Source organism: Lathyrus oleraceus, chromosome 2 (genome assembly GCF_024323335.1).
Source record: "Lathyrus oleraceus cultivar Zhongwan6 chromosome 2, CAAS_Psat_ZW6_1.0, whole genome shotgun sequence".
Classification (NCBI taxonomy): domain Eukaryota; kingdom Viridiplantae; phylum Streptophyta; class Magnoliopsida; order Fabales; family Fabaceae; genus Lathyrus; species Lathyrus oleraceus.
This window is the reverse complement of record NC_066580.1, coordinates 87,668,023-87,812,201: the sequence shown is the minus strand read 5'-3', so window position 1 is coordinate 87,812,201 and position 144,179 is coordinate 87,668,023. Positions and strand designations below refer to the sequence as shown.

Genomic DNA, 144,179 nt, shown 5'->3' with positions numbered 1-144,179 from the left:
CCATGAACCACGCCACATTACAACCCTCAAAAGACCTAATTGAGGTAGGGTTTATTCTGAAAGCATACTACAGCAAGGTTGCGTAAACTGACTCCTAAATATTTGCTAATCACCTGTATTGGCATCATATTCTCGCTGTATCTTTCACACACTAGCTAAAGCAGCAATGTGTTTGAACTAATGGTTCATTCGTCACACATTACCACATCACCTCAGTAAATGATTTTTCAAACCTGCATAAATATCGCACTAAAATTACCATTGATTAAATAAACAATTTTAATTACAAGTCAGTACTTAACATCAAGAAGATTCCAACAAGAAGAAATCAGAGAAGAACTTGATCATTCGTCAGTTTTTACCCGAAGCAAGAACACCTCTTAACCTTATGGATTAGGGGAATTGCATCCAATAACCATGAATTGGTCATTCAAAAGACAAACCTTCAAGCATCAGTTGGTCAAGGAGGCAAATGATTACAACATACTCAGTCAATCTGGGGCAAGCCTTTCAAAATCTCAATCAGGGGAAAACTACTGAAAGATTCATACGCTGGGGCAGAATTGGTTCAATCCATGGCATAACTATTCCTAGGGTTTCCTTTCAAATAGGTAATTCCTTCAAAGACCCTACAAGCCGGGACAAACAAGTTGCAAAGAGCCTTGGGGAAGAGCAAAAGCACAATCATCATGCATTGATTACATCACTATGCTCATTTGCAAGCCATCAAGGCATACCAGACAAAGAAGTGGAGTTTCCCTCAAGAAGAAACACACAATCTATGAGTGAAGGATCAAACTTGGGGAATCAAGAGTGTCCATATTTATCCTACAATCATTACATCTTCAAAAGATCGAGTGTCGGGAAGTCAAAACCTCTCTCCAACCAAAGTCCAATCCCTATTGGCATCTCTAAAACCAAAGTCCAATCCCTATTGGCATCTCCAAAACCAAAGTCCAATCCCTATTGGCATCTCCAAAGCCAAAGTCCAATCCCTATTGGCATCTCCAACCAAAAGTCCAATCCATATTGGCAACTACCAAAAATAAAAAGTCCACTTTGCTGACATCTTCATAAACTCAAGTCCAATCAACATTGGTACCCAGAAAGTCTCACCTTCAAAAAGGGAGATCAATCTGAAGACAATCAACATTCATCTTGCATTACCACATGCACTGCATACAATAAACACACATGACTTTCCTTCCAAATAAGGAAGTTGCATATCAAAAATCTCTCTCACAAAAATGAGAAATTCTCATTAACATGCATCATATGCATACATAACATAAAAAATCCTTCCCATCAACCCTTTGATGAGAACATAACCTGACTTTTTCTTTCCGTCAACCCTTTGACGATGACAAACTCTTTTCCATCAACCCTCTGATGATGACAATTATATTCTGTCAACCCTTTGACGATGATATTACATATATAATTTCTTTTCCATCAGCCCTCTGATGATGACAATCTTTTTCCGTCAACCCTTTGACGATGACAAATACATTTCCATCAACCCTTTGATGATGCCACTCCATAGTGAAGTTTCTTTCCGTCAACCCTTTGACGATGATACTACATATAATTCCTTTTCCACCAACCCTTTGGTGATGCCATCCTTTACTTCTTCCCATCAACCCTTTGACGATGACAAATTATTTTCCATCAACCCTTTGATGATGATATTCCCCAACAATATCTCATTGGAAACAAAATAAAAATCCTACAAAAAATATCCAATTACCCATTTGCATTCCCACATGCATTATATGAATCGTTCATAAATGGTTTTCCTACCAAACAGAAAATTCAAAAAAACACAGTCATATCAATCATCAGCATACTCATGCATAACACTCCCACAAAATGGGAATTTCAACAAAATAAAAATCATTCGCATTCCTACACGCACAACCAAATATCCCCAACAATTGCATACATGCATGCATCTCATGCATCATCCCATGCATGGTATTCCCACCCAAAGTGGAACATCATTCAAAAATCAAACATAAAATATCAGGATCCAAGGTCATTCATGTATATCTTAGACATTCCTCATTTCCAAATAAAGTTATTACCCTGCAAGTGCTCGTGGAATCATTTTCCAGTAAGCCATTTTTTCAACTTTATGATTAATAATGATATTCCCAGCATTTTCTTTGTTATCATATATCCCCAAGCAGAAGCTACCCTAAAAAGTCTCTTATGAGCTTTTCCTCTGCAGAGCATTTCTAGTAAATCTCTCCCAAAAGGAGTCTTTTCAAAATTGTTTCCCCTAACAGACGAGCATTTGAGATACTGCTTCATTTATTTGAAGAATCTCATTTATCAGTTTGATATACTACTTCATTTATCTAAAGAGTCTCATTTATCTGTGTGAGATACTGCTTCATCAATTTGAAGAGTCTCGTTTATTTTTAGAGATATTTCTCTAGTATCCTTGGAGATTCTTAGATTCAATTAATTTATCATTCCCTTACTAGGAACATCTTAATTCTATCTGAAAGATGCTGCTTCGATTCGATACAGAGAATGTCATTTTTGTTGTTTGAGATGCTGCTTCATCAATATGAAGAGTCTCATTCCAGATTTTTTAGAGATAATGCTCTAGTATCCTCGAAGAGTCTTAGATTCAGTTAAGACATCATTCCTTTGTTCTAGAATATCTTAATTCTATCAGATAAGATGTTGCTTCGACTCGATATAGAGAATCTCATTTTTGTTGTTTGAGATGCTGCTTCATCAATATGAAGAGCCTCATTCCAAATTTTTTAGAGATACTGCTCTAGTATCCTCGAAGAGTCTTAGATTCAGTTAAGACATCATTCCTTTGGTTTGGAATATCTTAATTTTATCAGATAAGATGCTGCTTCAACTCAATACAAAGAATCTCATTTTTGCTGTTTGAGATGCTGCTTCATCAATATGAAGAGTCTCATTCCAGATTTTTTTAAAGATACTGCTTTAGTATCCTCGAAAAGTGTTAGATTCAATTAAGACATCATTCCTTTGGTCTGGAATATCTTAGTTCTATCAGATAAGATGTTGCTTCGACTCGATACAAAGAATCTCATTTTTGTTGTCTGAGATGCTGCTTCATCAATATGAAGAGTCTCATTACAGATTTTTTTAGAGATACTGCTCAAGTATCCTTGAAGAGTCTTAGATTCAATTAAGGTATCATTCCTCTTGTTTGGTATATCTTAACTCTATCATACAAGATGTTGCTTCGGTTGATACAGAGAATCTCATTTTGCTGTTTGAGATGCTGTTTCACTAATTTGAAGAGTCTCATTCAATTTTTTAGAGATATTGCTCTAGTATCCTCTAATAGTCTTAGATTCAAATAAGACATCATTCCTTTGGTCTGGAATATCTTAATTCTATCAGATAGGATGCTGCTTCGACTCGATACAGAGAATCTCATTTTTGCTGTTTGAGACGCTGCTTCATCAATATGGAGAGTCTCATTCCAGATTTCTTTAGAGATACTGCTCTAGTATCCTTGAAGAGTCTTAGATTCAATTAAGGTATCATTTCCTCGTTCGGAATATCTTTATTCTATCGTATAAGATGCTTGTTCAACTCGATACAGATAATCTCATTTTTGCTGTTTGAGATGCTGTTTCATCAATATCAAGAGTCTCATTCTAGATTTTTTAGAGATATTGCTCTAGTATCCTCGAAGAGTCTTAGATTCAATTAAGACATCATTCCTTTGGTCTGGAATATCTTAATTCTATCAGATAAGATGTTGCTTCGACTCGATACAGAGAATCTCATTTTTGCTATTTGAGATGCTGCTTCCTCAATATGAAGAGTCTCATTCCAGAGTTTTGTAGAGATATTGCTCTAGTATCCTTGAAGAGTCTTAGATTCAATTAAGGTATCATTCCTCTTGTTTGGGATATCTTAATTCTATCATATAAGATGCTGCTTTGGTTTATACAGAGAATCTCATTATGCTGTTTGAGATGTTGTTTCATCAATATGAAGAGTCTCATTTAATTTTTTAGAGACACTGCTCTAGTATCCTCGAAGAGTCTTAGATTCAAATAAGGTATCATTCCCTTGCTGGAACATATTAATTCTATCATATACGATACTGCTTCGGTTCGATACAGAGAATCTCATTTTTGTTGTTTGAGATGCTGCTTCATCAATATGAAGAGCCTCATTCCAAATTTTTTAGAGATACTGCTCTAGTATCCTCGAAGAGTCTTAGATTCAGTTAAGACATCATTCCTTTGGTTTGGAATATCTTAATTTTATCAGATAAGATGCTGCTTCAACTCAATACAGAGAATCTCATTTTTGCTATTTGAGATGCTGCTTCATCAATATGAAGAGTCTCATTCCAGATTTTTTTAAAGATACTGCTTTAGTATCCTCGAAAAGTGTTAGATTCAATTAAGACATCATTCCTTTGGTCTGGAATATCTTAGTTCTATCAGATAAGATGTTGCTTCGACTCGATACAGAGAATCTCATTTTTGTTGTCTGAGATGCTGCTTCATCAATATGAAGAGTCTCATTACAGATTTTTTTAGAGATACTGCTCAAGTATCCTTGAAGAGTCTTAGATTCAATTAAGGTATCATTCCTCTTGTTTGGTATATCTTAACTCTATCATACAAGATGTTGCTTCGGTTGATACAGAGAATCTCATTTTGCTGTTTGAGATGCTGTTTCACTAATTTGAAGAGTCTCATTCAATTTTTTAGAGATACTGCTCTAGTATCCTCTAAGAGTCTTAGATTCAAATAAGACATCATTCCTTTGGTCTGGAATATCTTAATTCTATCAGATAGGATGCTGCTTCGACTCGATACAGAGAATCTCATTTTTGCTGTTTGAGACGCTGCTTCATCAATATGGAGAGTCTCATTCCAGATTTCTTTAGAGATACTGCTCTAGTATCCTTGAAGAGTCTTAGATTCAATTAAGGTATCATTTCCTCGTTCGGAATATCTTTATTCTATCGTATAAGATGCTTGTTCAACTCGATACAGATAATCTCATTTTTGCTGTTTGAGATGCTGTTTCATCAATATCAAGAGTCTCATTCTAGATTTTTTAGAGATATTGCTCTAGTATCCTCGAAGAGTCTTAGATTCAATTAAGACATCATTCCTTTGGTCTGGAATATCTTAATTCTATCAGATAAGATGTTGCTTCGACTCGATACAGAGAATCTCATTTTTGCTATTTGAGATGCTGCTTCCTCAATATGAAGAGTCTCATTCCAGAGTTTTGTAGAGATATTGCTCTAGTATCCTTGAAGAGTCTTAGATTCAATTAAGGTATCATTCCTCTTGTTTGGGATATCTTAATTCTATCATATAAGATGCTGCTTTGGTTTATACAGAGAATCTCATTATGCTGTTTGAGATGTTGTTTCATCAATATGAAGAGTCTCATTCAATTTTTTAGAGACACTGCTCTAGTATCCTCGAAGAGTCTTAGATTCAAATAAGGTATCATTCCCTTGCTGGAACATATTAATTCTATCATATACGATACTGCTTCGGTTCGATACAGAGAATCTCATTTTTGTTGTTTGAGATGCTGCTTCATCAATATGAAGAGCCTCATTCCAAATTTTTTAGAGATACTGCTCTAGTATCCTCGAAGAGTCTTATATTCAGTTAAGACATCATTCCTTTGGTTTGGAATATCTTAATTTTATCAGATAAGATGCTGCTTCAACTCAATACAGAGAATCTCATTTTTGCTATTTGAGATGCTGCTTCATCAATATGAAGAGTCTCATTCCAGATTTTTTTAAAGATACTGCTTTAGTATCCTCGAAAAGTGTTAGATTCAATTAAGACATCATTCCTTTGGTCTGGAATATCTTAGTTCTATCAGATAAGATGTTGCTTCGACTCGATACAGAGAATCTCATTTTTGTTGTCTGAGATGCTGCTTCATCAATATGAAGAGTCTCATTCCAGGTTTTTTTTTAGAGATATTGCTCTAGTATCCTTGAAGAGTTTTAGATTCAATTAAGGTATCATTCCTCTTGTTTGGTATTTCTTAATTCTATCATATAAGATGTTGCTTCGGTTGATACAGAGAATCTCATTTTGCTGTTTGAGATGTTGTTTCACCAATATGAAGAGTCATATTCAGTTTTTTTGAGATACTGTTCTAGTATCCTCGAAGAGACTCAGATTCAATTAAGACATCATTCCTTTGGTCTGGAATATCTTCACTCTATCATCTTAGATGCTGCTTCGACTCGATTTAGAGAATCTCATTTTTGCTGTTTGAGACGCTGCCTCATCAATATGAAGAGTCTCATTCCATATTTTTTTAGAGATACTTCTCTAGTATCCTTGAAGAGTCTTAGATTCTTTTAAGGTATCATTCCCTCGTTCTGAATATCTTAGGTCTATCGTATAAGATGTTGCTTCAACTCGATATAGAGAATCTCATTTCTGCTGTTTGAGATATTGCTTCATCAATATGAAGATACTCATTCCAGATTTTTGTGTGATACTACTATGGTATCCTCGAAGAGTCTTAGATTCAATTATGACATCATTCCTTTGGTCTGGAATATCTTAATTCTATCAGATAAGATGCTTCTTCGACTCGATACAGAGAATCTCATTTTTGCTATTTGAGATGCTTCTTCATCAATATGAAGAGTCTCATTCCATATTTTTGTAGAGATACTGCTCTAGTATCCTTGAAGAGTCTTAAATTCAATTAAGGTATCATTCCTCTTGTTTGGGATATCTTAATTCTATCATATAAGATGCTGCTTCAGTTGATACAGAGAATCTCATTTTGCTGCTTGAGATGTTGTTTCATCAATATGAAGAGTCTCATTCAACTTTTTAGAGATATTGCTCTAGTATCCTCGAAGAGTCTTAGATTCAATTAAGCTATCATTCCGTTGCTGGAACATCTTAATTCTATCATATAAGATGCTTCTTTGATTCGATACAGAGAATTACATTTTGCTATTTGAGATGTTGCTTCATCAATATGAAGAGTCTCATTTTAAATTTTTTAGAGATATTACTCTAGTATCCTCGAAGAGTCTTAGATTCAATTAAGATATCATTCATTTTGACTGGAACATCTTAATTCTATCATATAAGATGCTGCTTCGGTTCGATACAGAGAATCTCATTTTGCTGTTTGGGATGCTGCTTCATCAATATGAAGAGTCTCATTCCTGATTTTTTTAGACATACTGCTCTAGTATCCTCGAAGAGTCTTCACTACAACAGACAAGACCTTAGACAGCGCTTTTTTTAGCCTTAGACAACGCTTTAAAGCGCTGTCTAAACCTCCGCTGCTAAAGGTTTAGACAGCGCTTTTTTAAATCTTAAAAGCGCTGTCTAAGCCCCCCCCCCCCCTTAGACAGCGCTTTGGCCAAAAGCGCTTTATAAGACCCTCTTATTTTAAATTTCTTAGGTATATCTTAGACAGTGCTTTTGAAAAGCGCTGTCTAAGCCCCACCCCCTTAGACAGCGCTTTGGCCAAAAGCGCTTTCTAAGACCCTCCTATTTTAATTTTTTTAGGTATACCTTAGACAGCGCTTTTCAAAAAGCGCTGTCTAAGCCCCCCCCTTAGACAGCGCTTTTGCCTAAAGCGCTTTCTATTCCCCCCCTTAGACAACGCTTTTTACAAAAGCGCTGTCTAAGGTATACGAAAATTTTTGAAGCTTTTGTTTTAAACCACATTTTTTCCAGGTTTATAAACCAGAATTTCTACCTGTTTTCAACCAGATTTTGACAGACAATTATCACATTTTATATATGCCATTTTGGCCTTTTTTCTACCAATTTTTGGCTAACAAATATATATATATACCAATTCAAACCAATTTTGCCTTAAATGTATCAAAATATATACAAATTTATGTACACATTTACAAGTCATTACATATACTACAAATGTACACATTAATTACACAAAGACTAAGATAGAGACTAAGTATGCCCTTAGTATCATCGGGAGATAAAGACTGAGATAGCTCCTCCTGAAAAATCAGATGAATACCGTATACTTGTCAAATATTTGTGTATAAAAATGTTATTCAATTAATGAAAAAATGTTATACTTACACATTTCTGGTATACGTGTAAAACTTCTTCTTGAGGAACTCCAGATTTGCCCACACGGGCTTCCTTCCACAAAACATGTGCAGGAAGAGATGTTTCTGAACTTTCCTCCTTCTGCAGCTACACATTAAGTCATACAATTTGATCAGATAAAACTAATATATGATGAACAAATTTGTTATCGCAATTTATAAATACTTACCATGGATTGTTCTAAGTGTCCATATCCGACACGTCCTTTTCGGTACGGATATGCGGGACTTGATGCTCTTTCCCGATTTGTAGCACTTATTCTTTGAAAAACCGGGTCTTGTCTTTTGGATTTGAAAGCTTCCCATTCTTCAGCCGATATCAAACTTTCATATTTTTTAGGAAGCTCCGCATCCACAAAATTACCATCCGCATCCTTAAGGAACTTGGATGATAAAAATGTCTGAAACCCTCTTAGAAGCTTTCCGGCCAATTTCATACAAAAACCTCTTCTTTCTTCTTCGATGTTAAAACATCGCTAAGAAAAACATACAGATTGATAGTTAGTATCGGTAATTGAAAAAACATAATTGATACCGTATAAATAAGAGCCAAATGCAGAATAATCAGTGTGTGTGTGTGTGTGTGTAAAGAGGTGTCAAATGATTAATTATAACAAATTATAGATTATTTGAGTATCAAATGATCTTGCATCCATTAATTGCAACATACATCTTGACATCTTGCAAAAAAAAAACACTTTTTATTCCAGCAATGCTCTATCCTACTTACAGTTATGACTAGCCAGTGCCATCATGTGACAAGTGTAATTCCAGCAATGCTCAAATTGAAAGGGATACCTTTTCTCACAGAAAACTTATTATGGATTTGATTAACAATTGCCAAGCTAAACTGTGCATATCTACTCCAACCATAGGGCAAACTAGTTGAATCTGCGACATCCAAATACATGGACAAATAGTCCACATTGTTTCCTTTTGGGAAAATAAGCACACGCCTATCAAGGATACAACAAAGTTAAGGGGAGAAAGTCACTGAAATTGAGTAAGCATAACAGAGCATATTGAAAACAGAAATTCATAAACCAATTTACTAAATCTCTAAGAAAAAATACCATTTATAAGTACCAACAACAAATACTTCTGAATAGAGCTTTTTTGTATTCAGCCTAGTAAAATTGTCAATTCTCCATGTGAATCTGGTTTGCGGGGGATCGACGACAGGCTGGCTCTCAACAGCTTTGGCAGTTTCAGGTTGAGCTACAACTAATGATCATCACAAGAAACAAAAAGAGCAATAACCCATCATGTCTGCAATTATCATAAAAACTAAAATATAAAGGGGGTGTATGGCATTACTTAAACTAGCATATCAGACAAATGATCAACGCCTCGGTACTTAATAGGCTGGGGTTTTGGTTGTTGAGAGTAGCAGTTGTGAGGGGTAAGACGTATTTTGGATGGATCATTCAAGCCAAGTTGTTGAGCTACTCTATCCACCACATCATCGTACGTATAAAGCCTTGACCTAGAAACCAATTTACTTAAGAGTATAAGAACAAGGATGGAAAGTTAAGCATAATAGTATAAATTCTCACACCAGCTATCTTGTAAAATAGTTCCATATCATCAACTATCAAATATAGTAATTAACTCCATCAAGTTCCAAGATGCTTACATCTCCAAGGAGAAGTCGTCTTCCTTGGGTCTGTCCAGAGGTCGAAAATGAACCACCTAAGAGCATAACAGATTGAGACTTTATTTTAGCTGTTAATTCTTAAAATATGAACATAATGAACTTCCAGATAACTTGCACATACAGGTATGCACAAGCCTGTGTACAGTGACCGTGAGCAAAGGTGCTTCAGATATTAAAAAAAAACAAGTAAAATTTTTGGAAGTTTTCATATTCACATCATCTAAAACAAAATAAACTACATATAGTAGGGCAAAAAATGAAAGAACCTGGCGATTATGAACATATTCTAAATATGATGGCACATCTGGATAGCGGACTTGTTGCTCATTATCCACCACTGAGGGAGCTTTCTGAAAGCATACAATGTCTCCATCCTCCAGCTACAAATAAAGAATCCAGTCAATATGCCAATAGAAGATTCAGTAACTCAATCAGAGAATCTGATTCATGTATTGTTTTTTCAATACTGGGAATCTATACATGGGAATTTGGATTCTCATTATTGGCAAAACCACTCCAAAAATATTCCCAATCTAAAGTGCTTCCATGACATTTTTCTGAACATGCTTACAATGCCATTCCAAGGGTGGTTTGCACTATTCTCAAGGAAGGGGAGTACTTTTAATTCATGAGTTGTTTAAACTACTTCGCCTTATATCTACTCACAGCCACACCGTTTCCACAAGCAGTAACTGACCGTAACTACCACCTCCCCAGAAATCTCCAGCTGCTAGAAATCAGCCACTCTGTTGCCAGCTGTAATCGACAGTGATCAGCCTTCAGCCAACCATGGCAACTGCCACCACCAGTCAACAGAATTTTATCATGCCCTGCCACTGTCGGAAGTTGACCAAAGCTAATCACTGAAATCTGACCACTCCAAGCAGTAAGCATCAGTCCCCCCATCCAGGATGTTTTGGACAACCAGAAATTGCAATCACCATTCCCATCTATGCTATAATCAAGATTTTCAAAAGCAAAATCAATTATGGACATACCTGGCTTGATCGGAATGTTACTTTCTTATCAATAGGTTCGCACATGACATTTGGCTCAAACTTAATCTCCTGCACAAAAACATTTTGGTTAATTCACTAATTATACAACTCATACGAACAAAGTCTCATCCAGATCATAAACAAAAGATGCACTCCAGCAACTAATTTTCTATGGAAGATGACACGCTCAACCTGCTACGTTGCACTAAATGTAATGGTTAAAACACAAAAATAGAACAAAATGTAGATATATTATTAGGTTTTTATATTGGATCTAACTTATACTTGTAGAATCGGCTTGTAGAGCGAAGGATGTCTCCCATTTAGAAAGTTATTATCAGGTTTTATCTCATTCAATGTGAGATTCATAAGGCACAACCCTTAGAACCACACAAAATCATGTATCGAAAATTGGCTTTTCTAATTTTAAGCATATGTGGATGAATCCTGCTTAAATTCTATATAGATTATGACTGAAATAAAGGAAATAGTACAAACCAACCTCATAAAGTACAATATCTTCTTCAGGATCATAACCAGCCATTTCATTTAGCCTTGTTAAGATTTCTGATGGCTTGCCAGTACCCTTCACAAAGAGTCTTCCAACATAGCTGACATTACAAGGAAACAAATCATGTGTCAATCCAGGTTCTACACATAAAATATGTAAAAACAAAATAAATAATTCAGTACCGAAGCTCCTCTTTTTCAGGATCATATAGCTTAAAGAAAAGTAATATATCATCTTTTGTCTTGTCAGGTGATGCAATGGGACATAAATCCTACAGAAAAGTATAGATTTTCAAAAAGATTGTGTTTGGATAATAATGTTTTGTGCTATTAAACAGTATACAATATCCATAATGTATGTTACCATCCCCTTCTCCACCTCCAAAAACAACTTTAGTTCTGCATTGTGAACCTTGTTTGATACTTCTCTCAACTGTCCGACCTGCCAAAGCACTCTCAGAATTGAGCAATAACTAGACAAGAATTTGAAAGATCTGACCACTCCCAGAACAAAAAATACAAACCACAGGCCCAGAAAAATATGGAATATACATACAAATAAGTTGCACTTTTTTACTTTGAAGTACAAAACAGTGAGCTAAAGATGGAATAATAAATAAAAGACAACGGAGAACCCACAACGCATAATCCACTTTACAAGCAATTCAATTACATGAAACAAAAGCTGAGAAAACAGTAAAACACAGTTCCTAAAAATAAGAGAATTTCCAAACGGATCAAAAGAACCATAAAACAATAAGTACCTTCCATGGGCTGGTGGTTGTTCTCAGGCAAATCAGCATGTGGCACGAGCACCTCCTCATCCTCTTACTGCTACACAAAAGAAAATACATCACACCCTAGTTCGGATCCACCACGATAACAAAGCCCTAAAATCAAAACCCGAAGTGCACAGAAAAAGGAAAATTGCGACGAAGTAGAAATCAAATTGACCTAAAACCGTAAAGCAGTTAATCGCGAGTTATGAATAAGTAGGAGCAGAGATAGTAAGTAGGAGAGAGATTGGGGAAAGACGTACGTCAATGGGAGCGGACATCATGACGGTCATGGTGGCGGGTAATTGTCGGAGGAGAGAGAGGAATTATGAGAGAGAAAGGAGAGGGAGTTGTAGAGAGAGAGAGAGAGTGGTGAGGTGTTGAAGAATGAGATCACCAGAAGGTGGTTTTCAGAGAAGGGAGAAGCAAAGAGGTCTTTGGTTTTTATTTGGGGGTTTGGGCAATTGGGAGATTTCGTGTTCACCTGTGGGCCTTTTGGTTTTAATTTTTTTTTTAATTTAAAGACTTTAGACAGCGCTTTATCAAAAGCGCTGACTAAGGTCTATATTTAAAAGCGCTTTCTAAAAGCGCTGTCTAAGGGGGGGTCTTAGACAGCGCTTTTAGAAAGCGCTGTCTAAGACCCCCCCTTAGACAGCGCTTTCATTATTTTTTTGGAACATTTTCCGTGTTTTATTTTAATTTTAACCTTAGACAGCGCTTTCTTTTAAAAGCGCTGTCTAAGATGCGCTGTTAAAAGTCATTTTTGGCGTAGTGCTTAGATTCAATTAAGATATCATTCCTTTTGACTGGAACATCTTAATTCTATCATATAAGAAGTTGTTTCGATTCGATACAGAGAATCTCATTTTACTATTTGAGATGCTGCTTCATCAATATGAAGAGCCTCATTCCAAATTTTTTAGAGATACTGCTCTAGTATCCTCGAAGAGTCTTAGATTCAGTTAAGACATCATTCCTTTGGTTTGGAATATCTTAATTCTATCAAATAAGATGTTGCTTCGACTCGATACAGAGAATCTCATTTTTGCTGTTTCAAATGTTGCTTCATCAATATGAAGATTCTCATTCCAGATTTTTTTAGAGATATTGCTCTAGTATCCTTGAAGAGTGTTAGATTCAATTAAGACATCATTCCTTTGGTCTGGAATATCTTAATTCTATCAGATAAGATGTTGCTTCGACTCGATACAGAGAATCTCATTTTTGTTGTCTGAGATGCTGCTTCATCAATATGAAGAGTCTCATTCCATATTTTTTTAGAGATACTGCTCAAGTATCCTTGAAGAGTCTTAGATTCAATTAAGGTATCATTCCTCTTGTTTGGTATATCTTAACTCTATCATATAAGATGCTGCTTCGGTTGATACAGAGAATCTCATTTTTGCTGTTTGAGATTTTACTTTATCAATATGAAGAGTCTCATTCAATTTTTAGAAATACTGCTCTAGTATTTGTGAAGAGTCTTAGATTCAATTAAGGTATCATTCCATTTTTCTAGAATATCTTAATTCTATCATATAAGATGTTGCTTCGGTTCGAGACAGAGAATCTCATTTTTCTGTTTGGGATGTTGCTTCATCAATATGAAGAGTCTCATTCATTTTTAGAGACATTGTTTTTCTAATCCTTAGAAAGTCTTAGACTCAGTTGAGGTATCCTTCCATTGTTGGAATATCTCGATCATGACATCTAAGATATTATTCTGACGATTCCCATTGAGTCTTAACTGTTTCATATTACCTTATGATAAATTTCCTTACTGTATTTCTCGCTGCATTTTATTTCTGCATTTCAAAGGACAAAATTTGGGTCTTTTCGTATTTAATTATCTTCCACCACGAATGTACGAAGACTGTTGTCATTCATACTTTCTAGTTTAAGGTAATTAAATAGGGGCAGCTGTCATACCCCAATTTTGTGTGGACATTTTAAAACTTTCATAAATTCAATTTTTAATTTCAATTTGCATCTTATGTATAGCATGACACGTATTTCATCATGAATAATACCTAAAATATCAGTCGGAATAAATTCTTGAATATACAGACAAATTGGTTAAATCATTTCTCAAGTACATGCAAAATCAGCGGGTAAAAAGTTTCAAAATTAAGCTTACAGACGCCAGTATTATTAATCTATGCTTCGCGTAGTTCAGCCTGGTGTGCTCCTTATATTTTTTAACGACTTTTTCAGCTGCATTTTAATCCGTTTGAGCCTTTTAACCGGTGAAAATTTATTTCAAAATTAAAAGAAACGCTGTATTTTTCCAATAAATATGTTTCGTGCTGATCATTTTAGTGCATCCGATTTAATTTTTTAAGTAAATTTTGTGCCCAACTTTTATTCATCATTGATCCATTTATTTTTATCTCTTAGCCAAAATAATCATTTGAATTAATTAGAATTAATTGGGTGATTAACTTGACTTTATTTTAAGTGGTTAATTTTATTTTATATTTTAATTCTTACGCAAAAACCCGTACCCATCTCCGGATATATAATCATCCGGAAACCACCATCTACATCATAATTTCTCCGCCGTACCATCACAACTCAACGACACCACCACTTACTCTATTTCCGATCGTCGCATTCTCCTTGTAGCCACAACAATAACCACATGTTTTCACATTCACCATAAACAACACATGAACTTCACTATTCATGTTGTGGAGACTTAAAGCCCCATTCGCAACTCACAAGCCGAACTCCGGCGACAACCTTCTTCATCCAAACCGTCGGCGACTCCCAAGTCTTAATCAAACAACCTTCAAAGCAACTCCTCATTGTTGGTGTAAAGCTCCTTTGCACTGCCATCTTCCGCCTTCGCACTCTGTCTTGCTCTAGTTGATCATTCACTTCCTTCTCTTTTATGCTTTAAACAAATTTTTATGTCATTGAATTTATGTGTTTTTCTAAAGTGAATTTGGGTTTATGTTTTTTAAAAAGGTTTGAAAAGTCAAACCAACATTCTTTTGCTTATTTTGTTTTACTAATCCTTTTATTTTATATTTACATGGAATTATTGTTTAAATATTTAAGTGTCATAATAGGTTGGATATAATAAATTAGGTTCATTGATGTGTACCTTATGCTGTAAATATCGTAGGAATGATATAAGCATGCTTGTGTCTGTGATTCGGTTCATTTTATTTCGCATTGCTTAAAGTTAGATATTTAATATGTATTGCTTAAGTTGTTTATTTGCTTATATATTTTTTCAAATAGTTTCATAATTAATTTTTATTAGTTCGATTAGGTGATTAAATCAAATTTTAAGCAAATGATGTTGATTATTCGTAAAGGAGAGTACGAATATGTAGGAACAACGTCTAGGAGAAAGACACCAATTAACTTTTTTTTTCTTCTCAATTTATTGTGTTATTTTAATTTGATGAAGTTTAGAAAGTGAAAATTGTTTTATTATTATTTACTATATCAATCTTTTAATTCATTTTATCATTGTGGAAATTGAATTTGGATGAAGTATTCGGTTGATATTCCTTAAGCCCATCAAATACCTTACACCTTTTAGATATTGTAAATATTTTGTGCTGGATTTGTTAATTTAAAATGGTTGTTATTTTATTTCAATGTAATCCATGTGATATGTAGATATAGTTGTGTTGCTACCGTTTAGACTTTAGTTCCATTGTTTTAAAATAAATTAAATTAATGGATTCGACATGTATATGTCGTTATTCCACCAAGATACAATATATTAATATAACACTTCGTCGCGTTATGATTTTGCGAAGGATATTAACCATGTTGTCATTTCGCACAAACCGGTTTGAGCACACCGATCCAATTAAATATATCAACAACATGACTTAATTCTTTCTCTTTAATTATAATAAATTAATTAATTAAATTTTGACTAATTAGTTAATTACTATTAATTAATTTTAATTAACTTGATTATTTGATTTAATTAAATGATTTTGATAATTAATCTTAATTAATTTAGTTAATCAATTTAATCGAACTTTAATCAATTAATTTTGATAATTAAATGTTGATTGACTTCTTTCGTTCCATTTCATCATCAATACAAAACCATGATTAAACCATTTAAAAAATCACACAACTCTCGATTCAATGTCGAGCCCATTTTCAAACACCTTTGCAAGTCCATCGCTTTTAAAGCATTGTCATCTACCTCACATAGCTTACTCTTGGGCTTTCTTACAATGAGACCTATTCGGTTATTAATTAATCGAGTAGATGATTGGTACACTAAAATAATCCAATTTATTCACAAACACACATCCAAGCCTCGATTCAACATCGAGTATTTTCTATTCAAAACAAATTAAGATACCTAATCACAATTAACACAACTTCATTTAGATATGAAAAAGGAGATGGTTTTGAGTTTTCAACTCTCCTCCTCGATTATTTGGATACGAGTTCTCTTACTCGGTTAGTCAAATAATTGTCATTTCTATCCACCTAAACACAATCAAAATGGATTATTTTTATGATAGTGAAATGGAAAGGGAGATGATTTTAAGCCTTTAACTCCTCTCCTTAATTGTTTGAATACGAGTTTTCTTACTCGGTCAGTTAGACACTCTTCATTTCTTTACAGATTTCTAAAACGGGTTAAATCAAAACACTCTTATAATAAGCTAAATGAAAAGGGAGATGACTTTTAGCCTTCAACTTCTCTCCTCGATTTTTTTGAATACGAGTTCTCTTACTCGGTTAGTCAAACAATTGTCATTTTTCCACAAATTAATAAATTAATTAAATCATTTTCACAATAAACTATACGAAAAGGGAGATGTTCTTGAGTCTTCGATTCCTCTCCTCAAATGCTTGGATATGAGTTGTCTTACTCAGTCATCCAAGTACTTGTCGTTTATTCTAAAAATACCAACCATACATAAACTTATTTTCATAATCACTCAGATGAAACAAAAAGTGGTCTAGAGTCTTCTATTTCCTTTCCCGATTATTAGGATACGAGTTGTCTTACTCGACTATCCGAGTAATCGTCATCCATTTAAAATACCTTAACTATTATCAAATTCTTTTACAATTAAGGTGGAACGCGATCTAAACATTTGTTCGGTAAAAGACACAAACCAACCGTAGTTCCCCGAACTACGAATACTCTGATTTTCTTATTGCACCATAAGGATACGTAGGCACGAGATTGCGAGATCTTGGCGAGCACACTAATAAAAAAACCTCCCTTTTCCCCCTTCTGAGGTTCCCATCCATCTCTTTTCAATATTATTATTACTCGAAGAAAACAAATAACATAACCTGACATTCAAATTGCAAATCAGAACTAAAAGGTTCCCATTGAGTACAACGGATGTGAGGGGTGCTAATACCTTCCCCTTGCGTAATCGACTCCCGAACCCGAATATGGTTGCGACGACCATTACTCTATTTTCTAAAGGTTTTATCGATATTTTCCTATTCCTTCATAGGGATATATAAAGTTCGATGTCGACTTTGTTCCAACATAATTTTTCCACGACCATCACGAGGAATCGTATTTTTCGAGATGCAACAATACCTAGCAGCCGAAAACACTATACATGTTTTTTACTATTCACAAATTATTTTTCTTACGCTTGAAAGAACCGTAATGGAGAACTAATTTATCCGGACGGATTTGCTGTATTCATGTTCACTACTTTGAAATTGTTATAATAGCAATGAGAATTCTATTCCTTTCAATAATATTATATGAATGTTGTTTTCTTAATCTGATTTTCGTATAATATTGATGGTTAAATTTGAATGATATATGTTCTTGACTTTTGATCGCAATTCAACTCTGCTTAACCGTTAAATTTGCGATATCTATAATCGTATGCTTAATCCGGCAATAATAATATATACCTTACAGTGTCGATCACGCTTGTTGAATGATATTGTGTTCAAATAGGATAGAAGTCATAGTTGTAATAATCGATGATAAGTTGAACCTGACACAGTGAATCCGTTTGTTTTATAATCACTTATTTGATAACAGCTTATTTCAATAATCACTTATTTAATAATCATTTTTTCCTTAATTGATCCTGAATCCACCCCCCCCCCTAAATCGATTTACCTTTGGTTAGTAATAATCAAGAATCCTTGAGAGACATTGTCGACACACTATGTTTTCAAAATAACTCGGTTATGATCCGCGCGCGACAGCGGATCAAATTGGCGCCGTTGCCGAGGATTCTTGTGATTATTAATCAATATTAGAGTCCTAGATTTAGTTTTCTTTCATTTAGGCTATAGGTTTCTCGCGGTTTTGGCCAATTCGCGTCTAGAGTCGAAAAATTCAGTTTTTGGAAAAATTGAGTTTGATCGAAACGCTTTTTTCTATTTTTAATTAATTTTTTACTGTTTTCATAGATTCAAAAAAATCTCAAAATTCTAATGTTAAGTCATTAGATTAATTTTGGTGTTAGTTTATTTTTCTGAATTTATTTTAATCGTTTTCCTTCATTGTGTTTGTTTTTGATATGGCTGACCAAAGAACTTTAAGGCAGTTAGTTGCCCCTGATGTGAATTATAATGGCATGTGTATTGAATATCCTGAAGCTGACACTCCTTTTGAACTAAAATCTGGTTTGATACCCTTGTTGCCAAAGTTTAATGGTCTTGCAGGTGAGGATCCACATAAACATCTCAAAGAATTCCAGGTTGTGTGCTCTACACCGTTGAGGCCTGAAGGAATAATTGAAGATCATATCAAACTTCGAGCTTTTCCTTTTTCATTGCAGGGTGCAGCAAAGGATTGGATATATTATCTTGAACCAAATTCGATCACAAGCTGGAATGCTCAAAAAAGAGTGTTCTTAGAGAGATACTTCCCTTCCTCCAGAGCAGCCTCGATCAGAAAAGAGATTTGTGGTATTAGACAGGATAATGAGTCACTTGCTGAGTATTGGGAAAGATTCAAGAAATTAGTATTTAGTTGTCCTCAACACCAGATCACCGAACAATTGCTCATTCAGTACTTTTATAAAGGTTTGTTACCAATGGATAGGAATATTCTTGATGTTGCTAGCGGTGGAGCACTCGTCGATAAAACTCTAGCCGCCACCAAAGCTTTGATCAAAATATGTCCCTCAACTCCCAACAATTTACAACAAGAGACAGTTATGTCCAAGCAAAGGGTGTGAACAAAATTCAGGTTTCCTCCAACAAAGCTTTAGAAACCAGAATTGACGAGCTCACCTCTTTAGTGAAACAGTTGGCAGTAGGTAAGACTCAAGCGGCAAACCTGGGTGGTATTTGTACTTCTCCTGAGCATCCAACTGATACTTGTCCTATTTTGCATGATGAATCGATCACTGAGTTGCGTCAAGCTTATGCAGCAAACCTTTACAATCAAGGCAACAATCAGAACAGGTATAACAACATTCCTGACCTGTCCATCAATAAATACCACCCCAATTGGGGGAACAATCCCAACCTTTGATATGGAAACCATCAGCCAACCCAACCAGCAGCTACCCCCCAAGCCACCATTTCTACACCCTCTGGACCTTCATTAGAGGACCTGGTCAAACAACTAACTATTAATAATCTTCAGTTTCAACAAAGAACAGAATCTAGTATTCAAACCTTGCAGACACAGATTGGACAGCTTGCCACCTCAATGAATTCCATGCAATCCCAAGGATCAAACCAACTTCCTATCCAAGCAGTTGTGAATCCAAAAGGTCCTAATGCCAATGTCAGTGCAATTTCTTTGAGGTTCGGAAAGGTCACAGAACCAGCCCCCGAAAAAAATAAAAAAATTCTTGAGGTAACATCTGAACCTTCTTCACCTTCTTCTGTTGTGGTAGAAATTGAAAAGAATAAAGAAAAAGAATATGTACCACCAGTCCCCTTTCCACATAGAGTTCTGAAAAATAAAAGAATTAAGGACGGAGACAAAGAGAGGGAGATCTTGGATGTTTTTAGAAAAGTTGCGGTGAACATTCTGCTTCTTTATGTCATTAAGCAGGTTCCTAAGTATGCAAAGTTTCTGAAAGATTTGTGTACAAACAAGAGGCGGATGAAAGGTGGTGAGAGAGTCAACTTAGGAAGAAATATTTCTACTTTTATTCAGCCCAAGCCCCATTCTGAAAAAGTTACACGCGAGCAAAATGTTTCAGCCATCTCTCAGGTCTTGCCACAAAAGTGCAAGGACCCGAGAACTTTTATTATTCCTTGTACCGTCGGAGATAAGCAATTCAATAATTGTATGCTTTATTTGGGAGTGGGCATTAATGTTATGCCTACTTATATTTATAATAACCTTTGTCTTGGTCATTTGCATCATATAGGTTTAATCGTTCAGTTGGCGAACAGGAGTAATGCCCGCCTTGCTGGTACAGTGGAAGATGTCCTTGTTAAAGTTAACGATTTGATTTTTCTTGCAGATTTTTACATCCTAGACATGGAAGGAGAAACTAAGTCAAGCAGGTGTAGTGGGGTTTTCGTTACCTTTAGGTTTATTGACTAAACCAAAAGTAAACATGCAATTCGAGTCGCCACCGCACTTTTATTTGTCCAATGGAAAGGCTAAAAAAGCGAACAAAAGCCAAATAAGAAGTTTTATCAAATCAAAAACTAATAAAAATGTCAGAGATCTGGGTATGGGGGTTGGTTATGAAATGGGAAGGTTTTACGCACCCAAAACATCCTTAGTACTCTAAGCGAACCTCTTTTTGCAAATGTGTGTTGTAGGTTGGTATTTGTGAAAATATGTGCAAACGATTGGAGGGATGAGAAGAGAATAGATTATATTTACAAATTTTGTTGTTTGAATGGATGAACCCATTGCCTACGTACCATCACAAAGGTAGGATCAAAACCTCATAGTTCGGGGTACAAATCTCAAAGATTGGTGAATTGATTTGATCAAAATTCTTAAGGTTTTTTTTATCAAAGGGAGAAAAATCAACCTAAACCAACAATCCACCATGTGAGGAAGGCTTCAACATACTAGTGAGGGGTTAACGCTATAATAAGTATGGAAGACTTATAAACCAATCACTAAGGATAAGGTGAGATTTACATCAACCACTATGATAACTCAAACCTATGACTAATGTTTATGAAACGTTTTAACAAAGGTGGCCCTTGGAACCACAAAAAACAACTTTAAGTGAGTTATATTTAAAAGTTAGAGGTATTTATAAATTGAAGTCAAAGTTGGATTAAGATTCATTCACAATGAGTATTAATGAAAAGATTCTTGAAAAGTCAAAGGCATAAGGCCTAGGTTTCTAGTTTGAAGACAATGTCAAAGTTTTGAAAATGATTTTTGGCTTGGGTTAGAGTGGGGAGAAAAAGATAAGGGCTATTCCTAAAGCATACAAAGATAAGAGAGAAAAGATAAAACCCTTGGAGTTCCTTTTCTTGAAATCATAGAGATGATTCAAGATGCTCTTTTCCTTTGGACTTAGCATACAATCAAGCAATCAAACAATTTAGATTCAAGCTCCTAGGATCTCCATTTGACTTGTCTCTCTTAACTTGGCTACTCATGACAATGGTCCTCTTTACTATCTCAAGATGGAATCCCTATCACACAAGAGCAAACATCAAAAAGTTCACAACACAATAAGAGGAATGGACAAAGAATAAGTTTTGGAAAGGAAGTCCTTTGAAGTCAACTTTTAAACTTAGCATTCTAAAGGCATGAGGCCTAGTTGCTCTTCAACCAATTTAGAATTCTAAAGGCATGAGGCCCGGTTGCTCTTGAACTCCTTTAAGCAAGGGTAAGTTCTAATTCGAAGTCATTTCTCCTTTTTGCATTAGGTTCACACAAAACAAAAGTAAAACCAACACAAGACAACAATATATTTATATACAATAATGAGCTCAAATGAGCAAAAGGAAAATGACATAAACATAAAATATGTGCTCAAGTGAGCAAAGTGAAAAGCAATATGAATAAATGAGCAAGAAATAAATGACATCAAAGTAAATTGCAAGAAATTAAATGCTGAAATTAAAGTTAGTAATTAGTGAAGTTATGTTAGTTTGTCATAAGACAATGTAGCGCTATGTTAAGCAATCGTAAGTGGACTAATATAGTAGTCACACCTATCTGAGGCCGGTCAATAAAACTATAGGCAAATAAACACAAGTTAGAGATCATGACTAGTAAGCCAAACTCCTAAAACTTGCCATGCCAAAACAAAAGGGGAAGGGCCTTGTATGGACTTTAGGTTTTTTGCTTGACCAAGAAGCAACCTATCTTGGACACAAAACAACTCACTTGATCTTGGATCAAGTTGAGTTTGGTTTGGATCAAAGAAGGTTAAACCTCTCATTTGTCAAGACCAACCATATGACATTAACTCATTGGCCAAAGGATGAAAAGAAAGGGGATGAAGATGAAATGGATGGAAAGAGAATTCTATCAAGCTCAATTGGTCAAAAGTGGATCAATTCATCATCAATCAATGCTAAACAGAAATGAAATGAAGGTTACAAGTCAACAAGTCAACCATGTTTTTTTGGTATTTTTTGACTTAAAAATAAATGCAAAAATACAATAAACAAAATATGGTCAAACCTCAAAATTAATTCAAATCAACTTCAACAAGTCCAATTAAATTCTCATAGGTCTAACATGGTCAAACAAACTTTGACAAAAAATTTCAAAAATTTTTGAAATCAGAAACTATTTTAAAACAATTAAAAACAATGAAAAATAACACAATATGAATTAAAATATCAAATAAATCTCAAATCGAATAAGAAATTGATGAGACTATTTTTCATTGATTTATCATGATCCATAGGTGTTAGGAAAATATTTTTGGATTTTTCAAATACCAAAAAGTAATTAAAAATGAATTAAAAATGAATTAAAACTATTAAAAATAAAATAATTCACAAAAAAGATTAAATGAAGTCACAAAAATAATTAAACATCAAAATATGAAACTAGATTTTTCAAGAAAAATTTTGGCATTGGTCTCATATTTTTGTGACTTCAAATAAAATATTTATGAATTTTTTTAAAATAAAAGGAATTAACTGAAATTAAAAACAAATAAGAAAAATAGAAAAATCCAGCATCATCAGATCATTTCATTAATTGACGTGGCAAAGCATCAAGGGCTCTAAGGCGCGGATACATGATACACTTGAGTCAAGCGCGCTACACCTTGCATTAAAACAAGTCAACATAAAGAAAGGTCCAGATTAGAACGTGGAAGCACAATCCAAGGGCTGGGAAGGCTACCACGTGGTACAGGCGGTGGAAAACACCTTCTTCTCCCGTGAAGTACCAGAATCCGGCCACCACGCGCAGGAAAATTTTTTGTCATCATAATGAAGCCTAGGTGATGTACATCACCATTGTAACCATGGATCATCCTCACCATTCCTATTTAGAGAGAAATGTGAGCTTGAAAAATCATGGTGTGTGAACTGAAATGGCACAATTTGCAAAATTAGGACCACCACTGGCCTGCCTCATGTGAGAGGACTTCAAAAAACAGCACAAACCAAAGAAAATCACATTGTAATGCAAGATCTAGATCAAAAAGTTTGATGTTCTACCTCTGAAATGAAGCTTCAAACAGCATGAATCCTTCAAGATCTTGATTTGCTTTTGCTCTAGAAGTGTGATGGAGATGATAGGTTAAGGAGTTGAGCTTTGAAAATCAACTAATGATGTTGAATTTCAAGCTTGAAAGAGAAAGAGAAAACTGAAAATTCCTTTAGTGAGGGTTGGGATTTCAATTCAGCAGCAATTCAGATCTCCACCTGGTTGCCATTTGAATGAGAATGCACACTTATTTATAGCTGAAATGGATTGGCAAGCATGGTTCCCTCGTGTGCATGGGATTTGAATTCTCCTTGCATGGGCCTGTACAGGCGCATATAAGGCCCAATGATGGGTGAAAATCCTTGTTGATGCCACCTGGAAATGAATTGGACGTGCACAATGGATTGCACAAGCTTGCACATCAAGTTTTAATGTGAAATGCAAAAATGTACCTAAATAGAAAGATCTTCGAAACTCCCACATGGAAAGTCCAAAAAATTAATGTGAGAAATGGTTGGAAAGCCCTTGAAATAAGGAACAAAAGTCATGTTGGGCAAAAATTCATTTGGAGTTTGGAACTTAATGAAACCTGGCTGTGAAAGTTTGGGTACAAAACATGTTTAAGTCACCTTTGAAACTTTTTACCAAAAGCAAGCCTCTTCAAGCCCTTATGTTTCAATTATGAAAGCTTCAAATGGAAAATTTTCCAACACAGAAGTTGTATATATTTTCAAGATGATAAATTTAGACTTAAATTTTGCATCATTTCGATTTTTTATGAGAAAGTTATGGGCACTTGAAGTTGGACATTTTTCAAATTCAATGACTTAGGTCCAAAGTGACCTATAATGTTTTGTATTATCACATGTATTTATTTTAGGATTATGAAATTTTGTCCAACATAACATTTTAATTATACATCTTAAGATTTCCAATGCAATTGTTATCACCTAAAAATCACAAAAATTAAAGAAGTTAGGTCCTTGGGAAGTTGACCCAAAATTAGGGTTTCAGTCAAAATGACCTATAATGTTTTGAAATGAATGATGACCTTCCAAGTTTAAAATGGATTTTTGATGATTCTTAAATTTGTTCATATGGTTATTAAGAACATTTTTTATCTTGGGGTCATCTTCATTTGGCAAACACATCACAAGTTGTATCTCAGTGATCTTCAGTTTAGTCAAATGACTTGACTGGTCAACTTCTCAAGGACAAACTTCAAATCTTGATGAATGAATGATTGAGGATCCTAAAATAGGCTCATATATGCATAAAGTAATGAATTAAATAACTTCCCTTGATTAAATTTGATCATAGGTTGAGGTTGCTTCATGAGCAATGCACAGTCAAAGCACAGTTGAATTAGGGCTTCCTTGGGAAACAAACCTCAAGCCCTTTGGGTTATCTTGATCAAATTGGAAAATTGAGATACTTGGGATACATATATGATGATTAGTAACTTTGTGGACCATTGTCATGTTTTTTCTCATCTTCATCTAGTCATTTCATTAAGCTTAGGAGCCTCCTAGGAGCATGAGAGCACATGATCACTTGAGCTTCAAAACAAAAAGAGTTAGTGACATATTTTTGTGCTTTTGGTTAGTAATCAAAATAAGAAAAGCAATAATATACAATACAAGCATACTTGGTGGTCTCAAACCACTCACACAAGTCCCAACCCTAGGGTTAAGGAGCCAAACATGCTATGATCCTTGAGGCAATGCACTGAGCAATGATATAATGCCATGAGGGACCTTAGGGTCAAAATTAGGGTCTTAAAGCAGGGCTCCCATCATTTTAGGCAGATCGTTCATGAAAAAGGCGAAGACAAAAATTGATGTTGACGATGGAACCATGTCCATGGAATTTGGTGACATTGTCGCAAAATTTAACATCTTCGATGCCATGAAACATCCCTTTGAGGAGCACTCTATTTTTCATATTGAGTTGATATCTGATTTGGTTAACAAAACTTATTCTGAATTGTTTTCACTTGATTTTCCATCCTTACTTGGATTTGATGATGTTTACTCATGTGCTGATTGTACTGACACTGACATTTGTGTTGTATGGGCTGAGATTGATGCTGCCTTACAGGGTGACATGTTTCCTACAGGTGAAGTTGTTGTAAACAAAGTTGTTTATGAAACTGAGCTCTCGACATCCCAGCTGCCCCAAAAGCCCCATCCATCGAGCAACCCCCATCCTTAGAGCTGAAACAACTCCCGGATAATCTGAAATACGCTTATTTGGAGAGTGATGAAAAACTCCCTATTATTATTTCTTCTAACCTTGATTCTGATCAGGAAAATAAAGTTTTGCAGGTTTTGAAGAAGCACAAGAAGGCAATTGGTTGGACATTAGCTGACATCCCAGGTATTAGTCCTTCCATGTTTATGCACAGGGTTTTACTTGAGGACGGTGCTAAAATGGTAAGGCAACCCCAAAGGAGGCTTAATCCTTTGATTCCTGATGTGGTAAAGAAAGAGGTAACCAAACTATTGCAAGCAGGTATCATTTATCCTATCTCTGACAGTAAATGGGTAAGCCTAGTGCAGGTTGTACCTGAGAAATTTGGACTCACAGTGGTGAAAAATGAAAAGAATGAACTTGTTCCCACTAGAGTTCAGAATAGCTAAAGAGTTTATATTGATTACAGGAGGTTGAACCAAGCTACCAGAAAGGATCACATTCCTTTGTCGTTCATTGACCAAATGCTTGAACGGCTAGTTGGTAAATCACATTATTGTTTTCTTGATGGTTTTTCAGGTTACTTTCAGATTCATATTGCACCTGAAGATCATAAAAAGACCGCTTTCATGTGCCCATTCGGTACATTTTCTTACAGGAGGATGCCTTTTGGTCTTTGCAATGCTCCTGGCACTTTTCAGCGATGCATGATTAGTATTTTCTCTGAGTTTATTGAAAATTGCATGGAAGTGTTTATGGATGACTTTACTGTTTATGGTTCGTCTTTTGATGCATGCTTAAAAAGTTTGAATATGGTTTTAGAGAGATGCATCGAGACTGGCCTTGTTTTAAATTATGAAAAATGTCATCTTATGGTTGAGCAGGGAATTGTTCTTGCTCACATAATTTCTGAAAAAGGATTTTTTGTTGACCCTGCTAAGATTAACGTAATTTCTACATTGCCTTACCCTTCTTGCATTCGCGAGTTTCATTCTTTTCTTAGTCATGCAGGTTTTTACAGGCGTTTCATCAAGGATTTCAGCAAGATAGCTCTTCCGCTGTCAAACTTGTTGAAGAATGACGTCACTTTCAGTTTCGATGACAAATGCAAACAAGCGTTTGACTTCTTGAAGAAAGCATTGACCTCCGCTCCCATCATCCAGCCTCCCGAATGGACCCTCCCTTTTGATATTATGTGTGATGCTTCTAATTATGTTGTTAGGGTTGTCCTTGCACAAAGAGTTGACAAGGCTGCCCATGTTATTTATTATGCTTCTAGGACTTTAGATTTTGCACAGTCAAATTACACCACCACTGAAAAAGAACTTTTAGCTATTGTTTTTGCTCTTGATAAATTCATATCATACTTGCTAGGTTCCAAGGTTGTTGTTTTTACTGACCATGCAGCTTTAAAGTACTTGTTGAAGAAGCCGGAAGCAAAACCGAGATTGATTCGGTGGATGTTATTGCTCCAAGAGTTTAATGTAGAGATTAAAGACAAAAGTGGAGCTGAGAACTTAGTGGTTGATCACTTGAGCAGAATAGAGAGAGATGAAGATCCTTTTCCCATCCAGGATGAATTTCTTGATGAGCAACTTTTACTTGTGCATGGTATTACTCCTTTGTTTGCTGATATTATTAATTATCTTGTTGCTGGTGTTTTTCCTTCAGGTGCATCCAGGACACAAATCCATAAACTCAAGAGTGATGCCAAATATTATGTTTGGGATGATCCGTATCTTTGGAAGTTTGGTAGTGATCAGGTAATCAGGAGATGTGTCCCCGATTATGAGATTGCATCCATTTTGAATTTTTCTCATGCATCTCAAGTCGAAGGACATTTTGGTCCTCAAATGACTGCTAGAAAAGTCCTAGACTCGGGTTTTTATTGGCCCACTATTTTTAAAGATGCCTATGAGGTTTACCGCACCTGTAAAGAGTGCCAGATAGCAGGTACAAATGTCACTCGTAAGAGTGAAATGCCTCAGTAGCCTATGCTTTTCTGTGAGGTATTTGATGTATGGGGAACCGACTTCATGGGTCCCTTTCCTATATCATTTGGTTTTTTGTACATTTTACTTGTTGTTGATTATGTTTCAAAGTGGGTGGAAGCTATCCCCACTAGGAGTAATGATTCTAGAGTTGTTGCAGATTTTGTCAGGTCTAATATCTTTTGCAGGTTTGGAATACCGCGATCTATCATAAGTGACCAAGGCACTCATTTCTGTAACCGCACCATAGAAGCTTTGCTCCAGAAGTATGGAGTTGTGCACAGAATTTCTACTGCATATCACCCACAAACAAATGGGCAAGCTGAGATCTCCAACAGAGATATCAAACAGGTTTTAGAGAAAATGGTGCAACCAAACAGGAAGGACTGGAGCCGCCGTCTAGAAGACGCACTTTGGGCTCAAAGAACAACTTTCAAGACACCCATTGGGATGTCTCCTTATCAACTTGTTTTTGGTAAGGCATGTCACCTTCCTGTAGAGATAGAACACCGTGCCTATTGGGCGGTGAAAAGTTGTAATTTGGAGATGCAACAAACAGGTATCGTCTTAACACCGTCGGTCTCCTGAGTATGGAAATTGTTTTGAATACTTGCTATGACATAGCCTTGAGTTTTCATTATCTTATAGCTCTTAAGTAGTTCATCTTTACAGTCGGCACCATCTCACACATGCTCTACGTAAGGAAGCCGATGAAAATAAGTGAGTGATCCAAGTTTCTTTTGGAAAAAAAATTAATTAAGGAATGCACCTTCTAAGTTGGGTGGCCATCACCCGGTCACTTAACCCAACGGTTGTGGAACCTACAAAAATAAAACATAATAATTACCTATTGTTGGTTGGTTCAGAGGTTTCTAGTGTTGGACTTGGTAGGGTGGATTACAGTCTGATCCCCCACAACTGCAATTGGGTAAATAAGGGGTTACCAATTTTTGTACCAGAACCCCGTGTAAAAAGGATCAGAGTCACTAACTGGTTGCCTTACTATGAGTGTATGGAGATAACGGGCTTAATGTGATTGCACAAGAATGAAAAAGAGTAAAAAGGAGAGTGAGTAAGTTAGGCTTTGGCATAATAACATGATTCAGAATGGATTGTGCGTTCAGGAGGCTTATGACTAAATAATTGTGGATTAGATTTCCTACGATATCCTTAGTATGCATGATTAGTACCTATTGATACTATCTTAACCAAGGAAGAGTTTGTAGCCTGGAATGAGTAACTGATGTTGTGTGTTTCTTGAGTTTTGATTTTGCTCGGAGTGCAAAAGTTCAAGTGCGGGGGAATTTGATCAGTGCATTTTAATGCACATTCTCCTATGTTTGTTCTTAAGCATTTCTTTGATTTCCTTTGCTTACTTTTATGTTTTATAATGTTTTTATATTTTAGTTTATTTTAATTGTTATTTGATTTTCGTATTTAATTTTCACCTTTAAAAGTATGCACTAAAACGATCATAACTGGAGCTCCGAGAATCTGATAGACGCGTTCTAATAATCGCCAGAAAGATGAGAGAAAGAGCTACAACTTTCATGTTGGAGTCGAAGTCAGATTCTGAGCGCTTATTTTCCAAAATTTCGTTTGAAGCTGCAGCATTAGTTTTATTTTAGTTTTGGGTCGTTAGTTTTGGGTCTGGGTTATGTATTTGACCCAGTTGGGTTGTAAACGGATAGCCTTGGTTTTCCCCTAATACCTAGTAGACCAAAACACTATTCACATTTTTTACTATTCACCAATTATTTTTCTTACGCTTGAAAGAACCGTAATGGATAACTAATTTATCCTGACGGATTTGTTGTATTCAGGTTCACTACTTTGAGATTGTTATAATTGCAATTAGAATTCTATTCCTTTCAATAATATTATATGAATGTTGTTTGCTTCACCCGATTTCCGTGTAATATTGATGGTTAAATTTGAATGATATATGTTCTTGACTTTTGATCGCAATTCAACTCTGTTTAACCGTTAAATTTGTGATATCTATAACCGTATGCTTAATCCCGCAATAAGAATATATGCCTTACAGTGTCGATCACGCTTGTTGAATGATATTATGTTCAAATAGGATAGAAGTCGTAGTTGTAGCAATCGATGATAAGTTGAACCTGACACAGTGAATCTGTTTGTTTTATAATCACATATTTCATAACAGCTTATTTCAATAATCACTTATTTAATAATCGTTTTTTCCTTAATAGATCATGAATCCAACCCCCCCCCCCCCCTAAATCGATTTACCTTTGGTTAGTAATAATCAAGAATCCTTGAGAGACGATTCGAGTCATTGTTGCTACACTACGTTTTCAAAGTAACTCGAATTTTATCCGCGCGCGACAGCTGATCACATATCAAAAAGATTCCAAGAGAAAAGTTACTCCTTATGACATTCCAAACAACTTCCATGTTGAGTTCAAGAGATATTTTTGCTTGGAAAGTCATTTCTTATAGTGAAAGATTATAGGTCATTTTGTTTGTGCCCTAGTTAGGAGGTCAACTTCCAAGGACCATAACTTGCTTAATATTTATAATATGAAGGTCGTCAAAGTTTCATGACCAATATCAAGATTTCCTCTCTAACTTTGGTTCTTTGAGAAACTTCAAATTCAACTTGCAAGGGCATGTACCTAGAGGAAATATTATAGGTCATTTTGGACCATTACCATTGAACAAGCAATATTCCTCAACTTCTAAAATGCATACCTCCCTCATGACAAATCCAAATGAGGTAAAATTCATGACCAAATCGAATATGTTTGAAAGAGCTACAACTTTGGTGAAGTAACTTTTCCCATTCGAATCTCATGCCAAAGGTTATTCAAGGTGGAATAAGTTAACGTTTAACTTGGTACTTAGAAAATTTTTGATTATGTTTGATTTTCCAAACTTCCACCTCAAAATTATCATGATCCAAGCTTCAAATGGAAAAGTGTTCAAGATGAAAGTTGTTCCCCTTGATCTCACCTTTCCAAAAAGTCAAAAAATCACTTCATTTGGCCAAGGTTTGAATGACTTACGCATGGTTACTCTTCATGGTTCCATTTGGATGAATCTCAATACCACTTTTCAATTTCAAATGCATGGCTTCGTGTTACACTTTCAGCATTGCTCATGCTCACTTTTGGAATGAATTACGTCATCTCATAGGCCAATCACACGCCCATGCAAGCATGCATCTCACCTTTCAAATTTTGGCCAATTTTTGAAGTGTGAAAAAAGAAATGAGCAAGCCTATAAATACAAGTGCCTTGAGCTCAGAAATAGATCTGTCTTGCCCAAGCTTCGTTCCCATTCTCTCCCAAACCCCATTGAAAGGATAATCTTGAAGATTTCTTAAGAAATAGAGCTTCAATTCTCATTTTGTTTTTGAATTGAGACCCCTAGAGTCCAGCTTTTTAACCATCCAAATCATATTCTACAAGCTTCTAGAGTCAAGCCAAGCCAAATTGGAAGCAAGATCAGGCCAATTTGAAGCTCCTCGAAGGTGAAGTTTCAGAAACTTTTCTTCTTCGATTCTCTCTTATTTCTCATGCATTTTGATTGATTGTTGGTTTGCTGAAATCCAACTAATGCAGGCAATAAGATTGAGTTGCTTTGAGGTTGAATCGAAGCAACTCAGATCATGAACCTCAAGTTTTAAATCCAGGTATCTTTCAATATACTTGGAATTGGAAGAAATGGAGGTCAGATTCGTGCTCTTGAGCATTTTTGCTTAAAAAACATGTACTCACTTTCCATTTTTCATTTGGTTGAGGTTGGACCAGTCTCGTGAGGCTCACCGGAGAAGATGACCGGAGCCCTAGCTCCGGTGGTGTGTTGGCAAGGTCCAAGCCATCTGATCATGAATCCATGTTTTAATCTCAGTCTTTCATTTTGATTACCACTTGTGTTGCACGATTGACTCATGTGTTTGGTGCACTCTAGCGCGTGGCCATCAGATATGCCACCTCAATTAATGAGGGAGATCTGATGGCCCTTATTTTTTGGAATTTCTTTTTATTTTCTGATTTTTCATTTAACCCATTTATTTTGTTTAATTCATATTAATTTTATTTTTAATCCAAAAAAATATGGGACTTTCACCAAAAATATTTAAATATTTTTCTCTTCAATATTCTTAATTAAAATTATTTTTTGGATTAATTTTGATATTTTTCATGAATTAGATGTTTTTGTGCATATTTTTAATTGTTTAAAAATACTTCTGACTTTTCAAAAATAGTGAAATTTTTTATCTAAGGTCTTTTGACCTTGTTTGACCTAGGATAAATTCCTTGGCCGTTTATTTGGTGTTTTGAAGGGATTTTAAGTTTTGACAAAATTGAAATTTATTTTAATTCATTTTTAAATTGTTTTTTTAATTGATTAAATGCTTGAAAATATTGTTGAGCCATTTTTAGGGTCTTGTGATGTTTGTGATGAATGGATGGTTTTGATTTGATGATATTACTCCCATGATCAATTTGTGTTTCTAAATTCCCCTCTCTCTTCATCTTCAATCCTATTCTTCCCCATTCCCTCATTTTGACCAATGAAATCTCTAATGTCTAAAGGTTAATTGATTCATCTCATTCCCCTTCTTTATACATCCATCTCATTTGGCCTATGATATCTCAAAGTCCTAAAGCTAGTTGATTGAAAAATTAACATGAGTATGGACGAGATTAGGCCACCTCTTTTGCATATTCTTTTTGTTTGTGGTATATTTCATGAGCATAGTCCATTATAATATGTCTCAAACATGCATTAACACCAAAACTCTATTGCGCGGCCAAAAATAGTTGTGACTTCTACATAAGTCCAATTACGATTGCTTAACATAGCGCTAAACTTGTTACATAAAAGGCATAGCATTCTAGTTAGTGAGATTGTAAGTCTCCCCTCTTTCATGGTATTGTGTGGAAACTTGGCCTTTTTTCCTTCCTTTGGAAGATGTCTTGGTTCAAGGATCCACGCTTATGATAAGTGGGTTGAGTGTTGTCCAAAGAATGACTAAAAAATGAAAAGCAAAAGCAAAACAATACTAACTTCTAACTCATTAACAACTAACTTTTAATTTCAAGCCATTTACTTTAATGTCATTTAATTTTAGCCTTTATTCATTTGCCATTGTTCATATCATTCTAATTGTTTATATTAATGCAATTTTCACTTTGTCCACTTGGACCATATTGTGCGGTATATCTTGTTTGTGTAAACTTTGCTTGTTTGTGTGGTCTTTGACCATTAATGTACATAACAACAACAAAAACCCTAAAAACTTTTATGTGGACTGTTGGCTTGATCTTGGATAAATAGACTTAGAACTTAGGCAATATTCCTATGATAAAGGACTTGGTCAATGGCAACTTATTGAGAAACCAAGTGCTTGCAATTTGAAACTTCATCTGATACATCATTCAAGATCCCTCTGAGTTCATCTGCAACATGATCATTGTGACGCTGTTATTTTGAACCTGTGACTTGTGAATTCATCTACTACATGGGCTAATTTTGAAGAAGATCACGGAATTTCTAAAGCTTGGATGTGGCTATCTTTATTTGATGCTCTGCTCTTCAAGATAATATAATTGTGCATTTGTGTGTTGCTTGATTCTAAATGTCCAAAGGAATTCTGGGTTTCTATCGACATTCTTGTCTATTGGATTGCTACCCATTTGGTCAGATCTTATCAACTCTTAACTTTTAATTTTGTGCATAGGATTAGTCCCTTCATCTTCTCCCCATTTCTTTAATTTCAAAATCTCTCCCTCCCTTTTCAAAACCTTCTTTGATTGAACTTATTTTGTTCCAAACTTTGACCATTTTGCAAAAAAGATAGAAACTTCGGCCTTATGCCATTGCATTTTCAAACTTATTTTCTTAAATAAAACTTGTAAATAAATTTAACTATACTTGACTTAAACTTTCAGAAAATCCAAAAAGAACTAACTCATTCAAACCATTTTAGATCTTTGTGCCTTCCAAACTTAATTTTGTTAAAAGCAATGCATCCACTTTGAAATTTGTATCACGAACTACGAGGTTTTGATCCCTCATTTTTATGTTGGTACGTAGGCACAAGTTCGAAGGGCTTGTCAAACCCAAAAATATAATTAATGAATTATTTTCTCATCCCCCCATTCTATTTGTTTGTAAACATCATTTTTGTACCAAATACATATGCACACAAAAAGGGCTCCCTAGGAGTACCTAGGACACTTTGGGTGCTAACACCTTCCCTCTGTGTAACCAACCCTCTTACTTGTAATCTCTGACATTTTATTAGTTTTGATTTGAAAACTTCTTACTTTTGGGTTTTGTTCGTACTTTTTCCCTTTTCCCTTGGAAATAATAAAAGCGCGGTGGCGACTCTTGTTATTTGATCTCTAGCTTATCCATAGCTTGATGGTCATGAATTTACCGCTATGGAAATTAAGTGGCGACTCTGCTGGGGAGTAGTCTCCAGTGGGTTTAGCCTACTTTTTGTGTGTAAATATTTGTATATATGTGATGTTTGTATATATGTATGGGTGATATAATCTGCTTGTTGTGCTTGGTGATCTCTGAGTGGTGAGATAAGTTCTAACCGAACTTGAGTGCAATTAAGAAAGGAGGATGGTATAGTCATGTTCCACTTGTGTGGAGTAGTCCTTAACAAGTTGGCTTGAGATCCATCTGCTCAGTGGAGACTCTTTTGGATTTGGAAATGTCACACAAGTATTTGTGGTTAGGCATTACTATCTCTTATTTGGGTCCGAGAAGCTGAGGACCGTAGAACATTTACCCCCTCTTGGCCTATTTAGGACGTAGTGCGGAAACTGTTCAAGTGTAGACTTGATAACAGTTGTTACGCGATACTACACTCAGACGAGTTTCTCTTGAGAATATTATGGGTCGATGAGTCAGTCATCTTAACCTCTAATATCCGATAGATGGAATGAAGACTCTGGGAACTTTTTAGAACATGATCTACAGGTTTTTACCCTTAGTTCACTCCTTTGGGATGGTTCTTACCCAGACTCCATGCTCATGACTTACAACAAACCCTTGATTCTTGGTTGATCCAATCAAGTCTTGTCAATATCAATAGAATTTGGGAGTTGATAATGTGTAAACCATAATCCACCAAAATGGATGATTGATCTTGACAATGACTTGATTCATCCCTTGACCTTTGTTTGTTTGCCTTGTGTGTGATCCCTTATTTGTGATTGTTGCATTCATGCATTCATGCATTCATGCATTCATGCGCATCATAACATTCATCACACGAAAATTTCCAGGAACTGAGGTATTATTTGCAAATATTTTTTTCAGACCATGGATTATGGACGAAGGAACACTAATAAGTACAGTTTCAGATGTCCCAAATTGAAAGAGTTAAGGAAGCTAATATCTTTTGTATTAGATCCCTTGGACTTCAAACAACGCCATGAGAAGCTTTTGTCCATCTTGTCTACTGATGTGGTTGAAGGATTTTTGAGTGTGCTAGTGCAGTTCTATGATCCTCTCTACCGTTGTTTCACTTTCCCAGATTTTCAGCTTATGCCTACATTGGAGGAGTATTCTCATCTTTTGAGAATATCTGTTTCTAGTAGAGTACCTTTTAGTGGATTGGAGGAGATTCCCCGATCTAGTATTATTGCTGAAGCTTTTCATTTGAAGAAGTCTGAGATAGTGGCTCGTTGGGTGAAGAGAGGAGGATTGTTTGGGTTGCCATCTGATTTCCTCATCAAGGAAGCTATTACTTTTGCTCAAGCTGGTAGTGTGGATGCTTTTGAAGCTATTTTTGTGTTGCTCATTTATGGATTAACTTTGTTCCCTGACATTGACGGTTTTGTTGATGTTAACGCCATTAGACTTTTCGTGATTGGGAATCATGTGCCTACTTTGTTAGGTGATACGTATTTCTCTTTGAATATAAGGAATTCTAAGGGTGGTGGAACGATTAACTGTTGCATTCCTCTTCTGTACAAGTGGTTTATTTCGCACTTGCCTCAGACGCCTTCTTTTGTGGAGAACAAACAATGTCTACGGTGGTCTCAGAGACTTATGTCTCTCACGAATGATGATATAGTTTGGTATGATCATTCTTTGAGCAGTTTGGAGATTATTGATAGTTGTGGTGAATTCTCTAATGTGCCTTTCATTGGTATACAAGGAGGAATTAACTACAACCCTGTTTTGGCTCGTCGTCAACTTGGGTTCCCCTTGAGAGACAAACCTAATAACATTTTGTTAGAAGGCCTTTTCTATCAAGAGGGTAAACATCCCCAACATTTGAAGCAGAAGATTGTGCATGCTTGGCATAATGTGCATAGGAAAGGGAGATTCGAGCTTGGTCCGTGCAATTGTGTAGCTTGGGAAGCTTACACTCTTTGGGTAAAGAAGAGAGCTTTGGAATTGAAGATGCCTTATCCTAGTGAAAGACCTATGTATATGGTTGTGGTTGAGCCATTAACTCTCCCTAACCAAGATGTAGAGGAGTTGGAAGACGCAATCACCAAGATGAAGCAAGAGAGGGATATGTGGGAAGAGCGTTTTCATGCTTTGAGAAAGAAGCATGAAGAGTTGCAGTTGGAGTCTAAGAACAAAGATGCACTTATTGAGCTACTTGAAGACCGAGTGACAAAGAGACAGAGAGATCCGGAGGTTTCGTCTTCTAGTATGCCTCATCCTTCCGTTGCTTGGAAAAAGATTGTTGATCAGCTTGTCCTCGAGAAAACTTAGATGAAGACTTCTTTTGAGACCGAGATTCGACGCATTCAAAGGAAGTACGCACCTTCAGCTAGGTCTTCGGACGTTGTTAGGGATCCTTAGGATGACTAGTCTCCTTTTCTCTTGTATTTTTCATTTGGTTTCTGAAATTGTACTCAGTGTAATCCTTCCAATTATATAAATGAAAAAGAGATTTTTGGTCATATAAAAATTATTTCAATTGTTGATATATATGTTTGCAAATGATATAGTAAGTTCCTTGAAAACAAAAATAAATAAACAAGCATTGCATTTCATGCATCATTTGCATAAACAGGTTTCTCTTTCGCCAGATGTCTCATTGGTATTTCTTATGTGCTTTAGCCAAGCTGACTCATCGGTACAACAACCGCGCCAATCATCTGAGAATTATGGAGCATCTAGAGCAAGATAACAGAGAGCTGAGGACGAGATCACCCGCCTGACTGCCTTAGAGGACGGTTATCTCAGAGGTGGCTACCTCTACCATGCCTGCTGCTACCGCTTATTTCACGCCCACTATGCATGCCGGATTCCCTGGGGAATGTCATCCAACTTTATGCTTGAAGGCTTTGCACCTAATTTTGCTTCCATGCTGACATCTAGCCCGGTCATGTCGGTGCCACCTCCCATTGTGCACACCTTACCTCATGTAGAGGACACCATTTATCACTCTGAGCCGTATGAGGGTCCAGATGTCTACGAGAAAATGGATGAAATGAAAGATCGGTTTCTTGAGCTGCACAAGGAATTGAAGATGCTAAGGGGTAAGAATTTATTTGGAAAGAGTGTTGTTGAGTTGTGTTTAGTGCCCAACATCAAGATCCCGACGAAGTTCAAAGTGCCTCACTTTGAGAAGTATAACGGGAACACTTGTCCACTCAGTCATCTAGTGATGTATGCTCGCAAGATGTCTTCTCAGACTGACAATGATCAACTATTGATTCATTATTTCCAGGACAGTCTGACCGGTGCTACGCTCCATTGGTATACGGGGTTGGATAGTGCAAGCATTTGCACCTTCAATGACTTGGGAGAGCTTTTGTCAAGCAATATAAGTACAACATGGACATGGCGCCATATAGAGACCAGCTGAGGTCTATATCTCAGAGAGATAAAGTGACATTCAAAGAGTATGCGTAGAGATGGAGGGAATTGGTTGCCCAGATCACTCCTCCTTTGGAGGAAAAAGAGATGACAAATATTTTTCTGAAAACTCTGAGTTCATTTTATTATGAACGAATGATTGCTAGTGCCCCCAATGAATTTACCGAAACGGTAAACATGGGGATGAGGCTTAAGGAAGGAGTCCGAGAGGGACATCTGTCGAAAGATGAAGCATCGTCAAGTAAGAGGTATTGTAGCAATTTTAGGAAGAAGAAGGATAATGAAGCGAATGAAATAAGCAGTGGGAGGCAGAGGAGGCCTCAGATCATAAGGAATCAACCATCCGGTCAACACCATCATCAAGTATCTTCAGTTATCCCTGTTTTTTCTAATCAATAATCAACACCAGTTCAACAACCACAACATCAACAACAGCAACCGTAACAACGAGCAAACACCTACAATAACAATACCAACAACAATCATCATCAATAAAACTTTGAGAGAAAGAAGGTCTCTTTCGACCCGATTCCTATGTCTTATGCAGAATTATACCCGTCTTTGGTTCTCAAGAACCTGATCCAACCAAGAAACTCGTCGCAGATTCCAGAACCACTCCCATGGTGGTACAAGCCTGAGCTCCGTTGTGCTTTTCATCAAGGAGCACCCGGACATGATATCGAGAATTGTTATCCACTCAAGTATGAGGTTCAAAAGTTGATGAAGAGTGGAATGGTGTCCTTTGAGGACCGTGCACCGAATGTGAAAGCAAATTCGTTGCCCGCCCATGGGAACTCTTCTGTGAATATGGTGGATGGTTGTCCTGGCGAGTTTAAAGTTTTTGATGTGCGCTTTATTCGAAGGTCCTTGGTGCAGATGCATAAGGATGTCTGTTTGGTGAGTGATTGTGAGCATGACCGTGATGGTTGTGTTGTTTGCAGTGTTAACCCGAGGGGTTATGAAGTTGTGAAAAGGGACATCCAGCGACTTATGGATGAAGGTATGATTCAAATTGTTCAATCCCATCATGTAGATGACGATGTGAATTTTATAGTTTCCATTTTCAAGCAGCCAGAGAGATTGGTAATCCAGTACGACAACAACAATGGTAACAATTCATAGATCAGTATCGCCGTTAGTTATACGGTTAGCGGACCCATTCTAGTATTTATCTGATAAAGTTGTACCGTATCAGTATAATGCTACAATGATAGAAGGTGATCAAGAGGTCCCGTTACCTACAACTGGATCTGTGGTGAGCATTGTTGATGCTACTAAGGTAACCCGAGGTGGTCGTGTGTTTGGGCTGGTGTTCCTAAAGGATAAGGAAGAATCAGTTATGAGTAAGAAGGTGGAAGTGCCTGTTGAAGATCCAGTTGGTGTTTCAAAGGGCAAGTCTGGTGAATCCAGCGATTTGAAGGCTAGAAATGATGATGAGGTACTTAGGTTAATCAAGAGGAATAAGTTCAATGTGGTGGAGCAGCTGCTCCAAACCCCCTCAAAAATCTAAGTGTTGTCTTTGCTCATGAATTCTGAAGCGCACACTGAAGCACTGCAGAGAGTTCTAGAACAAGCTTTTGTAGAACATGATGTTACAGTGGACCAATTTGATCATATCATGGCTAACATCACTTCTTGCAATAATCTCAGCTTCTGTGATGAAGAACTCCCTGAGGAGGGCAGGAATCATAATTTGGCTTTGCATATTTCTATGAATTGCAAAGAAGATGCTTTGTCAAATGTGCTTGTTGACACCGGATCATCGTTGAATGTGCTACCGAAGTCAACGTTGTCAAAGCTATCATACCAAGGAGCGCCTATGAGGTGTAGTGGAGTAATCATCAAAGCTTTTAACGGTTCATGCAAAACGGTTATTGGTGAAGTGGACCTTCCAGTTAAGATAGGTCCGAGTGATTTTCATATTACTTTTCAAGTCATGGATATCCACCCGACCTACAGTTGCTTGTTGGGAAGGCCATGGATCCATGAGGCAAGAGTTGTTACCCCCACTTTGCACCAGAAACTCAAATTTGTGAAGAATGGAAAGCTTGTGATTGTTGGAAGAGAGAAGGTGTTGTTGGTTAGCCACCTGTCATCTTTCTCTTATGTTGAAGCTAAGGATGAGGTTGGAACTCCGTTCCAGGCCTTATCTATTGCTGCTGAAAAGAGAGTTGGGGCACCTATGTCTTCATTGAAAGATGCCAAGAAGATTGTTGAAGAAGGCAATGTTGATCAGTGGGGGCGTATGGTAGAGGTATCTGACATCAAAGGCAGGACCGATTTGGGGTTCTAGAAAGGTTCATCAACTGCAAGGACTGGAGATATGCAACTTAGCTTCTGTAGTAGAGGGTTCATTCATGGAGATGAACAACACTTAGCTGATGTGCTAGAGAATGACGAAGAGTAATACTGCACCAATTTTGTGACGCGTGGAAAGGCTTGCAACAATTGGACTGATGTTGATATTCCTATTATTTTACATCGATCTAAGTAATTGCTTTTATATGTTTTTAAAATCCTTCTCCTATGCCTAAGGGAGAAGTGAACATTGTTTGGGAATTTCCAAATTGATCATTAATAAAATTAATTCTATTCATCCACATCTATGATGTTTGTTTTTACTTTTTGCTTTTTTCTGAAAATGGTAATCACAAAAAACATAAATAAATAATATAATTGTCCATCTGCATAATATTTGGTCATAAATTCACTTCTCTAAAATCAAAATATCAAATCGTTATGCAGGTTGGTTCCTAACCCCATTGAATACAATGATTCTTCTCCTTCTCCAAATTTTGAATTCCCTATATTTGAAGCCGAGGAGGAAAGTGATGTAGAAGTGAGTGATGAATTAACTCGTCTTCTTGAGCAAGATGAAAAGACCATTCAGTCGTTCGAAGAGCAGATTGATCTAGTCAACTTGGGTTCCGAGGATGATGTGAAGGAAGTCAAGATTGGGTCTCGCTTGTGTCCAGATGTTAAGAAGGGGTTGATTGATCTTCTTCGAGAGTATTCAGATGTGTTTGCTTGGTCCTATCAAGACATGCCTGGTATAGATTCTGAGATTGTGGAGCATAGATTGTCATTGAAGCCAGAGTGCCCGTCAGTCAAGCATAAGTTGAGAAGAACGCATCCTGATATGGATGTGAAGATCAAAGAGGAAGTGCAGAAGTAGATTGACGCCGGTTTCCTAGTGACCTCTGAGTATCCGCAATGGGTGGCCAATATTGTGCTTGTGCCGAAGAAAGATGGAAAAGTCCGCATGTGTGTTGATTATAGAAATTTGCTTAAAGCCAGTCCGAAAGATGATTTCCCTCTGCCACACATTGATATGTTGGTAGACAATACTGCTAAATTGAAAGTCTTTTCGTTTATGGATGGATTTTCCGGATATAATCAGATCAAGATGGCACCCAAAGATATGGAGAAGACCATATTCATTACACCTTGGGGAACATTTTGTTATAGAGTGATGCCTTTCGGTCTAAAGAATGTTGGTGCAACTTACCAAAGAGCAATGACTACTCTTTTTCATGATATGATGCATAAAGAGATTGAAGTTTATGTTGATGACATGATTGCTAAATCAATTGATGAAGAGGAACATGTTGAGCATTTGTTGAAGTTATTCCAACGTTTGAGGAAATATAAACTCCGCTTGAGTTCAAATAAGTATACTTTTGGTGTTCTTTCTGGTAAGCTATTGGGCTTTATTGTCAGTGAGAAGGGTATTAAATATGATCCTGCCAAGGTCAAAGCAATACAAGAGATGCTTGCGCCCAAAACTGATAAGCAAGTCAGAGGTTTTCTCGGCCGCTTGAATTATATTTCCAGATTAATTTCCCACATGATTGCCACATGTGCGCCTATATTCAAGCATCTTAAGAAAGATCAGTCTTGTGATTGGACCGTAGACTGCCAGAAAGCTTTTGATAGTATCAAAGAGTATCTACTTGAGCCTCCGATTCTGTCTCCACCTGTTGAAGAAAGACCTTTGATCGTGTATTTGATTGTGCTTGAAGATAGTATGGGTTGTGTTCTTGGTCAGCAAGATGAGACTGGAAAGAAAGAATTTGCGATCTACTACCTCAGTAAGAAGTTCACCGACTGTGAGACTCGGTATTCTATGCTTGAGAAAACTTGTTACGCATTGGCTTAGGCTGCTAAGCGTTTGCGTCAGTATATGTCGAATCATTCCACTTGGTTGATATCCAAAATGGATCCGATCAAGTATATATTTGAGAAGCCTGCTTTAACTGGGAGGATTTCCCGTTGGCAGATATTGTTATCAAAGTATGATATCGAATACTGATCTCAGAAAGCAATCAAAGGTAGTATCTTGGATGACCATTTGGCTCACCAACCAATTGAAGATTACCATTCAGTGCAGTATGACTTTTCGGATGAAGAAATCTTATACTTGAAAATGAAAGATTGTGATGAACCATTGCCTGAAGAAGGGCCAAAACCTGGTTCCCGTTGGGGCATGGTACTTGATGGAGCTGTTAATCAATATGGAAATGGCATTGGGGCAGTGATTATTACTCCTCAAGGCACGCATCTACCATTTACAGCTAGATTTACTTTCAAGTGTACAAACAACATGGCAGAATATGAAGCTTGCATTATGGGCTTGAAGAGGCCATGAATCTCAGAATCGAGTATTTAGATGTCTTTGGAGATTCAGCTTTGGTTGTGAATCAGATCAAAGGTGAATGAGAGACAAATCAACCCGGTTTAATACCATATAGAGATTATGCGAGGAGGATTTCAACTTTCTTTACAAAAGTTGAGTTTCATCATATCCCTCGAGACGAGAACCGGATGGCAGATGCTCTTGCAACGTTGGCGTCAATGATTATGGTAAAGTATTGGAAGGAAGTTCCCAATTTGTTTGTGATGCGTCTTGATAGGCCAGCTCATATGTTTGTTGTTGAAGAGATCAAAGAAAGAAGCCATGGTATTACGATATCAAATGTTTCCTCCAAAGTCAGATTTACCCGTCTGAGGCATCTTTGAAAGATAAGAAGACTTTGAGAAGATTAGCCGGTAATTTCTACTTGAATGGTGATATATTGTACAAGAGAAACTTCGACATGGTTTTGCTCAGATGCATGGATAGACACGAAGCAGTTGTGAGCAGGTTCCTTTGGTACTCATTCCAATGGACATGCAATGGCAAAGAAGATGTTGTGAGCAGGTTACTATTCGCTGACAATGGAATCTGACTGTTGCAAGTTTGTGAAGAAGTTCCACAAGTGTCAAGTATATGCAAAGACCATTCATGTTCCTCCGACACTTTTGAATGTTATTTCTTCCCCATGTCCCTTCTTCATGTGGGGAATTGATATGATTGGGATGATTGAACCCAAAGCTTCGAATGGACATCGTTTCATTTTGGTGGCAATTGACTACTTCACAAAATGGGTTGAAGCGGCATCGTACGCGAATGTAACCAAGAAAGTTGTTGTAAGGTTTATCAAGAATCAGATCATATGCTGATATGGTGTGCCAAGTAAGATCATTACTGATAATGGATCGAACTTGAATAACAATATGGTGGAAGCTCTTTGCAAAGATTTTAAGATTGCACGTCATAACTCTTCTCCCTACAGACCTAAGATGAATGGGGTTGTTGAAGCTGCAAACAAGAACATTAAGAAGATTATTCAGAAGATGGTTGTAACATACAAAGATTGGCATAAGATGCTCCCATTTGCTTTGCATGGGTATCGTACATTCGTCCGCACTTCAACAGGGGCAATCCCTTTCTCTCTTGTCTATGGTATGGAAGCAGTGCTCCCCGTAGAGGTTGAGATTCCTTCATTGCGGGTGCTCATGGAAGCCAAGTTAACTGAGGCTGAATGGTGTCAGACCAGGTTTGACTAGTTGAATTTGATTGAAGAGAAAAGATTGACTGCCATGTGTCATGGTCAGTTATATCAGCAAAGGATGAAGAAAGCTTTTGATAAGAAGGTCAGACCTCGTGTATTCAGGGAAGGTGACCTTGTGCTCAAGAAGATCCTATCGTTCAAACCAGATTCTAGGGGAAAATGGACTCCTAATTATTAAGGCCCGTATATTGTTAAGAGATCCTTTTTAGGTGGTGCTTTGATTATTACAACTATGGATGGTGAAGAGTTCACTCTTCCCTTGAACGCAGATGCATTCAAGAAATACTTCTCCTAAAAGAGAAAAGAACAACTTGCTAAGTTGAAAACCCGAAAGGGAAGCTTATACAAAAAAGAGTGTCTCGGTGGATTGAAAATCCGAAAGGGCGATCCAAGCAAAAATTAGAGACATAAAAACAGAAAGAAATTCCCGATAAGTTGAGTACCCCACCTTGGGGCAGCTTATGCAAAAATTAGGGATTATGGCAAGTAACTACATTCTGCTGATCTTCAAACTTTGGAGAACTTTGAGCACAAGGTTGACATCGATTCATCATCCTGGCAGCGGTCAAGAGCACAGTGGATATCAAAAGTTGGTAGAAGGATTAAGGATCATTTGTATTCGATGTAACCCTTTTTCCATGTAAATTACCATTTTCAACTTGTAAAAATCTATGGAGTCTTGTCATTTATAGACTACCATCCCATTAAATAATGTTGAGCTTTTGTCCAATTATTTCTACCCTTATTTACTTCAGCCAATAGTTTAAATTTTATTATGATCCTTTTGGAAATTTAAAACTTTTAATCAGAATCTCTTTTTCTTAAAACATATAAAAATAAGAAATTTTCAAAGCAAACTAAAAGGAAGTATCAACAGTACTTCAAAGAGAAGCAAGTCCTTAAGTGCGAAACATTAGAGGTTCCCCAAGCAGTTAACCCTTCAGGTGTTCTTAGTTGTTTGTGTTGATTTGGTTCCCCTGCGAAGTGTTTGTTCCCTAGCAGAGTTCCGATTCTTTTTCCCAGCTAAGTTGGTTGATTCAGTACCTTGCGGCATGTTATTTCCCCGGCAGTGTTTCTGTTTTCCCCAACAATGTTGATCTTCAGCAGAGTAAGATGTTTTCCCCAGTAGATCGCATTGGTTTCCCCACCAGTCGCCATCTGACTCGTTCCCAGTCAGAGTTTCTTCCTGATTTCTGAGCAGCTATTTTGTGTTTATCTTATGTATGGTTGTCTCCCATTTAATATGGTGTTGATATAAAATTCCTTGCAAACTCGATAACTTCGCCTCTCCTCAGTAAATCTCTTCCCTCGGCTAGATTTGAGCCTTTGGGATGTTGATTTCTCTGTTCTTCAGCAGTTGTCTCCCTCTTTTTTTGCGGATTGGTCGAGGATTGTACCGATGATTCATTTTCTTTGTGACACCTTTGTATCCTTTGTGATTGTTTTGTCAACATAATCATCATATTCATATACATTGATATAATTTCATAATTGCATATTTGCATCGTCATATCTGGTTAACTTGTTGGTTTGAGATTCTCATTCTCTATATGGCGGTACTTTATCCCCATACAAATTTCGGTGTCTGTCCTCCCTCAATTGTAGAGCGTCATCCCCTTAGGCAGAAAGACTTTAACCTTTCTCCTCTTCCCCACTGAGTTGTTCCTCGTGGATGATTATTACTTCAGTTTCCTTTCTAGTTGTTTATCTGGATGGAATCACTCCCCTTGAGTTATATCCTCATTGGGTTGAGTCTTAATTGACTGTTTCTATCTAGCTTTTACCTAGATAGATGCTTCGAGTCTCCTAAGAGTTTATTGCCCAGTAACTAGAAATATTCTTCTTAGTTTGCAGTTTGTTACTTCTTGCCCAATACCCAGAAAAAGTACCCCTGTTTTTCTCCTCAGTAGAGTCCCTAGTAGATTTATTCCCCAGAAAGTATATCCTTGATATGTTCATCCTAACCAATGACGGATGTCTTTCTCTCCCTTGCCTGAGTTTATCCTTGATATGTTCATCCTAACCGATGACGGATATTCTCACCTTTGGTATTCTATCCAGTAAAAAGGTAGTTGTAATCCCTATTCTTGTTCCCCAGAGAGTTAATCCTTGATATGTTCATCCTAACCGATGACGGGTTTCCTTTTCTTTGCGATCTTCTACCCAGTAACCGGTAGTTGTAAATCCTGCTTTTGTCCCCTTCGCAGAGTTAATCCTTGATATGTTCATCTTAACCGGTGATGGATTTTCTCTTTGATGGTATTCTATCCAGTAACTAATAGATGTAATTCCTATTTTCTCCCCCCCTCAGAGTCTATCCTTGATATGTTCATCTTAACTGGTGACGAATTTTCTCTTTGTTGATCTTCTATCCAGCATTCGATAGATGTAATTCCTAATTCTTGTTCAGTTGGTTTATCCTTGATATGTTCATCTTAACAGATGACGGGTATCCTCCTTGACATTTCCCAGGAAAGTCTATCATTGATATGTTCATCTTAACCGATGACGGATTTTCTTCCTTGTTGAGTCTATCCTTGATATGTTCATCCTAACCGATGATGGATACTCTCATCCATGGTCTTCTACCCAGTAACCGGTAGTTGTAAATCCTATTTTCTACAGTTTTCCCCAGCAAGGCTATTCTTACCCAGTAACTGGTAATGAATACTCCCTTCCGTTTGTGCCCAATGAGTCATCCTTGATATGTTCATCCTAACCGATGACGGATGTTCTCTCTGTCAGATCTTTATTATCTCCTTACCCAGTAACAAGTAGTATATAATAGATTTATGCTCCTCCTTTGTTGAAGTTTATTTCTTCCCTAGTTGAGTCGAGTGCGCATTTCCTTAGTGAAATCTCTCTTCCTGCATGATTCAAGTACTTCAGTGTTATCCTTGAAATACTCGTATCCCCTGCAGATGTTGTTGTTTCCCGGCTGAGTCTTTTCCATTTTTGTATGGAATTCCTCGAGTCCCCCAGCAGTTTTAAGTCGTAGCCTGGCCTACGCATAACTCCTTTTTCCCCCAGACTCTATGTCTCCCCAGTGAGTTTTCCTTACGGAATACATTATACTCCTGCGGACTTTTGGTGTCTCTGATTTCTTTTCCTTTGTGGCAATATTTCCCCACAAAGCATTAACTGTTGCATTCATATCATATGCATCATGAGGTCTCTTAGGGACCAAAATTTGTTTCTATATGTTGTTACTTAAGCCCATTCTACTGAGTCGACATGAAGATTTTAACCTTCACCTCCTCAGTTAGAATTTCCTTAAATAGGGGCAGTTGTAAGACCCCAATTTTAACCCTAAGATCCCTCATGCAATTTCATCATAAGCATTAGCATTGGGATCATACATTGGCATTCTCCTTACCCCTCTTTCATTGGGTTTGTTTTGGGAGAGATTACCAAGCATCATGTGATTGTATCATACTTGTATATTATCATTTTACTAACCAAAATACAAAAATATGTCTTTGTATTTTCCTAACTCTTTTGTAGGTAGGGCATGATCTCCATTGATTTATCAAGTTCATATCTAGGGTTTGAGACCCTCATGACAAAGAGCACAACCATGAATTGATCCAAGAATGGTTATGAGCATCATGTATGAGTTCCATGGATTCCTACATATGATATTGACCATGTTTTCTTCAAGAGTGTGAGGGTGATTTGCCTTGAAAACCCTAGTTTGACCGGGTATCTTGAGTAACTTCCCCAATAAGCTATCTTACCTATTGATCAAATATCTCAAGGGACACTTCAAAATTAATCATCTTATGCATATATGATCTACCATTAGCCAAGAAAGTCCAAATAATTGAAGGTTAGCAAGTTGGTTGATGGTGGTTGGCCAGATGAATTCATCTGCTCAAAACCGGGTCTCCCTAGACCCTATATCCTACAATTTTCACCATATGAAAATGATTCCAAGAGAAACGTTACTCTAAATGACATTCCAAACAACTTTTGTGTTGAGACCTAGAGCTATTTTTTCTTGGAAAATCATTTTCTAGGTTGAAACATTATAGGTCATTTTGTCTAAACCCTGATTTAAAAGTCAACTTCCCAAGGCCATAACTTGCTCATTTTTTATGAGATGAAAGCTTTCCAAGTTGCAAAATCAAATTCAAGATGTCTAATTCAACTTTTATGTTTGGAGTGAGAGTTGATTCAACTTTTATGAGCATGTGATATGAGGTTACATTATAGGTCATGTTTTACCTATACCATTGAACAAGTGATTTTTCCAAACTTCAAAAATGCATAACTCTATCATTCCAAATCCAAATACATGCAATTGGTGACCATTTTGAAGGTCTTTGAAAGAGATAAAACTTTGATGAAGACACTTTTCTCATTTGAAGCTCACATAAAAAGTTAAGCAAGGTGGAATATTGAGATATATGGCTTGACACTTAGAAAAAACTTCAACATGTTGAAATTTCAAAACTTCCACCTTAAAATTCTCCATGTCCCAAGCTCCAAATAAAAAGGTTTTGAACATCAAACTTGTTCCCCTTGATCTAACCTTTCCAAGAAGTCCAATTTCATCCATTTTGGACAAGATTTGAATGGGTTGCGCATGGCTTGAACATTGCATCATCATTTGGAAAAAATCAAACTTCAAGCTTCCGTGTACAATTTCCTAGCACTCCAATTTGATTTCAGACTTGTTCATACTCAATTATGGATCAAATGGAATGATCTCATGGGCATGTACACGCTCATGCACACATGCATCACTCATTGGCAATTTTGAAAACTCAATTGTAAGGTGCAAATATCATGTGATTCAGCTATAAATAGAGCACCTTATGCTCATAATGGAGGACTCCTTGGCGCCAGTTTTGATCCCAAACACCAAACCCTTCCATTTGAGAGGATAATCCTGAGAATTTCCTTTGAAAATTGAGTTTGAATCTCACTGCTTTGAGATTCAAAACTCCAGGGATCCAAGACCTTTTGTGCATTCTAATCTACTTCTGTAAGCATCCTGAGCAAGATCAAGCACGAGCCAAAGCAAGTACAAGTGAACCCAGACCTGCATTGAAGGTATTTTCAAGAAAATTTCATCTATTTAATTCTCTTGGATCTTTGGTTGTCTGAAGTCCTACCAATGTAGGCAAGAAGATTGAGTTGCTTAGAGGTCAAATCGAAGCAACTCAGTTGACACACCTTAAAATTCAACTCCTTATATCTTTTTATATATTTGGAGTTAGTTGAAATTGAGGTCATATTCGTGCTCAACACCATTTTTTCTTTCAGATCACGTCCTCCTTTTTTATTTTCTTGATGGTGATGAGTGAACCAGTCCGTCCAGGGTCACCGGAGAAGATGATCGGCCTTTGGACTTTGGCGATGCGCTGAAAATGTTTAGAGTCATTGATCTGTTTTAAATTGTTTTAATCTCACGTGTTGGTTCTGATTCCCATCCCTGTGGCGCATTGAATAAATCCACGGTAGAAAGCGCGCTGAGGACCACTTGATATGCCACCTCAATTAATGAAAGAGATCAAGTGGTCTACGTTTTTTTTACTATTTTCTGCTTTTCTTTTATTCCTTTTATTTTCATTAATTCATATTAATTTTAATATTGATCCAAAAAATATGAGAGTTTCACCAAAAGAATTCAAATAATTTCCTCTTTCATATTCTGAATTAAAATTAATTTTTGGATCATTATTAATATTTTTCACGATTTAATTGATTTTGTGTTTATTTTTAATTGTTTAAAAATACTTTTAAGTCTTTAAAAATTCTGAAATTTTTTCTCTAATGTCCTTTGACCTTGTTTGACCTATGATAAATCTCATGGCCATTTCTTTGGTGTTTTGATGAGGTTTTAGGAATTTAACAAACCATATTTAATTTAAATACCTTATTTTAGTATTTTTAATTTGAATAAATGTCAAATAATTTTTGTTGACCAATTGTGATGATTTGTTTGAGTTTGACTCTTGTTGTTGGGCCTTGGTCAAGGTTGATTTGACTTTGTTAAGTTAATATCATTGGATTTATGGGATTGATGAAATGTACATTCTGAAGGAGAAGGGCGATCCAAAACGCGGTGGAATTTAAAATTTCTCCTTTAGTGATCCTTACGAATGGGCATGATCAATGATAGAATTGTTACCTCTTGTGGCGATTGTAACCTTTGATGTAGATCTACGGAGCGATCACGAACATTGAACGATGGCAACGCCTCTACTCAGTCCACACGAACGGATTCCTTCAATCTCAGTGCTAGCTGCTACGAATGAAGGCTTTGAGTGAGTGAGAGAGAGAGAGAGAGGGAAACGAAATTGCAACTGCACAAATGCTTCTACACAAGGGTTCTATTTATTGAACCACCTGTGTGGGCTGCAAGCTAAAATTCCCACTCAAGTGTATGTGGCTCATATCTTATAATATACCAAAATGACTTAAGCGCGCGGTACCTTACCATATTTCGTATTCTACTTAAGTACACCATACCTTACGATGTTCTACAATTCACTTAAGGGCACCGTACATTACGGTATTCCTTAGTTACTTTATCTCTCATCAATTTATCCTTTTGTGTGTGACCCTGTAGGTTTTCGCGGCATTGGCAATTATACTAAATCAAGTATTTAACATAATAAACAGTGAGCGGTATCTAGCAACACATCACTGCTACCCAAGACACAAAAATGTCATGTGATCTGACAAATCCTTTTTGTGATAATACTTATATGTACAATTACCCTTTTGCCCTTATGTCTATATTGAACACAAGGCATAGTCTGTGTCATCCTTGTCCAGTTCAATATTGGGCTCATAGACATTTATCCTATTACGCAGAATGGGCAAATTCCATCTAGGTCATTCATGTCCCTTAGCATGCTTCGTGGAGTACCCATCAACTGTCTTTATGGTCATCAATTACGGATAATGTTTGATCAACAATAAGGCACTTAACTCTACATCTAGGGTCCATAGTGGTTTCAGGTCGAAGGGTGGTATACACCATTATCACCATGAGAATAACTTATGACACTTTGCATAACATTCTATATAGTATTCTCATAGCGGGTCAATCTAGTATAAATATTACTCTTAATATTCATACCTATGTTTAAGACTTGATAACTCCTTATCCATGATCTATGAGATGTGATCATCAGTCTATATACATAATAGTCTTAATGCTTTAATGTTATCCCACTTCACAATAAAGCTCGACTACAGATACTTTAAGAATAGTATCCTTATGTTTAATGTGATCTCATGATTAAGTCACACTTGATACATTAAACGGACTATCTATTCTATGGACTTTATTAAACAAGCATAATAAAGAAAAAGCCTTTTATTATTAATAAATAATTTGATACAAGTACCAAAAGTATTGGCCTCTAGGGCTTACACCAACACATTCCATCTCCCAAAATGAATGGATGATATTAATTTGGTAAAGGTCCTCCTTTGATCAATTTGAGTTTTAATTCATTCCCCTCCCTCTTCATCTCATTCCCCTTCTTTATGCATCCATCTCATTTGGCCTATGATATCTCAAAGTCCTAAAGCTAGTTGATTGAAAAAATAACATGAGTATGGATGAGATTAGGCCACCTCTTTTACATATTCTTTTTGTTTGTGGTATGTTTCATGAGAATAGTCTATTATAATATGTCTCAAACATGCATCAACACCAAATTTCTATTGCCCGACCTCAAATAGTTGTGACTTCTACATAAGTTCAATTACGATTGCTTAACATAGCGCTAAATTTGTGACACAAAAGGCATAGCATTCTAGTTAGTGAGATGGTAAGTCTCCCCTCTTTCATGGTATTATGGGGAAACTTGGCCTTTTTTCCTTCCTTTGGAAGATGTCTTGGCTCAAGGATCCATGCTTATGATAAGTGGGTTGAGTGTTCTCCAAAGAATGACTAAAAAATGAAAAGCAAAAGCAAAACAATACTAACTTCTAACTCATTAACAACTAAACTTTAATTTCAAGCCATTTACTTTAATGCATTTAATTTTAGCCTTTATTCATTTGCCATTGTTCATATCATTCTAATTGTTTAAATTAATGCAATTTTCACTTTGTCCACTTGGACCATATTGTGTGATATATCTTGTTTGTGTATACTTTGCTTGTTTGTGTGGTCTTTGACCATTAATGTACATAACAACAACAAAAACGCTAAAAACTTTTGTGTGGACTGTTGGCTTGATCTTGGACAAATGGACTTAGAACTTAGGCAACATTCCTATGATAAAGGACTTGGCCAATGCCAACTTATTGAGAAACCAAGTGCTTGCAATTTGAAACTTCATCTGATACATCACTCAAGATCCCTTTGAGTTCATCTTCAACATGATCATTGTGAAGCTGTTATTTTGAACTTGTGACTTGTGAAATTCATCTGCTACATGGACTAATTTTGAAGAAGATCATGGAATTTCTAAAGCTTGGATGTGGCTATCTTTATTTGATTCCTCTTCTCTTCAAGATAATATAATTGTGCATTTGTGTGTTGCTTGATTCTAAATGTCCAAGGGAATTCTGAGTTTCTATTGACATTCTTGTCTATTGGATTGCTACCCATTTGGTCAAATCTTTTCAACTCTTAACTTTTAATTTTGTGCATAGGATTAGTCCCTTCATCTTCTCGCCATTTCTTTAATTTCAAAATCTCTCCCTCCCTTTTCCAATTCTTCTTTGATTGAACTTATTTTATTCCAAACTTTGACCATTTTGCAAAAAAAGATAGAAACTTTGGTCTTATGCCATTGCATTTTCAAACTTCTTTTCTTAAATCAAACTTGTAAATAAGTTTAACTATACTTGACTTAAACTTTCAGAAAAGTCAAAAAGAACTAACTCATTCAAACCATTTTAGGTCTTTGTGCCTTCCAAACTTAATTTTGTTAAAAGCAATGCATCCACTTTGAAATTTGTATCACGAACTATGAGGTTTTGATCCCTCATTTTTATGTTGGTATGTAGGCACGATTCCGAAGGGCTTGTCAAACCCAAAAATATAATTAATGAAATCTTTTCTCATCCCCCCATTATATTTGTTTGTAAACATCATTTTTGTACCATATAGATATGCACACAAAAAGGGCTCCCTAGGAGTACCTAGGACACTTTGGGTGCTAACACCTTCCCTTTGTGTAACTAACCCCCTTACCTGTAATCTCTGACATTTTATTAGTTTTGATTTGAAAACTTCTTACTTTTGGGTTTTGTTCGTACTTTTTCCCTTTTCCCTTGGAAACAATAAAAGCGCGGTGGCGACTCTTGTTATTTGATCTCTAGCTTATCCATAGCTTGATGGTCATGAATTTACCGCTACACCGGCCTCAAATAGCTGTGACTTATATATAAGTCCAATTACGATTGCTTAATATAGAGCTAAATTTGACCCTCAAGGATTAGCATTCTTGTAAGTGAGATTGTAAGTCTCTCATTCTTCATGGCATTGTATATAGACTTGATCTTTTTCCTTTCATGGGAGCTAGTGGCATACTTGTTGAATTATCCAAGTTGGAGCCCTTCTCATGGAAGATGTCTTGGTTTAAATATTCGTACTTGTGAACGAATGGTCGAGTGTTCTCCAAAGAATGACTTAATCAATTAAAATCACCATTAACACTTGACTAACTCTTGACTAACATTTGAGTAACTCTTGTTAATATTGCTTTACTTTCAAGTCATTTACTATTATGCAATTTAAATTTTAGTCATTTATCATTCATTGCCATTTACATTTCATATAACTTGTTTATGATTATGTCATTTTGACTTTACTCATTTGAGCCATATCTTGTGATTGTATATATATTGTTGGTGTGTTTTGGTTTTGTTTGTGGTCTTAGGACCTTAAAACATCTAATAACAAGAAAAACCCTAAAAAGGATCTGGTGGACTGTTGAATTTGATCTGAATTTTTGGAGTTAGGATTAGGCAACATTCCCTATGATAAAGGACTTGTCCAATGCCAACATCTTGAGACAGAGCTACCTTGAATTAAACCTTCATCTGATACAAGCCTTGAGAGTTCATTGGGTTCATCTGCCACTATGTCTTTGTGCATAATTGTTATTTTGATCTTGTGTCCGATGTTTTATTCTGAGTTGATCAAGGAATATTTCATCTGATACATTGGAAGGCAACGAAGACTGCTAGATATGGGAGTGCTTGCTTGGATGTGGCTATCTTTATTTGATTCCTTGATCTTCATGATGCTTGGATATTGCCCATTGCTTGTTGATTATTGCTTGATTAAAGTCCAAGGGAAAATGGGTTTATATATGACATTCTTGTCTGTTGGATCGCATCCCATTGTTCAGATCTTTTCAACTCTTAACTTTTAATTTGTGATTAGGATAGCCTCTTCATCTCCTCCCACTTCTTAAATTTCAAAATCTCTCCCCCTTTTCAAAACCTTTATTTGCTTGTGATTTAAAACTTAGACTTTGTTCTATCAATTAGAAACTTTGGCCTTATGCCATTGAATTTTCTAACTCTCTCTTAAATCAAATTTGTAAATAACTTAATCATATTGACTTAAATTTCAAAAGAGAAAAATAACTAACAACTCCATTCAAACTTTTGGCCCTTTATGCCTTTTCTTATAAAACTTTTGTTAAAAGAAACTTATTTGAAATTTTTACCACTAACTACGAGGTTTTGATCCCTCATTTCTATGTCGGTACATAGGCACAAGACCGAAGGTCTTGTCAAACACAAAAATATAATCAAGGAATTCTTTTCTCATCCCCACACTCTATTTTTATAAAACATCATTTATACCAAAAACATATGCATACAAAAAAAAGGTCTCCCTAGGAGTACCTAGGACACTTTGGGTGCTAACACCTTCCCTCTGTGTATACAATCCCTTACGTGTAATCTCTGGCATTTTATTAGTTTTGTTTTAAAAAGTTCTTATCTTTGGGTTTTGTTCGTATTTTTCCCTTTTCCTTTGGAAACAATAAAAGCGTGGTGGCGACTCTGGTTTTATTGATGTTCTACTTATCCATAGTTTGATGGTCATGAATTTATCGCTACAATTGGTAATTTTTTCCTTTTGGGTTGGTTACCTTGTTAAGCTATCACTTGGTTGATATTTAGGTAATTTCTTCCCCTAGTGGAGTTGGGCATCCCCTTTAATTGATCTTTTCCCCGTCGGAGTCTTGCTTTGATAAGTCTTTCCCCGTAGGGTATTTTGTTTATTTGTTTTCTAACTATGCATTGGCTTATTTCCAATACAATAGTTATTCCCGAGTCGAAACGCTTCCCGATGCTTTATTTTCCTGGAGCACATCCCTTTGTCTCCAGTAGTTTCGTGCCATAATTTTTTATGTGCGTCTTTCCTTTTCCCTTATGGAACTTTTGTTTGTACCCAGTTGGGTCTCCCTTTGGAATATGTTATTCCCCTTCAGAGTTTTAGTCTCCTCTTTTCTCCAACGGTTCTTTGTCTCTCATGGCGCTATATTCCCCATGGAGATCTTTGTCTACATTCATATCATAAGCATTTTTGCGGTATCTTAGGGCCGAAAATTGGGTCTTATGTATTTAAGTCTCTTTAATCTCGTCGGGATAAAGACTTCAATCTTCATATCTCTGAATTGAAGAAACTTAAATAAGGGTATCTGTCATACCCTAATTTTTAACCTTAAGATCCCACATATCATTTGCATCATTGCATATAAACAAGGTCACATCTTTGTCCTCTCCCTCTCATCTTTAGGTTTGCCTTTTGCAGGGATCATCAAGCACCTCTTTGTTGATGTTTTACCTTTGTATTTATATGTTCATTACTTATCTAACCACTAATCAAAATAGGAAAAAAATTGTCCTATTTTCTTTAAGTTTATTGTGTGAGGTAGGGTTTTTCATCTAGAGCATCAAGCATGGCTCCTCAGCTAGGGTTTTTGTTGATTCTTCAAGTCAAAGTGTGTTCGACCATTAATTCTCAAGGTTATCATCTCTCAAAACATGATCTCTAAGGTTCTAAAGTATCTTTCAATCTCATTTTGACCAAGAGTGTCTCAAAGTTTTGTTGCTTATTTCTCAAGAAAAGTCAAAGGTTCATGTGTTTATTTACATGCCTTCTTCAATAAGTTATTTCAAACCTTTAGAAATTAAATCAAGAGACATTCAAGGACACCTTATTTTGAGTTCATACGGCCATCCATGTACCTCGAAATGTAAGGAATGTCCAAGTGCACAAGTTTATTTCAAGATGTTTGACCAAAAAGTCAACATTTGAAGTCAAAGTTCAAAGGATCACAACTCCTTCAATCCTCAAAATTTTTGAATGCTTATTTTTGAATATGAATCTTCTAAATATCCTCTACAATTTCTCTTTGCATGACAAGAGTCAATTATGCTTGGAGGATCATCAAAGGTTTGAAGACATTATAGGTCATTTGTGAACTTAGTGAAATTTGACCTATTTATAAGTTTGCTTCAAAGATGAAAGTCAAATTATACTTGGAAGGTCATGGAATTGTTTTAGACATTATAGGTCATATTTAGCCATTTGGGACTGAGAATTTTCCAAGTTGCATTACTAGATTTTTGTGTCAACTTTAACATGCCATAACTTTGTGCTCAAGGATGCAAATGCAATCTTTCTTGGCATATTATGATCTTTTATATGATGTCAACAAATTGAAAGAAGAATGGGATCAAAAAGCCTCCTGAGAAATATGCCCCATTGAGTTGAACATGGTGACTTAGAACTGAATAAAACACCATGATCCGAATTGTGAACTTCACTAATCCTCAATTACAAGTCAGTTCACACGCGGTTTGGACCTAAACATGTTTAATCAAGTCTTTGGAAGTTAAATGACTCATAAAACGCATGATTTGGCTGAGTTTTTATGGTTTTCAAAGTCACGTTTTTCGCACATCATTAGCAATTCGTTTTGCACGAATTGAGCATCATTTGGCACCTATGAGATCACCAATCACTTCCCTATAAATAGATAATTATATTGTCTTCATTCCCGATCTTTGGATATCCAAAGAACCCTTTCTTCATTATGAAATTTTTCCAGAAAATTGAGTTATCGTGTTTTGATTTCTAGCTTGTATCAATCAAATATCTGGATTCCATTAGCACCTTAGATCTTCTCTGAAGCTTTTGCAACAATTTCCAAGCTCTAGGACCTTCTGAAGTGCCCTGACCAGATCGAGCTTCATAAACTTCTGATCATCATTTGGACAAGGTAGTTCTGAGCACCATTTGAACTCAAACAAGTTACCACAATGTAGTCTTTCACTCTTTGATGCTTTCCCCTAATTTATCTGATTTTGATTAATCATGTTCATCATTTAATTTATTTATTTTTGGCTTACTTGTTTCTAAAACTTCTCTGAAATTCTCCATGCTCAATTTAGATAAATGAATTTTGAGCATGAGGTAGAATTTGTGATGACGAGGCGATCACATTTAGGGTAGTCTCATGTTCTCAATGTACCAAACAATGAAACTTCGGTGAGGGATCATCGGAGAAGATGATCGGATTTTGTTTCAGGTCATCTGAGTTCTATCCACATTGTCCATTTGAAATGTTTTGATTGGTCCATTTTGAATGTAACCTTATGTTTTATTCTGGCTATTTTCCATCATGCACCTTAGCCTGATAGTTGTTGGATCTGCCACATCAATTAATGAGGTCAAATCCAATGCCTCTTGTTTTTTTCAGATTTTATTTCTTTTTCTTTTTCTATTTTGAATTGCATTTTCTTTTAAAATTCATAGAAAATTCATCTTTTATCCAAAAATTCCCAAAATAATTTTTAAAATTCTCTTTTATTTTTCTTCATCTGATTTTAGTTTTTTCATATTTTATTTTCTTGATTTTCTATTTTTGTAATTTCTTCTTTTTTCCATTTGTTTTAACTTGTTTTAAAAATACTTTTATGCATTTAAAAATTCAAGAAAATTTATTTTATGCTTCTTATTTTATTTCCAACCTTCCGTAATTTTCTTGGCCATTTATTTGGTGTTTTGAAGGAATTTATGGATTTTCTCTTTTATTTCCCTTTTAAAATTCATTTTAAAAATATTTTTGATGCATTTTATTTTATCTTTTTGCATTTTATGCTTGTTTGACCTTTGTTGACCTCTGTTTGCCTTGGATTTTGGCGATTTTGATCATATGTCTCATCAAACTCAATGGATCTTGGGTGTTGATGGAGTGAAATCCTAATCCACCAAGATGGATAATTGATTTTGATGATGACTTGATCAATCCTTTGATCCAATTTGGGTTTGTTTTCTCGTATTCTCTTCTTCTTCACCTCTTTCTTTTTATCTTGATCAATTGGATGGTTTGTGTCCATCTTGTTCATGATGTGTAGATTGGTAATTAATAAACTTTTATCATTTCAAATCTACCTCGTAATTGATCATGGATCATTTAAGGTACTTTGGATTGATGCATAAGTTTGTCCTAAGTATCATGAAGTATTGATTGATGTAACGAACCACTCTCCTAGCATTTGTGCTTGATCCATCCTCTCTTTTTTTTGTGTCATAGCTTTAGGAGAATAATTTACATATTATTTCTCTAGCATATATTAACACAAATGTTATTATTGACCAGCCTCAGATAGTTGTGACTTCTACATAAGTCCAATTACGATTGCTTAACATAGTGCTAAATTTGTCCCAAAAGTAAGTCATTTTCATAAGTGAGATTGTAAGTCTCTTACTCCTCGTGGCATTGTGTGAAAGATATTATTTCTATTTTCACCTAACAGAGCTAGTGACATACTTGTTGATTTTATCCAAGTTGGAGCCCTTCTAATGGTGATGTAAAGGTCCATATTTTTGCACTTGTGGGTGAATAGTTGAGTGTTCTCCCAAAGATGACCAATTTTCTTTCCATTTTTTATTACTAACATAGTATTGCATTAACTTTACTTTAATTTCATTTATATTATGCTATTTATTTTTTATAATTTACTTTATGCTTTTATTTTAGCATCTCATATCATATTGGTTGTGCTTATGCTTCTTGCTCATTGTCCATTTGGACTTCGGTTTCTTTTAAAGACATTAATAAAAGAAAAAAAACCTAAGAAATTGGTTCTCTTGATTCATGAACTTAAGGTTACTATCATTGGCATTGTTGTGGAGTTATGGACTTAGAACTAGGATCTTGACCCCTCCTTTGGGAGTTTGTTATCTAAGACCTTGGGATTCATCTACTACCTTTGACTTTGGGCTTCTTTTGAAGACATGACTTGGTTACTTTGGTTTCATCTGATACATGGATTCTTCTTTGCTTATTTGGCTTACTTGAGCCTTAATCCAAATGAGGGAATTCTTGCTTGACTCGTGTTATAAATCTTGTTATGTCTTCGTTAGATCTTTCCTCCCTAGCTTTACTTTATGTTCTAGGATAGTCTCTTCATCTCCTCTCCTTATTTAATTTTCAAAATCTTCTCTCTTTTTCAAAAACCTTCTTATTTTCAAGCATGAACCACTTTCTCAATAAACCTTGACTTTTGTCAAGTGATTTTCAAAATATTTTCTCAGTAAATACTAATACATCTTAAGCATATTCAAACCAATTTCAAAAGACTTAAAAAATACATAATTCACTCAAACTATTTTGTGCCATTTTTCTGTTAAAACTTTTCTCAAAGTTTAGACATGATTCATTTCCATAGTTGAGATGTAATTCTCATATACCCATAAATTTGATGGTCATTCTTTTCCACCAAAGACAGCTAGTGGCATACTTGTTGATCTTTATCCAAGTTAGAGTCTTTCTCCATGGTGATGCAAAGTTCTCATACTTGTGGGTGACTAGTTAAGTGTTCTCCTAAAAATGACAAAATGTATTTTCATTAAAAATGAATCAAAATAAACATATTTTTTATTGTTACCATGAACTACGAGGTTTTGATCCTCCATTGCACTTTATTGGTACGTAGGCATGAGGCTCAGAAAGTCTTGGCAAATACAAAAATTATAAAAAAAACATTATCTTCTCATCTCCCCAATCTTTTGCAAACAACGCCATTTTTAAGCCAAAATGCATAGATTTTCAAAGAGGTTCCTATAGAGTACTATAGATGTTTAGGATGCTAATACCTTCTCTTTGCATAACCAACCCCCGGACCCTCATCTCTGTTTTTTATTAGTTTTGTTTTAAAACTTCTTTGGGTTTTGTTCATTATTTTTCCCTTTCCTTTGGAAATAATAAAAGCGATGTGGCGAATCTTGCTTTGTGAGTTAAGTTAATCAATAGCTTAATCTCAAAATTTTTACCGTTATAGTAAGTGTCAACAAGAAGTGTAGGAACCGGATTCTTGGACAGGAAGATGTGAATAGATGTAAGGTCCACAAAGTGTTCCATACTAGGTAACAACACAATCCCATGGATGGGCAAAGCGAAAATAGCATTGAAAGCTATCCAATTCCCAACATCAGCAAAGGCTATCGCCTTCTCAACCAAGAACTTCAAAGTAAAACCATGAGTTCGACCCTTAGGATTAAGATTGAGCTTCACTTCCTTTTTCTCTAAATGCAAAGCTTCGGCTAAAAGATGAGACTTAGGTAGTTCCTTGGTACTAATGAAAGGAACCTGGTCCTTAATTTCGACCCCAAAGATATGTGAGTATTCTTCCAACATCAAAGCCAACTAATAATCACGAAAAGTGAAACACCTCAAAGGAGGATCATAGAACTGCACCAAAGTACGAATTGTTGTAGTGTTCGCTTTAGTGTTGAGAATACCTAGGAGATTCCCATATGCCTTCTTGAAATCCTCTATGTGATCCATATCCAAACGAGTTCCTAATCCCTTCAAATCTCTCAACTACGGTTCCACAAACTTGTAACTGAACACACTTCTTCTGTCAAGATTCATGTTATCTCTGATTACTTAACAATAAACTAGGCTCTTGGATTCCCTGGAAATGCATATGCAAAAAGAGTTATATGATGTAATGATGATTTATGATATGCAACAGCATGGCCACATTCTGGATAATCTGATTATGCTCGAAGTAGGTTCCGAGTCTGACATTACATGAGAAACAGGGTATGTAGGAGTTCGGTTTTTGGCAAAAACCCAATATCCCACTCACAGGTATATACTAGTCTTCAATGGGTGATCCTAAAAGACTTCCCAAAGTCATGGAAACAAGTGAAAATACTGCCATAGTGAATTCTCACAAGACAAAAGTACCCCTAAGTGAATCTAGTCTGAGTGTAGGTCTCGTGCCAACCCAATGCGCGAAATGCAAGTCAACACGACTATCCACAAGTTTATCATGTGTATATACTCAAGCTCGGGTGTAGAGCTTATCTCAAGTAACATCAGCCTCACCCAACAACAGCAAAATACAAATATCCAGAATGGGGTTAGCAAAAATGCAATAAACCAAATGTAATAAACAACATAAAGCTAAAAGCATGCAAACATGAACATAAACCCTTGTGACAAAATTTATTCCTCCAGAAAGGAAGTATGAGCTCATGATGTCCGGCCAAATGTTACAAAATCCTTCCAGGCATCATGAAACTCAAACTAAAGTCAAGTTTTTTCCTTGGAAATGTCATTATTATGGTAAATATGGACATATAAAGCCTTTCTGCTACAGACTGCATGGTTATCCAAAACATCCAACACATCTTAGGGTTAATCATGTAATGATTAAAACTAGAAAGGAGTGGAAACCTAAGGTTGTTCCACATGAAACTAATTGTTCTTCAACATGTCTAATGTCCAAGGAAGATGAAGTCAAGTTGTGGCACCAGAAGCTTGGACATCTAAATCTCAAAGGGATATCTCTTGGTTACTCTACAAATAGTAGAGCTTGCAAGGTATTTAACTCCATAACCAATGGCATGATCGAATCCATTATTGTTGTGATTGATGATTCAACTAATGTAAAAGGGATTGGTGTCGATGAAGATGTTGGAACATCATCTCAGCAGACTGATGCTTCAGAAAATATGGAAGACATTTAGCCAACAAGAAATGAATCAGATGCTTTTGCTAACATCTGAGCTGTTTTTTTATTTGATTTTGTATGTTTCTTGTGGGCCTTTGCCCTGAATATTTCACCTCTGTGTGACATGGTCTGTACCTCTAATTCACACGTTTTGCTACTTATTTGCTCTATTTTTTTGTTACCATTGATGAATCTCTGCTTGGTTTGTCATATTCTGACTAAAAAGGGGGAGTAGATAGTGTAGAGTTGTGCTAGTTGTGCTCTTGGTTTATTTTATTCTCCATGTCCAGGTTGTTTCTTTAAGGGGGGTGTTTCTTGTGTGGCACGGGGAGTTATTTATGTGTTGTTGATCATGACATTCAGGGGGAGTTTGATTTGTTTGTACCTAGGTTGTTGTGTACTTGTTGTGATGTAAGACGGAATATCTTGACATTTTATTTCAGAGAATTTTGTTTGTGCTTAGGTTGTTGTGTACTTGTTGTGATGTCAAACAGAATATCCTGACATTTTGTTTTAGAGAATTATGTTAATGCTTAGGCTACTGTGTGCTTGTTGTGATGTCAGACAGAATGTCTTGACATTTTGTTTCTGAAGGAGGCTTGAGTGTGAGAGTTAATTTCTCTCTATGTGTTTTCTGTGAGACTAGGTTTCTACTACTCTTTTTTTTGTGCCTCTAATATGTCTTGGTGTTATACCAAGTGTTTGGTTGTTTGATTTTTGTGCTTGTGATTATTGTTGTTGTTTTATCTTTTCTCCATTTATATGCTGCAAAGATTATTTTAGCCAAAAGTTTCCAAATGGGGAGATTGTTAGGTCTGTACTTTTATGATTGGCAGCAATTTCGTTAAAACGTGTATCACAACAAGATGTCATGACATGTTGATCAGACATCTTTGCAGGTTTTGTTTTACTTCTTGGAAGACTTATTTTATTATAAGATATATGAAGATTCTCTGAATATTCAGCTATCATATCTGACTGTCCAAGAAGGTTTATTTTAAAAACCCTTGTTTCATTTCCAGTTGTGCACTTGTTTCATAAAAAGGAATGTGGAGACATTTTAAGGAAACATTAGATCAGATTGATTTGATTATGTCAAAGATTGTACATACTAGATGTCGAAACATTTAAGGAAACATTTGATTTGATTCTGCAGAAGATTGTGCAGGCTGGATGTCGAAACATTTAAGGAAACAATAGATTTGATTCTGCATAACGGAAGTCAAAACATTTAAGGAGACATCAGATTTGATTCTGCAGAGTGGATGTCAAAACATTCAAGGAGACATCAGATTTGATTCTGCATAATGGATGTCAAAATATTTAAGGAGACATCATATTTAATTCTGCATAATGGATGTCAAAACATTTAAGGAGACATCAGATTTGATTTGATCAAATATTGATTTGATCAAATATTATGCATAACAGATGTCAAAACATTTAAGGAGGCATCAGATTTGAATTGATCTTATTTGATTTGATTTGATTTGTTTTGGATCTGCTGATTTTTATGCCTGAGCACATGCTTACCAAAGGTTATTTAAAGAGGACGTTACTAAACCTAATGGACAGAAGAGAGAGCTACACTTGAGCAGTGGAAAATTAGAATTTTAGTTGTTTTTGTTATTTGTGAGTCATTCTAGTATCTCCTTGATACTTGAATTGGACTGAGTTTATTAAGTTGTAATCTTAAATCATTCATGAGCTTTTAAGTAAGAGTGTATTCTGTTTCATTGGAAGTGTGTCTTATGTTCTTTGATTATTTTCAGTTGTTTTCACTGATGTATGATTGAAGGGAAGTGAGAAGGGTCTCATATCTAGGAGAGTCTTAGATAGAAATTTCAATGGTAGTGATTAGGTGAGTAGTTTATAAAACCAGAGGTTGTTTAGAATTTCAAACTAATACAATTATATTGGATTTTCTTCCTTACTTGGATGCCCCCAGATGTAGGTGACATTGCACTGAACTGGGTTAACAATTGACATGTGTTATTTACTTCCTGTTTTTTACACTGTAATTGTTTTTAGTATGACATGTCCTGAACCTGGTGTCGTGACATCGTATACGACATTTGTCATATGTGTAATTGTTTCTAGTGTGATATGTCATGATCCTAGTGTCGTGATATTGTATACGATATTTGTTATCTGCTTACTATTATTGTTGTATTGTGACTTCGCATATGTCATTTGATATATGTGAACCAGAATTTTCAATCATGAACACAAAGGTACTTCCTATATCCCCTGTATCCCTCACTATTTATACTCTTCCTCGTTGTAGTATAAGCCGACTTCATGTTAAGATCATGAACACAAAGGTGATAAAGTAAATGTACACCATTTCGTGAGTAATTTCTTATCATAGCGCTAATTCTAAAGGTGAAACTTAACTTATAAAAATCAATCGATGGAACAAGTTTTGAATTCAATAAATCTGATTACAGTAGATCCAAGAATCCAAAGAATTGTTAGTTTCTAATACTGTGATTTATTTTCTAAATGGATATCAGGCATCCTCTATTCCATAAACCCATACATAGCAGTACTTCATCTTTTGTTTTGGTGTCTTTGTTAAAGCCACTTTCTGCTCTGTATTTTTTTACTGCAACGTATTCTCTTATGTATTTCATATTTTTATTTTTTTAAACAAGTATACAATTATTGCAAAAAAAAAGTACAATATGCAATTAATTTTCATCTTGATCAAAAGTATATACAGCTTATCCAATAATAATAATATAAAGTAGTAAATTAAATATTACAATGCATATGCAATATATCCTATATAAATTGGCACCCTTTCCGTTCACGGCTCGCTCGTCAAATACAACAATGGGACTCCTCACTTGATATTTACCATCGTCCCATATCAAAGAAGCTGAGCCAATTGATTTCTTCATTTTTCCATTTACAGTGAGAGTAAATGTTTGTTTCTCTCCCAAGGATGTGAATGATAACACATTGGGGATCACTGAAATATTGAGTCCTTTGGGTGCTGTTACAAATGCTCTATACGTAGACATAGGCAATCCTACATTTGTAACCGCCCTTTTGAAGCTTCCGTTCAAGTGATGTTTAGATCGTGGAGCTTTGAAAGCAAAGGAAGGATAATTTAAGTCTCTTGCGGTCAAATATCCTATCTCAGAGCAATTGATTATCCTCTCTGTGATTTGGAGTAAAATAGACATATTTAAACCTTGACCACATAAAAACCTAATATAGTCTTCTTCATTTGCATCATATACTAAACCAGGATTCATAGCCTTTATAGGGTCAATTTGTCCAGCTCCATACGCAAATTCTGCATCAGGGTTCTTGTCTGGACTCATTTGTTTGGCTGCAACATAAGAAACACAAATATTTTATATTAGTTTAATTAGTTTAAAACATACCAAGTACATTTTGCTGACCTAAAATGAAATAAAGCTAAATCATGGTATATTCTTTTCCTCAAAGGTAATTTCTCAATTGTTTATATCAAATAATTCATTTAAAAAGACAACTCTATTAAAATATTAATTAAAACTAAGCATGCGCTAAGTTTATTTTTCTTGATGCACAGTATATTGAATGAGGTGAGACACTACTCATTTCTACTACCTGTCGTCATCAAAGCTGAGCGTACAGCAGCAGGTGACCATGTAGGATGAAAGGATTTTATATATGCTGCTGCACCAGAAACGTGGGGACACGACATTGATGTTCCAGACACAATATTGAACTCCAATTTTCTTTTCTCACCGTGAATATCAGAAATTAGAGCAATTGGAGACCAACTGGCTAAGATGTCTACTCCTGGAGCAGTTAAATCAGGCTACAACATCATACAAAAAATAGTTAACAACAAATATTATTAAAATGAAAGAATGTATTTAACGTATTAATTCATTAAAATGAACCTTTAGAATCTCAGGTGTAGCATTATTAGGACCCCTTGACGAGAAAGAGGCAGCCATAGGTGCCAAAGTATCATTTGCCTCGTACGTTTTAAATATAGTTGCTACCGGATTCCTGCATATTGATTAATACAATAATCTCTAGATAAGTGTGGTTCTCTAAATAATTAAGTGTATAATATATAATTTGCAATTGATACCTGGTAGAGTGTATATATTTATGTACTTTGGCGGCATCCTTCGAATGAAGGTGACATCCAGGCAAGGGATAAGAACATGCGGTATCCATAGATTTTTGACCTTGTACCAAGACACCCACAGCACCAACTCTATAGGCTTCAGAAGGTCCAATTCTATCTTCACATAGAAGAATTTTACCCTTCACCAACTTGATATCCAACGAATTGGCTGAGCAATTCCTGCAATTTTAAAAATATTTCATTAAATTATTGATTTTTGAAAAGTTGTTCCCTATTCAATAGTGCCTATTTTGGAGCAGAAATGGAAATATTGGCTTAAATATATTAAGTATCTGTATAAAAGTATGACCTTTTTGTCTTCAATCCCTATATATACTGGTGAAATGATGAAAGCACAGAAAGAAAAACATGAAGATAAAATGAAGTATTTCTTGGTATATCAATGAGGGAAGTTACAGCATAACAGAAAATGAAAAAGTATCTAGTAGAGGGATACTACTAGCCTAGCCAAGTGGCTCCCACAGGAGAATACTCTCTTTCTGATAGCAGAAAACCATGTTGATCTCTTACACTACAATATCCCCTTATATAACTAACTCTGATCCCAAGCATGCTGCCAGCTCACCCTTCTAGATATTCTAACTGATTCACTACATTCTCACCCGCTTCCTTTGATACACTCTCCATATTTTGGGCCTGTCCACACACCCCTCAATTGTGACTCCTTGATCATTCAGCCAACTCCATTTCTATCATAGACTGTCTTTTTAGTCTTCACAGTTTTTATCAAATAAAAGAGCTAAAACTTAATGCAAAGGTTAATAGAAAGTCAAAAAAAAAAAAAAAAAATTCCCTTTAATATTTTTTTTCGTACTGTTAATGTTTACATCATTTTCTAACTTAAATGATATGAAGACTAGTTACCTGGATGAATCTTTATCAAAGCCTGCTTCCTTATTTGGTGCATCACCAGCATAGATAATAGGCCACAGTTCTCCCTGAAGGTCAAATGTATTCAAAGAAGTACCCTACACATTAAGCAAATTTATTGAAATTATTATTAATGTTGTCATTATAAATAGAAAGTGAACTCATTAAATATAAATATTAACGAACTTACATACCAAATCAGCTTGCCTTATATTTAAGAAAATGATACCATTGTATAACTATGTACTTTGAAGTCAAAGAAGATCAAATAACAGTTGTTCTAAAGTAGGATAGAAAAAAGAATGATTTACCTCATAAATTTTGTTATCTCCTAATTTGACCTTTGTAACAAATTTTCTATCCATGGTGCTTGCAGCAACACTAATTGCCCAAGGTGAAAAATTTGTTAGGGATGAACTTTTTGGACCCAAGTTCCCTGCCGCAGACACAGTTAGTATTCCCTTTTTCATTGCATGGAATGATCCAACTGAGATTGCATCCATAAAATGGATACTAGCATCTGACCCTCCAATAGAGACGGATAATATGTCAACTCCATCAATAACAGCATCGTCAAATGCGGCAAGAATGTCCACATCCTGACATGAATCAGACCAACATACTTTATAAACCGCAATTCTTGCTGAGGAAGCCCCTCCTCTTGTTGTTCCATGGCCAAGGCCTAACATACTTGTCATGCTAACAGGGTTTCCAGCCGCTGTTGATGCTGTATGGGTCCCATGCCCAGTTGTGTCTCTTGGGGATAAGATATTATTTTTCAAGAAGTCTTCTCCATAATCATTTCTATAATATCTGGCACCAATTATTTTGCTATAAAAAATAATAACTATTAGCATTTTAACATGAATTATATAAACAAGGATTTCTAGCAAGCACGATATCAGTCTTAGAAGGAAGATTAATGAACTCATACTTATTTTGTATTTAAATCAATTTGGTGATGTTAAAAGTATGAGTCATTAGAATTCCATCAAACAACCAACATCCACTTGCTAGAATGACTAAACTTTTTGTGACTTTAGGAATGTGATAGCATTACTTGTTGCATGTAAGATCAGAAGATTGGCAAATGCCTTTCCATTTGCTTGGTGGTGGACCATATCCTTTATCATTGAAACTTTCTGATTCCGGCCAAATTCCAGAATCTATCACTCCAATTATGACATCACATTCATTGTATTCCCTCTCGACATATTCTGGAAATCCTATAAAATCCCAAGATCTTGTTGTAAGGAGTTGTCTCTTTTCATTTGGAAATACAGACACCACCCCATCAAGTCCTACACTTCCAATTTTCATAATTAACAAATATTCAAGTAGAAATGAAAGACAATTTGTTAGAAAAAATATTGTTTACGCACCAGCCATTCTGCGAGCTTCTTCCGCCGTTAGCTTTGCAGCAAAGCCACTGAAGCTACGTTTGTATTGGTAGAGGATAGATTTTGATGTTGAATTACTAAAGTAACAAGATAAATAGGTAAGTATACTTTTTCAATTTATTTTCTTTCTACTAAATAGCAAAAAAGTTCAAAATTTTAGCAACGGGCCTAACCCTGTCAATATTATCATTTCAAAAGCTTTAACCTTTGATATGGACCAAGATATATTTCGACAATATTATTGATAGACATGATTCTCAAGGATATTGGGCCTTCACTAATTCATCAAAAACGTTTCATTATCAAAGTCTTTTTGACATTATCAAAGGCTTTTGGCCTTCCCTTATGATTATTTTCTTGTAATAAGTAATTAAAATTTCGATGAAATAATGTAACCTCTCGGCAACTTGATTTAACATATTTTGGTAAATGATCAGTGAAGACGCTTCATCGTTTATGATCTTTCCAGTGTAGACAATGTAAGTCTGCAATAGGGTGAAACATAGTCATCATAAATCGGAGAAATACACTTGATCTAATTATATTAATTAATTGAAAACATGAACTATGGAAAATTGATAAAGACAAATGAAGTGTGTTTACCTTCATATTATCTTCAGAAGATGAGTAACATTGCACCAAAAGTAAAATAAGACCAAGAAGGAGAAACAAAGAGCAAAGAGAAGGTCTACTATCCATTGTCAAGCTAGCAACAATACAACAAAAAATGGTTAATAGTATGAATACCATTGGATCATCAAAATCTCATAATACATGCATGCAGATTCCTTTGGATAAATTTGTTTTATATCTTTTTTTGTTTGGAAGAAATTCCCACTGATCAAGAAATGAACAAAAGAGTTAATGTAAAATTTATTTAGTGTCATTGAGGTCCTTAGACATAACAATTTTAGTAATTACAACTCAGCTTGAATGCTTTTAAGTTAGACACCATTGGAGTTGGCCTGCCTTTGGCACTAAATAGGTTGGCCTTGGAGAGTAGGTCTCTTGTGTACTTGTACTTGGCTTGAGACAAGAAAAGTGAGTATTCTGCAGTTGAGAGACTATATTCTAAGGCTCCAAGTTAGTTGCACAATACAGCAAACTGAGTACTCTGCAGTTCGGAGCTCATTGTGCAAAGTTAGTTACACAATACAGCAAGCTGAGTATTTATAACTCAGCTGGACTGCACTGACTCAGCATGGTCATTTACGAGTTGTTAGAGCCCTTAGGTTTAGTTTGGCTCTGCACTATAACTAGCCTAATGCTACTGCTTTTCTATCATCTAAAACTACAAGTTACAAAAATAAACATAGGTAGAGAAATTAAAAGTCTTCAGCTCAATCCAATGAAAACATACTAAAACTAACAGCAAAAATAAATAGGTTTTATTGAATTGAAGGAGTGGGATATTTTATGGCTGGAAGTTTAGATTTAATGCTCCCTTAGAGAAAAAGAAGAAAACTTGAACACACAAATTTATCACCTCTGCTACAGACGATTGAGGAACCTTAAGTTAAAAAGGACTTCTTGCAGAATTTCAAGAATTTTCTTGGTAGAGGTGGTGAAATAAGGCACAAGTTTTCTATGTTTGCGGAGAAGCAATCATATATATATATATATATTGGACTTAGCTAGTGATACTGAATTCAGCTATTTATAATGTCAAATTATTTAGCTTACTAAGAGGGTCACTTGAAATGAAAATTAATGTATGCAACTTTTACTTTAGTTATAAAAAGAAAATAATGGTGAAAGTAAAATTGGAATTGCATAATGATATTTAGTAATTACAACTCAGCCTGAATGCTTTTGATCACATTCCATGTCATATGTCTTGGTGCATTTCTATATCTCCTAATAAATTGTTAAATTCATCTTCATAAAAAGTTTTAACTCTAATTAGAAAACTTTTTAGACAATCCACTAAGAACTTTTCTATGTTTGCGGGGAAGCTATCATATATATATTGAATTTAGCTAGTGATACTGAATTCAGCTATTTATAATGTCAAATTATTTAGCTTATTAAATGGTTTGATAAAGAGAGGACCACTTGAAATGAAAAATAATGTATGCAGCTTTTACTTTAGTTGTAAATAGAAAATAACAGTGAAAGTAAAATTGGAATTGCATAATCATATTTAGTAATTACAACTCAGCTTGAATGCTTTTGATCACATTCCATGTCACATGTCTTGGTGCATTTCTATATCTCCTAATAAATTGTTAAATTCATCTTCATAAAAAGTTGTAACTCTAACTAGAAAACTGTTTAGACAATCCACTAAGAACTTTCATGGGACACAGCTTCAACTAAAACTTGAGTTGAAAAAATGTTAATCAGTGGCAAAAAAAAAAATTCTAAAGTTAATCAGTATTAAGCACAAAATCATGAAATTAAATAAAACCAAAAACCCTTGACACATGAATGAAGCCAGAAGAACAACGAATTTTGGAGGCACTTGATATTATAATGCTACACTAGCAAGCAGCAGGAAAAGAGAGAATAGAAATAATGGGTTGGGTTGGTTCAGGGTTAACTAAGTGAATCTAATGGAAAGATAAACTGGAAGTCATAGATTGGATTGAAGGGTCACATTGTTGCCCATTTAGTAGCTAGCTAGAATGGGTATATATGTACATGAAGAATGGAAGATTCACAAATAAACCAAAACACAGACCCATAGCTTCCCTGGTATCACAGGCGAGTTAAGTCAAAAAATCAGAATGAATAAAACTACATCTATTGAAGATATAAGACAGTTATTATGTAAATAAAGGATTTTTTAAGCTCAGTGATTGAAGATGTGAGTTTTATTTTATGCAAGTAGGTGCATATATATGTTAGGATTGACAAGTTAAACTAGTATAGTATTTCTATTTTATCAACTTTATACTAAATCACAGGCGAGTTAAGTCAAAAAATCAGAATGAATAAAACTACATCTATTGAAGATATAAGACATTTATTATGTAAATAAAGGATTTTTTAAGCTCAATGATTGAAGATGTGAGTTTTATTTTATGCAAGTAGGTGCATATATATGTTAGGATTGACAAGTTAAACTAGTATAGTATTTCTATTTCATCAACTTTATACTAAATGCTTATTTCCCTGATATATCATCTCTTTACAAGTATTATTAACAAGAACTTAACAAAAAACAACACAAATGATTTACTTCAGACTAAATCTCTCAAAAAGAAATTGTCTTGATTTCGAATAAGAATGCTACATAGTCATGTAAAAACGGCACTCTCGTCTGTCTTTGTTTTGTTGTCATCTCACCTCTATAGTCTTAAATACAAGAAAAAAACACATAGATATGTGTATGTTAACTGAAGGAACTATTAGCAAATGTAATGACATTCTCTTTACTCCCCTATTTTTGCAATAATGAGGGTTACTCTCTCATCTCTAGATGATTTTTTTAAGGTGGAAAACTTGTTTTGGAGGTAGAGAAGTGGCGAAAAGAAAATGAAGTCATCTTGAAGCAACAACTTGTTTCATGCCATTTTATTCACCCTATCGTTGGTTATACAAACAATCTCCTTCCTTACATGTAAACTCAACCCTAAACTCTTGATTATTATTTTTCTTCATATGATCAGTTCACATGTTTAAGCAATTTTCAAATGCATTACATTAAAAACCTTAACACACCGTACATAGTAGAGGAGAAAACGGCAGGGCAAGCATTAGGGAATCTCAACAGTAGAGTACTCAAAATTTGAGTAAATCGGAAAAAAAGATTAAGTTATAGAATAATAACACGAGGGAACAAAACTCAACTGGTTTCGAGTCCAACAGAATGATAAGGAAACCAAAAGGTAGCAATGGGGCATAGTATGGGAACATTTCATCAATTGGAGCAAAAATGAGCTTTGAACAAGACCCAACATCCTTCTCGTCAGTTCCACTGCATATCCCCAAACAAATACCTATTAAACACCTTAGCTCATATCTATTTCGGTCATATTTGTTATACAATCATTTCATCAGTTTAGTTCAGTTGTACAAAATACCTATGAGAAAAGGTGAATAGGGATAATGATCAACAATTTATTCATTACCTGTAAAAGATGAATGTCCCAATAAACAAAAGCATCTTCTTGAGTAAGATAGCGGCCTTCAAGCCTAATATGTTCAGGAACATCACTGAATGAATAAATGTTTATAGTGATCAGACAAAAAATTGTTGACATTACAGTTTGGCATGTGAAAGCAAACATCAACATACCTCTTCGAATTCAATTGTACAACCATGAGACGTGCCTACTAAGTTGCCAGTGAATCTTGTAGGCCAACTATCATCATTGAATCCATTTAGAGCACCAATGAAGCCAAATCTTCATATCAGTTGTGAGCTCTGAATCTGTAAAATGAACACACAAATTTGATAAACCAACTTCAATTTTAGTTGTCACGACGCAATGACGACATGGATTAAGAATTCAGAAAGGAAATTGCACAACATTATAACATTCTTACTTAATGTTGAAAATTTAAAAATTTGATTCTGTGTTTTCCAAATTGTTATTTCATTGCATACTAAGTTCTATGTATCTTGGTGTCGCAACCTGAAAAATACAGTGCGAAAAAAAAAACAACCGGCGAAGAAAAAAGACAGAAGAGTCGCCACCGTGCGTTATTTATCCCAAAGGAGGGAAAGGAAACGCTCGAAGTAAACCTGAAAATAGGAAAGAAAAAGACAAGGTCTCGCAACCAAATCTTGGGTTCGGGAGTCGGTTATGCGAAGGGAAGGTATTAGCACCCCTACGCATCCGTAGTACTCTACGGGATCCACTTATGCGGTTTCTGTTTAAAGGGTATGGTTTTGCTTAATGTGCTATTTACTAAAAAGGTTAAGAGAAATGACTCGCGCGGATGTCGCATCCACTGCATACGTATCTCATCTGAATATGAGAATCAGAGTCTTCGTAGCTCGGCTGACCTATGGGTTGGGGGTAATTGTGCTCGCTAAGACATCGCGTCTTATGCCTACGTATCTCATCTGGAATGAGAATCAGAGCAAGCCGTAGTTCGACTAACTACGGGGTTATGGATTATGTTACGGGGTGAACAACGTTACTACGCAATCTACCGGATGCTCGACCTTTGGAGACTTACTCGCCTGTAGTAAAAGGAGTAAACGTGTTGCTTTGGGTTTTAGGTTTTGTTTGCGTTGTAGGAACGCGCATGCAAAAAGGAAGTCCTAGGCGGAGGAACAGTGCTACCTAAATTGGCATGCAAACGGGAGACTATGCGAAGCCTCGCATCCTATGGGGAAACAATCACATCACACAAAACATATATCTTGAAATAGAAAAAATGCCACCAAGGGGCTCAAACATTGCCTCCTATCGAGGTCTTCCAGCTAAGAAACAGTAGAAATAAAAGGGAAGAAGTAAAATACCACACGGATCAAGATCCGAAGTTACAGCAATTAAAGGATAAGCGACCCTGAGATTCTCCCAAGCTGATGCCATCAAAGAAAACCAATCAGTACGGGAAATCGGAATAAACCTCCGGAGGGTATCCCTGCGAGAATATGTGAGCCCTCACAAAAACTCAACAAAAGGGGTTAGGCAAACAGGATGAAATCAAAAGATAACAAGGCCATGGCAACACAAAGAACAGGTTAGAACAAAACGGAATAAGAGCAGATACTGTCACATTCGCGACTGCTTCGCCTAGCGAAAGCCTAGCGAAGCTTCGCTGCGTGCTCGCCTAGCGAAGCGGCTAGCGAGCACCTGCGGGATTTGGATTTCCCATTGGTACCTGCACGATGTTAAAGATTCCAGATCCTATGGCATTCACCTTATAAACGAAATTGTTAAACAGTCAAGGCATAAATCACATATTCATACACAAATATAACCCTGTGGGCCAAACCTGAGGTTACCTCATATATTCAGTATTCAATCCGAGGCATAGAGTAATAGGAACAGAGGCATACCTGATGAGAAACCTGTTAAAATTGGAAGACAAGGCCGGATTGGCGAAGCAACGTTTAGGGTTTGCGTGAGGCGGAATGAACTTCTCAGGGCTGCCCGAAGGTTGCTGCAGAGTAGTTCCTAGGTTTGAAACTCCACGTGAACTCCAAGTCTATTTCTCAGGGAATTTCCAAGTGTCTGAAACCCTACTGAAACTCTTATATTTATAGCTGATTTTCGTGGACTTGTGGGCTTGGAATGAGGGAGACCCAAAATTTGTTATATTTTAATTATTTATTTAATTTTTTTTTTTTTTGGAAAAAATGAAAGGGTAAATTTTGGGGTATTACAGCTGCCCCTATTCAATCAACTGGAGACCCGGAAGGAAGATGACAGCTGCTTTCGTGCTTTCGAGGTATCAAGGGATTGAATACAATAAAAGCCCAAAAATTTGCACTGAAGTGAAATGAAGTAACAATGTCTGTCAGAATCGGCAAAGAGGTGGTCTTGAAAGAAGAATCCGTCTGGTACGGTGAGAGTCAGTCTGAATAAAGAATGTTAACTTGCATACCAAAATAAATGGTAACACAGAAATAACCATGGCCGGAATGCCGCTCATCAGTCTGAATACTGGAAAGGACTTCGATCTGAACATCGGAACACTGGCCGGGATGCCACTTCGGTCTGGATACCGGAAAACTGGCCTGAATGCCACTTCGGTCTGGATACCGGAAATTGGCCTGAACGCCACTTCGGTCTGGATACCGGAAAACTGGCCTGAATGCCACTTCGGTCTGGATACCGGAAAACTGGCCTGAATGCCACTTCGGTCTGGATACCGGAAGACTGACCTGAATGCCACTTCGGTCTGGATACCGGAAAACTGGCCTGAATGCCACTTCGGTCTGGATACCGGAAAACTGGCCTGAATGCCACTTCGGTCTGGATACCGGAAGACTGGCCTGAATGCCACAAGTTGCATCGACCTGAACGTCGGAAACTTCTTCGATCTGATCATCGGAAAACTGGCCTGAATGCCACTTCGATCTGAATACCGGAAAACTGGCCTGAATGCCACTTCGGTCTGGATACCGGGAAACTGGCCTGAATGCCACTTCGGTCTGGATACCGGGAAAACTGGCCTGAATGCCACTTCGATCTGAATATCGGAACACTGGCCTGAATGCCACTTCGATCTGAATATCGGAAAATTGGCCTGAACGCCACTTCGGTCTGGATACCGGAAATTGGCCTGAACGCCACTTCGGTCTGGATACCGGAAAACTTCATGCCTGTCAGCATTGGCAGAAATAGGGAATGATAATAGAGGCGGCGCATGGGCCAATGACACTTGCTGGGGATAACAAAGGTAAGTCATGAACAATCTTCAGTCTGAGTACTGGAAACAACTTCTAGCTTATCACTTGGGATACCGAGAATGTTTTATGTTTACATGCATATGTTTGAATTTTTCAATGGCGTAATGCTCCATGAAAATGGAAATGCTACGCGATTTGGAAGGATGCAATGCAATATGATTCTACATGCAGGGATGCGAAATGCTGGGTAGAATGCCAAGCCGAGGCAAGGGGATCTGCTGGGGAAATGATCACCATCTCCTGGACCCTGGCAAGGCTGTTGGAGATGCCCAGCGCAAAGAATTCTGTGGGGAGACGACTAGCCATGCGGTGTTCTGGCCATACCGAGACTCTGATCGGGGAAGGAATGGCATTGGAAGCCTGCTGCTGAGGAAAGCTACAATGGTTCTGGCAACCACGATTTGCGAGAGATGACTCAGCAGGGGGAGCAAACACTGATACGGTACCGAGGTTCTGGTTCAAGAAAAGAACCCATGGATCTGGCATTGGGACTATCGATCTGGCATCGAACTCTAAGGAGCAGCCACTTCTGCTGGAAAGATACAGTCTGGCGCTGTCAACTCCGCTGGGGATATATAGTCTGGCACTGTCAACTCTACTGGGGAGTGTATGTCCTGAAACAACCGCTTGGGGAAGTACGGTGGTGAGAAACTGCTGGGGATTGAAGAATCCAACGCTCTGATCAGCTCTGCAGGGATAAGACACCGAATTTGTCTGTTGGCGACTTCACTGGGGAAGATATTCACGATCATCTGCAAGGGGATTTTAAGGAAATGCCCCGAGGGTATCTGTTCTGAATAGACGATCCAAAGCACTTAAAATTTACAGCAATTTTAAATGTTTATTGAGCATGTACCTGTAAAGCCCTTATGTGTCATGATGCAATGTTTATCAAAAATTCGGACGTCATTTTTGCAAACAAAACAGTAAAATGAAAATGAAAACAGAGATATACTGAATAACATGATTTTATTGATTGAATGGCCTCTGAATAGGCATTTACATTAAGAGGCAATCCCTGGAAAGAGGTAATCGCACAATAGATAAAACAAAAATTAATCTAATGGCAATGTGAAGTGGATTTCTATTGGGTTCCAATTCGGCTATGACTTGCCCGTCTTCAAGATCCTCCAGATGATCAGCTTTCTGAAAGAGTGATTGGATTGTTTCCTATCCTTCAAAAATTTCCAGTCATTGGCACGAGATGAGATTCAGAGCTACTCAGAACGCAGTCATTCGCTTAATCCCTAACTTTTGCCTGGATCGCCCTTTTCGGGTTTTCGATCCACCGGGATACCCATTTTTGCCTAAGTTGCCTTTTCAGGTTTTCAACTTACCGGGTGTACAATCTTTTTTTTATTTTTTGATCCCTAATTTTTGCCCGAACCTTTCCATTTTCTTGGTTCGCCGGGATGCCCATTTTTGCCTGGACTATTCTTTTTACTGTCCAGCGGGTCTATTTTATGCGAAGTATTTTTTAACTGCGTCTGAGTTCACAGGGGAAGCGAAGTCTTCGCCCTCCATAGTTGCAAGCATTAGGGCCCCACCATCAAAAACCTTGGTGACAATATACGGTCCATCGTAGTTAGGAGTCCACTTGCCCCTGTGATCTGTCTGAGGAGGAAGGATCCTTTTCAACACTAAATCTCCGACTTGGAAACAACGAGGACGCACCTTCTGATCAAAAGCTCTCTTCATCCGACTCTGATACAACTGCCCATGACAAATGGCTGCCATTCGCTTCTCTTCGATAAGACTCAACTCATTGAACCTTGTCCGAATCCATTCAGCTTCATCTAACTTGACATCCAACAGGACTCTTAGAGAAGGAATCTCCACTTCAACAGGTAGGACCGCTTCCATACCATACACAAGGGAGTAAGGGGTTGCCCCTGTCGATGTACGTACTGAAGTGCGGTACCCATGCAAGGCGAAGGGTAGCATCTCATGCCAATCTCTGTACGTAACGACCATCTTCTGCACAATCTTCTTTATGTTCTTATTTGCCGCCTCAACAGCGCCGTTCATCTTAGGGCGGTAAGGGGAAGAATTGTGATGCTGAATGTTGAAGTTCTGACACAACTCCTTCATCATTTTGTTGTTGAGATTAGAACCATTATCAGTAATGATTCTTTCGGGAATCCCATAGCGACAAATAATTTCTTTCTTGATGAAACGGGCAACCACATGTCTGGTGACATTCGCAAATGACGCTGCTTCGACCCATTTGGTGAAATAGTCGATGGCAACAAGGATGAAGCGATGCCCATTGGAAGCAGTCGGCTCAATCTTTCCAATCATGTCAATACCCCACATGGCAAACGGCCACGGCGAAGACATCACATTCAGAGGATTCGGCGGTACATGCACCTTATCAGCATAAATCTGGCATTTACGACACTTCCGAGCATACTTGAAACAATCTGATTCCATGGTCATCCAATAATAACCCGCTCTCAACAATTTCTTAGCCATTGCATGTCCACCGGCATGAGTACCGAAGGAACCTTCATGAACTTCCTGCATTAACATGTCCGCCTCGTGTCTGTCCACACATCTGAGCAAAACCATGTCGAAGTTCCTCTTATACAACACATCGTCTTTGTTCAAGAAGAAACTACCTGCCAATCTTCTCAAAGTCTTTCTGTCATTGTTGGATGCCCCTGCAGGGTACTCTTGATTCTTCAGAAAGCACTTGATATCGTGATACCAGGGCTTGTCATCGACTACCAGTTCAGCAGCAAACACATACGCGGCCCTGTCAAGGCGCATCACATCGATCCTGGGAGCATGGTTCCAACGAATTACCTTGATCATGGAGGATAGAGTAGCAAGTGCGTCTGCCATCTGGTTCTCATCACGAGGTATATGATACAATTTTACCGTTGTGAAGAAAGTCAACAGTCTTCTCGTGTAATCTCTGTAGGGGACCAGAGTGGGCTGGAGAGTATTCCAATCACCATTCACTTGATTAATCACCAGAGCTGAATCTCCGAAGATGTCCAGAGTCTTGATTCTCAGATCAATGGCTTGCTCAATGCCCAAGATACAGGCTTCGTACTCAGCTTCATTATTTGTGCACTCGAAAGTCAAACGAGCGGTGAAAGGTATGTGGGCACCTTTCGGAGTTGTAATGACAGCACCAACTCCACTTCCTCTAGCATTGACAGCCCCATCAAACAACAAAGTCCACTTTTTGTTCGGATCAGGTCCCTCCCCAACAACTGGCTCTTCACAGTCTTTCATCTTGAGGAACATGATGTCTTCATCAGGGAATTCAAACTTCATCGGCTCATAATCATCAATCGGCTGCTCGGCAAGGTAGTCTGACAGAATACTACCTTTGATGGCCTTTTGCGACGTGTATTGAATATCATACTCTGTTAAAATCATTTGCCAACGAGCGACCCTTCCGGTGAGAGCTGGCTTCTCGAATATGTATTTCACTGGATCCATCTTAGAAATCAACAAGGTAGTATGGTTCAACATATACTGCCTCAGTCGGCGAGCAGCCCAGGCCAAAGCACAGCAAGTTTTCTCAAGCTGCGAATATTTGATTTCACAGTCGGTAAACTTTTTGCTAAGGTAGTATATGGCATGCTCTTTTCGACCAGACTCGTCATGCTGTCCCAATACACACCCCATCGAGTTCTCAGTCACTGATAGGTACATTATCAGAGGTCTCCCAGGAACTGGAGGTATAAGGATCGGAGGTTTCTGTAGATACTCTTTTATCTTCTCGAAAGCCCTTTGACAATCTTCATTCCACCTGATAGCCTGATCTTTCCTCAGCAATTTGAAAATTGGCTCACACGTGGTTGTTAGGTGAGAGATGAACCTTGCAATGTAGTTCAACCTCCCTAAGAAACTACGAACTTGCTTCTCTGTTCTTGGCTCAGGCATTTCCTGTATTGCTTTCACTTTGTCAGGATCCACCTCAATCCCTTTTCCGCTAACAATAAAACCCAGCAATTTTCCCGATCTCACCCCGAAAGTACACTTGTTCGGATTAAGCCTCAGCTTGAATTTCCTCAAACGCTCAAACAATTTCTGCAAATTCACCAAATGTTCTTCTTCTGTCTGAGATTTGGCAATCATATCATCCACATAAACCTCGATTTCATGATGAATCATATCATGGAACAGAGTTACCATAGCTCGTTGATATGTTGCTCCGGCATTTTTCAGACCAAACGGCATCACCTTGTAGCAGAAGGTGCCCCACGGGGTTATGAAAGTTGTCTTTTCCATGTCTTCTGGTGCCATCTTGATTTGGTTATAGCCAGAAAAGCCATCCATGAAGGAGAATACCGAGAACTGAGCTGTATTATCCACCAAAACGTCGATGTGAGGTAATGGGAAATCATCTTTAGGGCTAGCTCTGTTCAGATCCCGATAGTCGACACACATCCGTACCTTTCCATCCTTCTTAGGTACTGGGACGATGTTTGCAACCCATGGCGGATAATTGGTGACTGCTAGAAACCCTGCATCCAACTGCTTTTGCACTTCTTCCTTTATCTTGACAGCCATCTCTGGTCTTGTTCTTCTGAGCTTCTGCTTGACCGGAGGACAACCTTCTTTGAGAGGCAAGCGGTGTACCACGATGTCTGTGTCCAGCCCAGGCATGTCCTGATAAGACCAGGCGAAGATGTCAATGTATTCTTGCAGCAATTTAATCAGCCCTTTCTTCACATTATCTTCCAAAGCAGCCCCTATTTTGACTTCTCTCTTGGCGTCTTCGGTGCCGAGATTAATCACTTCAACAAACTCTTGATGCGGTTGAATAACCCTTTCCTCTTGTTTCAACAACCTGGCAAGTTCTTCAGGGAGTTCACAATCTTCATCATCCTCTTCTTCAGCTTGAAAGATTGGATTTTCAAAGTCGAAGCGAGCCATAGCAGAACCGTTATCAATAGGATCCGGTGATGTGCATCTGCATGAGTGATGGTATGTGCTTATGAGTGTGAAAAAAAAAATGTGGAAACTAAACAAAACATTGCCATTTTTTTTATTATTTTTTTTATTATATTTTTTTTTTTTGAAAAACTGCAAAAAATAGAAAGACAAGGAACGAAATATTTGAATGCGAAAAGACGTCCTTTATTTATGATAAAAAAAAAATGCAAGTGTCACATAGACGGGCCCTACAATGAGTCGTTACGCCCTGGGTGGAACGTAAGACTTGGATATGCATGAATAAACAAAGAAAATTACTCTTCAAGAAGAGTGACTTGAATAATCTCTTCAGAAGACCAATTGTTGATGACTTCACCCGGGATCCTCGGACGCACCCAGTTGTCAATGTCACAATCACTATCCCCATCTTCTTCGTTGACTGCAGAGACTTCACCAGGAATCACAAAATTAACAGGAACAACATCTGCGAATTCATCAGTAGCATCTTCAAACACTTCTCCCTCAACCCCTTCCATAGACTCTTGGACAGACAAATCTTCAACCTGGAGGATACCTTTGTCGAGCAAGGCCTGGATACCTTGCTGTAGTTTCAAACAACCTCCACTCTGAGTGGCACAATCCAAACAACCCTTCCCACAACCGGGGAAGACATCGGCCTTCAGCAAGCATCCTTTGATATCCAACAATGGAGTCTTCAACTTCAACACATCCTTAATGGACTTGGCTTTTCCCTCTATCATGTTAACGTTCGCACCACCATGCTGGGGCATGGGATTGTTAACGACATTCGGAGCCGGTGCAAGGTCGATGGCCTTTGAATCTATGAGGTCCTGAACTACGTGCTTAAAAGCTTTGCAGTTCTCAATATTGTGGCCAGGTGCCCCAGAGTGGAAGCTACACCTAGCGTTGGCGTCGTAACCCACCGGAAGTCTACCAACAGGAGGAGCCAGAGTGCGCAGTTGCACAAGTTGTAGTTGTTGAAGACTAGAAAGTAACTGGGCGTACGACATTGGAAGGGTGTCGAAACGCCGGTCCATCATCCTTTGCCTCTGTTGATAAGCGGGTCTGTTACCCGGTTGTTGCTGCTGTTGATACTGAGCTAATTGACGCTGCGGTGGTTGTTGTTGTTGTGGCACTGCAGCTGGAATGGTCACAGCCGCAACATACGGTTGTTGATGATAATTCTGGAAATTATTCCTTCTAACACCTCTGTTCTGATAGGAAGCCAAAGAATTCACTCCCCCCTCTCTTTGCTTATGCCCTCCAACGAACGACTTTTTTACCCCTGACGAAGATCCTCCTCCACTTTGGATCTTGCAGGTCTTCAGGTAATTCTCCACCCTCTCTCCGGTAGAGACCACATCAGCAAAGTTGGAAGCATTGCACCCCATCAGACGCTCCAGATAAGGTCCAGGCAACGTATTCATGAACATGTTGGCCATTTCTTTCTCCAACATAGGGGGCTGAACACGGGAAGATGTCTCCCTCCAGCGTTGAGCGTATTCCCTGAAGCACTCATTGCTTTTAAGAGACAGATTCTGAAGTTGAGTTCTGTCCGGAGCCATGTCTGCATTATACTGATACTGCTTCACGAAGGCCTCCGCCAAATCCCTCCAGCAACGGATGTGGGCTCTGTCCAGCCTCATATACCATTCCAAGGATGCCCCAGCTAGGCTGTCCTGTAAGAAGTACATAAGTAGCTTCTCGTCATCAGAGTATGCAACCATTTTACGGAAATAGGCTTGCACGTGAGTCTTGGGGCAAGAGTTGCCCTTGTACTTGTCAAAGACCGGGACTTTGAATTTCGGTGGCACTCTCACACCTGGGACCAGCCCTAAGTCAGCAACGTCTACTCCCAAAGGATTCTGTCCTTCCACTGCCTTCAACCTCTCTTCCAATCTCCTGAACATGGGGTCTACGCCATGACCCATGCCAAAGTCTTCCTGAAGTGGGGGAAACTGATCGTCCTGATCATCATGAACGGTATGTTGACCGGGGTTGGCATGCGGGATCGGGATAGGCCCCGGTCCACTGGGTCCGTTAACCTCTCCAGCTGGAGGTTCAGTCACTGTCTCTGGTTGAGCAGGGGGATTCCCCTGTATCATCTGCCTGAGCTCTTGTTGTCCCTGAGCCACCCCTTCAACCACATCCATGAATTGGGTCATGCGGGCCCTCATCTCAGCGAGCTCTGCTTGTACACCTTCCATTGCTCTCTGTTGATTCCTCCGGGTACCGTATCGGTGAATGCCTGAGTCAGCTATCCTGCTAGTGGAACACCAAACAATATGAGAACACCGCAGCGGTACCTGTTATGCAAGATATGACAATGAATATGTAAATGTAATGACATGTTTATCCATTCCAAAAGGTATTCTGCCCCCTTGATTCCAGTCTCACATCAAGTGGGTAGTGCAAGAAGGCCGAGTCATGGATAAACTTCTGAGATCAAGATGTAATAAAGGGAAACCATCATACAAATGAGTTCAAGGAAAGGGCCTTAGCCAAAAAATACATCAAAGGAGGATCTCCACAACAAGCCTGTGGATCATCACTACACAGTACCAAAGCAATAAGTAAAGAGAGGAACAAACAAATCAGAAGTCAGCCTCCTGTATACAACCCATAAGGACCGTTCCTCACTTCATCCAGTAACGCCACCGTGTCAGGATGATCTGGAGATTCTGTCAAACGCCGGATAAGCAGATTCCTCTTGCGAATGTTCCTATCCAGTTCGTTGATGTGTTCTTTGTAGTAATTCCCATCATCTTCTCCAAATACCTCTTCAAGTCTGGATTTCTTCAAACTTGCCAGCGTCTTGAGTTCTTCGATATATCCTTGAGCCTCATTGAGTTGATCTGTGATATAACCATTAGTTGATCGGGTACACAGCAGCTCATGGTTCTTCCCCTTCAGCAAAGTCTTCAATTTCTCTATCTGACCGGTCAGTTCAGCCACCGTCTCTTCCTCCTTTGTCTTCCGAGAAGTTGAAAATGCATCCCATCGCTCTTGCCACCCAGCTAATTTACCACGAGCATCCATTAACTGCTGCTTGACTCGCCTCAACTCAGAACTGGATGATCTCAAGGCTTCGTCTGTCTTCCTGAAGAAATTCACCTCCACAGCAAATTTCCTTTCAGCTTCCTCTTGCAATTTGACGGCTTCCTCCTTCTGATATTCTGACTCATGGAATCGATGCATACAGTCTTGCAATTTCTCCCTTAACTCCGAGTTCTCGATTTGAAGTCCTTCTGTGGTGTTCTTCAACTTGTCATACTCCTCTCGGCTCACCGTTGCTGACTGCTCGAGAGTAGGTGAATACAAGGGTTCTTCAATAGGAAACGGTAGACCAAACTCTTCGATTCTTCCTTGAAGCCATTCTCCGTACTGAGGGTAAGCTCTACAATCTCCTTTCCCAAGAACAATTCTTCCTTTCTTGATCACCTTGAGCCAGGCCTCAGCTGCCTTACGGGATACCGTCAAATCAGGCGAAGAATGGAAAAACAGAGACTCTTCCACATCCTTTTCCACCGGCGGAGTTCTTAAGGCATATCCAAACTGTCTAACTGCCAGAGAAGGATTATAGTTGATTCCTCCTTTTCTTCCTACCAACGGAACATTCGGGAAGTTCCCACAACTGTGAATAATATCTGCCCGAAGCAAACTCCGGTCAGACCACCAAGAAATATCTTCAGCTCTCAACCCCATCAATCTCTTTGACCAACTCAACGAGTCCTTGACATCAATGAATGCTCCTGACTTGGGTAGGTGAGAACTGAACCACTTATAGAACAAAGGCGCACAACAATTCAACAATCCTCCTTTTCTATTCTTATTCCTGTGGTGCACTGAATGAAAGAAATCTCCCAGCAAGGTCGGCACTGGATTTCCCAACACGAAGAGGCGTACGGCATCTACGTCTATAAATTTGGCGACATTAGGGAACAAGACAATCCCATACACACAAAGAGCCAACACAGCATTGAAACCCCTCTGGTCACCATCTTCAAGCTTCTTCTTTGCTTCTCCCAATAAGAAACTCAGATGAAAACCGTTAACTTCTCCCTTCTGACACATATTAGCCTTCAAAACTGATTCCCTCAAATATGTGGTTGAAGCAACCATGCTGAGATCGGGCAGACACTCCGAGCTGTAGAATAGCAACTGTGACTTGATGGGAATTCTGAGAAAACTGGCAATCTCCTCCAAAGTAGGGACCAAAACATAATCCGGGAATGTGAAGCACCTCAATGGAGGGTCATAGAACTGCAGTAGTGTGAAGAGAGCATCATGTTGATCTTTGGAAAGAACCGCGACGAAACTTAGAATTAAACCGTAATCCTCTCGGAATCCTTCTAGAGAACCAGGATCCATTAACTTCATCAGTTGTTGGATGGGCTCCAAACAGACCACCGGAAACTTGTAGGCGACGAGTCTCTTTCTGCCAATATCCATCTTAAGAGAACCAGAAAAAAACTCCGACCGGAATCAAGAAGAAGATGTAAACCCCCTAGAAATGGATAAACATGTGTTAAATGATATGAATGCAGAGTGATGTGATGATGTGAATGTAATGCAGCGGCGTGTCAATCAGGATTGCTGTATCTGCTTGAGCATTTGTCAGGTTGCACTGTCTGAAGAGAAAACCACTGAGGAATATAATACGAGATCAAAGCACTGCTCCAGAAAACCGGGTTGGTCGGAGGTTAAGGTTTCCTGAATTTAGCCCGCCCCTCACTGGTAGGTTCTAAGAACAGAAGTTCGTCAACTTCAGCCCTTCAGTCGCGAATAATACGTTTACCATTGAAGGTTTGGCATTATTACGGAATAAAAGACCTCCACTGACTCCCCTCAACAGGACATCCTAAAGCAAGTTCCCAGTCTCGGGGTCCTCGGATTGATCAGCGAGAATGCGCCCACCAGAGCTAACATAATCACGTCTCGGAGGAGAGGCCTCGACTGAGTTCTCGGGAAATGGTCACCAGAGTCGACAATTTCTAGGGGAATATTATGTCGTTACGGAACATCCGTAGGACATAGTATATCCAAGAGAAACCTCGTCTGGGTGTGGTTCTTCACGAACGACTTAACGCAACAACATGCCACGCAAGCCTCATGAACATCCACTCTAAAACCTGTGTGTACACTCAAGCCTGGGTAATGGGCTTATCTCTCGTAGAACACCCCATCCCAACAAACAAACAAACAGCAGCAGATACAGCAAACATATGTACATGAATGCAATTAGGCAAATAAGTAACTGCACAAAAGAATGAACACTCAATAAACAAGAAAACACACAAGCTAGGAGGGACTCGCTTAGGGAAGATGGACCAGCAAGAGGTCAACTTCTAAACTCCCCAGCAGAGTCGCCAGCTGTCGCAACCTGAAAAATACAGTGCGAAAAAAAAAACAACCGGCGAAGAAAAAAGACAGAAGAGTCGCCACCGTGCGTTATTTATCCCAAAGGAGGGAAAGGAAACGCTCGAAGTAAACCTGAAAATAGGAAAGAAAAAGACAAGGTCTCGCAACCAAATCTTGGGTTCGGGAGTCGGTTATGCGAAGGGAAGGTATTAGCACCCCTACGCATCCGTAGTACTCTACGGGATCCACTTATGCGGTTTCTGTTTAAAGGGTATGGTTTTGCTTAATGTGCTATTTACTAAAAAGGTTAAGAGAAATGACTCGCGCGGATGTCGCATCCACTGCATACGTATCTCATCTGAATATGAGAATCAGAGTCTTCGTAGCTCGGCTGACCTATGGGTTGGGGGTAATTGTGCTCGCTAAGACATCGCGTCTTATGCCTACGTATCTCATCTGGAATGAGAATCAGAGCAAGCCGTAGTTCGACTAACTACGGGGTTATGGATTATGTTACGGGGTGAACAACGTTACTACGCAATCTACCGGATGCTCGACCTTTGGAGACTTACTCGCCTGTAGTAAAAGGAGTAAACGTGTTGCTTTGGGTTTTAGGTTTTGTTTGCGTTGTAGGAACGCGCATGCAAAAAGGAAGTCCTAGGCGGAGGAACAGTGCTACCTAAATTGGCATGCAAACGGGAGACTATGCGAAGCCTCGCATCCTATGGGGAAACAATCACATCACACAAAACATATATCTTGAAATAGAAAAAATGCCACCAAGGGGCTCAAACATTGCCTCCTATCGAGGTCTTCCAGCTAAGAAACAGTAGAAATAAAAGGGAAGAAGTAAAATACCACACGGATCAAGATCCGAAGTTACAGCAATTAAAGGATAAGCGACCCTGAGATTCTCCCAAGCTGATGCCATCAAAGAAAACCAATCAGTACGGGAAATCGGAATAAACCTCCGGAGGGTATCCCTGCGAGAATATGTGAGCCCTCACAAAAACTCAACAAAAGGGGTTAGGCAAACAGGATGAAATCAAAAGATAACAAGGCCATGGCAACACAAAGAACAGGTTAGAACAAAACGGAATAAGAGCAGATACTGTCACATTCGCGACTGCTTCGCCTAGCGAAAGCCTAGCGAAGCTTCGCTGCGTGCTCGCCTAGCGAAGCGGCTAGCGAGCACCTGCGGGATTTGGATTTCCCATTGGTACCTGCACGATGTTAAAGATTCCAGATCCTATGGCATTCACCTTATAAACGAAATTGTTAAACAGTCAAGGCATAAATCACATATTCATACACAAATATAACCCTGTGGGCCAAACCTGAGGTTACCTCATATATTCAGTATTCAATCCGAGGCATAGAGTAATAGGAACAGAGGCATACCTGATGAGAAACCTGTTAAAATTGGAAGACAAGGCCGGATTGGCGAAGCAACGTTTAGGGTTTGCGTGAGGCGGAATGAACTTCTCAGGGCTGCCCGAAGGTTGCTGCAGAGTAGTTCCTAGGTTTGAAACTCCACGTGAACTCCAAGTCTATTTCTCAGGGAATTTCCAAGTGTCTGAAACCCTACTGAAACTCTTATATTTATAGCTGATTTTCGTGGACTTGTGGGCTTGGAATGAGGGAGACCCAAAATTTGTTATATTTTAATTATTTATTTAATTTTTTTTTTTTTTGGAAAAAATGAAAGGGTAAATTTTGGGGTATTACACTTGGTAAATTGTATTAGTTTAATTTCTTTCTTGTAAATTGCACATAATTACTTATTATCCTTATAAGTTGTAACTACATGATTATAAATTAGAATAATGTTAATTTGTGCCCTTAAGAACTAAATGAAGAAATGTTTTCTTGAAAACTATGGATTGATTTTAATAAAAATATAAAATTAATTTTGTAATTGTTTTTTTCAATACAAACTTTCTATAACTAGATTTCTTAACATGTGCCCTAGGGACACAAGTTAGCATTACCCTATAAATTAAACCTTATGTTGAGAGCAATGCATCTCAAGCACACTCAGAACAATATTATTCTTATTTTTCACATGGCATCAGAGCTCCTGATCTAGGGGTCTCTACTTTCGCTTCCGCAAACAATTACGGAGAAAATATGGCTGGGCATTTTCTGCTGTCAAAAATTTCAACTTGATTTGCTGTCAAATTCTTCCAATAAACACTTATTGTACTTTCCAGCAGCCGTTAGTACAAATTTTGTAATTTTTCAGGTTGTTGTTCATACAGCCTGAATAGCCAGTGTTTGTAATTTTTTTCCTGCATTACCAATACTCTTTCAACTACCTATTAATGGAGGAGGAAATTGTAAATCAATTTGCACAAGGAGGAAATTCTAAATTCCAGATTAATCACTTTGGAGAATTAGAGAGCCTGCAGTCTACGTATCAAATAAATGAGAAAAATTATTTGATGCAGGTTTTCCCTAATATCTTGAAGAAATCAAGATGTACTTGTACTTTGGCTTATTCAGGTATGTTTCCGATTTCATTTGGGTTTAATGTCCCAAATATACCTTCTACTTCCCCGTGGATCTTAGATTCAGGAGCCACCGACCATATGATACCTTCATCCAATTACTTCTTCACATATCACCCTAGTCCAAGTAATAAGAAATTTTCCACTGCTAATGGTACTCTAGTAACAGTTGCCGGTATTTGAGACATCCAAATAACTCCTTCCATTATCTTAAAAAGTGCCTTTCATGTTTCAAAATTGTCTACAAACCTAGTCTCTACACAAAAAACTTATGAAACATTTATCTTAGTGTTTTTTTTTCACAGCAACCATTGTAAATTTCAAGTCATGGATTCGAGGAGGAAGATTGAACATTCAAAGAGGAAGATTGAACATGCTAATGCTAGAGAAGGGAATGGCCTTTACTATCTTGAAGAACCAAATCAGCTTGTTACGACAAAAAGTCTATCGCCTTACTCACTACTGTCATCTCACAAGCAAAGAAAATATTTTGCTTTTAAATTGTCGATTAGGACATCCCTCTTTTGGAGTTATCAAAAGTATGTTTCCATCTTTGTTTTCTAAGGTGAAAAATGAGAATCTTCGTTGTGAAGTATGTGAAATTGCAAAACATAAAAGGATACATTTTCCTTGAATAATAAAAGATGCACAATTCCTTTTCATTTAGTCCATTCCGATGTTTAGGGTCCATCCAACATTCTGAGTGTATTTGGGGCTAGATGGTTTATTACTTTCATAGATGATTGTACTCAAGTTACTTGGCTTTTCTTTTGTTGATATTTATAAATATATAGTGTTAAGAATATTTGTATATAGAATAGTCTCACATCGACAATATCATGTAAGTAGTTGTAATCTCTCTATATATAATAATGTTTTTGGAGTGCTTTTCGAAACACATGGTTTATTCAAATGTCTTAGTCTCTTGTATTTCAACATGGTATCTAAAGCCTACTGAGAGACAACTCTTCATCGTACTTTACCCGATTGATCCACTGTCTTTCGATGAGAAATTTTTGACAAACTATGTCATAATTTTGGTTTGCCTTCCATACTCTGCTGACTCATTTTGGCATCATTTTAAAATTCTTCGGTCACCACCGCACTGTCGCTGCCGTCCACCGCCGTCGCTAATGTTCCCGACAATCTTCCGGCAAACTAACCCTACCGGCAGAAGCGCCTCATCCGATTTGACCGTTCCCCACTTTTTCACCGGCAGAAACCTCCGCACGCGCCCACATGCGCCACCTCCATCTCCCCACGTGGGCCTTACGTGCTGCCACCTGAACCACATGTGACAACACATCTGGCGGCCAATCCCGGCAATTTTTCCACCGCCCCACTCACCATTGTACAACTGTTTCAGATGCGGTCTCAGGTTTTATTTTTCACTTGCGGAAAACTATGATCCAGTTCAAACAGAGTCTTTTTTATCCAATTCACGTGATATTTTCTCTCTTTAGATACTCATGGCTACTCCTCAGAACTTTATGTCAAACTACGGTGATTTTCTCATGTAGTATCAGAATTATCAGAACTCAGATTCTACTGCTTCGATAGCACACACTGGTAATTCATCTGTTTTCCTCTCTCAATCGTCTTCTCTTGGATCTGGGTCCTTGATTCTGGTGCGTCTGATCATGTTACCGGTAATAAAAATGTTTTCTCTTCCCAAAAATGTTTTCTCTTCCCTCTCTATGTCTGGTTTCTTACCTACAATATATTCTGCCAATGGTTCTCAAACCCGATCCGAATGGATTGGTATTCTTCAAGTTCTACCTTCTCTCTCTGATACTTTTGTCCTCTATGCACCTAATTGTCCATTTAATTTACTTTCAGTCAATCGTTTAACTCGTTCTCTTGATTGTAGTGTCTTTCACTAACAATAATGTTACCCTGCAGGATCGGAGTTCGGGACGGACGATTGGCGTCGGATGTGGGTCTCAAGACCTTTATTACCTCTTAGTGACATCTCAAACATGCTCAGCCAAAGATTTTCCACTCACTATCCATGCTCAGTTAGGTCATCCCAGACTTTACAAACTACATAAGTTGGTGTCAAATTTATCGAAAGTATCTAATGTACATTGTGAGTTGTGTCTGTTAGGAAAACACACTCGTAGTCAATTTCCCAATCGAGTCAATAAACGAGTTTTGTCCTCTTTTGCTTTAGTTCACACCGATGTTTGGGGTCCTTTGTGTATTGTCTCTACTCTTGAGTCTAGGTATTTTATCACCTTTATTGATGATTTTTCACGTTGCATGTAGTTATTTTAATGAAGAATAGATTTGAATTATTTTCTATTTTTGAACAATTTCATCAAGAAATAAGAACTCAATTCGATGTGTCTATCCGTACCTTAAGAAGTGACAATCCCCGGAAATATTTATCCCACCAATTTTGAAATTTTATGTCACGCGATGGTATTCTCCATCAAACATCTTGCATTCACACGCCTCAACAAAACAGGATAGCCGAACACAAAAATTGACATCTCGTAGAAACCACTCGTACCCTATTTCTCCATGGTAATGTTCCACTTCGATTTCGGGGGGATATTGTGCTAATGGCATGTTACCTTATAAATCGCATGCCCTCATTTGTCCTTAACAATAAAATCTCTCATTCAATCTTTTTTCCCAATTCCCCACTACACCCAATTCCTCCCCGAGTCTTCGGGTCCACATGTTTTGTACACAATCTCTCCCCTGGACTTAAAAAACTATCAGCTCGATCACTAAAGTATGTCTTTCTAGGTTATCGTCGATCCCAAAAATATTATCGTTGCTACTCACATACTCTACAACGATACCTCGTATCGGTCGATACTACCTTCGAGTCTGTTCCATATTTCGAGTCCAGCTAAGCAACTCCAGAACCCCTTCAGGAAAGTACTCCCACACCTATTTCGAAAGTCCCATCTGCCATTATCCCCCCCCCCCCACTTCTCGTCCACTTCAAACATATCAGTGTCGTCAATCAATGTTTGTCGTACCTGTCTCTGAGGTTGTACATGTCCCTAAGTTCATTGTAGACTCTCCTCTGATGCTCTCGCCATCACCGGATTCGATCCTGCAACCTGAGTATGATCTTCCGATTGCCCTTCGAAAAGGTATCCGTCAAACACGAAATCCTTCTCCACACTATATTGATTTATGTTATCATCGTCATTCCCCTTTGCAATATACTTGTTTGTCTTCTTTGTCTTCTGTTTCTATTCCTAAAAATCCAGGTGAAACATTATCTCACCCTGAGTGAAGGCAAGCAATGATTGATGAAATGTGTGTTCCTCAAAGCAGTGGTACCTGGGAACTGGTTCCTCTACCCCCTGGAAAATCTTTAGTAGGTTGTCGTTGGCTTTATACAGTGAAGGTTGGTCCAAATGGTAAGATTGATCGATTTAAAACTTGCTTGATAGCCAAAGGGTACACTCAGATTTTTGGTTGGATTATAGTGATACCTTCTCGCCTGTAGCCAAGATGACATCTGTTAGACTTCTTCTAGCCATTGCAGCCAGTCGACATTGGCCTCTTCATCAACTTACATCAAAAATGCTTTTTTATATGGTGATCTTTTAGAGGAAGTATATACGAAGTATGGGTTTGTTGCTCAGGGGGAGTCATCGAATATGGTGTGTAGGCTACACGGGTCTCTTTATGGTCTTAAGCAATCTCCGAGAGCTTGATTCAGCAGATTTAGCACTGTAGTACAACAGTTTGGCATGGTCCGTAGTGAAGCGGGTCATTTTGTTTTTTGTTGTCACTCAACCTAAGGGAATATTTATCTTATTGTGTATGTAGATGATATTTTCATAACTGGTAGTGATCAGCAAGGATTACTCCAGTTAAAACAACATCTTTCGAATCAATTTCATACAAAAGATCTGGGTAAACCCCGTTATTTCTTGGGTATTAAGGTAGCTCAATCTAAAGATGGTTTGGTGATTTCTCAGCGTAAATATGCTATGGATATTTTGGAAGAAACGGGTTTGTTGAATGTTAAACCAGCTGATACTCTTATGGATCCAAGCGTGAAAGTACTACTCAAGCAAGGGGAGCCTCTATCTGACTCAGAAAGGTAGAGGAGATTGGTTGGAAAGTTGAATTATCTCACAGTCACTCGTCCAGGCATTTCTTTTGCAGTCAGTGTCGTAAATCAATTCTTAAATTCCCCTTGTCAAATCAGAGAATGAGAGGCAGATCATTGATGATAACCAGAATTGATTGAATTCAAATAAACATCATACAATATAGTGCAACAACAATGAAACAAAAACATAAATGTTTCGATTTGGTTACATTTGAAGTACATGTTGATGAGAGAATATACCGTCGTGAATGGTGTTTTTGTTGAATCTTTGACAAAAATTGAAGTGTGAATCGCTTGTCCTAAATGAAATTTTTGTGAATGGAAAAAGAGTGAACATCGGAGAAGGCAAACACGACGACGGTGAGGTTAGAGATTCTAGTATGACAAAAGACGAGTGAGAAACCAGGGATGTGAAACGAGTGGAACAAGGGAATTGTCTTTAAAACTAAAATGTGGAACACTTTTCTATTTTAACTATTTTTTTTAGATTAAAAATAAGGTTGCATGGGTAACATTTTTTAAAAATGAAAAACTTGCTCTAATTAAAAGAAACTCATCCCGACTCGGAGAAAAAGAAACTTGCTCTTCATTTGAATACAATATTAATTCATGTGTATCATTTTTTTCTTTTTTTTCTTATACTAGTATATATTCGATTATAAATAATAGAACTACTAATCTAACTTTACCATAATGACAATTATAACCCAAGGATTATGACAATGGTTCTAGATTATTTAAATCACTCAAAAACACCATGTACAGATTATAAAAATAAGGTACTAGACCAAATTATTATTACTAGAATCATATAGTTATAGGAGTCTAATTTCCGAATCATATGAGCATCTAATCAACCAACCTTGCTTCAAAACTTTACAAGTGTATATCAACCAACCTTGCTTCAAAACTTTACAAGTGTATATCAGACATATACAACTGTAAGGTGATTTTTTTATTCGATACATTCACTATCAACTTGATTCCTTTTAAGATCTCTAGCAACCTATATTTTCTACTCATATGTAACAAGCAATTCTATCATGCATAATATACATTTTAGACTTGTTCCTGTTTATGCAAAATTTGAATTGAGCAATGTCTGTGCGAGAAATTTCAAATCAACTCAACTCAAAGCTCACTCAATCTAAATAACTGCAAGGAAACCAACATCATGGTAGATTCAAGGGCATAGTAATTCGATGAACTGTAACAGGCAACAATTGCACGAAATTTCCGTCTCTAGGTTCTCTAATCAACCAAGAACATTGCAACACATAAAAATTTCTAATTGATTGTTTTTTTAAAACAAAACGTAAAAGTAAATCTCTTTCATTATAAGGTATGAGAAGTAAATTAGACATGATATTTATATATAGTTGTAACTAAATACTTTACTATACACTCTCATTTTGAACACATACTTATCTCATCAAATATCTTTCTAGTAGTAGTCACTACTTCATATCCAGTTAGGGTGATAATAAGTGCAGTTCATATTCGTTTAGTCTAACTTATCACTCTAACTAGTCAATTCCATCAAGATTAAATAAAACGGAACCACCCAGCTATACAGTACAAAACATATAGACATTAATGAAAATTTGCATGTCCCCTAGGTAATACAAAATAAGCACATAGAAATATGATACATCTAGATAGAAGTTCATTGAGAATCACAGGAACTGGCCTGGAAAAAAATCTTTTAAGTTGCAAACTCACATATCAATTAATTAAAATGCAAATTAAACTCCAGTTTTAAATCACTTCATCTAAAAACTGAGTATGATATAATTTGGTTATATGAGACAGTACCATTCTTCATTCCTCGTACGACTCCATGAGTATGAGATAGTAGCATTCTTCATTCCTTATATGACTCCATGGGCAGCCTCTTTCATCAAGTCCTACTAAGAATATAAAAATGATATTTAGCTGTAGAACCCTACTGACCACTTTCCTAAATCGAATCACTTCTGGACTCAACAAGACTCACAATTGGATATTAAATCGACCTGCTATGAAAATACCAATAAATGTAACACAAATAACTTTAGTATTAGCTAGTGACATAAATAACTTTTAGTTAAATATGAAATTTGTGAAAAAAAAAGCTTAAATACTTTCCAATCTTTGATACAACGAGTACAAGATATCTATATCAATTCAAACAATAGAGTACAACTCTCTAATCTACGACTCAGACTATGATCCGGTAGCGATAAGGCTATCCATTCAACTTCTCACGAGTAGTATTAACATACTTTTCAGCCTTCCAATGTCAAACTATACCTAAAAATATCATCCCAAACATAGTGAATATAAAACCCAGTAACATAGAATATAAAATATACTTTTGATTTTCCCAGCCAGGCCTTTGTGTATTTGACACAGAAAACCCTCTCATAAAATAACCATAATTAAGGATGTCTATTATAGTTTGTTTGCTCGTCCGTACATTGCATCCGCAACATCCCCGGGCGTGGGTGTACCCAAGAGATAGCCACCTACCGTTAAAGTACACTAAAAAGAGGTATATGGGCGGCGCCCCACCTACTACTTTCCTGTAACCATTACATATGGTACTCCTGTTTTCTGAGGCTACTTTATCTACCCCACAGTTATTCGTTTAACATTCATTATTTTCATATACTACCTAGTTGCATAATTTCGTAGCTAGTAAGTATCATTGCTTTTTGTTCTTGTATTACCTAGATGCTTAATTGTGCATCTAGAAATCTTGGATACCTTAAAATTATTTGTTTGTCATCAACTTATCATATACCATCATTCATTATTAGCATTTGCTTTACTAGTTATACTTGTCCATTAGGCCGCAAAGTGACACATACCACAAATATGAAGCAACACTTTTATCTAAGCACATAATACATTAAAGCACAAACATCATAGTACACACTTGTCGTTAACAATACTTGTAATACCAATATCCACTACTAACCGAACTTCGTGTCACTAACACTAATACTAATGTACATTATTGATATAGAGGAATGATGTTCTACTAGAGGAATTAACATGTTGGTAGCTAGTGAATCAAGCAGTGGCAGAAGTGTCAAAAAAGTTATGGACTAAACACCAAATGTATACCCATACAGGTTCAGGTACAGCATTATTCTATTTTCAATTCAAGTCTCGTATTCTCAAGTTCATTCATGTACTAAACTAAGTAAATAACATTCAAAATTCATCACAAAACCAATTAAATACTATATTAAACAATTATCATCTCAATAATCATATTAAAAGAGCAAGTATTCATAGAAATTAACACAAACACTTAACATGCAACATCAATTACAATAACTTTGCTTCTATGTACACCCTAGAGAGGCTTTAAAGTTTAGGATTAAGACTATGTTACCTAGAACGATTTGAAAAGGAAATCCAAAACTTGACATCGCTTGCCTCTTCAATGGTGGAACCCTAACTCCCCTTTTTGGGAAAGAGGTGTGAGGTAGCTGCATGTTGCTCTTAAACAGAATTTCCCTTAGACAGCAAGCGATTTTGAGATAATGGAACGAAGAGAGGTTGGGGGTTTACGAAGAAGAGATGAAAAGCGGTTTCATTCGGTGATGAAGGGAACGGATTTTCGATCGGTGTTGAAGAAAAACTATTTTCGGAGATAGAAGCTGAATCAATTGAAACTCATCCATGATGACCAGATGATAGCAAACTTTTTTAGTGATAAAATTATATTTTTTAACATTAAAAAACATATATTTTATTTTAGTGTAAATAGCAAAGTTTTTTCATGAATAATTCTATAGTCGAAATAAAAAATTGTTCTTGTGTTTCTTTTGGCTACAAGACAATTTTGATTATTAAAGAAAATTGAGTAGAAGTTATACTATACTATCCGCATATAATAAATAGGAGACTGAACTATATTCGGATAGCGGAGCGAAATGGAATATGATGAAGCGGAATGGAACACAGCAAAATAGAATATATATCACATTTTATTTATTCGGTTATTATATATATATCCTAAATTGGATGAACAAAAAATAAAGATTTAGATGAAATTTTATGGAATGCATTTCATCATGTTCCATTTTATTTCATCTATTATTTGCAAATTTAAACAATAAAAACTCATTAGTTACCACTCCATTTTATTTCATTTCATCACATACCACCAATCTAAACATACTCTAATTTAAAGACCATTCATTTGATAAATTTTATGAAACTGGTCTTATAGAGTTTGAGTGATTTCTCTATTAAAAGATTTCAATATGTCTATTTGGTTTGAGGTGTATGTCCCTTTTATAGTGATTCCTCCACCCTATACAAGGAAGACCGAGACAATTAAATGTTATTCAATGGTCACACGTTCCAATATTTTATCATTATGAAATTTGAGGGACATGTTTGGACATGATGATGTTACGATGATGAATATTCATTAAAGTGTGTCTGGGACATCTCGGCCATAGGCGGCTTATATGGCATCTCGTGGTGTGTATCTCGATCATGGGTGACTTATATGGCATCTCTTGGGGTTTCTTGTCCCTAAGGTGGCCTATAGAGCGCTTATACTTTGTTGAGGATTTAGACTCGTTTCACGCTTAGATCCGGCTTATTTTTCTTGCACCTTCACAATAATGTTTAGCCAACCAAGTTCCTAATTATATCCCGCCAATTTTTCGAGATGTACACAGTCCCTCAAGCATGAGGCTTTAACGGGCGAAGTGTTTAAGGGTAATGTTGTCTAGATTGAGTTGATCGTCTTATTTAGGTCTGACTACATATATTATCGTCTTGATAGTCTTATCTATCACGTTGTTATATTAAGTCCTCTATTATTAACATTCCCAGCATAAAATATCACCATGTTGTCGCAGCCTAAAAAAGTATAGTATGCGAAAAAATAATCGGCGAGAAAGAAATGACAGAAGAGTCGCCACCGTGCGTTATTTATCCCAAAGGAGAGAAAGGAAACGCTCGAAGTAAACCTGGAGAAAGGAAAGGAAAAGACAAGGTCTCGCAACCAAATCTTGGGTTCGGGAGTCGATTATGCGAAGGGAAGGTATTAGCACCCCTACGCATCCGTAGTATTCTACGGGATCCACTCTTGTTGCTCTTGTCTAAAGGGTGTGTGTTTATCTAATGTACTATTTACTAAAAGAAAGGGTCAAAGAAAATGACTCGCACAGATGTCGCATCCACTGCATACGTATCTCATATGAATATGAGAATCAGAGTCTTCGTAACTCGGCTACCTATGAGTTAAGGAGAAGTGTGCTCGCTAAGACATCGCGTCTTATGCCTACGTATCTCATCTGGAATGAGAATCAGAGCAAACCGTAGTTCGGCTAACTACGGGAACAAGGGTCTCGATTGCAACTAGGGCAAGAGAAAGGGAAGGTCTCGATCGCAACGAGGGCGAGAGAAAAGAATCGCAACAAGGGCGAAAGCAACCAAGGATTAGTTGTTAGTTGTCAGTCAAAAAGGAAAAGAACTCGGCAAGACATCGCATCTTGTGCCTACGTATCTCATCTGAACATGAGAATCAGAGTTGTCGTAGTTCGACTACATAGGGATTGCCATCTGAACATGGACTTACAAAGGAGGACACCAGCTGTGTCAAAGGAGAGTGGGCAATGTGTTCACGTCCAAGCAGCAGGTGTCGCAGCTCGCTGAATCGAGTCTTAGGCAGTTACCTCTTTGCAATAGAACTGACTACATGCCACAAGATCGGAGACGCTCGGAAAGGTCTAAAGATGGGGAAGCTCTGCCCTAGAGTTGTCATGCAATGTGGACCTATGTGTTAGGATTTACAAATGGGAACATCTACCTAATGTTAGCATGCAAAGTAATGAGGGAATTCTATCTATGTTATCATACAAAAGAATAAGGGAATTCTACCTATGTTATCATACAAAAGAATATGGGAATCCTACCTATGTTATCATACAAAGGATATGGGAATCCTACCTATGTTATCATACAAAGGGTTCTACCTAATGGGTGTTACCTAAATGGAACAAGGATCGACGAATGGAGCAAGGAGAGGTGATAGGGATAAGGGTAGATGGCGATGCATGAAGCAATCGAATTACAAGGTTGATGGCGATGCATAAAGCAATCGACTTACAAGGTTGATGGAGATGCATAAAGCAATCGACTTACTAGGTAAATGGATGAATACGTGCTGGTTCTGTTAGGTTTTGAAAAAATGATTACTCGACGTCGGATCGAGGTTTTGATCTTGTTATGAAATGGTTATCGGATGTTCATTTTATTTCTTGTATTAACAGATGAATAAAGAATGAAAGAATAAACATTATACACTTCATGGGAGAGGGGTACATTTGTTATGAATGGGGATTGTTCATGGCAATCAAACAACAAAATAATATATGCCTCATACACCATACAAGTAGGCAACAGTTTAATCAGACAAATCAGATATAAACAGGTATGTAATTGAATCAAGGAATGAAATAATGAAATGAATGAGCATTAGACAATGCATGAGAAGTATAAACATGTTAAACAATCAAACAATATTAAACATGGATGAAAGAAACAAGTATAAAAAAATATCAGATGAATCAGACAAGTACAACTATGCACTCAAAGGATCAATGAATAATTTAATCGGGAAATGATGCAAGGATCAAATAAAATCAAGATGAATGGCCTCTAATACATGGCATATGAGATGAGCAAGGGAGGATCAAAAGATCTCTTCAATTGCCTTAAGCAATCCCTATGTCAAACATCAATCATAAAAAAGTCAATTATAAAGTCAAGTCAACTTAAAAATTATCAAATAAATAGTAAATTAATTCAATAAATTATGAAAAAATAAATTAAATGAGGTGGGGTCAGGACATCATCATCCCCCAAAAAGATTTTAAAAATAATGAAAACTAGTGTATAAATTAATTGAAATAGAACAGAAGTCAAATGTAGAGTCAACCGAGCAAACTAGGCCAAAAATAAATCCAAAATAAATTAAAAATGAGAAATCAAATTCCAATAAAAGGTCAGATTGACCATGAGACATTGGTCAACCCTCATCCCAAAAATCAGAATCTAAAAATAATTTTAAGTTATGGAAATAAAATAAATGAAAAAAGTGTGTTAAAATGGCCTATTTGAAACAAATAATTAAAATAAAATACTAGCATTAAATAAAAACGAAAATTAAAATTAAAATAAATTAAATAAAACATTAAAGAAAGTAAAATATATTTTTTGATATTTTTATAAATGAATAAAACATTTTTTATTAATTAAATCAAAATAGAATAGTAAAATGAAATGGAAAAGAAAATAAAAAATAAAATATGAGTAAATGAAATGAATGGGCCTTGATGTGGGGTGCAGGTAGCGCGCCAGCCAGGCCCAGTCTAGTAGCCATTGCCAGCGTGACAGCCAAATATATTGTTCATTTTAAAAATAATATGTGGACTATGCATCAATATGTCAGCTTCTACTTCTGTCTTAGCGGATAAAACAAGGGGTGGACGGCTGGATGTGCATTGGTTTGAACTATGTCTGTGTTACTTTTTTATGCCAAATGGGAAAAAAAATCCTTACAGCCATGCATGCAGCAACAATACACGAAAAATGCAGCCATTTTCTACCAACCTTCCAACTAGCATATCTCCCTCTCTAATGCTCCAAATGGGATAATGTAAAAATCAAAGTTCAAGTTTAAAATATGTAGAAGACAATGGTGTCTTGTTTTATGAAAAATAGTGGCCCTAGCATGTAGAAAAGTGAACAACAAGGGGGCTTCATGCACCCAAATTCAGCACACATGAAAAACGCAGCCCATTTCCTCCATTTTCAAACCAACATAACTAATGCTACAGGGCTCCAAATGAGGTGATGTAAAAATCAAAGTTTGAGTTTGGAACATGTAGAACACAATGGTGCTTTGTTTCGTTAAAAATAATTACTCTAACATGTAGAAAAGCGAACAACAAGGGGGCTTCATGCAAGGATATGGCAAAAAATTTAATGTTGCAAAATCAAAGTTTAATGAACATGCTTCAATGAAGGGTCCATAATACAAACATAGCATAATATTAACATGTAAAATAAGCACGAAAAAAAAGCATGGCAATAAATGAAAAATACATAAAGTATGAATGGATAGCATGAAATGAACATGGAAGATATGATGAGCAAGCATAGCATAAGCATGGAAGAGAGTGATAAGATGCTTACCTAGTGGATGAAAGGTCCACTGCCCCTTGAAGATGGAGAGGATGGGAGAAAAAAGAGATGCTTTTTTGATACTTGTGCTTGAAAAAATGAGAAAATGGATCTTGAAATGAAAACCAAGTTTGCTTTTGCTTACCTTGCCCTAAAGTTCTGCAGCCTCTACCCTTCAAGTTAGGGTTTCTTGTGTTTATATATGTTGGATTTAAGTGTTCTAAATGGGCTTGAAAAGTTTTTTTGATTTATGCAAAATGATGCAAAAAGTGGGGTGGTATGAGCAAGTTCTAAAAGTAGCAAAACTTAAGTGAGTGATCATAAAACAAATGACCAAATGAGGAAAAGAGTGTGTTGGTTGGTTTGTGCAACATGACATGGTTTTTCTGTTTTGAAATAAGTTCAAGAGGGTGACTTTATGACCTTGTAACTTGATGAGAACATGTCCAAATGGCAAGGCAATGCAAACAGTAGAAAGAGGGCATGGAACTTAACATTTTTCATGTTGAACACATCTTTTTTAGTGATAAAATTATATTTTTTAACATTAAAAAAATATATTTTATTTTAGTGTAAATAGCAAAGTTTTTTCATGAATAGTTATATAGTCGAAATAAAAAATTGTTCTTGTGTTTCTTTTGGCTACAAGACAATTTTGATTATTAAAGAAAATTGAGTAGAAGTTATATTATACTATCAGCGGTTTTTTTATAAAAATAACTCATTTTTTAAAGAAAATTCCCAAAATATCTTTGGTTTCAAAAAAATTTCCAAATTATCCCACTTTTAGGAGGAGTCGCCAATTGAATTGGAAACTCCTCTTAAAACTTGAATGGAGGTGTCAATTGCCCTAGCCAATCCAATTGGCGCCCCTGTGTAGGGTTTAAGAGGAGTCGTCAATTCAATTGGAGACTCCTCCTAAAATGCAATTTTTTTTGGTAAATGGTATACGTGATAGATAAATTTGATATAGGACCACTTGATATTAATAAAATTTGCCGTTTACACAAAGAAACCTAATGGTGATGGCCGAGATCACCTAACCGACCTCCGGTCCCACATCCTCTAGCTACCCTAACCCGTGGCCCTAACCCATGTTGACGATTCTGTACCGGTGTTTGAGCATCTGAGGGATCAGGAGCGTCACTACCAACTACAAGAGAAGGTCTGTTGAGGTAGTCAGACAATTCGGCATAGTCTTCAGTATGCATCGATGGTGTACCGCCGTAGCTGAGCTCATGACCCATGCCAGAGAAGTTGGGATGTGGTTGACTCATTGATGGGCGACCGGGACGGTTGAAGGGAGACATGGGTGTGAACGATGCGTCGAGGAAAGGTTGGAAAGGTTGTTGGGGTGTTTGGTAGAGATAGGGTTGTTGGATGTTTTGGTTTTGTGAGGTTTGGGCTTCTTGGCTACGGTAGGAGGAGGGGCGGTTGGTGTTGAATGATCGTTGGGTGTTCTGGCTTAGGCGACTTTGGTAGGGTGATGGGGTGGGTGCGAAGCGATGTTGAGTCTCAGGTTGATGGTCAATTTGTTGGTGGTGGTATGGGGTATGCTCTTGGTATTGGGGTTGAGTGTATGGAATGTTTTGGTTGTATGTTTGTGTGTTGGTTGACGGAACGTTTGACGGACAGGGGGTTGTGTGTATCCGGCCTGACACTGTTGTTAGGGGTTTAATGTTGAGGTGTCAGGTGTGTAAGTCATCTGGCGTGGGTCGTACAAGTACATATCCTCGGCGATGAACTGAAAACCAACCGATCTGTACCAAGCCATATAAGTACGACTTGGTTTTTCTTCAGTTGGCATGACTGCGTCAGTTAACACATGGTCATGACGGTGCTTCCGTTTGCGACACTCCGATCTTGCAAAGCTTTGCCATGGATTGAAGTTCCATTGGTCGTTAACTTTGCGCATATGCCATTCTCCTAGGCTAGCTGGGGGATCTGGGATATTTTGGGGCATACCGAACTGCAACTTCACACAATCACTGTTGTGCATCTCCACAATTGTGAACCGTATTATCGGTGTGCATGTAGTCCATAAATTGGGGAGAGTTGTTAGGGACCAATTAGCATTACTTTTCATATATTTTTATTGGTCCCTTTTACCATTTTTTGATTGAATTACACACTTTTATCCTCACAATTTAGTAAAAATGCAATTAAGTTTAATTGATTATGTTTTGAGTAGATATTTCACGTATTTGTTAGTTTTGTAGAGTTTTTGGACAATGGAGAATTGGAATACATAAGCATAATCTGAAAGAAGTTTCAATGACAATTTGGAAGCATTTGAAGAACCAAACTTGGGAGAAATGATTAAGTGAAGCTTGCAAGGCAAAGAAGCTGAAATTGCTTCAGTTCGCGCCGCGACCAGGGTTAGCGCCGCGAACCTTACGAAAACAGCAAGCATTTGGTTTGGGCCAATTGTTCTGTTTTCAACCCAACTTTAGTGTGACAGTTTTGTATCATTTTTATAGTGCTTTTCAATTTTAGACCAAAATGGACATTTAAGGAAAGGATGAACTCTTTACAAAACAGAATGGAAAAGAAGGAAAAATCATTCACAAGTTGTAGGAGAAAAACAGAGCTTAGTTTAGTATTTCATTTTACTGTCAAGAATGATGATGAGGAGCTAAACCCCACTTTGTCAAGATTGGAGGTAGTAGCTATTCCTATTTGTTTATGTATTCCATTTGACTCTTGTATGTGACAAAAGGTTATTGATGTAATGAATGATATTTTTGCCCTATTTTGAATATTCAGATTTGAGTTGTTGTTGAGAAAGATTATTCAAGTCTTGACTTAAAATATGTTTTCAAGTAGTGAATGAGTTGTAGAAATAGATTTATACACTACTCTTCTTTTGTATCAAGCATTAAAGATTGATATATTGATAGTTAGGTAGAGAAATCATTTAACCATTAATATAGTGATTATCACAATATCATTTAGAAATAAATGATATTGAGAGGATACTTGAATATCATCAATAATTTTAAGTCCATATAGTTGTCATTAAAGAAACATAAGAAAATAGGATAGTGAACTCCAATCTTGCCAAGCCTTTTATATTTAATTAAAACTATTTTTATTGTCTTAGTGTCATTTTACTCAAAAGATAACTATTCAAACAAAACAACTTGGTTACATTTTAAACTTACAACAATTTGAATTATAGAACGGCGGTAATAACAACCAATCTCTGTGGATACGATTTTAAAATATTTGCCGGAAATATACTTTTCAACATATACCATCTCAACAGTCTCAACTAACCAGTCAGGATGAATCTGGTGAAGATGATCCACAATGGTCAGATGAACTCAACCTAGAAGCAGAAGCAGAAGTGGACGTCATTGATGAAGAAGAAGAGGAGACCGAGATACAGGTTGATCACATGCTGAACAACGACGATGAAGATGATGATCAACCACCACCAATACCTCCTAGTCATGTCTATAATTCGCCTCAACATATGACAAATATGGATCTTCACGACGATGAAACATCCAATAGTGTTTTCTATAATCCGTATCCGAGATCAGAAGGCGAATTAAAGGTGGGAGACATGTTTCGTACCAAAGAAGAGTGTGCTCTGGCTATCAAAAAATTCCACATGAACAACTCTGCTGACTTTATAGTGAAACGCACTGATTCTAGAAGGTATGTTATCGAATGTCCTAACATGCTTTGTAAGTTTCGTTTGGCTGCGTCTTACAAGAAGAAAAACGACTCTTGGGAGATCGCTTCAATAGACCTATCTCACAGTTGCATTGCAACTAACGTTGAACAAGATCACCGTAAACTAAGCGCATCGTTGATATGTCAAGACATTCTGTCGTTGGTTAATAAAGACCCATCAGTGAAGGTGAGTATAATTATATCCCATATCAGAACAACATATAATTATACTCCATCTTACAAGAAAGCCTGAATTACGAGGACAAAGGCTGTTGAACAAGTTTTCGGCAACTGGGAGGATTCATACAAGGAATTGCCACGGTTTTTATGGGCACTAAAAACATATGTCCCAAGAACTGTGGCAATTATGGAGACATTGCCAGCGATGATGCCAGACGGAACCTGTGTTACAGGTAATAGAATCTTTCACCATCTCTTTTGGGCATTTGACCCGTGCATCAAAGGTTTCGCATTCTGCAAACCTATTATTCAAATTGATGGCACTTGGTTATACGGAAAATACAAGGGTACTTTGCTCATGGCGGTTGCACAAGACGGCAACAACAATGTCTTTCCCATTGTCTTTGCTCTTGTTGAAGGTGAAACGGCTGGTGGATGAGGTTTCTTTCTTCGACATCTCAGAACGCATGTGGCTCCACAAGCCAATCTCTGTTTGATTTTTGATAGACATGCTGCCATTGAGAGTGCCTACAACAACCATGACAACGGATGACATGGTCCTCCTTCTACCCATGTCTACTGTATCAGACACATTGCACAAAACTTCATGTGTGCTATAAAAGATAAGAATCTTCGCAAGAAGGTGGTGAATGATGGGTATGCTCTAACTCAGCCGTCATTTCAATATTATCGTGATGAAATTAGACTGTCTAATGAAGACGCAGGGAGATGGCTAAATAATATACTAGTAGAGCAGTGGACAAGGGAATTTGACAGAGGTTGTCGATGGGGCCACATGACAACAAACATTGTGGAATGTATGAACGGGGTATTCAAAGGAATTCGAAATCTACCGATAACCGCCTTGGTAAGATCAACCTATTATAGGTTGGCTTCTATGTTCGCAACCAGAGGTGAAAGATGGAGTGCGGTGTTAATGTCCGGGCAAGTATTCAGTGAGTGTTGCATGAAGGTCATGAAAGAGGAGAGCATCAAAGCTAGCACACACGCCGTAACAGTCTTTGACCATCATAAGCAAAATTTCAGCGTCCAGGAAACAATAGACCACAACGAGGAGAGACCAAATTTACCCTACACTGTTAGACTAAATAGAAGTTGGTGCGATTGTGGAAAATTCCAGGCCTTCCGCATACCTTGCTCCCATGTCATTGCAACATGCGCTTATACTCGTCAAGATGCTTACAACCATTTATCTGATGTGTACAAGGCCAACACCATCATGAATGTATATAACCAAAGCTTCTTAGTACTACCAATGGAGGATTATTGGCCTCCATATGAAGGTGATATTGTTTGGCACAATGACGAGATGCGTAGAAAGAAAAAAGGAAGGCCAAACAGCACACGTATCAGAACAGAGATGGATTCCACAGATAAAATGATAAGATTATGTAGTATCTGTCGTCAACCAGGACACAACAAGAACAACTGTCCCAATCGAGGAGCATCATCTAGGTCTTAAGCTTTTTGTAACATTGTATTTCTGTAACCTTCAATCATTATATATCATTAAGTTTTTGTTACAACGAGGTTCACAACAAACATCAGTACAAAATAAGCTATCTGAAAACATAAATATTTCTAACTGATTACAACAATCAAATTGATGTCGTCTCGACCGAACATCATTTCCCTAGCATCCTTATCAGTCTTGATTCGAACCCAACCAAAGATACTGTCAAGTCTCTCAATACTTCTAATTTTTTCCCCTTCTGGTATTTTCCCATCTAACCAACGAACCAGCTCCCTCTTCAGTTGATCGAACATAGTGATGTTCCTGAACAGCATCAACATCTGAGGTTTGTCTCTCGCATAAATCACCTTTTCGTATCGGCGACGAACACCAAACATGATTGCCAAATGATTATATGAGATGTGGAATAGTTACTCACACAACGCATCTATTTATAACACAAAAATTGCATTTTAGGAGGAGTCTCCAATTGAATTGGCGACTCCTCTTAAACCCTACACAAGGGCGCCAATTGGATTGGCTAGGGCACCTGCCCTAGCCAATCCAATTGGGGCCTCCATTCAAGTTTTAAGAGGAGTCTCCAATTCAATTGGTGACTCCTCCTAAAAGTGGGGTAGTTTGGGTTTTTTTAAAACCAAGGGTATTTTGGGAATTTCCTTAAAAAAGTGGATTATTTTTGTAAAAAAAACCACTATCCGCATATAATAAATAGTAGACTGAACTATATTTTGATAGCGGAGCAAAATGGAATATGATGAAGCGGAATGGAACACAGCAAAATAGAATATATATCACATTTTATTATTCGGTTATATATATATATATATATATATATATATATATATATATATATATATATATATATATATATATATATATATATATACATATACACACACACACACATATATATATATATATATATATATATATATATACTCTAAATTAGATGAACAAAAAATAAAGATTTAGATGAAATTTTATGGAATGCATTCCATCATGTTCCATTTTATTTCATCTATTATTTGCAAATTTAAACAATAGAAACTCATTAGTTACCACTCCATTTTATTTTATTTCATCATATATTCTAATGTAAAGACCATTCATTTGATAAATTTTATGAAACTGGTCATATAGAGTTTGAGTGATTTCTCTATTAAAAGATTTCAATATGTCTATTTGGTTTGAGGTGTATGTCCCTTTTATAGTGATTCCTCCACCCTATATAAGGAAGACCGAGACAATTAAATGTTATTCAATGGTCACACGTTCCAATATTTTATCATTATGAAATTTGAGGGACATGTTTGGACATGATGATGTTACGATGATGAATATTCATTAAAGTGTGTTTGGGATATCTCGACCATAGGCGGCTTATATGGCATCTCGTGGTGTGTATCTCAATCATGGGTGACTTATATGGCATCTCTTGGGGTTTCTTGTCCCTAAGGAGGCCTATAGGGCGCCTATACTTTGCTGAGGATTTAGACTCGTTTCACGCTTAGATTCAGCTTATTTTTCTTGCACCTTCACAATAATGTTTAGCCAACCAAGTTCCTAATTATATCCCTCCAGTTTTTCGAGATGTACATAGTCCCTCAAGCATGAGGCTTTAACGGGCAAAGTGTTTAAGGGTAATGTTGCCTAGACTGAGTTGATTGTCTTATTTAGGTCCGACCACATATATTATCGTCTTGATAGTCTTATTTATCACGTTGTTATATCAAGTCCTCTATTATTAACATTCCCAGCATAAAATATCACCATGTTTCTAGGTAGTTCATGCTCACCAAGATATGTTCTCTAATACTCCTTCCTTTCTCACCAAGAACAATGTAGGTGCGGGGTTAATCTCTGTCATGACTGTTGGTGTAAGCCCTAGAGGCCAATACTTTTGGTACTTGTATCGAATTATTTATTAATAATAAAAGACATTTTCTTTATTATGTTTGTTTAATAAAGTCCCTATAATAGCTAGTCCGTTTAATGTATCAAGTATGACTTAATCATGAGATCACATTAAACATAAGGACACTATTCTTAAAGTATCCGTAGTCAAGCTTTATTGTGAAGTGGGATAACATTAAAGCATGAAGACTATTATGTTTGTAGACTGATGATCACATCTCATGGATCATGGATAAAGAGTTATCAAGTCTTAAACATAGGTATGAATATTAAGAGTAATATTTATACGGGATTGACCCGCTATGAGAATACTATATAGAATGTTATGCAAAGTGTCATAAGTTAATCTCAAGTTATTCTCATGATGATAATGGTGTATACCACTCTTCGACCTGAAACCACTATGGACCCTAAATGTAGAGTCGAGTGCTTTATTGTTGATCCAACATTTGTCCATAACTGGATAACCATAAAGACAGTTGATGGGTACTCCACAAAGCATGCTAAGGGACATGAGTGACCTAGATGGAATTTACCCATCCTGCGTAACAGGATAAATGTCTATGGGCCCAATATTGAACTGGACAAGGATGACACGGTCTATGCCTTGTGTTCAATATAGACATAAGGGCAAAAGGGTAATTATACATATAATTATTATCACAGAAGGATTTGTCAAATCACATGACATTTTCGTGTCTTGGGTAGCAGTGATGTGTTGCTAGATACCGCTCAATGTTTATTATGTTAAATGCATGATTTAATATAATTGCCAACGTCTCGAAAACCTACAGGGTCACACAGAAAGGACGGATTGATGAGAGATAGAGTAACTAAGGAACACCGTAAGGTACGGTGCACTTAAATGGAATACGAAATATGGTAAGGTACCACACGCTTAAGTGATTTTGGACATATTATAAGATATGGGCCAAAATACACTTAAGTGGGCTTTTTAGCTTGAAGCCCACACAAGTGGTTCTATAAATAGAACCCTTGGATAGAAGCATTGTTATTCTTGCATTTCGTTTCTCTCTCTCTCACTCAAAACCTTCATTCATAGCAGCTAGCACTGATATTGAAGGAACCCGTTCGTGTGGACTGAGTAGAGGCGTTGTCATCGTTCAACGTTCGTGATCGCCACAAGAGGTAACGATTCTATCACTGATCATGCCCATTCGTAAGGATCATTAAAGGAGAAATTTTTAAATTCTGCTGCGTTTTGGATCGCAATTCTCCTTCAATGACGACTTAGAATTTAACTCCCCACCCATGGGGTCTTCATGGGCTATGTGCCAACTTGACAAGGCGTATGTGTCTGCCTTTAGACCTTTAAACTTAAGTGCTTAAAAAAGTGTTTTAGCGCCTCATGATTACTTTGATTAGGACTTGTAACGCTTTAATAATCATCATTACCTCCTCCTACTAGGATTTTTGGCCTTTCATGTATGATACTTTTGGTGTTCTCAACCTCATGCTTAAATAACGATTTTCCCTTTTGTCCAGTCATTCATCTTTCATAAATGTGCTTAGCCTTTCTCCTTTTTCTCTGCTCGCAAGCTTTAAAACTCTTTTGTTTTTAAGGCTCCATCTTCCCATTTTCATCCAGGTACAGTGATTGTTTTCTTTTTCTTGTATTCCTCCCCTATTCATTCCAATGGTTCTTATTCACGAGTATGATGAGAGTGTGAGGGTTATTTCGCCTGAAAACATAACTAAGAGGCATGCATTGTTGCAATAATGCATGTAAGCATATAGACGCGCCACCGAGAGAATAGATTGGGAATTTTTAGATAGGGAGGTATATGGTGTTGTATTTATTGGCGCTTCTATGAATAGTGACATTGACTCGGTGTTTTCTTCCTCATATTCAGTCGAGATTGTCATGGAGCTTTCCACTTGCTCTTTTAGTGATGAGGTTCTGATTTATGACTTGAGTTGCCTCAATGATCCCTGGGTGACTACTTCCAAGATCAATCAGAGTTGTCTAATATCAACAATGAAGTCGATACTTTTTTGGAGCCTTATGTCCTATGGGAAATAATATGTATGTGGTGACCGCCTAGAGTACCCGATTAATACTTTTATTTCTATCCTAGTGTAATCTAAGATTTTGGCGTGGGTCTCCCCTTCACCATCTTCTAATATGAACTCCTAAAAACCCTTAATGTCTCTCCTTCAAAACTTCATTCTAACAGTTGGGCTTTTGCCCAATGTTTTAGGTGATCTGTTAGGGCCTCAATTTCATGTCTATCATTAGCATCTTTTTTTCTTTCTATGAGTTTAGAGGGGTGTACAAATGGGTTAGATTTCAGTGAATGTTATGCATGATTGGGCCATCTTCTCTCCCTTACACATCGAATTATAAAGGCCGGAAGGATAGATTCCTCCAGGTAAGGGGAAACTCCCAATGCCTAAAGGCTATATATGAAGAAGATGGACATAATGGTTCCCTATTTATTGGACCAGCGCCCACTTCAATCATGGGGTATAATTCGCACAAATTGAATTCCACTGAAAGAAAAGTGGTCGGGTTTTTTTAGACCTTTTAGACTATGTGTGTGTACGACTTGTTCAAATATGAAGGCTATCTGGATAAGTTTGTCTATTTTCTCATTATAGTGGCTTTTGCATGTCCTTTTCCCCTAATTTTAGTTATGTCAGATGTAAGACCCTAATTTTTGACCCTAAGATCCCTCATGACATCATAACATCTCATAGCATAAGCCTCAAGGATCATTGAGCATCTTGCTTCCTTTACCTGTGGGTGGGATCTTTCCTGAGAGTGATTCTTGATCACCAAGCATGTTTGCATTGTATATCATTGCTTTTCTCATTTGTTTACTAACAAAAAGTACAAAAATATGTCATTAACCTTTGTTACTTGCAGCTTAAGCAGTCAACAGGTCAAGTACATCAAGTGAATCCTTTGTGCAAAATATGAGGTTTTCCTTGAGATGAAGATCATTTTATCATTCAAAAGAGCTTATATGAGCTAGGGTTTCATTTTGAAGCAAATTTACCAAGTGGTAGAGGCCCAAGTTCATCAGTGCATTTTCAGGTCATCTGAGGACCAATACAGTCAACTATGAAATCAACTGAGGACTATGAGTTGGGGAAATGGATCTTAACACCTCATTCATGTTCAAACAAGGCTTATTCATCATGTCAAACATCTATCTTGAAGATTTTAAAGTCAAATCAAAAGTTTCCAAAAATGGAAAGTGACCTGTAATTTCAAGTTTCCAAAAATGGCAAGTTTTTGGTCCACATTCAACTTGACTTTCCAACATCAAAGAAGCTTTAAATGAATTTTTGGTGAACATGAAAGTTGAAGTTCTTTCTCTCCTCTTTTCAAAAAGTCCAAGATCATGATCATCTGATGAATGGTTAAGAAGATATGGCCAAATGATCACAATGTGTACATGGAAGTTCAACATGCCATAACTTTTGATCCAAAACTCCAAAATGGTCCACTCTTTTTGCAAAATGCTTGTTATGACCAATACTTTCCAAATCAATCATTGCATTGCATGAAAAGAGCTTACATGACCATTTTTCCATTCAAGTACATTTTGGAGGGAAAATGCATAATTCAAAATTGGTGAATCATACATGCAAAATTCCAATTCTATGTTGTTCATGAGCTGATTTTAAGTGGAATCAAGGCATTACATGGCACTGTTCACGTGCACTTTTGCCATGCATAGGTGTACTTACCAAATTTGCCATGCACCTCATATTTCCTTAATTTTCCATTAACCAAAGCTTAATCTCATTTTCAGCATGATTAACACAGAGTATAAAAGCCAAATGCTAATCACAAATCAGGAGATAATAACAGAATTTTAGATCAAAAATTTCATTTCCCTCTCAAATTTCTCTCTCTTCAATTTTCAATTTCCTTCATACAATTCATCAAAGTTCTTGCATATTCTGGTTTATCATGCATGATTGAGTAGGAATCAAGGATTGGATTGAAGAATTTGGTGCAGATTCGTGCATGTCCAAAGCTTGAAGATGAACATGGAAGCTTCAAATTAAGCTAGATCTGGTGGATTTCAGTTGCTGTTTCTCACATCAAGCTTCATAACAAGGTTAAGGGAGAAGATCTGGAAGATTTGAGGCATTGAACACACGATTTCAACTCACTGCACTTCAAGAAGGTTGGAATTTGATCACCTCTTTTCTTCATTTTCTTGCCATGATTAGATAGGTCTTTTGATGCTGATGATTCTGATGTGATTAGATCTTGAAATGGTTAAGAATTGCGCTAGATATGTTGACTTGAATTTTTGATGCTCAATATGTTTCTCTTTGATCCATGCGTATCCGTGAGAATTAGATCAAATGAGTGTGAGATTCGTGTTCCTTGTAGCAAGACGGTTCCAATGATTTGTAGTTTGCTAGGTTCTAGAAATTTTTTAAAGCATGTCGCCGGCGTATGACCGGAGAAGACGACCAGAATCACTATTTCGGCCGTCTGGTTCAAATGCCTAGGGTTTTGGCTTTGAGCGCGCGTGAACCATTAAGTCCTCGGTTCGAACCTTACCTTGCGCTTGTTTTTCCATTTGTTTTCCATGTGAAACACTGCGTTTCGCTTGTAAACGTGCTTGGAACCTCCCAAGCCTTGGTTCGATTCCCTGCGTGTGATGTTTTGGATTTTCCATTTGATTTTCATTCTGAGCGCGCTTGTGACCTGCGTGATCTCTGTTCGATACCTGGCCATGCATATTTCCTTTAATTCCATTGTTTTTTCACTTAAGCGCTTTGACCTGCTTTGCCTTGGTTCGATTCCTGCTGAATGCATGTTGATGATTTTCCATTTTCCAATATTATTTCCACATTATTTCATGTTAATTCATTTTTTTCATTCAACTTCTAAAAATCATAAAAAATAGCATACATGTCCAAATTGATTCAAACTTTTTTTCATTTCTTTGTTTCAATGTCTATTATTTTGTGATATTAATTTCCTGATTTTTGTATTTCTGGATTTTTGATTGTGCTTGCTTATTTGAACATGATGCCAATTTGCAATGTTGTGCTAATTGTTTTATGAAATGCTCATGATTTGTCCAATTGCCTTGAAATTTGACATGCTTCATCATAACATGTGACATGATCTTTTGGATTTTGTTTCGCATTTTTATCATGTAATACCACTGTTTTGGACACGTGAACATATGTTGTAGCATTTGGTGTCACTTTCTTGACCTTGTTTGTGTTCATTTTCATTTACATGTCAATTGAGCTTTTCTGATTCTAATTTTTTGCATGATGTTCATTCTTAACATGATAATCTCACATAAAAAATTTCATTATCATTGGATGCTTTTCTGTTTTTATATGGATTTTCTATTCTTGGTGTCCAATTGTGTGTACTTTGCTTGCCTTTGCTCTATCTTGATCATTTGATGGCTTTGCCTTGTGAATTGGCTTTGATCCTTTTTAGGACATGTTCTTGCTTGATTAAATGTGCTTCATGTGAAATATCAACTTCTGTTTTGACTATTTGCTTTGCCTTTGACCCTAGTCTTTGCACTAGTGGTTTGTACTTACCAATTGAGCTTTGTATTTCAGGTTCAAGCATTTAGCTCTAATGGTTGATGTGATCTCATTACTTGAGATGCAAGTTGCTTTGGTTAACTAACTCTTATTGTGTTGTAGGTCCTTTGATGTGGTGAACTCACTTGAGTGATTGCATTCATGACTTGCATTGTGTACATATTGGAAATGTCTCACTGTTGTTGTCTGTTGATTTGTTTGAATACAATATTGACTGTTTGGCTTTTGTACAGGTACATTAGTCGCTTTTAGCTCTTACTTGAGCTTTGCTTTGGAGTGTGGTTGGTAAACCACCTAGGTAGCCACTCTTGTTCTCCATGTAGTCTGGAAGTCCTGCCACCTTTTTGGCAGGCATTTGGCTGAAGTCCTCCTTAAGAGGCTATGATTGTGTATGTTTACATTTGTGCTAAAGACCTCCTTGTCGAGGCATGTTACTTGTTAAGTCCTCCTAAGTGAAGAGGCAATTGACAGATAGAAGGGATTAGCAATCAATCCCCTGTTAATCGTTGAGTCGTTCATTATGCTCGCACTACGTGCTGATGCTCTTGAACCTAACCCAAGATCATTGTATATAGAGTCAGTCAAATGGAATAGGGTCCCCCTTTCTGGACCCCCACATCTTCTTTGATTCAAGCTCACCCAGGCCAGGGTTAAGAACATGAGGTATAATCCTCATTACCCCATTTCATCTGCTTCACCCTAACTCTCAATGTTAGTGGTTAAGAGCATCAGAACACCCCTACAGTTTTGGCTTGTTTGTCGAGGTTGATATGACCCCTTGACTAAAGCCCAACTTTTGTCTGAGCCTCTTGTTTGTGTATAGAGTGTGATGAATTGTTTGCTTGATTGCTTTTTGCATGTGTTTTGCATTTGTTGCTCGTTTCGTTTTCGGAGTTGGATGTAAGACCATCTATTGGCTTTCTATTTCCTGTTTTGCTTTGTGGAGTTGGATGTAAGACCATCTATTGGCTTTCTATTTCCCGTTTAGTTTTTGGAGTTGGATGTAAGACCATTTATTGGCATTCCATTTCCAGTTTTTGTTCTTTTTGAAACTTGCTTATTTGTTTCTACCTTGTGTTGCCTAATTCCAAAGGAACTTACTTGGATCATTTCAATGATCTTGAGAAAGGAATTCCTGTTTGTGGCTTTGTTCCTTATCCACTACCTCTTGCATGCTTAACCTTGATCCTTTTTCCATCCTAAACCAAAAAACAAAATTGTGCAAACTTCTGACTGGTTTTTCAAATTAGAAACCTAGGCCATATTTGTAAGGGCAAAGTGTCAGACAACATACGATCGCAAGTTTCGATGATGACAAATAACCATCATAGATGAATCGGCATTGTCGATTCCACGACTACAAACAAGTGCAACACATCACCTATCGTATCCTTTCCTATGGTTATCTAAATCTGTTATAATTCTTAAAAACATATGTGGACAAGATGTGGTCATGACAAAATGCATGAAAACCACAAAAACCAAAAATCTGAATTTTTGCAGACTTGCAGGGTTTGAGTCGACCATAGGTCAGTGCATGGAGGCTTTGAGTCGACCGCAAGGGTCAGCGCATAAGCCTCGGGTCAGCGCATGATGCTTTGAGTCAACCACAGGTCAGCTCATGGAAGCTATGAGTCGACCGCAAGGGTCAGCGCATAGCTCATGGGTCAGCGCATAAATCCCTTGAGTCAACCACAGGTCAGCTCATGGAAGCTATGAGTCGACCGCAAGGGTCAGCGCATAGCTCACGGGTCAGCGCATGAAACCTTTGAGTCGACCATAAGGGTCAGCGCATTCCCCACGGGTCAGCGCACGCCGACCTATGGTCGACCGCTCGGGCGTAAACTCAGTTTTCTGAGTATTTTCCACTGTTTGAATTTCTGTTATTTTTGGTTGGTTTGCTAGTTACTATAAATACAAGTCAAAACACTTGTAACAACTAACATTTGTCAATTTGTATTCAAGTGTTCAAGGAAACAAGAAAGAGTGAAAAAGGTGTCAAAGATTCATCATCTTCATCTTCAACAGTTCACAATACATCAACTGCACACAATAACTTTTGATGTGATTCGTGATAGATTGAAGGTGATAAGGTTCGTAGCTGCGATTGGAGAATCGGGTTCGAGTTGAAGTCTTGGCAGGTTCTTTCTTGAATAAAACCATTAAGGTTTTATCCTCCAATACCGGTTTGTGTTTGGGGGTTTTTGGACGAATTGCTTCATTAACATTCAGCTGAGCGAAGGTGACTGATAAGAGAACGTCTTCATCAGTTTAGTAGCGGAGTCGGTGTTTGTGTAGTGAAGGATTCGGGTTTGATACGTTTGTGTTCGTGATCAGCCGGGCCAAGGGATTGAAGAACGGAAGGTTCCTCAACGAGTGGCAGGAAACGGAGGTCCAACATCAACGATCAAAGGTCTTGATTCATCTTGAATCAAGGAGCAAGGATAAGAAGTATCATTCAACACATTGGAAGTTCTGTTGTTTACATACTTTGCAATCCTTGTAAAAACGATTAAATCTCACAGGTGATATCTAATTAATAATCTCAATTCTATTTTTAGAATTGAGGGCAGACGTACCCCGAAGCGAGGACGGCGGGGGAACTGCCTCATCAAATCTGCGTCTTCTTTAATTTTCTGCATAATCTGTTTTTCAGCTTAAAATTTAAGTGATTTTAGTTTAAGCAATTTTCACCAAACGTTGATATAAGTTGAGTAAGAGATTAAAACTGCTGTTTGAATACTAAGTACAATAATATATTGTACTAGGCTAAATTGAACTACTTACTCAACTCAAATATTACTTGGAGTGTCTATGCACACCAAGTGTTTGTAAATTTGCTTAAGCCAAAGTTGTCTTAAGATTGCATCAGTTTAATTTGGTATTTTGATTCATTGGAACTAGGCTTGCTAGTAAGTGAATTATATCATTGATTGTGCAATTAGTGTAGTGACTTGTATCTCAATTTATCACTTATCCATTAGCTTAACGCATATTCGGTTTTCCAATAACGGTTCGTTTTAGACTAAATTTTCCTCGGTCGCTTCCGCACCTAAAACAATTTTAAAACCAATTTTTCTTTTAAATTGGTAGCGCCGACTCAAGTTTTTAATTGGGATCTATTCAACCCCCCCTTCTAGATCCGTGCCATAATCTAACAAGTGGTATCAGGAGCTCCGGTTCACTCCGTGCTTCAAAATACAACGTTGATAGAAAATGGCTAACGAACCTAAAGGGGCTTACAATAGAGCTCCCGTTTTCAATGGTGAAAATTATAGTTATTGGAAAGACTGTATGCGGGTGCACATAAATTCCATAGATAGAAAAATATGGAATGTTATTCTCAATGGTCCAATTGAAATAACCATGACCAATGAGAATAATGAAATAGTGCCTAAGCCTGAAGCACAATGGACCGATGATGATGAAAAGAAATACAACTATGATTGGAAAGCCAAAAATATCCTAATCTCCTCATTAGGTGTAGACGAATACTATTGTGTATCCCATTGCCCTACTGCTAAGGCCATGTGGGATTCACTTCAAATTGCCCATGAGGGGACGAACGATGTTAAATTGGCTAGAATCAATACACTAACACAAGAGTTTGATCTCTTTTTTATGGAGCAAGGGGAAACCATTGCCGACATGCAAAAGAGATTCACTCATCTAATCAATCGATTACATTCACTAGGTAAACCTATTTCCAATGATGTTGCTACTAATAAAATCTTGAGATGTCTTAACAGGGAATGGCAGCCAAAAGTGACCGCCATCAAAGAAGCAAATGATCTCACCACATTAGACTTGACAACACTATTTGGCAAATTACAAGAGCATGAACAAGTTCTCTTAAGCCTAGAACAACACGAAAGGAAAGAAAAGAAAGACAAAGCTAAGGTGAGTGAAAAGAAATCAATAGCTCTAAAGACTTCCTCCTCAAAGTCTCAAGCAAAAGAGCAAAGTGATTATTCATCGAGTGACGAAGAAGAAGAGGACAAGAGTGAAGATATGAGGCTGTTCGTCAAACGCTACAACCGTTACGTGAGAAAGAACGGTATCCAACATTCCGAGAAGAACTTGGTAAACTTCCGGAAACAATCTGGGTACTCTAAAAGTGATGAGTCAAAAGGAAAAATGACTAGAGGGTCGTGCTATAAGTGTGGAAAGCCGGGTCATTACAAACCGGACTGTCCGATGAACAAGAAGACAAAAGAAAAAGAATCATACAAATCACACAAGAAACCATCAAAGCCAAGGAGAGCATACATTGCTTGGGAAAGCGATAGCGACTCCTCCGATAATGATAGTTCTAGTGATGAAGATGAAAATGCAAACTTTTGTCTATCCGCGCATCAAAAGAACAAGAAGAAACAGGTACGACATGCTAAATATGAAAAATCCTCTAGTATGTCTCATCATGAATTGCAAACTGTTTTTGATACTTTACACTGTGAAGCGAAAGAGGCCTTTAAAAGGCTTGCCTCAAATAAGAAAATCTTTTCTCATTTAGAACAAAAAATTCAAGAATCCGAAAGGAAACTTGAGGCACTTAAGGCTTCTATAGTGGAAAGCACAAAAACAAGTTATGAGGACCTTAGAAGTAAAGTGATGAACTTTGGGTGTGATACTTGTTACATTTGGAAAAGCGAAGTAAGAAACCTAAAAGCCAAACTTGACAAGGCTCTTGAGCCCAAGATTACTTTTGCTATCGACAAATCAAATTTTCGAAAAAGTATGGTTAATCCATATCAAAAATATAAATATGTTATAAAGGATGAAGATAGCAAAAGCAATCCAAATGTAAATTTCTCTTGTCTCTATTGTTGCAAGAAAGGCCATTCCATTGCTAAATATAGATTTAGGAGGTTTTTAGTTCCTAAAGGCATTTATCAATGGATGCCCAAATGCAACCATTTCGTTCCTCACCACTCAGGACCCAATAAGCAATTGGGTACCTTCTCTTGTTAATTATCTTATCACAGGTACAATGCCTCGAGACTACCGAGAGAAGATGGGTTCTCGACAGTGGATGCTCAAGGCACATGTCAGGAGACATATCTCTCTTCATTGACTTCGTGGCTAAGAAGAAGGGATATGTAACTTATGGTGACAACAAACGATTACTTGCTGTAGTAGAGTCTGTACATGTTACTTTTGATGAATCCAATCCGAGAAACGTCAGAAAGGGTAGTGTTTTTCATGGTGTAGGTACATCTACCGAAGACATACTCAAAGGTGGCGAGCCGGGGATTGATCAACCCGACATAGTCAAAATTGAGGAGGACAAAGATGTACACCATGATGAAACCGAGGTAGCTCATCCGCCTTCAAACGATGATCTTCCTCAAGCTTGGAAGTCTTCCAAAGACCATCCAATCGACAACATTATCGGAGATATCTCAAAGGGTGTAACAACTCGATCTAAGCTAAGTAATTTCTGTTATCACTTCGCTTTCGTTTCACAGATGGAACCTAAAAACCCTAAAGAAGCCCTACTCGATGAAAACTGGTTTTTATCAATGCAGGAGGAACTTAATCAGTTCACCAGAAATGAGGTTTGGGACCTTGTCCCTCCTCCGCGAGATCATCGAGTAATCGGCACCCGATGGGTGTTTAGGAACAAGCTGGACGAAAACGGGGTAATAACCCGTAATAAGGCGCGTTTAGTCGCGCAAGGGTATAACCAAGAGGAAGGCATCGACTATGAGGAAACTTATGCGCCGGTTTCCCGACTCGAGGCTATACGCCTTCTCCTTGCCTTCGCTTGTGCAAAGGATTTTAAGCTATTCCAAATGGATGTTAAGAGCGCTTTCCTTAACGGTCACATAAATGAAGAAGTTTACGTCGCACAACCTCCGGGTTTCGAATCCCATGAGTATCCTGATCATGTTTATAAACTGAAAAGGGCTTTGTATGGCCTCAAACAAGCTCCTAGAGCTTGGTATGAGAGACTAAGCAAGTTCTTACTCGATCAAGGATACTCAAGAGGAAAGGTTGACACAACTCTCTTCATTAAACATCAAGGAAAGCACTTGATATTAGTGCAAATTTATGTAGATGATATCATTTTTGGGTCTACTAACATGAATCTTGTGAGAGAGTTTTCTGATCTTATGCAGGGCGAGTTCGAGATGAGTATGATGGGGGAGCTCACATACTTCCTCGGTCTGCAAATCAAGCAGCTTAAAGAAGGAACTTTCGTGAGCCAGACAAAGTATTGTTTGGACCTTATCAAGATATTTGACATGGCAAAAGCTAAGGCCATAGACACCCTCATGCCTACGTGTACCAACTTGAACAAAGATGAAGACGGTAAGGAAGTAGATGTAAAACGGTATAGAGGTATGATTGGTTCACTCCTTTATCTCACTGCTTCTTGTCCCGATATTATGTTTAGCGTATGCATGTGTGCAAGATATCAATCATGTCCCAAGGAATCCCATTTAAAAGCCGTTAAACGGATACTTCGATATCTATCTGGTACTCCGAAGTATGGACTATGGTATTCCAAAGGTAATGATTGTTCCTTGGTAGGTTTCTCCGATTCCGACTTTGCCGGTTACAAATCGGATAGGAAGAGCACCAGTGGCACTTGTCACTTATTTTCAAACTCTTTGGTTAGTTGGCATAGCAAGAAACAGGTTTCTGTTGCTCTGTCAACCGCCGAAGCGGAATACGTTGCCGCCGGTAGTTGTTGTGCCCAAATCCTATGGATAAAGCAACAACTATTGGATTTTAACCTCAAACTTGAACGTATTCCCATTTTTTGTGACAACACAAGTGCTATTAACCTGACCAAGAATCCTGTGCTACATTCTCGCACCAAACATATCGAAATTCGACACCACTTTCTTCGGGATCATGTAGAGAAAGGTGACATTGTTTTCGAACATATTAATACTGAAAATCAACTAGCGGACATTTTCACAAAGCCGTTAGCCACTGAACCTTTCTTTCATATCCGCCGAGAACTTGGTATTCTCGATATTTCGGAACGGGCAATATAATCTGCTGTTTTACCTTATTCCACTTAAGACTATAATCTTGTACTTCTAACAAGTTGATGTTGTTCCAAGCACAAGTTTAGTGTTCACCAAGTCACTCTGGCATCAAGGTGATATTGTTCCCTTCTCTCTCTCTTTCTGCAAAGTTTCATGATTAACATAGCTATACCACATAATGATATTATATATATATATGCATGATGTATCTCCTTGGATGTTTACTGTCGTATGGCATTCTATCTATGCATCAAACTTGTCAACATATGTGCAGAAAAATGTAAAACTGAAATCTTTGCTTATTGTTTGATTGTATTCATTTCTCTGTTATGCTTGTTTGTGCTCAATCTATTTTAATGATTATTATTCTTTTAATTAATGATTATCATTCAGTAATGATATTGGTGTGATATTATTATCTGTTTGTGTTATTTCCTGTGAAATTTTTTATGTTATGTTGAATAATTGTTCCTTGTCTCTTTTTGATGTTGTCAAAGGGGGAGAAGAGTACAAGCAGCCAAAATGTTCACCACAATTAACAGTCGGTTTTGCAGATAGCGTCAGTCGGTTTTGCAGATAGCGTTAGATTACAAAAGAAAGGGGGAGTGTGCATAATGTGTGTAAATACTGCATGTTGTTTGTCTCTTTGGCTGTGCACAGGTTGTCATCATCAAAAAGGGGGAGTATGTATGGGCAAAGTGTCAGACAACATACGATCGCAAGTTTCGATGATGACAAATGACCATCATAGATGAATCGGCATTGTCGATTCCACGACTACAAACAAATGCAACACATCACCTATCGTATCCTTTCCTATGATTATCTAAATCTGTTATAATTCTTAAAAACATATGTGGACAAGATGTGGTCATGACAAAATGCATGAAAACCACAAAAACCAAAAATCTGAATTTTTGCAGACTTGCAGGGTTTGAGTCGACCATAGGTCAGCGCATGGAGGCTTTGAGTCGACCGCAAGGGTCAGCGCATAAGCCTCGGGTCAGCGCATGATGCTTTGAGTCAACCACAGGTCAGCTCATGGAAGCTATGAGTCGACCGCAAGGGTCAGCGCATAGCTCACGGGTCAGCGCATAAATCCCTTGAGTCAACCACAGGTCAGCTCATGGAAGCTATGAGTCGACCGCAAGGGTCAGCGCATAGCTCACGGGTCAGCGCATGAAACCTTTGAGTCGACCATAAGGGTCAGCGCATTCCCCACGGGTCAGCGCACGCCGACCTATGGTCGACCGCTCGGGCGTAAACTCAGTTTTCTGAGTATTTTCCACTGTTTGAATTTCTGTTATTTTTGGTTGGTTTGCTAGTTACTATAAATACAAGTCAAAACACTTGTAACAACTAACATTTGTCAATTTGTATTCAAGTGTTCAAGGAAACAAGAAAGAGTGAAAAAGGTGTCAAAGATTCATCATCTTCATCTTCAACAGTTCACAATACATCAACTGCACACAATAACTTTTGATGTGATTCGTGATAGATTGAAGGTGATAAGGTTTGTAGCTGCGATTGGAGAATCGGGTTCGAGTTGAAGTCTTGGCAGGTTCTTTCTTGAATAAAACCATTAGGGTTTTATCCTCCAATACCGGTTTGTGTTTGGGGGTTTTTGGACGAATTGCTTCATTAACATTCAGCTGAGCGAAGGTGACTGATAAGAGAACGTCTTCATCAGTTTAGTAGCGGAGTCGGTGTTTGTGTAGTGAAGGATTCGGGTTTGATACGTTTGTGTTCGTGATCAGCCGGGCCAAGGGATTGAAGAACGGAAGGTTCCTCAACGAGTGGCAGGAAACGGAGGTCCAACATCAACGATCAAAGGTCTTGATTCATCTTGAATCAAGGAGCAAGGATAAGAAGTATCATTCAACACATTGGAAGTTCTGTTGTTTACATACTTTGCAATCCTTGTAAAAACGATTAAATCTCACAGGTGATATCTAATTAATAATCTCAATTCTATTTTTAGAATTGAGGGCAGACGTACCCCGAAGCGAGGACGGCGGGGGAACTGCCTCATCAAATCTGCGTCTTCTTTAGTTTTCTGCATAATCTGTTTTTCAGCTTAAAATTTAAGTGATTTTAGTTTAAGCAATTTTCACCAAACGTTGATATAAGTTGAGTAAGAGATTAAAACTGCTGTTTGAATACTAAGTACAATAATATATTGTACTAGGCTAAATTGAACTACTTACTCAACTCAAATATTACTTGGAGTGTCTATGCACACCAAGTGTTTGTAAATTTGCTTAAGCCAAAGTTGTCTTAAGATTGCATCTGTTTAATTTGGTATTTTGATTCATTGGAACTAGGCTTGCTAGTAAGTGAATTATATCATTGATTGTGCAATTAGTGTAGTGACTTGTATCTCAATTTATCACTTATCCATTAGCTTAACGCATATCCGGTTTTCCAATAACGGTTCGTTTTAGACTAAATTTTCCTCGGCCGCTTCCGCACCTAAAACAATTTTAAAACCAATTTTTCTTTTAAATTGGTAGCGCCGACTCAAGTTTTTAATTGGGATCTATTCAACCCCCCCTTTTAGATCCGTGCCATAGTCTAACAATATTCCTTTGATTTTTTAAACTCTTTTCACTAATACTCATTGCAAATGAACTCTAATTCATACTTTGACCTTTTTTTGTGAATACTCATAATTGGTTAATTCAACCCACTCAATTGTCTTTTGTGGCCCCTGTGCCCATTTCTTAATCAAAATTTTCATGCATTAGCTATAGATCTGAATTATCTTAGTGGTTGATGTAAATCTCACCGCATCCTTAGTGAGTCGACCGTAAGTCTTCCATACTTATTATAGGGTTAACCCCTCACTAGTATGTCGAAGCTATCCTCACATGGTGGATTGTTGGTTCAGGTCGAGTTTTCTCCCTTTGATAATGAAAGACCTTAAGGCTTTTGTTTAAAATCAATCCACTCACTTTTTGGAAATCTTTTAGCCGAACTACGAGGTTTTGATCCTGTTAAGGTACGTAGGCAATGGATTCATCCATCCAAACACAAAAATAACTAACTTGTACATTCTTTTCTCACCTCTTCAATCATGTTTGCACAATAAATTTTTCATAAACAATACCTTTTGCAACAAGTTGTGAAAAGGGCTCCCTAGGAGTACCTAGGATGTTGTGGGTGCCTAACACCTTCCCACGACATAACCAACCCCCTTACCCAGATCTCTATTTCTTTTATTAGTTTTCTTTGCAAAACTTCTTAGGCTTTTGTTCGCTTTCTAGCCATTCCTTTGGATAAATAGAAGTACGGTGGCGACTCGACTTTGTATGCTTTACTTTTGATTTAGTCAATAAATCTAAAGGTAACGAATACACCGCTACATCAGACATCTAACTTCTTTTCTCTTTTGTTTATGTAAATAAAAATTTTGCGTGAGAATATAAACTATGAATGGTCTAGAGGGGTGAATAGACCTCCAAAGTTAAAATTCGTTTGAAACAATTATTTTTTATCAGAGTTTCAAAATAAAATTTTATTTTGCGTGGCAGAAGCAAATTTAGCGTAAAATAGATTATGTTTATCGATTGGGAAGTTACACGAATATACTTACAGTTCACAACGCAATTAAGTTTGACTATTGAATTGCACCAAATGAATAAATTAATTATACTGACTAATTGAATAATTACATGAGAAATGTTATTGTATAATTTGCAACACAAATAAGATTCTACAACCAAAGTTTCCAGGTTTAATCGACACTAAGACAATGTTGAATTACCAATTCTAACAAAACCTAAACTTTCACAATAATCACTACCAACTGAAAATCCTATGAGCATGCAATTCTAGAAAGCAATAAAAACAACCTAATCATAGATCATCTATGATATTAAATGAGAGAGAGAAGGATTTTATGGTGGTTTGACATGTTCGTTCTCGCTTTGTGCTTAATCCAGTCTCCAATGTTTCCCATTGAAAATTCATTGGTCTTCCACTATGATTTGAAAGAAAATTACAAGAGTTCGTATAATCACTAGTCCAAAATAAACACTGAAAAATAAATTTCTTTTTTCTGGATCTTTGGCTTGTACACAAATTCATGAACTGAACTCTATGCAAAAAATTTACTCGAATTTGCTTCTCTTCGAGCCCCAAAAATTTGCTCCTAACTCTCTATCTTCGGCAATTTTTACATAATTATGTCGGTATCTTGAGTGTTGGTCTGTCTGAAGATTAAGAAGAACTTCTACCCTATATGTAGGCTTCCGCGAATCACTACTAAGGTCAACCTGAAGAGAAGAACCTCATTCTTTTTCGTTGGAATTGTCAGAACTAGTCACAACAACACACACTCTTGCAAACCTCTAAAATCTCAGACAAATCTTCAAAGAAAAGTTAAAACCAAAATGAATTTCCTTAATCAATCACAAATTTTCAAAAATAAAATTTGGATCCATGCAACAAAGGAAAAATAGTGAGATATAAGATGAAAGAAATCGTTTAATTCGCAGGTGTTCAAAAAAGATTCAAAATTCTTTTGAGAATGAGAGAACAATCGGTTTGTGAGTTTTCAAATAATCAATAGAAGTGTATGTTTTCTAACATTGTGAATTGTTTTGAGAGATAAAGTGATCTATAGGTGTTGGAGATGAAGCACAAAAATGAGTGAAAAATCATGTTTGATTTGAGTAATGAACACTTAGTGATTTGAGTCAAGTGGCAAAGTAATGTAAAATAAGATATGCATTTAAAGAGAGACCCATTTTGCTATGATTCGAGTCAAGCATATGTTGTGATTCGACTCACACAAGTTGTGATTCGAGTCATGAGTAAGTCATGATTCGACTCCAACTTGACAGGGGTTGGTGGAAATCTCATGGTTCCCTGGTAGAACATGTTCGGAAGGTTTAAACCATAGTACACTCCCTTTGGGTGGTTCTTAACCGAAACTCCATGCTCGTGACTCACAACAAACCCTTGATTCATGATTGATCCGTTCAACTATCGTTAATATCAATGGAACTTGGGTGTTGATAAGGTGAAAACCATAATCCACCAAAATGGATGGTTGATATTAAGGATGGTTGAACCGGTTCATATATCGTTAATATCAATGGAACTTGGGTGTCGATAAGGTGAAAACCATAATCCACCAAAATGGATGATTGATATTAAGGATGATATGTTCCATCCCATGACCTTTGTTTGGTGTGCTTTGCTTGATCCTTGAGTGTGATTGTTGCATTCATGCATTCATTTGCATCCATATCATCAAAACAAAAGAAAATTTTCAAGGAACTTAAGGGGTTTATTTGCAAAATTTTCAGATATGGAAAGACAAAAAAGGCATACGAAGAAGTACAGCTTCCGACAACCCGATCTGAAAAAGTTAAGGAATCTGACATCCTATGTATTAGATCCCTTGGGTTTCAAAGCTCGTTTCGGGAAGCTTCTTCCTCTTCTGACTACTCAGGTGAATGAAGGGTTGATGGGTACTTTGGTGCAGTTCTATGATCCTCTGTATCGCTGCTTCACTTTTCCAGACTTTCAGCTGTTGCCTACCCTTGAGGAGTATGCTTATCTTATGGGTATTCCTATTCTGGATCAGTTGCCGTTCAGTGGCTTGGAGAATATTCCTACTTCCCAAGAGATAGCTGACATGTTGCACATAGATGAATCCTTGGTTCATGCTCATATGACTACCAAAGGTGGAATTCAAGGTCTCCCTTCTGACTTCCTCATTGCTCAAGCTACTGTTTATGGGAAGGCCATGAGTGAGGATGCCTTTGAAGCCATATTTGTACTTCTCATCTATGGACTGGTATTATTCCCCAACATCGACAAATTTGTGGATGTGAACGCCATTAGGATCTTCTTTGCTCTTAATCCCATTCCGACTCTGTTGGGTGATACTTATGTCTCTTTGCATGTGAGGAATGCAAAGGGTGGTGGCACTATTGTGTGTTGTTTGCCTCTGTTGTACAAGTGGTTTATTTCGCACTTGCCTCATACGGTCGCCTTCAAGGAGAACAAGGGATGTCTACGGTGGTCTACGAGACTTATGTCTCTCACTAATGATGATATGTCTTGGTATAACCGTGTATATGACGGTGTACAGATTATCGACTCTTGTGGTGAATTCTCCAATGTGCCTCTTCTTGGTACATGTGGTGGGATTAGCTACAACCCCGTTTTGGCACGTCGTCGGCTTGGGTTCCCCCTAAAGGATAAATCTAATAACATTCTGTTAGAAGGTGTGTTCTTTCAGGAGGGTAAAGATCCCCAAGGCTTGAAGGGCAGAATGATTCACGCTTGGCGCAAGATTCACAAGAAAGGCATAAAGGAGTTGGGTCCTAAGAATTGCATTGCTTTGGAGTCGTACACTGCTTGGGTAAGGAAGAGAGCATCTGAGTATCTCATGCCTTACGATTATCCGAGACCTACACCTTTGGTTGTGGCTGGGCCCTCCACCCTCCCTAACCAAGGAGTAGAGGAGTTGAGAGACGAAGACCTATCACGTGCTTGGATCCGTGAAAGGGAAGAGTTGCTTCAGCAAATTAAGGAGAAAGATGCTATGATTGAGTTCCTCGAGCATCAAGTCATTGATGACCCTAATGATGCATGGACTTTTCTACTTCCTCAGTCTTCCAAGTTCTGGAAAAGGAGGTATGATCGACTTGCCAAAGAAAAAACATATATGGAAGCAGCATTTGAGAGGGAAGTGAAGAAGCTTCGAGCATCTTATCGTCATGTTCCCTGAGTATCAGATGATTGTTATAGGGATCCATAGGATGATTATTTTCCTTTTCTCTTGTAATGATTGACAATGCTGTACTTCTTTTTCTCTGATATGTTTGACGAGATATTTTCCATATGCGATAAAATGCTTAATATTTCAAAGTTCGCAAATAAAACCCTAGAGTTCCTTTGAAATAAAAACAAATCATATGCACAAGCATTTCATGCATCATATGCATAAGCAGGTTTTGTTCCGGTCTCCTGTCCTGTGGTCTGACCCTATGCTCTTCATTTATTTTGAAGACGCGCTGACTCACCGGTACTACACCAGAGCCAACTCTTCGAGATTGATGGATCATCTGAGGCTCTCCTGGTTAGCCACTTGTCTTCCTTCCCATACATAGATGCTGAGGATGAAGTTGGAACTCCTTTCCAAGCTTTATCTATAGCTGAGCCTGTTGAGAAGAGGACTCTTTCATTTGCTTCCTATAAAGATGCGAAATTGGCCATTGAATGTGGTGCAATTGCTGGTTTAGGAAAAATGATCGAGCTTGAAGACAACAAGTCCCGGGCTGGCATTGGCTTTTCTTCTGGGGTCTTCAACGAGAAAGGGTTGTTCAAAAGTGGAGGTTTCATCCACACCGATCAGGACGAAGATGCTGCTGCTATTCTGGAAGAAGATGTAGAGGACTCTGATCACTTTGTCATCCCTGGAGGGATATGCCACAATTGGGTCGCTGTAGATGTTCCTACAGTTATCCATAAATCAAAGTAATAATCACTTTGTTTAAAAACCCTTCTCCCATGCCAAAAGGAGAAGTGATGACATTGTTGGCAAGCATAAATACAATGATGTTTTCATTCAATAAACACATGTCAAATGTTTGTTTTTCCAATTGTTTTCCCTTTTCGCTTTTTGCACGAAAATGGTGATCACAAAAAACCCTGAAAAACAAGAATAAAAGCAATCTTTTCATCTGCATAATGATTGCCTTGTTTGATTTTTAAAAGCTTTTCATATTGTAGCGGTGTATTCATCACTTTTAGATTTATTGACTAAATCAAAAGCAAAGCATACAAAGATAGAGTCGCCACCGCACTTCTATTTATCCAAAGGAATGGCTAGAAAGCGAACAAAAGCCTAAGAAGTTTTACACGAGAAAACCAATAAAAGGTCAGAGATCTGGGTAAGGGGGTAATTATGCAAAGGGAAGGTGTTAGGCACCCAATGCATCCTAGGTACTCCTAGGGAGCCCTTTTCACAACTTGTTGTATCAGATTATTGTTTATGAAAATTTATTGTGCAAACATGAGGGAAGAGGTGAGAAAAGAATATACAAATTTTATTATTTTTGTGTTTGGATGGATAACCATTGCCTACGTACCTTTACAGGATCAAAACCTCGTAGTTCGGCTAAAAGATTTCCAAAAAGTAAGTGGTTTAATTTTAAACAAAAGCCTTAAGGTCTTTCGTTATCCACGGGAGAAAACTCAACCTATACAACCACAAGTCCACCACGTGAGAACAGCTTCAACTTGCTAGTGAGGGGTTAACCCTATAATAAGCAAGGAAGTCTTACAATTCAATCACTAAGGACAAAAGGTGAGATTCACATCAACCACTAAGATAACTGAGATCTATGGCTAATGTATGAAAACATGATTAAGAAGTGGACAAAGGCCACAAAAACAATTGAGTGAGTGAAATTAACCAATTAGTATTCACAAAGACAGTCAAAGTTGACATTAATGTTCAATTTAGAAGAAGTATTATGAAAATGAAGTTTGAAAATCAAAGGCCTAAGGCCTAGGTTTCTAGTTTGAAAGCAGGTGAAAATGTTTGCACAATATTTTTTCTGGTTTGGGTTAAGGATGCAAATGGAGGTTTAAAGAAATAAAAGGGGTGGGAGGATGAGGAAAGCAAAACTTCTCAGGAATTCCTCTCTTGAGATCATATGTAGATGATCCAAGTGGTTCCTTTGGAATAAGGCAACAAGCACAAAAGCAAACAAGCAAGGTTTAAAAGAGAAAACAAAAGCTGGAAATGGATTGCCAATAAATGGTCTTAGATCCAACTCCGAAAAAGCAACAACAGGAAACAAACAGCCAATCAATGGTCTTATGTCTAACTCCTGAACAAAGAGAGGGAAACAGGTTGCCAATCAATGGTCTTATACCTAACTCCACAAAAAGAAACAAAATAGGAAACAAGTTGCCAATCAATGGTCTTATACCTGACTCCACAAAATGATCACAGGAAACAGATAGCCAATCAATGGTCTTACATCTGACTCCTCACATGAACAAAATAAAAAGGATATAGAGTGCCAATCGATGGTCTTACATCCATCTCTAGACAAATGATCATAGGAAATAGATAACCAATCAATGGTATTACATCCGACTCCTCACATAAGCAATCATGCAATTAAAAGCAAAAACAAGCACATGAAATGATGCAAGTAAGCAAACAAACAATCAAACATCACCCTCTATACACAAACAAGGGGGCTCAATCAAAGTGGTTAGGCTTTAGTCAAGGGGTCATATCAACCTCGACAAACAAGCCAACTGAAAGGGTGTTTTGAGCTCTTAGCCCTAACATTGAGAGTTAGGGTGAAGCAGATGAAATGGAATGAGGGTTGTGCCTCATAGCTCTTATCCCTGGCCTGGGAGAGCTTTAATCAATAGAAGGTGTGGGAGTCCAGAATGAGGAACTTTACTCCACATGACTGACACGACAAGATTTTGGGTATTTATTCAAATGCATCAGCACGTAGTGCGAGCAATATGAATGACTCAACTGAATAGCAGGGGATGAATTGCACATCCCTTCTATCTGCCAATTGCCTCTTTAAGAGGACTTAACCTGCTTGGCACAAAATTAAACAAACAAAGACATGGCCTCTTAAGGAGGGCTTTAGATAGGTGCCTGCCAAAAACACCAGGTCTTCCAGACTACATGGAGAGCAGGGGTTTACCTAAGTGGTATGCCAACCACTAGCAAAGCAAAGTTCAAATGAACTTAAAGCAACTTAGGTACCTGTGTAAACAACTAAATAATCAGTACAATATTCAGACAAACAGACAACAGTTAACAGATCTCAACAGACAAATTCAATATGTACAACATGTAAGCCATAAGGCAAACAACCAAGTGAATTATCATCAAAGCCTACAAAACAACCAAATGTTAGCAAACAATAGCAAAAAGCAACACTCAAATGGTGAGGCAACATCAACCATGGAGATTGGATGCTTGGTCCTGAAATTCAAAGCTCAAATGTGAGTTCAAACCCCTAGGTCAAAGCCTAGGGTCAAAGGTGAAGAAAAAAATTTAAAACAACAACAAAAATTCAACCTAAAGCAACTTCAAACACATATGAACATATCCTAAAAAGCACCAAATCAAAATCAACAAGCAAAATCATTTCATGTGCAAGAGAAGGCAAAGACAAATTCAAAGCATCCAATGATCATCATGAATCAAAATTCCATATTAAAACAAAAAAGACTGAAACAATTCTGGAATTTTTTATGAGCAATCAACATATCAAATATAAACATCATACAAAAAATTGTAAATAGAGGAGCTCATTTGACATGGATATGAAAATGCACAAGCAAGACATTCAATTGTGTGACACAAATTGTCACACCTAAAGTCCATGTGTCCCAAACAGTGAAGACAATAGCAAAAAATGCCAAATAAAATCACACAAATCCATCAACATATTAACAATCATCATGCAAAATTTCATGGCATTTGGATCAATATTGAGCATTTCACACTAGAATGAATGAGGCAAGGTCACAAAAGCATACATGTTCACATAATCAGCCATAATTCAAATTCCAGAAATGATAAAATCATGAAATCACAACCATAAAATTCTAGACACTTCAAGGATAATGCTGCAAAAATTTTGGAATTAATTGGATCATTTTCCAATTTGATATGCATTTTTGAAGTTGGATAAAAAAATGAAATAAAATGTGACAAAGTATATGAAGAAATTGGAGGGAAAGGTTAAAACATGGATTAATTTGAAAAACGCCTCAGGCTGGAATCGAAGCGAGGCTAGGATCAAAACGCATAGCTTTACTAATGCGTTGGCGCTCATGTCATCAGTCAAAGGCGCATGCGTGGCAAGTCAAAGGATTGTTGGCCAATGGAAAGGCCAACAGGCGCGCATATGTGGCAGCCAGCACACCAAAACCCTAGCCAGCAAACACAAGTAGCAGACGGCGGCGCTAGGGCTAAAACAACCGTCTTCCTCGCGAAGACGGCGGAGGAACAGTGAACATTTCCAGAAATTTTTCCAGATTTCATTAAAAATTATATCAAATTAAAGCTCCTTCCACATACATCACAGATCAAACAATAACTAAGGCTAATTCATCATCAATCATGAGAATCGAGCAAAATAAGTTTGGCATTCAAAACTTTAATCAAGCATATCTCATCCATTTCTTAACCAAATCACACGAAATTTAGCTCAGATTAATCAGCATGGAAGGATCTACATGAACATGTGCATTATTTTAAGAATTAAGAGGTTCAAAAAACCTACCTCTTGAAGAACAGTTTGAGAAAACGCACGATTCAAGGCTTGGCAAGCTTCAAATTCACTCCTCTATCACTGTTATGAAGCTTTATGAAGAAATTGGAGCTTGTAGTGGCTTAGATCTTGCTTAAATCTGAACTTCCATGCTTGTGTTCTTGAGCTTGCACCACACGATTTTTGGCCAAATGCTGCAATCCAAAGCTTGATCTATACCAAATCCACACCAGAGAACAAGAATATGGAAGAAGATAGCAAGGTTATGTGGAAGAAATTTGAATTTCAATGGAGAGAAAAATTTGGAGGGAAGAAGATTTTAGATCTAGAAATGGTGTCTTCCCACAATTTTGTTATGATTATGTATATATACTCTGTGTTAATCATATTCTAATTAAAATTAAGCAAGGTTAATTGTGATTAAGTGAAAACAAGGTGTATGGCAAAAATTTGAAAATTGGTGGTGCATGGCAAATGCATGCGTGAACAGTACCCAATGTATGCTCAAATGCACTTAAAATCATTTTTCCAACACAATGGCAATGGTAAAAAGTTCCCATGATGCACCAATTTCAAATTTTCAAAATTCCCTCCAAAATGGGCATGGAATAGCAAATGATCATATGATGAATTTTCATGCAATGTGATGAATGCTTTGTAAAGTTCATGTCATGAGAAGAATTTGGCAAAAAGAGGCACTAAATTTGGAGTTATGAGTCAAAAGTTATGGCATTTTGAAGTTCCATGCACACTTGGCAATGATTGGATCATATCTCCTCAACCATTCATCAGATGCTCATGATCTTGGACGTTTTGGAAATGGGAGAGAGAGATCTTCAACTTTCATGTTGGACAAAAATTCATTTGAAGCTTTTTTGATGTTGGAAAGTTGAGTTGAAGTTGGTCCAAAAACTTGCTATTTTTGGAAACTTGAAATTATAGGTCACTTTCCATTTTGGGAAACTTTTGATTTGACTTCAAAATCTTCAACGTAAGCATTTGACATGATGAATAAGAATTGTTTGAACATGAATGGGATGAAGAAACTTAATTCCCACACTTAAAGCCTTCAGTTGACTTTTCAGTTGACTGCATTGTCCTTAGATGACTTGAACATGTTCTGATGGAACTTGGGCCTCAACCACTTGGGGAATTTGCTCCAAAGTGAACCTCTAACTCATATGAGCTCAATAAGATGCCATGTGATTCTCATACCAAGAAGATGCCATCTGCTCTTTGTACCATGAATTCACCTTATGCCTTGACCTGTTGACTGTCTAAGCTACAAAACAAATGTTAGATGACATATTTTTGTACATTTTTAGTTAGTAAACAAATGAGATAAGCAATGTTTGGTGATCAAGAACCACTCAAAGAAATATCCCACCCACAGGGAAAGGAAGCAAGGTGTCTAATGATCCTTGAGGCTATGCAATGAGATGCTATGATGCCATGAGGGATCTTAGGGACAAAATTGGGGTCTTACACATATCCAAAATCATTATGCAGGTTGATTTCTAAACCCATTGAACATAATGATCTAACGCCATCTCCCAATTTTGAATTCCTTGTATTCGAGGCAGAGGAAGATGATGTTGAAGGGATTCCTGAGGAGATTTCCCGTCTACTTGAGCAATGAAAAACAGATCATTCATCTGCACCTTGAGAATCCGTCAATAATCAAATTGGGGTATTACAAATGTAATAAAAAAAAAGGGGTGAAAAAAAAATCAAAATCAAAATAAAAAAAATAATAAAAAAGGAAAAAATGTAGAGAGAAAAACAAAGAAAAATGGCGCCCTCAAACCCTAAGTTGACTGATGCTGAATGGATTCAGAGTCGTTATGACCAGCTGAATTTGATCGAAGAAAAAAGATTGACTGCCATGTGCCATGGTCAGTTATATCAGCAAAGGATGAAGAAAGCCTTTGATAAGAAGGTCAAGCCTCGTGTGTTCCGAGAAGGTGACCTTGTGCTCAAGAAAGTCTTGTCTTTCACGCCCGATTCCAGGGGCATGTGGACTCCAAACTATGAAGGTTCTTATGTTGTCAAGAGAGCCTTTTCAGGCGGTGCTTTGATACTTACAACAATGGATGGGGAGGATTTCACTCGTCTTGTGAATTCAGATGCAGTCAAGAAATACTTTGCCTAAAAATAAAAACAGAATAGCTCGCTAAGTTGGAAACCCGAAAGGGCGGCTTAGGCAAAAATGAGCATCTCGGTGGATTGAAAACCCGAAAGGGCGATCCAGGCAAAAATTAGAGACATAAAAAAAAAAATATTTGCATCCCGCTAGATTGAGTACCTCACCCTGGGGCAATCTAGGCAAAAATTAGGGATTTGGCAAGTAACTGCATCCTGACAAGACTGTGTTCTACATCTGTCATCCGCCAGAAATTCTTGATTCGTCGTCAACTAAAGCTTCGAATACATCGAATTCGGAATTGGTGGAGAAATGGTCATTATGTTCAATGTAGCCCTTTTCCAATATATATCACCAATTTCAAACTTGTACAGATCTATGGAGTCTTGCCATTTGCAGGCTACCATTCCATCAAATAAATTTGAGCTTTTATCCAATTATTTGCACTCTTATTTGTTTCTATTCAACAAATGTTTTGCATGTTTTAATTGATAAAACGTCATTGTTTTGAAAACTAAATTTTTCATAACTTGTTTTTAAACAAAGTGAATATTCACAATGACACAAGGATACTCAAGAAATCCTCAGTGCTCTCCCAAGGGTAGCATGATTTCCAACAGGGTAAGACATTTGTTCATATCTCTGGCATAACTGTATCTTTATCCTGTAGAACCTCCTATGGTTTCTCCCCAATGAGGTCGCCCAGTGGAGTGTTGGTTGAAGTTGTTCATCTTCATTTCTCCGGCAGCACAACATGCTTCCTCCTAGCCCTATTGTGGTTTATCCCCCAGTAGAGTGCTATTTGAACACTTTCGTGGTTCATCCCCTGTGGAGTGCTATTTGCTGAACCCTGTTACGGGCAATTCCCAAACAGAGCGCTCGTTGAAGCTTTTAACCTTCATCTCTCCAACAGAGCAACATTCTTTTCTCCTCAACCGGTGTGATTTTCCCTGGAAGATTCAGTGTTTGGTGGTTGATCCCCAGATTTACTTCGTTTCCTTGGAAGAATCCCTAGCGGAGTTGTTGGCATGATGAGCTTTATCTATGCCGATTTATCCCCATCAGAGATATGGTTGTTTCCTGGTACCTCTGATCCTCACCAGGGTTGGTGTGATGAACTTTATCTGTGTTTGGTTCATCCCTTAGTGGTATGTCCGTTGGGATGACCACCACTCTCCCCAAAGCAGAGATTTTCCCTCCTCAGCAGGACGTAATTTCCTCAGCAGGTTGGTACTTGGTGGCTGGTCACCAATGTCCTATCGTTTCTTCCTCAACGGAGTCGTCAGTAGAATTGCTTTGGTGGCGGTTTTTTGCCCGTGTAATGCATTTCTCCCCCAACTGGAGTGGTTGTTCGTTCTCCCCGCAGAGTTGTGATATCCCTGATTCCTCAGTAAAGTCGCTTTTATGGCAGCTCCTGCCTGTGCATTGGACTTTTGTCCCCAACCAGAGGGACTGATGATTCTCCCCCAGAGATCTTGTGTTTGCCTTATATCTCTGATCCGGGATAGATATGTCCTCCTCGGATGTTTCCCCAGCTGGATTGATTGTTCTTCCTCCCCTGCAGAGATTTTTTCATCTCCACTCTCCACCAGATTCTTTTGCTCTCTGGTGATTTTGGCTTTCCCTTTTTGAGGGGTAGTACCGGGTGGTTGATTCCTGGACTTATGTGTGTTAGACATGTCTGTTTTGTCAGTATTCATCATACATAAATCACGCATATACGCATAATCATAACATTCAGATATTCATGTCGCATTCTTTGCCATATATCTTTTGATTGTTGTCTCCTGCTAATTGGTGATATAGATCTCCCCAGTAGATCTCCCCAAGCAGATGTCGGTGTGTCTGATCTCTCCATATAGAGTCAGCCCCTTAAGCAGAAAGTGTTTACCCTTTCCTTCTACATTCCCCACTGAGTTATATCCTCGTGGATGACGGTTGTTTCCGTTCCCCCCAACATATATTGGGATGGGTTTCCCTATTGAGTTATTTTCTCATTAGGATGAGTCTTGATTCAGTTTGCCTTTTTGGTTCTATCCTAAATTGGCTCCTTTGTGACTGTTTCTTGTACTTCCCTGTGGTATAAATGAATAAATTGCCCAGTAACTGTCAATAGTTCATCTTATTCCCCAGCAGAATTTGTGGCTTTCTACCCAGTAACCGGTAGCTTGTAAGTCCTATCTTTGTGGTTTTCTACCCAGTAACCGGTAGTCGTAAATCCTACTTTTTCTCCCCTTTGCGGAGTTGTGGCCTTCTACCCAGTAACCGGTAGTTTGTAGGTCCTATTTTTGTGGTTTTCTATCCAGTAACCGGTAGTTGTAAATCCTATATACTTGTTTTCCCCTCTTTGCGGAGTCTGTGGTTATATACCCAGTAATTGGTATTTGTAAACCTTTTGTTCCTCAGCAAGAGTCGGAGGTTTTCTACCCAGTAACCGGTAGTCGTAAATCCTACATTCAGTTGTTCCCCATCAGAGGTTATGGTCTTCTACCCAGTATCCGGTAGTTGTAAATCCTACTCTTTTGCCCTCAGCTAAGTCCGTTGGTCTTCTACCCAGTAACCGGTAGTTGTAAATCCTATCTTTCTCACCTGTGCAGAGTTAACCTTTGTTGTTCATCCTTGGTGATGACGGTTACTCTTCCGTGGTTTTCTACCCCGTATTCGGTAGATGTAATCCCCTTTTTGACGGTTATCATTATCCAATATTCGGTCTTGATATGCCCTCCCTCTGTTGGATATTTGCTCTAAGTAAGCAATTTTATCCCCAATGTGGTCTTCTTTCATTTGCCCTTGTTTGGTAATGTTGTTGCCCCTTTGATTGGTCATCATTATATACCCAGTAACCGGTATCCCGATGTCCTTTCTTTTCGGTCGATTTATCCTCTAACCCAGTAACCGGTTGTGGATAATCTTCTATGCTAATATGTTATCTACGTTCTGACGGTAATAGATAATGTATCTCTTGCACTCTTTGGTTGAAGCCTTTGGTTGTTTCCCCAACTGAGTAAGATTCATGTTTCCTTTGTGAAATCGAAAATCCATCCAGTAAATTGAGTTTGCTTTTTCAGCCTTCCTTTTCGGATGATGAGTGTTTTGGAAGTGAACCCCAATTCACGCCTTGGTCGGTCATCATTATACCCAGTAACCGGTATCCCTGGTGCTCCCTCCTTTTCGGTCGATTTATCCTCTAACCCAGTAACCGGTTGGGGATAATCTTCCATGCGAGTGTATTATCTACGTTCTGACGGTAATAGATAATATATCTCATGCACTCTTCGGTCGAAGCCTTCTGTCCTTCCCCAGTTGAGTAAGATTCGTATTCCTTGTGGAATCGAATGTCCATCCTATAAACAAGATTGCTTTTCTAGCTCTCTTCAGGATGCTGAGTGTTTTGGAAGTGAACCCCAATTCACGCCTTGGCTGGTCACCTATTATATACCCAGTAACCGGTATCCCTGGTGCTCCCTCCTTTTCGGTCGTTTTATCCTTTAACCCAGTAACCGGTTGGGGATAATCTTCCATGCGAGTGTATTATCTATGTTCTGACGGTAATAGATAATATATCTGTAAGACCCCAATTTTGTCCCTAAGATCCCTCATGGCATCATATCATATCATTCATTGCCTCAAGGATCATTGTGCACCTTACTTCATTTCCTGTAGGTGGGTTATCTTTTGAGAGTGATTCTTGATCACCAAGCATGTTTTGCATATGTATATCATTGCTTTTCTTTTTACCACTAACCAAAAGTACAAAAATATGTCATCTAACCTTTGTCTTGCAGATGAAGCAATCACAGGTCAAAGTAGTCAAAGGCAGTCATTGAGCAATAGATGGTGGCCATTCTTGAGAATTTGGACCCCATGATCATTCACAAGAGTTCATATGAGCTATGACATCATTTTGAATCAAAATCCCAAGTGGTAGAGGCTTGAATTTCATCTGAACATTGTCAGGTCATCTGAAGACCTAGAAAGTCAACTGCCAAGTCAACTGTGGATTTGGAGGTGGGAAGTGATTAGAAATACTTCATTCATGTTCAAACAAGTCTCATTTGACATTTCAAACATCAACATTGAAGAAAATAAAGTCAGGTCAAGACTTTCCAAAAATAGAAAGTGACCTATAATTTGAAATTGCCAAAAATGGAAAGGTTTTAACCTAACTTCAACTTCAAAATATATCATCAAGAAAGCTTCAAATGAAATTTTGTTGAACATGAAAGTTGTAGATCTTTCTCTCCCATTTTCAAAAAGTCCAAGATCATCAATTTCTCATGTGTGGTTAAGGAGATATGATCAAAACATGGCCAAGTGTGCATGAAGCTCCAAATGTGCATAACTTCTCAACCAAAGCTCCAAATTGGATGGCTCTCTTTTGTACATTCTTCTTTTGACTTATACTTTCCAAATCTTGCATTACATGACATGCATTATCATCATATGATCATTTGGAATTTCACTTGATTTTTGGAGGGAATTTTTAAAGTTTAAAATTGGTCAATTGTTTGAACATTCTATCATTGCCAATAGCTCCAAAATGAAATTTTAAGTGAAATTCAATCCATTTTCGTGCACTATTCACATGCATACCATGCATAGAGGTGAAATTGCTAAATTTGCATATGCACCACATTTTTGCTAATTCATTTAACATTTGTTTAAACATGATTAAGAGCATGATTAAGAGGGAGTATATAACACAAACCCTAACTGTTTTCAGCTAACAACCATCACAATTTTCAGATCTAGATCCAAATACCAAAAGTTTTCTCTCACTTTTTTCTGTCAAATTCTTCAAACACACTCCACTTTTCTTGATCAATTCATCATCTGGAAGCATCATTGAGTAGAATTGCTCGTGGAATAAAGAGATTTGGCATAGTTTTGAAGCATGCTCGAAGCTTGATGCATTAATGGTGAACTCAAAGTCTGGTGAAATCAAGAGCAGTTGAACTTCAATTCTTCCTCCAATCAATCATACAAGCATTGTAGAAGAAGTCTGGAGCATTGCAAGGCCTTGGATCCACCAATTCCAATTCTGCTTCTTCAAGAGGTCACTAAATCGATCTCTCTAATTCTTAAAATGATTATGATGTTGTTATAGATCTTGATTTGCTGATTAAACTGAGCTTTGAACCACAAATTTCCATGCACAATTGAGTTAGATATGTTAGATTAAAGTTTCATGTGTGATTCTTCTTCTCTTCGATCCATGCGTGTTTGTTGATTTCTTGATGAAACGTATATGGATTCATGTTGTATGTTGCAAGATCTACAAGATAATATGTTTGATTTTGATTTCTGAGAACTTTTGTTCTTGAGCCTGGCACTGTTCATGATGAACATGATGAAGATGATGAAATTTCGTTTCCAGGCATGTGTTTGATCTTCAGAAATGCTTTTCCTGTGTTTTGCATGTGTTAGTGAAAAGATGCACATGTATTGGTCCACCTCATAGCTTGCTTGGCATGTTGATTCGCTCTCATTGGTTTGACCTTGCACAATCACCTTTGACTGGCCACGTATTAAATGAAACGACTGTGTTTCATTGCTTTGAGCGCGCCACATTCAAAATGCGCTTCAGTTCGATTCCTGGCTGTGTCAAAAATTCAAATGCTTCACATATTATTTCTTTTTCCCTTCATTCATTCATATGCTATGCTTCATCTTTTTTTTAATTTTTCTCCATCTTCCAAAATTCATATCTAATTGAAAATTGCTCCAAAAAATATGTGGTTTTTTGCATTGTGTCACATTTTCTGTCTATTACTTTTTGGATATTTTTCCATAAATTGTGCTTGGCTGGAAAATAATTTGTGCTAGGGTATTTGATCATGTGTCCTATTGATACCTTGCCTTGCCATATCATTTGTGAAATGCTGAGTTTTTATCCAATGAATCTGAAAATTTGCATGATGAAACTAGACACTCTGCTTGACATTTTGGTGTTGATTTGGTATTTTTACCATTTGTGGTTTCTGTTTTATGATCATGTGAATCTTGGTGTGACAAATTGTGTCACACCTTTTCTTGTTCAACTTATGTGATGTGTTTACCATGCCAATTGATCTCCAAATGCTCTGATTTTTTGTATGATGCATATTATATACGTTGTGAATGAGCATGAGTTTTCTTGGAATTATTTGATTGATTTCTGATTTAATTGAGATTTTTCATTCTGGTTGGTCACATTTGAGCTTTAAATTTGTCTTGAACTTCAATTGATCATGAAATACTTTTGGTATATGATATTGATGTGATACCTTTTGGATTGTTTCAAGATGTGTTTGAAGTTGATTCATGTTAATTTTCAGCTTCTGTTTTAAATTTTTTCTCCATCTTTGACCCTAGGCTTTGACCTAGTGGTTGGTTGCTTATCTTTGAGCTTTGATTTCAGGTGGATCATTCAAGTTCCATAGTTGATGATGCTCTATCACTTGCGCCTTTGATGTTTGCCTTTGTCTACTAACCTTGTGTGTTTTGTAGGGTTGTTAACTCATTTGAGTTGTACTTGTGGCTTATGCCTTTGCTTATTAGGTTTGACTGTTGATATTGATGTTATCTGTTTGTCTGTACAGTTGAACTGATTTGTGTGATGTTTCAACAGGTACATTAGTTGCTTAAGTTCAATTTGAACTTGCTTTTGCTTGGTTGCTTAACCACTTAGGTATAACATTCTCTTCTTCATGTAGTTTGGAAGACCTACTGTTATTGGTAGGCACCTGTCTGAAGTCCTCCTTAAGAGGCAATGCTTGTGATTGTTTACTTTTTGTGCCAAGTAGGAAAAGTCCTTGTATAAGGCAATTGGCAGATAAAAGAGATGTGTAATCCATCTCCTACTAGTCAGTGTCTCATCCCTTTGCTCACATAACATGTTGATGCATTGTGGATATTAACCCAAGATCTTATAGAGTCAATCTTCTGTGGAGAAGAGTTCCAACTTTTTGAACTCCCACACATTCTATTATTTGAAGCTCTCCCTGACCAGGGATAAGAGCTATGAGGCACACCTCTCATCTCCTTTTCATCTGCTTCACCCTAACTCTCAATGTTAGGGTTAAGAGCACAACATACCCCAGTCCAGTTGACTGTAGAGTCTAACCTTGTTTAAGCCTAATTGCTTGTGTATAGTGTGTGCTAATTGACTTGTTTGTCTGATTGCTTGATTCATTTGTACATGTTTGCTTATGTGTGCCTTGTGCATTTATCATCATTAATTGTTCATTATTGCATGATCATTGTTCATATCTTTGTGACATATTTGTTTGTCCATTGAGGAATCAATTGTAAGTCCATTCATTGGCCATTGTTTCCTATGATTTGGAAGGAATTTGGGACTAAGACCATTTATTGGCATCCTATTTCCTTGGAGTCGAGTGTAAGACCATTTATTGGCAACTTGTTTCCACTTGTCTTTTGTTTTGTTTGTTGTATGTGAGGAGTCAATTGTAAGTCCATTTATTGGCATTTGTTTCCCATGATCATTCCTTGGAGATTGGTATAAGTCCAGTTGATTGGCATCTGATATCCATGTTTTGTTTGTTCTTGTGAGATTAGTATAAGTCCATTTATTGGCATCTGATATCCATGTTTTGTTTGTTTTAGGAGATTAGTATAAGTCCATAGATTGGCATATGATATCCCTGTTTGTTTTAGGAGATTGGTGTAAATCCATTGATTGGTATCCGGTATCCACATTTTTGTTGTGTGAGATTGGTGTAAGTCCATTGATTGGCATCCGGTATCCATTTGCTTTGTTTATTTGCTATTTGCTCATTGCCTATTCCAAAGGAGCCACTTGGATCATCTACATATGATCTCAAGAGGTGAACATCTAGGAAGTTTTACACTCCTTCACCCTCGCCTTTTTTGTTCTAAACCTCTTTTTGCTTGTTGATTTCAAACTTGAAATAAATATTGTGCAAACATCTTCATGTCTTTTTCAAATTAGAAACCTGGACCTTAAGTCCTTGATTTTCAAACTTCACTTTTGATCATACTTCTTTCTGAATTGACTCCTAATCATACTTTGACCATTTTTGTGAATACTCATAATCAATTAATTTCACTCATTCAATTGTTTTGGCTTTGTCCATTCTTGTTAAGTTTTTCATACATTAGCCATAGGTTTCAATTATCATAGTGGTTGATGTAAATCTTACCTTATCCTTAGTGAGTTGATTGTAAGTCTTCCATACTTATTATAGGGTTAACCCCTCACTAGTATGTTGAAGCCGTCCTCGCATGGTGGATTGTTGATTCAGGTTGAGTTTTCTCCCGTTGATAATGAAAGACCTTAGGGCTTGTGTTTTAAAATGAATTCACTTACTTTTGGAAATCTTTTAGCCGAACTACGGAGTTTTGATCCTTGCCTTCTATGGAAAGGTACGTAAGCAACGGGTTCATCCGTTCAAACACAAAAATAATAACTTGTATATTCTTTTCTCATCTTCCCAATCATGTTTGCACAATAAATATTTCATAAACAAATAACATTTCATTCAACAAGTGTGAAAAGGGCTCCCTAGGAGTACCTAGGACGTTTTGGGTGCCTAACACCTTCCCATTGCGTAATTTACCCCTTACCCAGATTCTCTAATCTTTTCATTAGTTTTCTATGTGTAAAACTTCTTAGGCTTTTGTTCGCTTTTTAACCATTTCTTTGGATAAATAAAAGTGCGGTGGCGACTCGATTCTTTGTATGCCTTGCTTTTGATTTTGTCAATAAATCATAAAGTGACGAATACACCGCTACAGAAAAGTGGCGACTCTGCTGGGGAGAAGATCAAATCCTTGGTGGTATTGCCTACGTTTCACCCTTGTTGCGTGATGTTGTTATTTGTTATTTGACATATTTTTGTACAACTTGGGATAACTATATTGATTGTAATGTTTGAATTGCTTGATATACAATTGCTGTTTGTTTGGTGATCTTTGTGAGTTGAGTTCTATACCCGAACTCGAGTGCACCTTAGGATAGGAGAATGGCGTAGTCTTGTCGACTGGTGTGGAGTATTCCTTAGCCAGTTGACTTGCGAGTCCATTCACTTGGTGGAGGTCATGTTGGATTAATAATGTCACACAAGTTATTTGTGGTTAGGCATTATTCTTTCAATCATGTGCCGTAGAAGCCAAGGACCTTTAGTTTACCAAGCCCATCTTGGCCTATTTTAGGACATAGTGCGGAGGTCATTCAGATGTCAGATCTGATGCGATTGTTACGCGATACTACACTCATAAGAGTCTCTCTTGAGAATATTTTTGGAATACGAGTATTCGATCCTCCGATAATATTCGAAAGATGGGACGATGATTATGGGAACCTCTGGTAGAACATGTTCGACAGGTTTAAAGCCTAGTACACTCCCTTTGGGTGGTTCTTAACCGAGACTCCATGCTCATGACTCTCAGCAAACCCATGATTCGTGGTTGAGTCGTTCAGACAACCTTAATATCAATGGAACCTGGGTGTTGATAAGGTGTAAACCCTAATCCACCAAAACGGATGATTGATATTAAGGATGACTGAGCCGGTTCATGTACCGTTAATATCAATGGAACTTGGGTGTCGATAAGGTGAAAACCATAATCCACCAAAATGGATGATTGATATTAAGGATACTATGAGCTTTCCCATGACCTTTGTCTGGTGTGCTTTGCTTGATCCTTGAGTGTGATTGTTGCATTCATGCACTCATGCATTCATCTGCATTCATGTCATTAGAAAAAAAAGAAAATTTTCAAGGAACTTAAAGGGTTTAGTTGCAAAATTTTCAGACATGGAAAGACCAAAAAGGCATACAAAGAAGTACAACTTTAGACAGTCCGATGTGAAAGAGTTAAGGAATCTGACATCTTATGTATTAGATCCCTTGGGTTTCAAATCTCGTTATGGGAAGCTTCTGCCTCTGTTGACTACTCAGGTTGATGAGGGACTGATGAGTACTTTGGCGCAGTTTTATGACCCTCTGTATCACTGCTTCTCTTTTCCGGACTTCCAGCTGTTGCCTACCTTGGAGGAGTATGCCCATCTTGTGGGTATTCCTATTCTGGATCAGGTGCCGTTCAGTGGCTTGGAGAGTATTCCGACTTGTCATACGGTGAACTGGACTTTTGTGTTTTGTTTTTAATCGCAATGTCGCGGATAGCAAATGTCCTGGAAAAGAACAGGAAAAACCTTAATTAGATTTTGGGTTCGGGAGGTACATTATACAAAGGGAAGGTGTTAGCACCCTTTGTATCCATAGTTATGCATGGGCTCTTAAATGCTTGATCACTTATATTTTTCTTGTCTGAAAAAGTGCTTGTGAACGACTTAGAAAATGTTTTGAAAAGAGAGTTTAACTTTGTAATGATTCTCGTATGAATGTATACAAAGTATTTATCTCGTTTAATTTTGAAAGCGGTTTGGAAAATGTAACTTGGTAATGATTCTAGTATGAATGTATACCAAGTGGTGATTTTCTAATAGATGTTTTGCAAAGTGTGAGGTGTGAAAAGTAGTTTAAGTTGTGAGCAAGCATTTAGGAGTTATACCTACCCAAGGTCTTTATGGGCAT

At 37.4% G+C, this 144,179-nt stretch overlaps 2 protein-coding genes and 1 long non-coding RNA gene across 11 annotated transcripts; all 3 read right to left on the bottom strand.

Moving 5' to 3' along the window:
• Nucleotides 1-9,439: 9,439 nt before the first annotated feature.
• Nucleotides 9,440-11,875, bottom strand: LOC127122043 (ubiquitin C-terminal hydrolase 13). The gene is made up of 7 exons (XM_051052454.1): nt 11,652-11,875; nt 11,471-11,559; nt 11,280-11,388; nt 10,778-10,846; nt 10,046-10,159; nt 9,759-9,814; nt 9,440-9,608 (listed from the first exon to the last, which is right to left on the bottom strand). Exons 1-7 carry the CDS (start codon nt 11,652-11,654, stop codon nt 9,440-9,442), a joined length of 609 nt encoding a protein of 202 aa, XP_050908411.1. The 5' UTR covers nt 11,655-11,875.
• A 52,314-nt stretch (nt 11,876-64,189) lies between these two features.
• LOC127118255 (cucumisin) lies at nt 64,190-87,167 on the bottom strand. Of its 9 annotated transcripts, none has more exons than XM_051048414.1 (15): nt 86,941-87,167; nt 86,398-86,460; nt 72,184-72,318; nt 72,017-72,101; nt 71,736-71,862; nt 68,544-68,646; nt 68,337-68,425; nt 67,923-68,017; nt 67,601-67,841; nt 66,852-67,371; nt 66,535-66,638; nt 65,611-65,829; nt 65,414-65,525; nt 65,115-65,328; nt 64,190-64,851 (listed from the first exon to the last, which is right to left on the bottom strand). In XM_051048414.1, the coding sequence occupies exons 5-15, from the start codon at nt 71,843-71,845 to the stop codon at nt 64,235-64,237; spliced, it is 2,424 nt and encodes an 807-aa protein (XP_050904371.1). In that variant the 5' UTR covers nt 71,846-71,862; nt 72,017-72,101; nt 72,184-72,318; nt 86,398-86,460; nt 86,941-87,167; the 3' UTR covers nt 64,190-64,234. The 9 variants fall into 9 exon arrangements, 6 of the variants coding, with proteins under 6 accessions (XP_050904371.1, XP_050904370.1, XP_050904369.1 ...); XM_051048413.1 differs by lacking the exon at nt 86,398-86,460 and adding an exon at nt 73,360-73,422; XM_051048412.1 differs by having other exon boundaries at nt 86,398-87,167.
• Nucleotides 87,168-93,710: 6,543 nt separating this feature from the next.
• On the bottom strand, nt 93,711-95,999 carry LOC127118254 (uncharacterized). The gene is made up of 2 exons (XR_007802147.1): nt 95,525-95,999; nt 93,711-94,049 (listed from the first exon to the last, which is right to left on the bottom strand). It is a non-coding gene; the product is annotated as an uncharacterized LOC127118254 (long non-coding RNA).
• Between the last annotated feature and the right edge of the window lie 48,180 nt (nt 96,000-144,179).

What these genes read in the sequence shown, in the direction of transcription:
- LOC127122043 (XM_051052454.1), bottom strand. An exon ending in AAGATATTGTACTTTATGAG is followed by an intron (nt 10,847 to 11,279) that starts GTTGGTTTGTAC and finishes GTTTTTGTGCAG; the next exon opens with GAGATTAAGTTTGAGCCAAA. An exon ending in AATATGTTCATAATCGCCAG is followed by an intron (nt 9,815 to 10,045) that starts GTTCTTTCATTT and finishes TTATGCTCTTAG; the next exon opens with GTGGTTCATTTTCGACCTCT.
- LOC127118255 (XM_051048412.1), bottom strand. Translation starts at nt 71,845, where the DNA reads ATGTTGGGTCTTGTTCAAAGCTCATTTTTGCTCCAATTGATGAAATGT. An exon ending in TTCTGTTGGACTCGAAACCA is followed by an intron (nt 68,647 to 71,735) that starts GTTGAGTTTTGT and finishes TATTGTTGCTAG; the next exon opens with CTTGACAATGGATAGTAGAC. An exon ending in TCTGATCTTACATGCAACAA is followed by an intron (nt 67,372 to 67,600) that starts GTAATGCTATCA and finishes TATTTTTTATAG; the next exon opens with CAAAATAATTGGTGCCAGAT.